Genomic DNA, 144,179 nt, shown 5'->3' with positions numbered 1-144,179 from the left:
TGGCGGTGGATGAGAAACAGCTGAAGACGCGGGGCATTTGGCCTGGCTTCCGCTGCACGGGCTGGCTGGCCGCGGGAGCGGTGGTGAGTGGGGAGGGGTGGGGGTAGGGGGACTCGAGGCAACCCTCTAGAGCGGCCTCTGAGCTCCCAGGAGGAACCTGAAGGCGGGAAGGGGGAAGATCGTCAGGTCAAAGGCGGTAGTCTCAGGGCTTATGGGATGGAGAAGGAGGGTCCGGATGGAAAGGTACCTCAGGGAGCCTAGGAGGCTGTCGGCGTAGGTGGGATGTTTCGGTGCAAATGGAGGCCTTCAGACCTACTGAGTGGGGGGCTCCCAGGGTTGGGGCGGTCCTCAGGATGGAAGGTTGGTGGGTCTCGGTATAGGGGAGACCTCTGGGTGGAGAGGGCGGCGGGGAGACTTCAACAAAGGTGAAGGTGAGACCTCAGGGTGGAGGGTGTCTGTTGGAGCTGAGGAGAAGCTCAAAGGCAGAGGGGGACCTGGGGGTCCTTGGCCGCCGCCGGGTGGGGCCCCCGCTCAGGCGGACTTGCACTCGCTTTCGCGCCGCCGCTTCTTGCGCTCTGAGTGCTCCCGCGCATGGCGCTCCCAGAGCCCGGGCCCGCACACGCCCACCACGCAGCAGGCCAGCCGCCGGCCCGCGTTCCCGTTCTCCACGCTGGCCTGGTTGCCGCCGCGGCCCAGGTCGTCCTCGCCAGCGTGGACGACCACGGCCCGGCCCACGATTGAGTGCGGGCCCGCGAGCGAGGCGGCTAGGCCGGCGCGGTACTTCCAGAGGCTGCCGTCGCGCACCGCAAAGTTGCCGAAGTCGCCCGGGTGCCGCGGGTGCGGCACGGCCAGCGGGTTGTAGTGGGGCCCGGTGGACTCGCAGCCCTGGCTCAGGTCCCCGAACTGGTGCACGTGGATGGCGCGACTGGAGCTGTTCGGCTCGGTCGGGAAGCCCTCCAGGGCGAAGAAGGCCTCGAGCTTGGCGCGGGGCGCTAGCTGCCGGAAGAGGACGACTCCGGTCACCCGGGGCTGCGCGGCGTCCAGCGTGGCCGACGGCTGCACCTGGCAGGCGGCGTGGAGTGCACCGTCGTCGTCCCGCCGCTGCGTGAGCTCCTGCCAGATCTCCGTGATCTTGGCGTGCATGTCTCGGATCGACTCTGCCAAGTCAGAGTTGGGCTCCTCTGAGTCCTTGCCCGTCCAGGGGTCCGAGGCACCGGCTGCCAGGAGCAGGCAGGAACACAGCAGCGCCAGCATGGCTGGAGTCGGGCACCTGCGGGACACCCCCGCGGAGATAGGGGCAGAGTGAGGCTTAGTTACTTGAAACATGGACTCTCAGGGACCCCACTGTCACAGACCCAACCCCCGAGTCCCCAGTGGGCTTCCTGGCCCAATGGGCATTCCTTCGTGTGGCAAACGTTTGTCCAGGGTCTGCTGTGTGCCGGGCACTGTGTTAGGTGCTGTGGCTGTAAAGATGGCTGTGACCCAATCTGAAGAAACCCACAGGGATCTGAGTCACAAATGATCATGGTCCTCTCCAGTCCCATCTCCATAGTGTGGAGGGGGTCTCAGGGAGCATGAGGGGTGTCTCATGGCCCTCCCTCATCTCCCCACCTGGTCTCCTGTTACCCTCTTCCTCCATCCTCCCCCACAGACAACCCTGTCCCTGCCTTCTGGGGCTTTGCATGTGCTATGCCTTCTCCCTGAAGTGCCTTCTCCGTGTTCTCTGCTACACTCAGTAGACTTGGAGCTTCTTGAAGACAGAAACTCAGTTTTATTCATCGGTATCCCCAGCACCTGGGCCCACACCTGGCAATAGGAAACATATAATATGTGATTTTGCATAAGGAGTTAAGAGAGGGACAGACTTGGCATCCAATCATTCCAGCACAATCCTACTATTGAAGATGGGGCCTGTGCTGGAGAAGGACAGAGGAGGCAGTACCCATCTCCCTAGGAGCCTCTGGGAAGGCTTCTCAGAGGTGGTGACTTTTGAACTGGGTTCCACAAGATGGGTAGGAGTTTTCCAGCCAAGTTGAGTAAGAAAGCCATCTCAGCAGGTAGTGCAGTGGAAGTTTTTAAGAAGAAAAGTGGGTGATGAGGTAGTCTTTCATTCCTTAAGTCTTACAGGTAAAAGGATGTGGGTTGGACTTTGGGATGAAGAGGAAAGGGGAGAAAGAATGGGAGTAGCCTAGGAAGAGACAGAGAAGCAGAAATAGAGACAGCGAGATGAGTTAGGGGGCACTGTAGTAACCCAAGCAGGAAATGAAGGCTTTTACCGAAGTGGAGGCAGTGCACACAGAGGAGGCATGGGTTTAAGAGACACACCGGGCAGCACTGGCAGATGAAGGCACAGTGCAAATGACCAAGGTTCCCAGCAGGAGAGACTGGGTGGAGGGAGGGTGGGACCTGTTCTGGAGAAGCAGCGAGAGAGGATGAGTTCAGCTGGAGTCTCCTGAGGGTGAGATGCTGGCGGGTGCCCAGGTGGGGAGACAGGTGGGCAGACAGTTGGAAACTTGGGTTTGGCACTTGGAAGAGGAGATGAAGCTGGCAGGGGTTCTCAGTGTTGACTGCACATTAGATTCTGATTTTTAAAAATCAGATGCCCAGGCGCCACCCCAAGAGATTCTGATTCTGTGAGAAAGAAGGGAGAAAGAAAGAAAGAGAAAGAAGGAAAGAGGGAAGGAAGGAAGGAAGGAAGGAAGGAAGGAAGGGAGGGAGGGAGGGAGGGAGGGGGGAGGGAGGGAGGGAGGGAAAGAAAGAGGAAAGAAAGAAAAGAAAAGAAAGAAGAAACCTCCATCAAAGATTCTGGGGCCCAGCCAGGAATTATAAAGTCAGGTACATATTTGAATCCCAATTCCAACCTATACTAACTGTAACTGTGACTTCATGGGATTACTGATGCTTAGCTTCCGGTTCCTTACCTGTAGCATAAGGCCAGCCATACCACTAAGGTATGTCCAGAGGGATTGATGCTGCCTCCAAATAACTGCTTTAAAGGTCAACTGCATTTCCAACACCAAACTAGGTGCCATTTAAGAAACTCCAAGATTGAGTAGATATGCTTTATATAACCATTTCAGAAAGCCAATTTAGTGTGGTGATTAAAAGGATGGATCCTAGAACTACCTCATGAATCTAAAGCCTGACTCTGCCACCTACTCTAAGGGTTAGCAGTTATTATTTTTATTGCTGAGTAGCAGAGTAAATGCTGGACTGCAGACTGTGCACTGCCTCATCCCCTGTGAACCTCAGTTTTCTCATCTGCAAATAGGGGTACTAATACAGACTTACCTTAGAGGCTTGCTGCAAGGCTTAAAAGAGATGATTAGAATTGCTAAAACTTATTGAACAGAGGTGCCAGACACTATTATAAGTACTGTGCATGGGTTAATTCCCTGCCTCCTCACAAGAACATTATTCAGTAACTGTTATCCCCATTCTAAAGTGTGGGAAACGGAGGCACAGAGAGGCGTGTGTCCTGCCCAAGGTGACATGTTCAATAAGGAGCTGAAGGCAGGATTTGAAAGTGTGTGTCTGCTCCAAGCCCAAGGTTTAGGCACCACACTGCACATCTCTCATCTAGGACACTTAGTACGGAGCCCAGTACATAGAAAGTTCTCAGGAAATGGCAGCTCTTAGCTATCACAGAGAAGCTGCTGGTAGGGATTTTAGGACCATTAGCTAAGAGATGCTGTGGACAGTGTGAGAGGAGGTGCCCTTGAAAGGCTCCAAGAAGAAGTATCCAGAAAGAAGGAGAAGCAGAGAAAGTGATGTTCAAGGACTCACCTAAATGACATGGCCCAATGTGGTACTACTACCCCAAAGCCCCAGGGAGTAGGCAGGAAAGTGGGGTAACTCTCCTGCCAGACCTGGACATGAAGTTCCCCATCATCAATCCTAAGACAGCCCTGCCACTCAGAAAGGCTCTGCTGCTTAGAAAGTTCTCTGTAAAAGCACAGAGCAAAACCAGATTGTTTTGGGTGTGTCAGTGAGCTTTCTTTTTCAAGAATCCTTGGGAAATAAATATTTTAAGGAGATGTTTTTCTCTTAAACCAAAAGAAGAGCCAGGCATGATGGCTTATGCTGTAATCCCACCCCTTTGGGAGGCTGAGACAGGAGTATCATTTGAGTCCAGGAGTGTGAGACCAACCTGGGCAACATAGAGAGAACCCCATCTCTACCAAAAGTAAAAAATAGCTGGGTGTGGTGGCATGTGCCCGTAGTCCCAGTTACTCAGGAGGCTGAGGTAGGAGGGTCGCTTGAGCCCGGGAGGTGGAGGCTGCAGTGAGCCATGATGGTGATCATGCCACTACATTCCAGCCTGGGCGCTAGGTGACAGAATGGGTGACAGAATGAGACCACGTCTCAAAAACAAAAAAAGAAGAAGAAGAAGAGGAAGAGGAGGAGGAAGAGGGGGAAAGAAAATTCTCCCTTAAACCCAGGTAAACCCTGACTTCTTGTTTCTTAAGCCTTTGACACCTCTTCCCCTTGGGACCAACTTCATTCTTCTCCCACAGCCTCCTGCTCAGTTTGAGCTGTGAAATGACCAAGTGCCTTTTTAAGGGCCTCCTTTGTACATGGATCTGGAGGGGAGGACAGTGTTATCAAAGAAAGAGGACAGGGGCCTGTATCCTGAACCAAATGGAGGCACCAAGCCTTTATCTCCTTCCTGGGTCTGTATCTGGGAAGAACCTGCCCCTCTTGAGCCTTGGGTGTATTTCCTCCCTCAGCTCGCTCCTAGAAGGAGCTCTTTTTCCTAACACTAAAGTCCTCTTGGACTGGTCTTTGCAGATCCACAGGAGGAATGGTTTCTTCCTCCCCTCATTGCCTTCCTCTCCCTTCACTCCACCTCCCTTCTAACCCCTCAGAACAGCCAGAGAAAGTCCATTTCCCTCCCAAGAAGATCCAATTTGTTCCCAAGAGGAGGCCTGTTGCCCCAACCCAACTTCAGACTCAATAAACACACTCCAACAAGAATAAAATGAACCTCAACTTAGCACCCACCTTTCCGGCTCCTCCAAGAGAGCTTTCTCTCCTGAAAAGAGTGCTGCACCCAGCCGGCCCAGGAATGCTGGCTGTCCCTGGAGCCTGGGCTGTTAGCCCAGCAGGAGGCCAGCCCAGAGGAGTGGTCAGCGTGAGGGAGGCAGGTCATTGGGCTGGTTTAGGGAGGAAAAGCAGGCCAGACAGCCCTGGGTTGTAGAATTGGTTCGCCTCCACCTCCTCCCACTCTGTCCCCACCTCCCCTGCCCCTCCCATTTCTGGGGTTTTGGGCCAAAGATTTCATTCCGTGACTTCACCGGCTTGTAGCCGGTGACCTTCAGTACACAGCAGGGGAATAAAAATGAGAAAGAAAATTGCCTGTTTGAAGAGGTGTACAATGACCTCTTTATTGAGAGGCCCTTTGCTTTTCTCTAAGTCAATAACTTACTGACTTATTTTTGCTGCATGGAAATGGGCACCTCGCAAATGTGCACGGTGTTTGCTGCGGAGCTGTGCTGTCATACCTGAGAGTAGAGCAGCGGGTGGGTCGTGGTGACACAGGCGGCAGTGTCCCAGCCTTGTCACTGCCTATCTGTGTACGCCTGGAGCAGCTGCACCACTCCCTGTGCATCCTTTTCATCATCTGTAAAATGGGGGTGTGATGCTGTCCACCCCGCACGCCCACCGTGAAGATCCAATGAGATCATCACTCGCCCAGTGAGAACACAGTGGCTGGAACTAGCCGCACTCATAAATAATCATCATTGTCGTTGTTACTGTTATTATTAAAGAGATGAAGGAGTCTTTTTAGAAAAGGATTGTCTGGGAGAACTAGGAGTGTTTCCCTCCTGATGTCCGTCCTTTTCTTGCTACCATGAACTTTTCTCAATCATAGCAGCCCTTTCCAAAAATAGAAGCTCTTCTTTCCCAGAAAAGCCCATGTGGGAAAAACCAGGCAGCCTGCGTGCTGGCCTGCCCATCCTCCCACATTCCTTCAACAAGTGTTTATCGGGTGCTCATCCGTTCCAGGCACTATGCTGTGTGCCAGGCACCCAAAGCTGCATAAGTCACCTTGGAGGTTCATACTATGGGGACGGAGACAGCAGCATCAATAGATGCATCCAGTACAGAGTGGGGAGCGCAGCAACGGAGGAATGAACAGGGCCTCGTGAGGTCGCAAACACCCGTTTTGGTGGCAGGAAAGCTTATAAAAAATCTAAGTCTCTGAACTCCACCCCAGGCTGGGTGAATTAGTTACCAGCAGGAGCTTCCTAGAATCATCTTGGAAAAACTCAAACTAATGATCTTTATCCAGGGGCAGGCATTCTGCGAGATAAGAGGGAGACTTCCCAGAACTCAGAGACTCCAGCCCTTCCACCCTACCGTCCTTCCTTCCGGCCCGCTGAGAACCCACGCACCAGTAGCTCAATCTTGCAGCTCTGCGTTCTGTTGGTAGGCGTAGTTGTCCTCGACTAATGAGTTTTCAGAGTTCCACATGCCACCCACCACCCCACCCCCACCCTGCAACAGTCTAGTTGCTTATTGTCAGTCGTTCATCCCATTTTTAAAACATTTATATTTTCATTCAGTTCTTGAAATCATAATTATATACGTTCATAGCTACTATTTTTTATTATTTTATTTTATTTTAAAATGAAAGCCAGTTTATTAAGGAAGTTAAGGAATAAAAGAGTGGCTACTCCATAGGCAGAGCTGGACATTCCTGAAAGCAAGAGGAAGAATGCATCCAACTTAGGTACAATATTTCTTTATTTGTAAGATAACAAAAGAAAAAATCATAGGGGAGATGTGTTCTGCTACAAGGGCTTGTAACAAAGGATTGTTAATCTTTGTGTAACTACCGTCTTCCACAAGAATCTATATTATTAATTTTAAAGTGAAACTTTAAGAATGCTTTTGTTCTTAAGATAGCTACTATTTTAAATGGCACTTTCTTCACTTGACCTAATTTTATTTCTTTTCGGGTCCAAGAAAGCATGTCTCCATTCTGGTATTCTAGGACTGGCGCTAAAGCCTAGACTTACTTTCATTTTGATGGCATTCTAGAGGAAATCTGCCTTTTTCTCGTCCCCTACCATGGCAACATTCATTTCCTCTTCCTTTGGTAACAGCATCCCAATTTCCTTTCTGAGAAACCACTATACTTTCAGTCCAGCAGGTGGTGTTGACTTCATCTCCTGCTCCAGAGGTAGCTTGTGGCTTCGGTATGATAAATCATACTATTGCATTGGTTCAGTGATGATCCACCTTCACAGCCAATGAGACGCAATGCCACTTTCACTGGTACTGTTGAAAGAGATGCATTCTCTCTTTCTTGCTGGACTTGAAACTGGAGAAAAAAGGCTGGAGTTATTGCAGCCATCATGCTCCACTAAGGGAGAAGCTGTCTGAGGATAAGGCCAATGCAGAAGGCAGTGGAATAAAAGTAGAGTGAGAGCTCGGTGCAGTGATAGGTGCATGTGTAGTCCCAGCTACTAGGGAGGCTAAGGCAGGAAGGTTGCTTGAGCCCAGGACTTCAAGGCTATAGTGTGCTATGATCACTTCTGTGAACAGCCACTGCACTCCAGCCTGGGCAATGTAGCAAGACCCTGCCTCTAAAAATAAATAAATAAATAAACAAACAAATAAAGGGTAGAGTGAAATCTGAACCCACTGGCATGGGTTCAGATGCTCTATTTTCATTATATGAGTCGATACATTCTCATTTTGCTTAAGGTGTTTGGGTTGAGTTTTCTGAAGTTGCAACTGAACACTTTATGAAGCACTTTCTCATATAGTTTCATATTTCATGCTTCCAATACTTTTTGTGGGGTGGATATTAATTTGGCAACTTTGTTTATAAGAAAATAAGGTCCAGTAAGAAAAGGTAATGGACCCCAGATTGGAGAGGTAGAAAATGGCAGTCAAGATTCAACTCGAGGACTTTGATTCCTAAGCCTGGATTCTTTTTTTTTTTTTTTTTTTTTTTGAGAGCGGAGTCTCGCGTGTCGCCCAGGCTGGAGTGCAGTGGCGCGATCTCGGCTCACTGCAAGCTCCGCCTTCCAGGTTCCCGCCATTCTCCCGCCTCAGCCTCCGAGTAGCTGGGACTACAGGCGCCCGCCACCGCGCCCGGCTAGTTTTTTGTATTTTTAGTAGAGACAGGGTTTCACCGTGTTAGCCAGGAGGGTCTCGATCTCTTGACCTCGTGATCCACCCGCCTCGGCCTCCCAAAGTGCTGGGATTACAGGCTTGAGCCACCGCGCCCGGCCTGGATTCTTAATCATTATGGTTTACTACCACCTAACCTAATGAGAAGATGAAAGCAAAGTTAGAAACAAGTAACAGAGGAGTCAGAGGAGTTCACATTTCACAGTGATCTCTGTAACATCAGTGACTGCCACGCAAGCGAGACACTGAACCACTGACCTCTTATCCTTTTCACATTTGTTAATGTATAATACACTGGAAAGTCAAATGAGCATTGTCAAGCACCAGTTTTAGGAAATGCATTGAAAAGCACTCTTCCTATCCACGTGGAAGAGCTCTCTGCTACAGAACTTTGTACATTTTGTACAGGAATGCCAGTTGTAAATAGTTTTCTCTTCATGTGTTCAGAAAACTGATAGACTTAAATTCCACCAGGAAATAGAGTGGTTAGCCTGAGGAGAAAATTTTTGAAAACAATTAAGGTTTCAGGTTAATCTCCCTAGAAAGCCAGGTTTTATGTGATCGCTATTTGCCCAACCAGATTACTTCAAACATGCCTGAAAAAACTTACAGCATGTTTTGCTTGCCTGGGGTTCTCCCAGAAGCCCCCTGGGGAGTTAAAGTAAAACCAGGGAACCGCACAGTACAATCTTGAATCTTATCATTTTATCTAGAAACATCTGGGTAACAGGAAAAAGTGGATCCTCACTAGGAGTGTGGGGAGGAAGAAAAGAAACATCATGCTTATTATGAATAGAAATAAAATAATGGGCCAGACACAGTGACTCACACCTGCAATTGTAGCAATTTGGGAGGCTGAGGAAGGAAGATTACTTGAGGCAAGACCAGCCTAGACACCATACGAGACCCCCATCTCTACAAAACATTTTTAAAAATTAGCTGGGTGTGGTGGCACATGCCTGTGGTCCAAACTACTTAGGAGGCTGAGGTGGGAAGATAGCTTGATCTCAGGGGGTTGAGGCTGCCGTAAGCTATGATTATGCCACTGCACTCCAGCCTGGGTGACAGAGCAAGACCCTGTCTCAAACAAAGGAAAGAAAACAATCACGTCTAACATTTATTACGTGCCTCTTCTGTGCCAGGAACACGCACCCTTAGTGTGCACCTCTTCTTTTGTATTATTAGTGCTGTTCCTCAGTGAAGAGGAGAGATTGCATGCTGTTCTGTGCCCCACTGTGGCACGTTTGCTTTCACTGTCAACATGTCAACCCTGCCCTTTAAATGTTGGAACAACGTGTATGAAGGAGAAAGTAATGAAAACCAGTCAGAACCAGTAATTTCTCAACTAATTACACATGAGGCCACATGAAGAGAATGACCAATGGCAGAATACAGAAGAAATGCCTTTTCTGATCCAAAGGTGAGTGTGTGTAAAATATTCCCTTAGGAAAACATCAGAGTTAAATCCCTCCACACTGAGTTCTTCATGAACTCTGACTCTCCCTCCAGTTCTACTCCCTGCCCCATGCCTATGAGAGAACTTGGGCCAATTCTGGTTTGCCATAGGGAAACAAGATAGCATGGCTCGGGGATGTCAATAATAATAATAAAAGAGCTGTGTCACATCTTAAAAGCAAATCCAATTTAGTGCTTATTTCCTCAAAATAATATCATGGTACACTCTACTTGGGGAGAAAAAGAAGACTTTTCCAGCTTATTTTCTAATTGTATTTATTTAGCAAACATTCAATGGGCTCAACAGCCATATTTGCCCCAATTCTTACTCTCTCCTTCCCAAGAAGCTGAAAAGCTAGACATTTGCTTTCCCAGAATCCCTTTCATCTGACATTGGTCATGTGACCCAGCACATCGTCCATGAGACATAACCTGATGTGCATTTGGAAAAGCTTTTTCTTTCTTTATAAAAGGCAGAAATGGCTGGTGTTTTCCCCCTTCCTTCTGCCTAAAATGTGGGTGTGATGCCTGGTAACATGGTAGCTACTTTGGGTCCATGCGATGACAAGAATGAGAACATAAGGCCAACATGTCCAGGATGGTAAAAGGGAAAGATGGAAAGAACCTCGGTCCTCAAAGACCTCATTGAACAACTTAACCAACACCTGCACAGCTCTAATCTTCTTGTAATAGAAGAAGAAAATCAGCCTCAACACATTCTACTATTGTGGGTTTCTGTTACTATCAGCCAAATGTATGCCCAGCTGATGCAATCATGTGTCAGACCCTATACTGGGCACCATGACTATGAAGATGTGGAAATCACAACCTCAATTCAAGGGGCTCATAGTCTATCTGGAGAGACATATGTGCAAGGGACCATAGAATCCTCCCAGTGTCATACTCTTATTTTACAGGTGGAAACCAAAATCTAATTGATTATTCCAGTGTCATCCCCATTAGATGCAGAGGAAACACTTGAAGCCTTCAGGCTGCTGACCTTCATTCTCACCAATTCCAAGGCTCCATTGACCATCTCTTCACCTGTCTCCCTGCTCATCCCATCACACACACACCCCACAATTTCACCATGAGGAAGAAGTACTCTCCCCACTCTGAAAGCCAGCTTGGCCCAGGCCCTTTCCTCCACACTCCCAGAATGAATGAAGTAATAGAAAAGATGGGCAGAAGATCTCCAAGGAGCTGTGTAAAATGCACAAACATTGCCAAATGTAGAAAATAGAATCTGAGGACAGAGGTGAGACAAACTACTCTTGGAATTTTAGAAAATTGATGTTAGGAGGAAATGTAGAGGATAGAGAGATCCTTTTGACTCAGAGTTTATTTTAGAGAAATAATTAGGAATTCTAAATGCTGACAGGATTCAAAATGAAGCCTCAGATCCAAGGCCGAGGGAAGAAAATAGGGCAGCAGCCATGTGTCTCACTCAGAAATGAATCCAGGATGGTTCTGGCCAATCTTCGGGGATGATTTTAAATGAAGTGGGTCATAGCTTCCATCACAGTCCCCAAATCACCCTCACACACCAGGGTCACCTAAAGAGGAGCAGCTACAGCAGAACTAGCATCTGGAAGATTAGAAGATTCTGTGTTATAGCTCTAGTAGTATATTTGGAATTTCACTTCACAGAATATTGGAACAAATCATACAAAGCAGCCCACCTCCTCGTAGTGTTCCTGGGCCATGGTCCAGCTGTGCAGACTCTATCATGCCCTTCTAGAGAAAACAGAGGGAATGTGGTTGAGCCTTAAGACATCCTCTGCACAGTGGGAATGTACTGCAGGTTTAGCATCCTTCATCCTAAAAGCTCCAAAATCTAAAATTTTTTGAGCACCAACATGAGACAATGACACCTTTGTTTCTGGTGGTTGAATGTATATGAACTTTGTTTCATGCACAAAATTATTTTTTAAATTGAATAAAATTAGCTTCATGCTATGTGTTTCAGGTATACATAAAACACAAATAAATTTTACATTTAGACTTGTAAATTCCCAAGATATCTCATTATGCATGTGCAAATATCCCCAAATCTGAAAAAATCCAAAATCCAAAACAATTCTGGTCCCAAGTATTTTGAGTAAGGGATACTCCACCTGTACGAGCTGTTGGCAGCCTTAGCCTGGGACAAAGGCATGAACTTTTAGAATATCTCTCCCAACTTCTGTCCACTTTAGCAGAAGAAACTTATCATACTGGCCATTCTCCCCCAAACTGTTACACCAAAGCAGGAATTTATCACTCATTGGCCAAGCCATTGCAGAAAAGATGGAATCTAACTACTGGCTCAACTACTTGATTTCACTTAGGAAGATGAGTTTTAATAGATCAAAACATACCTCTGCTTGGGCACTAGTGACCAAAATGAAGTTATCTTTTCACTCATGAATATATTCATTATTTAAACACAAGTATAGATTTGCAACCTCTTTTAAAATGTATTTTCAGAGAGAGAACAGCTATTTCTATAAGAAAATGCCAATGCATAGGCTGAAACTATCATCTCCTTTTTACATTATTTCCCTCAAAGCTAGAAAATCTCAAATTTACTACCACAGGAATTTAAAACTCAGTGCCTTTGGGGGCCATACAGGTCACATAATGAGTAAAGTTGACTAGATATAGACCTCTTATTTGTTGATGTGATTTGGATATTTGTTCCCTCCAAATCTCATGTTGCAATGTCATCCCCAGTGTTGGAGGTGGGTCTGGTGAGAGGTGTTTGGATCACGAGGTTGAATCCCTCATGAATGGCTTAGCACAATTCCCTGGGTGATGAATGAGTTCATGCAAGATCTGGTTATTTAAAAGTGTGTGACTCCCCACCTATCTCTCTCTTCCTCTCGTCATGTGACATGTTGCTCCTACTTTCACTTCTGCCATAAGTTCCCTGAGACCTCACCAGAAGCCAAGCAGATGCCAGCACCATGCTTCCTGTACAGGCTGCAAAAAGATGAACCAATTAAACCTCTTTTCTTTATTAATTACCCAGCCTCAAGTATTTCTTTATTGCAATGCAAAAATGGCCTAATACATTTGCCCTTACACTCACAAACTGCATATCTACATTTTGTCTTTCTATCTTAGTGGAGATACTAATCTGAAAAATATTTCTCTTCCATGAGAAGAAGAACAGCAGCTCATTGAAAAATGGCAATTCAGCCATTCTCAGATTGGATAAAAAAGCAAAACCCAACTATTTGCTGCCTCTATGAGATGCATGTCAAATATAAAGACATAGACAGACTGGCAGTAAATGCATGAAAAGAAGATTTACCATGGAAACAGTAAGCAGAAGGACATAGTTACATTAACATCAGTCAAAAATTGACATCAATACAAAAGCTACTGCTGTAGATAGTCACAGCAACTGGACAGTTCACAATGATAAAAGGCACATTTATCAAGAAAACTTAATAATCCTAAATTTTATATATCCAACAACAAAACTTCAGAATAAATGAAACAAAAATTTTAAAAACTAAAGACAGAAATAAACAAATTCACAGTCATAACTGGACACTTTTAACATGCCTTCTCATTAATTGATAGAAGAAATAGACAAGACAATCAGTGATTATTTGAACAACATTATCAACTGACATGACTGAACTTGTGTTTTCCCAGTAGTTCCATAATAAATATTCTTTTCAAATTTACATGGAATGTTTACCAAGATAGATCATCTCTTAGGCCAAAAATAAGTTTTTATTAAATTTAAAGAGGTTAAAACTTTTCAGAGTATGTTATATGAGTACAATGAAGCTAAAATACAAATCAAGGAGATATGCAGATAATCCTCAAATATTTAAAAATTAAATAATGCACTTCTCAATAACTTATGAGCCAAAGAATAAACCACAGGGAGATCAGAAAATGTTTCACATGAATTGTAATGAAAACAATATATCAAGCCATAGAGGATGGAGCCAAAGCAGTTCTCAGAGGAAAACACATAACTTTCAATGCATATATTAGAAAAGTAAAAAGGTTTAAACACTAAGAAGCTAAAGAAAGGAGCAAATTAACCCAATGTAAGTAAAAGGAAATAAGTAATAAAGAACATAAAATAAAACAGAAAACAGATAAACAATAGAGAAAAAATTTAAAAACGAAAAGTGGATTATTTTTAAAGATTAATAAAATTGATAAGTTTCTAGCAAGACTAATGAGAAAGAAATCAAAATTACTAATATGATAAATAAAAGAGGGCACATTATTTCATATCCTACAGCTATCAAAAAGATAAATAACTCTTGTGAACACATTTGTGCTAATAAGGCCAATAACTGAGACGCAATGGGAAAATCTTTGAAAAATGCAACTTACAGAATTTACACAAGAAAAACAATGTGCATTGCCCTGTGTGTATTTAAACATTTATTTTGTTATTTAAAACATCTTTCCCACAAAGGAAAGTCTAGGCCAGATGGGTTTGCTGGTGAATTCTATAAAATTCTTATGAAATATTTAAGAAATAAGTAATACCAAATTTACACAAACTCTTTTAGAAAATAGAGAGGGGTAACGTTCTTCTCAGTTTCTCTTCTGAGACTAACATAACCATGAAATTAAAAGCCTGACAGATAAGTATATCTAATGAACATAAATAAAAATTCCTGAACAAAATTTTAACAAAACAAATTCAGAAAATATACAATATGGAAAATATATTGTGACCAATTACAGTTTACCCCAGAAATGCAAGCTTGGTTTAACATTTGAAAGTTAGTTTATATAATTAACCACATTAACAGAATGCAGTGAAAAAAAATCACATGATCATCTGGATAGATGAAGGAAAAGTAGTTCACAAAATCTAACCCCATTCATGATAAAAAGAAAAAAAATTCTTGGCAAACTAATAATAAAAGACAACTTCCTCAGTTTGATTAAAGGCAATTACAAAAAACCTACAAGTAGCAGCCAACTTAATGGAGAAATATTGAATGTTTTCCGTCTAAGACTGAGAGCAAGGTAATATCTGCTCTCCCCGTCTCTAGTCAATATTGTACTGGAATTCCTAGACAGTGCAATAGGACAAGAAAGAATAACAATAAAAAGCCTGGAGGCCCGGCACAGTGGCTCACACCTGTAATCCCAGCACTTTGGGAGGCTGAGGTGGGTGGATCACCTGAGGCAGGAGTTTGAGACTAGCCTGGCCAACATGGTGAAACCCCATCTTTACTAAAAATACCAAAAAAATTAGTCAGGCGTGGTGACTCATGCCTGTAATCCCAGCTACTTGGGAGGCCGAGACAAGATAATTGCTTAAACTCAAGAAGCAGAGGTTGCAGTGAGCCGAGATCGTGCCACTGCACTACAGCCTTAGCAACACAGCAGGACTCCATCTCCAAATAAATAAATAAATAAATAGCATGGATATTGAGGGGCATATTTAAACGTTATGCAAACACAAATGCCTACACAGAAAAGTCTAGGCCAAGTGCAATGGTTTACGCCTGTAATCTCAGCACTTTGGGAAGCTGAGGTGGGCAGATCGCTTGAGCTCAGGAGTTTGAGAGCAGCCTGGGAAACAATGGCGAAATGCTGTCGCTACAAAAAATAAAAAAATTAGCCAGGCATGACGTTGTGCACCTGTAGTCCCAGGTATTCTGGAGGCTGAGGTGGGTGGATCACTTGAGCCTGAGGGGAGTCAAGGCTGTGGTAAACTGTGATCGTGTCACTGCATTCCAGCTTGAGTGACAGAGTGAGACCCCAAGAAAGAAAGAAAGAAAGAAAGAAAGAAAGAAAGAAGAGAGAGAGAGAGAAAGAGAGAAACACAGAGAGAGACAAAGAAAGAGAAAGAAAGAGAGAGAGAGAAGGAAAGAAAGAAAGAAAGAAAGAAAGAAAGAGAGAGAGAAAGAAAGAGACAAAGACAAAGAGACAAAGAAAGAGTGAGAGACAAAGAAATAAAGAAAAAGAGAGAGAGACAAAGAAAGAAAGAGAAAGAAAGAAAAAAGAAAGAAAGAAAGAAAAGAAAAGAGAGAGAGAGAAAGAAAGAAAAAAAGAGAAAAATAATTCTAAGGATATTTTTTAAACACTACTGAAAATAATCACAGAATTTACCAGGGTCACAATATACAAAGTCGGTAAATAAAAGTAAATTGGGTTTCTAGATACTAGCAACAAACAATTTGAAAATGAAATAATTACCATTCATAAGAAGACCAGAAGGAATGAAATATTTAGTAATAAATTCAGAAAAAACAGTTTTAAAACTCTACACTTAAAATGTGCAAGATATACCAAAACATGAAATGTTTCTGAGAGATATTAAAGTAGATCTAAACAAATCGAAAGATGTGCCATATTTGTGGATTAGAAGATTCAGTATTAAGATGTCAGTTACCTCAAATTTAATACAATGCCAATCATAATCCCAGCAGGCTTTTGTGTAGAAACTGAAAAGATTATTCTGCAGTGTATGTGGAAAAGTAAAGGACCTAGAATTGCTAAAACAATTTTGAAATACATACACACATACACACAGTTGAAAGACTGACACTACCTGACTTTAAGACCTATTATAAAAATTTAATAATGAAGTCAGTGTGGTATTGATACGAGGACAGACATATCGATCAATGGAACAAAATAGAAAATTCAAAAATAGACCTATACATATATGGTCAATTGACTTTTGCCAACAGTGCCAAGGTAATGTAATGGGGCAAAGGGTAGACTGTTCAACAAATGGTACTGGAACAACTGTATATCAATATGGAAGTAAAACAAACTTCTGCCTTTATCTTAAACACATAAAAAAAGCTTTTTCAAAATGGAGCACAGACCTAAGTGTAAAAGTGAAGCTGTAAAACTTCTGGGATGTAAATATTGCTTACTAGAACACCAAAAGCATAAACCATACAAGAAAAAATTGACAAACTGGACTTCATCACATGTAACAATGTTTGCTCTTCAAAAGAAACCTTTAAGAAACTGAAAAGACAAATCACAGATTGGGAGAAAATATTCTTAATACACATATCTTTAAAAGGACTTGTATCTAGACTAGAATTCTTAAAACTCAATAAGAAGAAAGACAATCCAATTGAAAAACTGGAGGAACGTATTTAACCAATGCTTCACAAAAGAAGATATACAAATAACCAATAAGCATATTTATTGATTGTCAGGAAAATGTAAAACACAATCATAGTTTAACATCACTCTATGTCAATTTGTTTGACTGAAAATAAAAACACTGACAATGGCAATGTTAGCAAGGATATGGAGTAACTAGAACTTTCATACATTAATAGTGAGAGTGTGAAATGCTACAACTACTTGGAAAAACTCTGTAGAAGTTTTTTATAGGTTTAAACATGCCTTTAACATATGATTCAATATTTTCTTTCCTAGAAAAATGAAAATGCAAGTCCACAGATTTATACATAAAAATACATAAGAGCATTATTCATAATGGGTCCAACTGGGAACATTGCAAATATCCATCAGCAGGTGAACAGATATATTATTTGCGTTATATTTCCACAATGGAACACTATTCAGAAATAAGATGGAATAAACTACTGGTACATAGAGTAACATGAAGGAATCTCAGAAATATTAGTCTAAGTGAAAGCAGCAAGATGCATATTAGTATATACTGTGTGATTCCATTCGTATGAAGTGCTAGAATAGGTAACCTAATCCTATTGTCATGGAAATTGGAACAATGGCTTCCTGGGATGGAGTCAGAGGAACATTGAGAGAGGCAGAGAAAGAGAAAAAGAGAGAGAGTGTGTGTGTTTGTGTGTGTGTGCGTGTGTGTGTGTGTGTGCGTGTGTGTGTTGGAATTAGCTGCAAAGGGGCATGAGAAATTTCTCTGGAGCGATGACCATATCCTATATCTTGAATGTGGGATGCTTACATGAGTGTTCACATGTCAAAGAGCATACATTTTGTTGCTTGTAAATTATCTCTTAATAAATTTGAAAAGCACAGGCATCTTGTAAGCATTAGCAAAGTAAGAAGGTTGGCAACTTTTGGGCTGACCTCATTGGCATGAGGATGACCTCAAGTTCAAATCCTTTCAAGGCAAGATCATCTAAATAAAATGTTGTATTATGTTGTTGGTCCTTCAGATTTAGTCTCGCAAAGTTTGAGGTCAGAACTCTAATGGGTAAGCACTGGAGAGTAAAAAGAGAAAGCTTTCTTATTTATTGGTGGGACAGTTGTCCTGTTGAGACCCTCCTCTGAGGTCTCCTGGGAGAGCACTGCTCCTGACCTCAGGCTAACTAAATTGACAGTTCCCACACAGCGCTGATCCACTCCAAGCCTCACTGTCCCCACCTGTAAAAACAAGGTAGGATTTTGTGAGAATTTTTTTTTTTTTGAGGATTAAATGAGATAATTATGTAAGGAAACCAACTAAGTGCTTGGCATGTAGCAATCATTGAATTATGTAATTTTATTACCTGTTTTTTGAGGATTAAACCTTTTGAGGTTTTTTTGAGGTCCTTCATTTTATAAATTGGACTGGAGAACAAAAAGGTATCAGGGTGGAAGTGGAAAGACTTGTGAATGTAGAATCAATTTCTTTATGTTGTCACGGATTTCTGTTTCTTCTTTTTAGGACTCAAGACACTGGTTCCTTTTGTTTCTGTGTTAACTAGATTTCCTTAAGTTGCAAGTGACAGAAATGCAATTCATGCCAATTTCAGTGAGAAGGAATTTTATTGGCTCATATAACCGAAAAATCCAGGATCTTCTATTTTCATAGCTCTAAAACTTCTAAACGTTCCAATAAAATTGCCCGGTGAGTCCTGTTTCCATATCTGGACCAATCACTGTGTTGCTGAGGATGGAATACAGTATTTCATCATAGGCTTACTCTGTCAGCCAGAAGTAGGGTCAGCACCACCAGAACCGCATGGGGAGAAAGGAAAAGACACTGTTTCACAAAGAAAAATACAGGTGCTGCACTGTTTTGTCCTAGTTTTGTATGTCTGACAAGTGGTTTCTCTGGCACTACAGATTGTTCTCCCTGTGTTTGCAACACAATGGTGGATTATGCACAAGCAGCTTAGTGTTCTAGGGGGGAGATTCACTCCTGTGAAGCTGCCTATGCATTGCATGATCCTGCTACGCAGTTTTCACATCTATTCCCAGTGAGGCACCGGTTCTAAAGAAAGAACATTAGCTCCATCCACAAAGGTGGGGAAAGAATCTATTCCTACTAAAAATCTATGACTTGGTCTTGTTGTTAAACAGACTTTGGAATCTCTTTTTTTCCATTTATACAGAGTTTGAGTTCATTTTAGCACCACCCTTTTGTACACTGAAGGTGCCTTAGTTGGGAGGGCAAGAAGGATGAAATTGTTTGTTTTTTCAAGTATTCAGTTTTTACAAGCAGGCTAGTTGGTCACTTGGAACACTTTAATTGCTTCCTGTTATGAGACCAGTCAAATTGGATGAATGAATTAGACCATTCATTTAGAAGCCATAAATGCCAACTGAATGGAAAGAAACTAAACTCCCTTTTTCCAAATGGCAGCCAGAAAGTGTCCAAACCAATGCTGATGGTAGGCTGGCATCATCCTCACCATCATTTTGTGTTTTGGGACTTTGCACATTTTGCAAAGTGTTTATATAACATGTGGGTAGTAGATGCTGATGGTTTCCTGTGACTGTTGATCCCTGCTTTTCTTTTCTATCAGGTATCTGTTTTGTTCAGTTATAGAAATCTGCAAAAAAATGCAGGGGGTCACCAAGAAAGTTCCTGATTAATCTTGTTCAGTTAGCACATGGTATTCCCTGAGGATGGCCAAGCAGTGAGACGGAATGATCTGGGTCCTTGAGGCTCTGATGGCTTGCATCTGCATCTTTTTTAACCTCAGGACTTCCCACTCTGTGAGTCTGTTGTGTAAGTTAGTGTAAGCCAAGACTTTCTTTTACTTACAGCCCAAACTAATACAGTGTGCCCATCATCATCATCCATCCATTCATTAATTCATTCAATCTAACATTTCTAAATCCAGTCAAAGTACAGTCTTGTCAACAATACTTCTGGCACATTAGCTTTGCTAGTGCCAAGGCTACAGAGCAGGTCTATGTAAACGTTCCTGTAAATACTGTGTGAGAAACTGGCCTTTAGTCAGGCAATGTGCAATAAAGAAGGCATATTCCTTCCACCTTCCAGACACTGGAACCAAGATAGTAGTTCTCAATTGGATCAACCCAAGAGTATCTGCCAGGAATGCTTTTGGCTGCAAATAAGGAAAGTATGACAAAAACTTGCTGGAACACTTAGGCATTTGTTGCACAGAACAAAAAGTCCAGAGCTGGTAGGTTGGCTCCATGATACCTGCAGGGCTTGTGATTTTCCCATCTTTGCTTCCCATCATTGCCAGTGTGCGGGCTTCTGACCCATGAATGTTGCGTCAAGGCTGCAAGGTGGCTTATGTACCTCCAGATATGGCACCTTCCTTCAGTCAGGAAGAAGGAAAAGGGAAGTAGCAACACCCTATTTCCCAGACAATTTCAGTTTATGTCTCATGGTCAGAAATGTGGCACAGGGCATCCCTAGGGGCACAGGAGTCTGGCAGAGTAAATGTTCTTTCATTGAACATATTGCTACCCTAGCAAAATCAAATTTTCCTTACTATGAAGGAAGAAAGGATTTTATTGGCTAGGCAACCAGCAATACCCGCCACACTGGTTCAAATATTTACCTTTAGTTCTTTAAGGAACTATGGACATTCTTTAATTTGGGATTTTATAAAGAAAGCAAGAAAATTAGTTGGGAAGGACCAAACTCATTCCATGGAATTAACTGCTTACAGTTAACTTGGGCACGAATAAAGAGGCTCCAAACTACAAGCAATGACAACAATAAGGTCTCATATAATCCTTACCTGGAGGGAGTGATGTAACTCTTAACTGGGTTCAGCACAGGGAAATTTTTCTGCCTGGATATTCATCTCTCATCATCTTGGTTCTGAGCCATTCACAGGTCTTCAGGTCCCACAGTGATACCCAGTGGTTTCCCTCTAGCAGAGCTGGTGGATAAATTGTACTCTCTCTGCCCATCATCATCATCCATCCATCCTTTTATTGATTCAATCCAACATTTCTAAATTCAGTCAAAGTACAGTCTTGTCAACAACACTTCTAGCACATAGACTTTGCTGTGCCAAGGCTATAGAGCGGGTCTATGTAAATGTTCCTTCAATGTGGTCTCAAAATGCTTTGTTTTTCTTTCTCTCCTTCAGGGCTGCACAGATACTTTATGTCACTCTCTGTTATGAGCAAGCTGTGATCTTCACTACAAAAGTAGAGGTAGTTTTGTTATCTACCCCGATTTTTGACAGAAATGCAAAGCTTTTTGCTTGAAAAAGAAGTCCCCTTTTCAGAGCCATCACTGACTCTCTAAAACTTAGGGAGATGCTCAGTGCAGCATAATCAAGCAATGCCTCTCATCCTTCCCCCAACCAGCACCACTAGCCCACAAGCACAGGGTTTTGCTGTTTAACTCCATGGTGAAGAACAGGTGGAGTACCTTTTTTGACACAGAGAGAAAACAAGAGCAAGAAAGTAGTGGAAAAATTTAATATTTTTCTCTTGGCTTGCACAAGGAAGTCAGGAGTCTCATCTCTAAGCATCATAGTGAATATGAAATTTTTCTAAGAAACAGAAGGAGACTTTCTTCCATGAATACGCATGAACACACATGGATGATTTTCCTAAAGGTGCTGGGAGATATCTTGGAAATACACAGATAGATAGTTTCTTAGTCAGCTTGGGCTGCTGTAACACCCTGCTATGCTACCGGGTGACATAGACCATAGACATTTGATTCTCACAATTCTGGAGGAAATCCAAGATCAAGGTGTCCACAGATTTGGTTCCTGGTGAGGGCTCTCTTCCTGGCTTGCAGACAGCTGCCTTCTTGCTGTGATCATATATGGTGAAGAGAGCGAGCTCTGATTTCTCTTCCTCTTCTTGTAAGGACATTTGTCCCATCGTGGGGGCCCCCACCCTCATAACCTCATCTAAACCTAATTACCTTCCAAAGTCCTCACCCCAAAATACCATCCACTGGGGTTTAGAGCTTCAACATACAAATTTTGGGGAGACACAAACCTTCAGTCCATAACCAGTGGTCAAGGGTGGGTGAAAGGGGCATCCTAACAGGGATAATGCAAAGAGGCATTTTGGTTATTTATTGTTTTGCAACATCCACCCCAAATTTAGTGGCTTAAAACAACAATCATTTTATCATATCTCATGATTCTGTGAGTTATCTAGGGATGGGCTGGCAGTTCCTCTACAGGCCTTGCTTAAGTTCTTTCTTGCAATTGTAGCCATTTGGCAGCTGGGGCTGCCACCAGGCTGAATGTCTAGGGCTCAGGTGCTTAGAGGCCGTGTGGCCTGTCTCCAGGCGATGGCTCATCCTCCAAGGCCTCTCCCTGTGGCCTGGCTCTACAGCAGGGGAAACTGGACTTCCTCCATGGTGGCTCAAGGCATGGCCAGATATTTCAGGTCTTTGCAATGCCTGGGCTCAGAAACCCAGAAACATCACTTTCTCCAAATTCTATTGGTCAAAGTAGTCACAGGTCAAACCCAGATGAGGCGGCAGTGAATGTATAAACATGTAAGAGAAGTTTTAATGTTTACAGTGTGAAAAAGAAGAGAAGAAAAGGCACCAGACCAAACTTGGCTATTTCGCAGCTTGATGTGTAGCCAGCACCAATGCCCCACAGCACATCATTTATGAGACAATCCTGATGTTGAGGATCTGGATTGAGAAATGGGGTTGTGTAAGATTTTGGAGTCAGGCTCAGAGCCAGAGAGACTCTAACTAATACACTCATTTCCTCTCTGCAGCTCCACATATGTTTTTAATAATCCTTTCCTTGGAATGAAGATAAGGCCTACTTTAAAGCGTCTGAAAAAAATGTGGAAAAATGGCCTCATTCTGCTATGAAGGAAGCCTTCGTGACCACCTGTAACAGCGCCTTATTTAAACAAAATGTGTGGATTATTTTTAGCATAATTTAAGCCCCAGGAGACTAATGAGGTGTTAACAGTGTGTGTTAATTATGTGGTTTTTGTTGTCTTCATTAAAGTTAAGATTCTCAATCCTATTTGCCACCTGAAGTCCCAGTGGAGCCACATTTTACTCTTCTGACCCTGGCATCTTTTAGTTTCCTGCAGTTCACACAATCACGTAAACATATTCTGCTTCCCCTGCAGAGAACCAGATGAGCACGACTCACACACTTAGAGGACCTTGGATTCCCCCTTTTTAATTCTTATCCATTTTTAATCTCCATTATTAGTTGTTAGATCTTACAATAAGTTCATGGTGTGGGAAGCTAGCAACATGAGCTCATATTTCATCATTTAGACCTGACTGTCCTTCACTCAACAGAAAACTGCCAGAGAAGCTGAAAACCAGGAAGAAGGAGAAGCACAAAAATCAGCTTTCATTGCTTTTTGCAAGCATTTTAATTAACCAAGGAATTGTGTTGCATACACACGACTCTGATTATTTTAAACTTCTGCAATATATGCTGTACTTATATATTGCCCCGAGTGACAATACATCCCACCCAGCATAACCTTTCCTTAGAAAGAGATAATCACCTATCCCAGACTCATTTGAAGTTGTAATCAACATCCCTCTCATGACTTTGTCTGCATCGCTGATGTTCTGGAGTAACTTTATTTGGCAATGGTGTTAGGGGCCTCATTGCAAGTCCAGGAGGTAATGGAGTTCAGGATTTCAGCCAAGGATGTCTTAATAATGGCCTTATCAGGGTGTATGAAGTTGTAATGAAAATAGCAGGTGAGTCTGACTGGCAAATAGCACATTATGAGTCTTTCTAGTAATTAGAGTTGTCTAAAAATGGAATGGGCTGTCACATGAGGTGATGAGCTTTCCATCAAAGAGTCAGGATATTGAAGTAGAGCTTTCTTATGAGGTGAGGGTTAGACTCAATAATTTTTTGGGCCCCTTCCACCTTTCATCTAGATTCTACGATTGTTTTAGATCCACACAGTCCACTAGTCTTGACTTTGGCAATTTGCAAGCCGGGTTCCATGATGGAATATGATAGAGTGGAAAGCCAGGCAATCCTGGGTTCAAATCCCTGCTCTAGCACAAAGTAATGGTGAGCAGGTTCCTTAAGCTCTCTCTGTCCCTATAAATGATGATTGAAATATATTGTTTCTAGTTGTTCTAAGTGTTAGAAATAATGCATTTAAAATATGAAGCCCAAGGTAAGCATTCAATACATCACAGCTCTAGTTACCCTTAAGAATCTAATTCTCTTACTTTTTTATTGACTCTCCACTTCAATGATACAGTCTTGGTTTATAAAACAGAAGAAATGTAGGGCTTGTAAAGACACAGGAACAAGGTTATGCTGGTGCTGGGCCAGTTGAACAAAGCAGACTGAGGAAATCTTCAGGAGTCATCAGGGAGAGTCTCCTGAGCAGGCAGAATCCCCCTTCCCAGGAAAGGATATCAGCATTGCTCAGTGCCTACAGTGTGTTGGGCACACGCATGTGTTATCTTAATTCTCCATACCATTGTCATGCCATTTTGGAGAGGTGGACCTGATCATCTCCGTTTTACAGAAGAGAAAACTTGTGTTCAGACAGGTTATGTGCCTAACCCAAGGCCATGTGGCTGTTCCCAGATCCACCTCACCCACTCTATGGCTAAGTACCCCCAGCACTACTCTGCATCCTGCATTCACAGGGCAGAGTAAATACAGGTGTCCAAGTGCTGCCTGGGAGAGACACTCCCACCTGATGGGATATGGTGATAGAAAACCAACCTATCACAAGAACAGAAAACCAAACACCGCATGTTCTCACTCATAGGTGGGAACTGAACAATGAGATCACTTGGACTCGGGAAGGGGAACATCACACACCGGGACCTATCATGGGGAGGGGGGAGGGGGGAGGGATTGCATTGGGGAGTTATACCTGATGTAAATGATGAATTGATGGGTGCTGACGAGTTGATGGGTGCAGCACACCAACATGGCACAAGTATACATATGTAACAAACCTGCACGTTATGCACATGTACCCTAGAACTTAAGGTATAATAAAAAAAAAAAAAAAAAGAAAACCAACCAATGAGAGTCTCTGGAAAGCTAGTGCTTTCAGTTTGTAAATTCTAAATTGTGATTTGCCATTAATTCATTTTTTATCCATTTACCTTGGGCTTTACAGAGGGGATGTATATGTCTCTTACACCTTCCTATCCCCTCTTGTCCATATGGTTCAAACAATAAGGCATACAATGAAATTACTCCCACACCCTGTCTCCCAACTACCCAGTTCTCCTCTTTAGAGACAGCTTACCAGTTTCTATGTACAGTCTGCCAGAGATTTATGTTTTTGTTTTCTTTCTTTCTTTTTTCTTTTCTTTCTTTTTTTTTTTTTTTTTTTGAGATGGTGTCTCACTCTGTCACCAGGTTAGGGTGTGGTGGTGCAGTCTCAGCTCACTGCAACCTCCACCTTACAAGCTCAAGCAATCCTCCCACCTTAGCATCCCGAGTAGCTGGGAACGCAGGTGCACACCACCATGTCTAGCTAATTTTTTGTATTTTTGGTAGAGACAGGGTTTCACCATGTTGCCCAGGCTGGTCTGGAACTCCTGTGCTCAAGCGATCTGCCTTCCTGTCCTTCCAAAGTGTTGGGATTATAGGCGTGAACCACCACACCTGGCTTGTTTTTATTTTCTTAATTGAAGCAAAATTTATACAACACACAATTAGCCATTTTAAAGTGTACAATTCGGTGGTATTTAATGTATGCATAATGTTGTGCAACCACTACCACTCTTTAGTTTCAAAACTTTTTCATCACTCCAGAAACACACACACAAAAATTACCCATTAAATAATCATTCCTCATTCCCTTTCCTCCATTCCCTGGTAACCACTAATCTGTTTCTGTTTCTATGGATTTGACTATTCTGCCTATATCATATAAAAGGAATCACACAATATGTGACCTTTTTTGTCGGGCTTCTTTAACTTAGCATAATGTTTTTGAGGTTCATCCAAGTTGTAGCATTCGTCAATATTTCAATGCTTTTCACGGCTGAATATTATTCTAGTATATGTCCATACCACCATTAATGTATTCATTCATCTGCTGATGGACAGTTATGTTGTTTTTACCTATTGGTTCATATAAATAATGCTGCTACAAACATTTGTTTTCATGTTTCTGTGTGGACATATGTTTCCACTGCTCTTGGGAATACATATGGTAATTCTGTGTTTAAGTTTTAAAGAATCTAGAGGTTTTTTAACGCACAATAATTTCCCCTATTTTTACCCAGTTGCTCGCATACTATGCAGATTGCGCAATACCTTGCTTTATTCACGTTAAAATAGGTCTTAGAGATCTTTTCAGTGGTGTGCTAGTAAATATTTAACAACTGGCTCTTATGGGGTGAGCTATGCTCTGATTCATACCATTTATAGATTTTCATAGTGTAACTCCCACCATGGCAAATTTCAAGTTGTCGCTGCCTGCAAAATTAAGAACAGACGCTAACAACCTGCCCTCATGAACTGGTCCAGACTGGCTATAGCACTGTACCGGATCATCCTATATCAGAGCATGAAGAGCTGCCTCATTCTCCTTTATGTGTGCATAGCATGCCATTTTTGGAAGTGCTATAATTTTTTAACTTGTCCCTGATGGCAGACACTTAGGTTGTTTCCAGGCTTTTACTTCCACAAACCAAGCTTTAATGGATAACCTTGTGTGCATGTCACTTTGCTCATGTGCAAATATAGAAGTAGGCATGGTTCCATGACTTCATGAGAATCACCATGGGAGAAAAATCTTAAAAGGCAATTTATTACTTCATTGGACAGTTATGACTGATAGGAAGAATTCCATGCAAAGAAATAATCATTTTTGCCCCAGCTTCCTTGCAAATAAAATGGATGCAAATTAACTAGCCACTTGCCAACGTCAAAACGTTGTCATAAAACTTTGAAATGAAATTGAAAAGCATGCTTTTCTTTGAAAGATAGGAATTTCTGTAAATACAAAGTAGCATGGTTCACAGTTAGTAATCTAAAGAACTTTCATAAGTAGGTTGGTGGGGGGAAAAGTACCTGTTCCTAGGACCTTGTGATTCTGCTCTAGAGTCTCATAAAGGTAAGATTCACAGCAAAAGATTCAACAGCTGATTAGGAAATAGGATAGTTGAAGAGCTTTAGCTCAGTTCTTATTTAGATTTTTTTTTTAACCAAGGAACTCTAAGACAATGTTTCTCAACTGTGCTTTTACAGATGCTCCTCAACTTATGAGGGGTTATGCCCCAGTAAACACAACATAAATTGAAAATATAGTAGGTCAAAATGCATCGGGTTACATTTTTATAAACCCATGGTAAAGTCAAAATACTGTAAGTTGAACCATTGTAACTCAGATGATCCTCAGTTTACAATGGAATGACAGCTCAGTAAACCCATCGTAAAATCAAAAAACTGTAAGTCAAAACAACGTAAGTTTGAGGTCGTCTGTACTTTAGAATCATCTGGGAAGCTTTTAAAATCTTAGTACCTAGGCCACAGCCCAGATTAATCAAACTGGACGGTCTGAAGATGGGGACTCAGGGATGTGGTTTTTTTTGGTCTTTTTTTTTGTTTGTTTGTTTTCTGAGATGGAGTTTTGCTCTTGTTGCCCAGGCTGGAGTGCAATGGCACAATCTCGGCTCACTGCAACCTCTGCCTCCCAGGTTCAAGAGATTCTCCTGCCTCAGCCTCCCGAGTAGCTGGGATTACAGGCATGCGCCACCATGCTCAGCTAATTTTGTATTTTTAGTAGAGACATGGTTTCTCCATGATGGTCAACCTGGTCTCGAACTCCTGACCTCAGGTGATCTGCCTGACTCGGCCTCCCAAAGTGCTGGGATTACAGGTGTGAGCCACTGTGCCCAGCTGTATCTGTATTTTTTAAAGCTACCCAGGTGATTCCACTGTTCAACTGAGGTTGGGAAGAGAATATAAGAAAGGAATCAAATTAGGGAAGTACAGAAACACATTTGTCAGGATTCTCTGGAGAAATAGAACCAGTAGAATGTGTGTGTGTGTTTGTGTGTGTGTGTATATACACACACACATAAACAATTGTATACACACATATACAATTTACATGTATGTATATATGTACATACATATATTACAATTTACATACACACATCATATGTAAATTGTATATGGTACATATAATTGTAATTGGCTTACATGATTATGGAGGCTGGAGAGTCCAAACTCTGCAGGGTGGGCCAGGAGGCAGGAGACCTGGAGACAGGAAGAATTAATACTACAGTTCAAGTCCTGAGGCCATCAGGTGGGGACCCAGGGAAGAGCTGATGTTGCACTTCCATCTTAAAGACTGCTGCTGAATTCTCTCTTGTTCAGTGAAGTCAGCTCTATTCAGACCTTCAACTGATCAGATAAAGCCCACCCATTTTATGGACAGAAACCTGCTTTACTCAAAGTCTCCTGATTTCAATGTTAATCTCACAGAAAAACACTGTCACAGAAATACCCAGAATAATGTTTTGTTTCTTTGTGTGTTTGTTTTAAAAAGACATATTTATTCGGCATCATGATCAGACTATTACATTTAGGAACTAACAGCATGGGGGCAAGAAAAAAGTCTACATTGAGTGCTTTTGTGGGAATGCTTTATGCTTTCCACAAAACAGAAACTAAAATAACCTATTATGCAATTAATTACAAATACAGTCCTTGAGTTTTTTGCCCATACACATGAGTATTGTCTAACACATGTCTTCTTTGTGGCAGCTAGGCCGTGCCACCACTGTGCTTGGCTGAGTTCACAAATCTGTTGCAACCTGTAGCTTCCCTGTCACATCTCTGGCTCACTCTTCTGCCGAGCTTTGTTTCCTGGCAGTAGTTAAAATTCCCCCACTGCCATAGCGACTGCTGCTACTGAAACCTTAGTTTCATGGTTTGGCAAAGTATTGGCCTCCACCACGACAGGGGCCAGAGCTTCCGCCTCCAAAGTTTCCTCCCTTCATGGATTCAAAATGTGAAGACTGATTGTTGTAACTGCCAAAATCACTGTAGCTTCCACTGCCCCCAAAATTGCTTTCATCATTACCAAATTCCTTAGAGCCATTGCCACTGCCACCACATCCACCACCCCCATGGGTGCCACCAAAGCCACCACAACCACTGAAGTTTCCTCTATCACTGAAGTTGTCATTCCCACCAAAACCACCTCTATGACCACCACCAAAGTTTCCAGAACAATTTTGACCTCTTTGGCTAGATGAAGCACTAGCCATCTCTTGTGTGACAGGGCTTTCCTACCCTCACAGTTGTAGCCATTCACAGGATGGCATTTCCAAATGACAGTCTTATTCTTGGCGTCATGGTCTTCCAAGCTTACAAAAGCAAAGCCCGTTTTCTTGCTACTGCCTCATTCAGTTATGATTTCAATCACTTCACTTTTCTCAAACTGTCTGAAGTCATCTCTTTGGTGATGTTCTTCAGTGTCTTCTTTAATGCCACCAACAAATACCTTTTTCACAGTTAAGTGGACACCTGCTCTTTGAGAATCTTCTCTTGAGACAGCTCTCTTTGATGTCACAACTCTTCCATTCACCTTGTGTGGCTTTGCATTCAGGGCTGCCTCCACCTCCTCCACAGTGGCATTGGTGACGAACCCAAAGCCCCTGGAGCTCTCGGTATCTGGATCTGTCAGACCACACAGTCTGTGAGAGTGAGCCTTCCCCACTGCTCAAAATGGCTCGTCAGACTCTCATCAGTTGTTTCAAAGCTCAAGCCCCTGATGTAGAGCTTCTGCACCTGTTCAGGCTCTTTAGGAAACTGGCTTACACATGATGCCGTGGGAAGAGAGACTTGGATGATGCTTCCTCAGCAGCATCCCCAGGCAGAAAGCCAGAATAATGTTTGACCGCATATCTGAGCACCATGGCCCCACCAAGTCGGCACATAAAATTAACTATCACAATTTAAATTGTTTGGAAATACTCAAAAACCTCATGTTTAGCGAGTGAAGACAGAAGTTTGGTGGTTATTTGAAGTTGTGCTTCTCTTGTTTGGTTACAAACAGATTCTCTCTGAAATTCTCCTGCAGCTTCCCCAAGATGAAGCTTTCACCTGTCATTTGTAAGCTCTGTTCCCAGAGCCCATAGATTTTATTAAAATTAAGGATTGTGAGAAGATACAGTGTTTTTTTCCAGTTTTCATTATCTCTGAATTGGATGTTTTTATTAGAAGATTATCAACTTTTTTGTCAGTGGTAGCAAGTGTTGTAAAATGTGCAAAGAGATTCATTTTAAGTCATGAATATATCCTCTTAAGAAAATCTTGATTCTTTCTGTCCTCTTGAAAGAACCTCAGTGTCCAAACCCAGAACTCACAAAGATTGGTGGCAAGAGTTCTGTTGATCTCAATAGGAAGGAATCCATGATTTATTGGGAAAATCCTGGACAACCAAATTATCCCTTCTCTCCTTTATAAAAGAGCTTTGGAGACTTTCCATGTCACCAGCAATAGGATTTGCTTTCTTCTATAAATGGTTAGAAAGTGTATTTAGAATCACTTTTTATAAGCAGCTGGCCATCAGGTTGTCTGGATTTCCTGAGGTGTTTCATCTCAGGTAACAGGTGAGAACTTGGAGGCCTTTGGCTAAGCAGCAATCTCAGTTCTGCACGTCCAGCTGGCCTTGCATCCTCTATCCTTGTTCAGGCTCCAGGTTCAGAGTGCACACTTGAAATATTCAGTCCAGTGAGCAGGCCCAGGCCATGTGGAAACAGCAGGGGGTCGGAGGACTCATGCTAAGCCTCTTACAGTGGCCACATGCACCACTCTGGTTCCCAGGGATCTTGGGTCCTGCCTGGAGCCACTTTTAACCGGGGGAACCAGCTGACTGGTAAAGCTGAGACTGCTGTGAGTCAGCAGGAAATTGAGTCAGCCTCATTGATTTGGAATAGGAGGGTGTGGGCTGAGTTTGTGGGGACCCTGAATGGGTTTTTGTGGTCATGGAAATAGCTTCATTTTGCCAGCTATGAATTGACTAGCCTTCATGCAGGCCCAGAAGCAGCAGAGTTCGTTAAAGGTAAGTCAACCTTTTGGCAGATCGCAGCCCTAAAACAGGAGCTATGACATGTGGATCTGCCTTGTTTTAGAGACTCAAGAGCAAGGGGGAATAACATGGGGTCTCTCCCACATGGCTTCTCTGCTTACACAAGGGGTATGTGAGAAGAGCTATCCAACCGTTAGAGACAGCCTGAACCAGCGCAGTGTTGTGCTCCTATCCTGTTCCCTGCTAAAGTTCAGCAGTCTCAGTTTTCTATGTAAAACCTCTCAGGAATGACACGGGTGTGAGAACAACTCTGCTGTGTGTGGTCCTGGTTGTGTAGGCAGGACCAGTGTGCACCACTCCCAGATGCTCCGGTTGTTAAAACATTGGAATATTTTCATACAACCTGGTAAATGGACATTGACTCAAGCTCTCTGTTTGCTTCCCCACGGTCAGCTATCCAGCCCCTCTTCTGGAACCTCATAAACTTCCCCAGGATCCAGAAACTAAAGGGTTAATTCCTGGCACAGTGGGACATCCAGAAAATCTGATTCACTCTTTCTTTTGAAAACAAAAATAAAACAAAACAAACAAACAAACCAACCAGTAACAAAACCCAGAATTCAGTAAGATTGGTAGCGAAAGTTCTACCAATCTCAATAGATAGAAATTACAGTTTGTTGGGAAAATGATGGAAAACCCAAATACCCCTTCTCTCCTTTACAAAGGGACTTTGGAGATCTTCCATGTCACCAGCAATAGGATTTGCTTTCTTCCATAAATGATTGTAAGCTTTAGCACCAGGACCAGCTATATCCTTTTGGACTGGTCTTTGACAACACAGTGGTGGTTAAATACAGTGACCATCCCCACTGACTGTGTGTTCTGTTAAATGAAGGTTTTGGGCTAGTAACCCAAGGACTACATCTATGGTCCTGCCCACATAGTTAGCAGAAAATATCCCATCATTGCATCCAGGGAATTCCAGTTATTTCAGGGTTTTGGGCGTCTCTCTCAGGTACTCGGGCAGACTCTTGTGTTCTGTCACTTGGGTCTCTTCACCATACCACCATGTGGTGCCTCTGCCACCAATGATCCTCTTCTGGTGGCCTCACTGCTACTTCCAGCCTGACCTCAGGAAGGGATTGCTACCTCCTTGTGTCCACTTCATCTCACACATGGGCAGGCCCATCTGCTTGTTTGCCATAGCAAATCAGAGGCCAGGGTGTCATTCTTATTGAGAACTAGCCTAGGTATAGGAATAATGGCAGGAAAGTAAAAGTTAGATAAAAACTCACAGATTTGATGGACCCGGGCCTATCCCCGCATTTTTACAGGTCAGTTTCCTAGATTGCATCCTGATGGCCACTGTGGGGCTGGGCTGGGCTTCCCTGAACAACTGTCAGGAGCACCGCAGATGTCTCCACACCTTAGAGTCCAGGCCAAGCTCCAAAAAGAGGAAGTGTTTTTCTCACCTACATTTAGGCCCAAGACTAAGAGCTTGGTCAAAGTGAAGTAACACCAAACTCCTCAGTCTCTCTTCAAAGGTTCAGACATTTTGCAAAAGAGTCAGACCTGGAGTCAACCAGGTATAGAATAATCTTCAATTCACATTTACCACAAGGAGGTGATATTATTATTTCCATTTTGTGGAAGAGAAACAGAAGCCCAGAAATGTTTAATAACTCAACTAAACTCACACAGCCTGTAAAGCTTCTCAGGCCTTGTACCTGGATGATCACTCCAAAATCCACGCTTTTAACCACTACAAAAAGCACTTTTCTTGTGGGGATGAGGAGAGTTCTTTAAAGTCTTTAATCATCAACAAATTGCAAAAGTATGAAAGGCATACAGAGCGTTTGAGTTAGGCATGAAGGCAAGCTTGAAGAGCGTTACTGGATTTCATATGAAACGGAAGCCAATAACGAAAAGCTTAGAAGAGGACACATCAGTGGAACGCTTTTGAAATTTCCCAGTTAACTTTTTCACCATCTTACCTGTGATGCCAGGACAGGTGGCTTCAATCACAGCACTAACGTTCTCGAGTTCCTCAATTGCCCTGTTCCTGCTAACATTATCCACACACAGCTGTTTAAGATCAGCAAACACAGGTGCAGTGGCTACAACCGCTCAGTGTTTTCACAACACCTTGATCTGTCACATTCTGTTGTTTCTTTTGCATCAGGCATCGTTCCAGTGTGATAAAGTTCCATTTGGGATGCGTATGATTGTCCCAGCTGATCTTTTCCAATCAAATTTGTCATTGCTGTATTTCTTCCTTCTGTCCTTAAAATCTACACATCAGTTGAATCAGTATATCAGTCTTCTGATTTACTTGCTGGCACCACAAAATGCCCTTATGTATTCTAGCTAATCTCTTTGGTTTCCCATGTAGGTGAGAAACTATCCCCAGATTGAATCCGTTGAGGACAGGGACCATGTCTTAAGCATCTTTGTCTTTTTCTCAGCCCCTGGCACTGCACCTGATGTAGACACATCGGAATTTCCTTACCACCCACTTCAAGTCCATCCTATGGCAACTCTAAACCATTTGTGTGTATCTCTGCTGTGCAGAGAAGGTAAGAAGCAAACCATTCTCATCCCCAAACAGCCTTTTATTTTCTTAAATTTCAGTTAAATTTCTTCTCAACATTTCTCTCATTAGGCCAAGTGACAAATGTGATTTTCCAAAAAATTTTTCTTGCTACTCATGGAAGCTAATTTTACATGGTAGTATATGCACTGGGCCAAACACCTTTAAGGCAACTTATTCACAGGTGCAGAGAATTCCTATGCGGACCTCTTTGGGAGGCCATCATGCAGCCTACCACAGGCAGAAAAGGTACTAAATGACACAGATCATCTTATTGTGCTAGAAAGTAAAGAAATGCTCAATAAATGATCAGGGCATGCCAAAAGGATACCAGGAATTAGCTTGAAGGATTTTGTATTAGTTTTCTAGGGCTACCATAACAAAGTACCACAGTCTCAGTGACTTAAACAACAGAAACTTTTTTGAGCACCATTGAGAAAGCTGGAATTACCTCTTTAAAGGCCTTATTTTCAAAGGCAGTTACACTGGGGCTTCGGGTTTCAAGATACACATTTTGGGGGAACACAGTTCAGTCCATAACAGGCCTCTGGATCTGTACTGGGATCCAGGTCCTGCTGTGTGAGCAAAACCAGGTTAAGAAAGTTCTCTGGACATCAGCAGGTGGAGAGAAATCTGGGTGTGTAGTGTAGAGCATCTAGTAATAACACATAGCTTTTAATTCCACATTGCTTGAGTGACTGAATGCGAAAACATTGTTTGGACAGATCTGTACCACTTTTCAGTTTCAACATTTGACCTCTGTCTCGTTACTTTTTTCATGGGGCAAACATAATTTGATGGCCATGAAATGTGTGAACCTACTTGGGTGTCTTGATCCTGCACATAAGAGATAACACTTTTGGCCTTCTTCCTGGCCCTAATTAGTCCTTGAAGTGTCACATAATAGCCCTGTGCATTACCACTCAATCCGTCTTCACCACAGCCAGGGCTACCTTCGTATCCAACTGGTCACGTTCTCAGTGCTCCCTCTCACGCTAAAACCCAACTTAAAGGGATTCTCATCGTTACCCCAAAGATAAACTATAAGATAAATGGAGCAGAGGTTATAAAGAAAAAGCATCGAATCACTTAGAAATATGTTTTCTTTTCTTTCATTCATTCTTTCTTTCCCACTATAAAATAAATGGGAAAAATTATCTGCAATAATGAAAAAATGCAATATTTTTTGCATTTCTTTCCAATGTTTTCCATATGTCCATTCCTGGATACTGCTTTCAGTCCCAGAGCATATGCAATTATATATTCTGCTTTTTATCCCTAATCTGAGAGAATTTAGTATGTTGCGTGGCAGTTTTAAAACACACCTGCAAATTGTTTGTCACTCATCTGATGGAGGGGTGGTATCTATGTCCCCTACCCATGAATCTGGGATGACTTAGTGAGCACCTTATAACCAATAGAATGCAGCAGATGTGACACTGTTTTTAACTTTCAAAACTGGGTCAGAAAAGACCATACAACTTCTGCCTGGTTCTTTTGGGATGTTAACTCCAGGGGAAACCAGCACCATGGAAGAAGGCCAAGTATCCTGAGAGCGCTGTGCTGGAAAGCCCACATGTAGACACCGAAGATAGCCTAGCTGAGCTCACAGCTGACAGCAGCGCCGGCTCTTAACCATACACGTGAGCCATCTTGGACATCCAGGCTTGTCAAGTCATCAGATGTTTGCAGCCCCAGATGACATCTTACTGCAACTGCGTGAGTAACCTCAAATGAGAACTGCTCAGCTGAGCCCTTTTCAAATTTCTGATGCACAAAATTATGAGCAAAATGAAATGGTCGTTGTAGACCACTACATTTAAAGACAAATTTTCACACAGTAATAGTAACCAGAACGAATTGTGGTATCTGGAAATGAGGGTCTGCAATAGTAGAAATCTAAACCACATGCCACTGGTTTTGAGGCTAGGCAGCAGGCGAGGGCTAGAATGTAAACTGAAACCTGATGGGCCTTGAGAAGTGCAGTGTGTCAGGGAGGGCTTAAAGGAAGGTGAGGGAGGTTTACAAGAAGCTGAAGGAGAGGAGACCGTGGTTATGTAGTGGTGGAAAGTTTGCAAAACTATCACCTGCAGTAATGTGGAAAATAGAAAATGTACTAAAGGAACGCAATGATCTAGCTAAGAAAATTCCCAGGCAGAGTGTTTAAGATGCCAGCTGGCTTATTCTAATTGCCTATGACAAAATGAAAGTAGAGAGAATAAACAAATAAACTTTAAAAACCAACTATTTTATTTTCAAGGGAAATTAGAAAGAAATACAAAGGGCTCAAGAGAATATTTTCCGTCAGCAAAGGATTCTTAAAGTAAGAAAGGACCTTAGGGAAAAGATCAAACTCAGGGCTCTTTCAGGAAAACACCATCAAAGGGTAAAAATAAAGCCACGGGGGCAACTTCGAAACACTTTATTTTATGATTTCAGAAAGATTTAAAGTGGTATCTCCTAGACCCGGTCTGCTAGATAAAATGTTTCTAAGGATCTTAAGATCATGCTTTGTAGTAGATCATCCCTCTTAAGTCATAGATCTTCTAGGCTCTGAAGGATGTTGCAGCCTTATAGAGAATTAAAGATAGAGAACAGTCTGTCCCAAAGACCCTTTATGGTCTTTGTCCAATGAAGGGACTCTAGTAAGATTCATAAAAGCTGACAAATATTTCAAGAGAATTATATTGGCAGGAGCGATACCATCTTGGTCTGAAAGAGATAGAAGCAGCACAAAATGAAAGTGGTTCCGATCCACAACCTTCTGTGGGAAGGAAGCCAAATCAGAGAGCCACCCAGCTGCACTCACAGGCTGTTTTTCATGAAAAGGGAAGGACGACTTAGAGGGAAAAACCAGGAGCCCAGGTGGAGGGGCCGAGAACCTAGAAGAGGAATTCCCTAGTACAATCAGTACAAATCAGTACTAATGAACAATCCCTTAGTATAATTAGTACAAATCAGTACTAGGGAATCACACTAAGTGCATCAGTACAATCCACAGTACTGGATGACATGAACCAAGAACTGGTGACAGGTACCCAGTTGAATTTCAAGTTTCTCTGGACTAGTGACTGCTCTGTGCTTGCCATCCCTTCCTTTTTGAATAGGAGCATCTATTTTATTTATTCTAACCCTTGATCTCTTTAGTCCTGAGGTCTTCAGAAACTTGAGCAGGTGCATTTACACCTGGACCTGACTGAGATGATGAGATCCTGAACGTCCAGCCTGAGCCTGATGCTGTCACAGTTGAGCCTTTGGGAGGTCTTGATAAGGGAGAGGGTATGTTGCACGCGGAAGGAATGCAAATAAGACTGTAGCAATTTTAAAACATGTCTGTAATTCCTCTGACATTCCTCCCATTGATGGGTGGAGTGTGTATCCCCTCCCCTTGAGTTTGGGCCAGCATTAATGACTCACTTTTAACCAGAAGAATACAGGAGACATGACACAGCATAACCTTCAAGATCAGATCAGAAAAAGCTAGGAAGCTTCCACCTGGTGTTCTTGAGACTTTACCTCTGGGAGAAACAAAAACCCTGTAAAGAAAGCTGATTATCCTGAGACTGCTATGCTGGAGAGGCAGGGTGTAGGTGCTCTGGATGACAGCCCAGCTAAGCTTTCAGCTGAAACCAACTGCATGTTGTGTGAGTGATCCATCTCAGATAACAAGCCTAGTCATGCCATTGGAGAACTACAGCCCCAACAGAGATCTGAATGCAGTCCACGGCAGAGTTCTTACTCCAAGTAAGAACTTCCCAACCTTTTTTAATTTCTGACTCATAAAACTGTGAGCAAATGAACATGACTGGTTTAAAAAAAAAAAAAAAGAACTGCTTTCTTTTATTGTTTTTGTTTTGAGACACAGTCTTATCCTGTTAGCCAGGCTGGAGTATAGTGGTGCAATCACGGCTCACTGCAGCCTCGTCCTCTCCAAGCTCAGGTGATCCTCCCACATTGACCTCCCGAGTAGCTGGGGACTACAGGCACACACCACCATGCCTGGCTAATTTTTGTATTTTTTTTGTGAAGAGGGGGTTTTGCCATGTTGCCTAGGGTAGTCTCCAAACTCCTGGGCTCGAGTGATCTTCCCACCTTGGCTGCCCAAAGTGCTGGGATTACAAGCATGATCCACATCACCCAGCCTAAACTGCTATGTTTTCAAGTAATTTTAATATGCCCCAATTATAACTAGATTATATTGTTACATAAATAGCCTTTGAATTATATAGCTGCTTTCTGTGTTTTTCTTCTTCTCCAATATAGGTAATGAAAACAATCATTTCCCTTGTTTTCCTTCTTGTGGATTATTTCCTTAGAATAACTTTCCAAATGAAGATCAAGTGACAGAGTATGAATATTTTCATAATTTCTAATTCATACTGCCAAATTACTTTCCTAAAAGTACCAATTTGCCACCAGCAGGTTATGATATAGAGCTTGTATTGCAACTTCACCAGTTTGGGTGTTGTTATCTTAAAGCATATTTAAAAGCATCACAAATTCAAAAGCTGTTCTGGTGAACCTGTCATAAAATTTCAGTACTCTAATCTTAGGAGGGAATTTACACTCATCGTAGCCATAGAATCTTCCCCTGCTCAGTCTAACTCAGCCCTTTACTATCTAGTTAGTGCTTTTTTTTTTTTTTCTCGATAAAATTCTTCTGTTGTGTTCTCAGACTCCTTCTGGAAAGTTGGCCCAGGAGAACATTCATAGCCTGGGCTAGATCTACTCCTCAGAATTGCTTACATGTATCTCAAAAAGAGCCCTGAACTATGCTGACATTCTGGTCTATGTCCAGCCTGATACCAAGTTACCATTGATTGAGAATTAACCATGAGTCATGCATACATTTATTTCATTCATTCTCTCAAGCAACTTGCAAGGTAGACTTTATCCCCCCTTTTAAGATGAAGATACTAGGCATCAAAGACATTCAATAACTTGCCAAGGTCACACAAGTTGTAACCGATGGAGACAGGATTTGAGCCCATGCTTTTGGCTACTACATTTCACTGCCTCACCTAGTCTGCTGCTTTCCCAGACTTCCTGAGAGGAACCTAGAAGGCAGTGGAAAATCGCCCTTGGCTCCCTTAAAATACTGTCTACTCCCTCTAAACACTGTCTTGATCCATATTTTTGAACCACTCCAATTTAAAAGTCCATATTCATGTCATGCCTCTGTCTATATCCCCATATGGCAAGAACATTATAATGTGTCTTGATGTATATTTTGTTAGAAATTATTTGGAGGAAGTATAAATGAATATGCCTATATAAATATATGAACATCTTTTTAAAAAATATATTTACAAGTCTAAGAAATGTTCAGACTTCTTAAATAAAATGGAAGAAAAAAGTGTTTTGAGTTATTCTACTTTTCTCTAGTCCTTTATCTTTCTCCTTCCTCAGGATAAGCTGTGGTATGAAAAATTGAAGCCAAAAAAAGAATCCTCTGAGAGATTGAAGCGTGCACTATGAACATGATTTTGCTTCTCAGGAATGGGAATTCCATGAAAGCAAGGACTTTGTCTTGTTCACTGCAGTGTCCCAGCACTTTAACAGCACCTGGGACAGAGTAGGTGCTCTGCTCATATCGGCAGAGTCAATGAGTGAGCTACCTCGTTCCCTGCCCAACAGTGTCTGGTCTCTACAGGTGCAATAATTTGCTATGCAACTACAAGGCCTGCATCTGCCACTGAAACAAAACCTAGACCCTTGATGCTCAAAGCCTGGTCCCTGGGCCAGTATCTGGATGCTTGCTCAGGAGTGCAGAATCTCAGGCCCCACCCCAGACCCACTGAATCAGAATCTGCATTTTAACAAGATCTCCAGTTGATTTGTGCCTACATTAAAATTTGCAAATTGACTGTCTAAGCCAATCTCAAGATGTGGTCTCTGGCCTAGAAGCATCAATATTACCTGGGGACCTGTTAGAACTCCTATGAAATCAGAGACTCTGGGACCAGGGCCCAGCTCTATATACTTGTAACCTTTAGGAGATTCTGATGCATGCTGCTGTTTGCAAATCACGTTCCCAAGCTCAGCTTCACCAATTTTGCTCCTAACTCCACTTGGACCTTAAATCTCAGTTGTAGTAACTGGGCTATTTTCTTCCATCCTATAACCAAAACTTTGCTTAAACTTTAAATTATAAGGAATAACTTCCTCCTAATAAGCTTTGCATTTCAAATTTGGATAGTTTTGAAAGTTTTTCTTTGCCATTTGTGTGGAGTTTGATATATTCCATTCCATTCCAAACAAAATGAATAATCTCATCCCTGTGACCCAACCCTTAGAGTCTAGATAGAAAATTCCAAACTTGAGTTTCAGAAAATACGAATAGATTATGTGGAGACTATTCATATCCATGGGTACAGCTATTCCCTGCATGAAGGTGCTCAGCAGATGGCCATGTATGAAAGCTGAAATCCAGCCTATACTTTATTCCCCAAGCAATTCACCTACAGAACTACATCCGCCCAGTGTGTGCCTTTTTGTGATTGACCCAAAGTTATTGGACAAGCTAGCTGTCATCCTGAGTCTTATGCCTGTGACTGGGGACCATGATTTAAATGGCCGTATACAGTATAGTACTACTGTCCAAGATCGATGTAGTGCACACCATTCTAACAGCATTTTCTATGCTATGCCCATCCACCTTGATTACAGTGATTGATTATTCTCCTCTGCTCCTTCTAACAGACAGTCATAGAGCTGTTTGCTCTTCTTCTAATTCCCACTCTTTCCTCCAGGTTCACTGTTAGTCTCTCACTTGTCAACTATTTGATCTTGCTTCTAAGGCTTTATTTGTGTATCTTGTTTCATTTGTCAGAGCTCCTATACATGGTTCTGCAAATATTTACAAAACTCCTAAAATAAATAAATGTTAAAAATATACACAGTTGTTTTATAAATAGGGTTTGTATTATATCAATTTCAAAATAGAAAATGCATATTTTTTACTACAAATTACAACTTGTGAAAGAATCACTACATTTAATTTTTGAAAGAGTAGGCGAACAAAACCTTAACCAAACACACAATTCTTACAACTTTCACCTGCCTGTCACTCATCAGTGTCAGTATTTATAAATTAACAGTGTTAGTCCTCACAATTTTACATACTTTAACTAAAATTACAAAATGAAAGCCCACTTCTACGTGACCTTATAGAAAACATATTTCAGTATTTTATATAGAGTCATATGGAATTAAAATGTATCTACTTGTAGCGTCTGCCTGTTGATCCTAGATCTGTCACCGGAGATAGAGAGAACAAATGCTATACTTCTTCCACATCTCATTTCTTCAGGTTTTGAAAATAGCTATGTTACTTCCCATTCTCTATTATTTCTACCCCCTTATTTTGTCCTCTGCAAATTAAATGCTCCTTCCAGTGTTCATTAAATGGTGGCCAAAGTCAATTCACCATCTTGATTGTTCTCCTCTAAATGTGTTCTTCATAGTCTCTAGCACATAAAATGTGTGATGTCTCCAATGAAGATGTAACTTTGAGTACTCCAAGAAGGATGAAACAGAGCAGGACTACCAACTTCCCTGTTTAATATAATATACCTCTATTAATGCTGTTCAATAACACAGATTGCTTTTTTATCAGCCACATTCTGCTGCTGGCCCACATCAAACAAAACCCAAAATTGTTTTTATATCTGATATTGATAAGCAAACCATTGCTACCCAATACTCCCTTGAATGGTTCTTTCAACGATGGCCTTTTCTCCCTGCAACTTCCTGCCCCTCTAGAAAAGACTACCAGTAGCCAGTTCTCACCATGCCATGTTCTTAGGACCAGTCCAAACCCCATGTCATACAGGCCAGGACAGGCTTTATAAGTACTGCCGGCTGTTTATTTACCAGCAGACTTGAAAACTTGATTTTTAACAAGAGCAACAACAACAAAAAAGTGTGCTATCTATGAGGAAATCTGGTGACAATGATTTGTTATTATTACTGCTATTCCCAGCCCAGCTGGTTCTCCAGATGAAATGGATAAAAATTGGATCCTCTTTGTGACTGGTGACAGGTGCAGACTTGGCCCCTCCAGTGGGATTTCATCAGGCACACAACATACCGCCGGCATAGGAGCATCCCACAGGCACGCCTGTGTTGTAGCAATCCCAAAAACTGTCAAGTGAATAATTGGCCTCTTATCTGGAGTCTTTAGAAGATTCCCTTCTGCACATTCTTTGAAAAGCTGTATCAGTCAGATTCTTTGTTTGCCAGCAACAGAAACAGGCTCTGGCTAACTTGAGAAGGAAAGGTATTTATTGGACAGACATGGGGGTCCTTCTAGAATTGATGAAAGGCCACAGAACCAGGCTTTGTACATGATGAGAACCAGAGGAGCCCTAGAAGTAGAGGTAGCATGAGATAATTTAGAATCCAGTCAGGGTGCTGCTAAAATGAATGAAGCATAACACTTTATTTTCAGTTTTTATATCACTCTTATTTGAAAATTTGGGGCGAGAGTGATGGCTCAGCTATGTCTTAGGTGTATTTCCTGGCGAAAAAAAAAAAAAGGATGGGGTCTCTGGTTGGCAGTCCTAGCAAAGCAGCACACAATAAAGCAATAACAACAAAATTACATTGAAGAGGTGAAACTTTGAGAAAGGAACTCAGCAAATTCTTCACCAAAGAAACAACTGAACAATATTGTCAAAAAAAAACTTTGAGAAACTGAAAATTGACCAAAGTCATGCAAAAAATTGAGAAGAGTTTTGTCAAATAAACCTACTGATACTGGGCTGATGACACTGGAAAGCTGATATTTTAACCTGGGGCTGCACCCATCATCCCCTCAATTCCATCAGTGTAGCAGATCTACCAGGTCAGGGCATACTGCAAAAACCAATAGCTTTTCTGCCAGACAAGACTGACTTGATTTGAAATGAATATGGAAAATATCCCATGCCCCCAGACATCATGGAAAAGAGTAGTTGATTCACAATAGTGATTTCATTAGCAAACAAATAGGGAAGGTCAATGTTGCAGTTAGTCTGTGGTTATAATACTGGTTAGGATAAGCAACAGATCAGAAGCATAGCCAGAAATTTAACAGGGAGCTCTAAGTAACTAGACAGCCATAGTGAGCCTTGTTAAGCTCCAAAACATCCCTAAAGGTCTGAAAGGCTGTGGTTATGTGCAAGGCTGACTGCATGTGCAGAAAAGACTGAAGAGAACACTAGTTATGTAGATATGCCTGGCTGAATGTGAGATCTTGCGTACACGCAAAGAAGGCACAAAATCTCCATAGAAGGTAAGAGCAGGGACAGAACTGTAAACTGCCTGAACTTTAAATGTGTTCTGCAATCCATATAGTGATCCATCAGCAAAAGGTAGAAGCCTTACTGACTTGATGTGTTTGAGCACAACCTCTGATCAATTAATAAGCTATGCTGAACCAAGGGTTAACAACAGGAATTAAAATTTATGAAAAAATAAGAACAAAAAAGAAACTTTAGCAGAGATATCACAGCCACACATTACAGTAGAGAGACTTTACAGAATAAGTCCAGGAAAGTCAATGCACAATCAAAATCAGCAGTAACAACTCCTGGAGAGAGGGTGAGAATTTACAGTTGCTAAAATATACTATTTAAAATTCTAATTTCCAGCAGGACGTGGGGGCTCACACCTGTAATCCCAGCACTTTGGGAGGCCAAGGCAGGAAGATCACGAGGTCAGGAGATCAAGACCATCCTGGCTAACACAATGAAATCCTGTCTCTACTAAAAATACAAACAAACAAACAAAAATTAGCCAGGCATGATGGCGAGCACCTGTAGTCCCAGCTACTTGGGAGGCTCAGGCAGGAGAATGGCATGAACCTGGGAGGTGGAGCTTGCAGTGAGCCGAGATTACACCACTGCACTCCAGGCTGGGTGACAGAGCAAGACTCCATCTGAAAAAAAAAATTCTAAAATTTCTAATTTCCAAAAACTGTTGTAAGACATCAAAAGAAACAGGAAAGTGGAAAAAGCTCAGGGGAAAAGTCAATAGAAATTATCTCTTAGAGGTCTTCTAAGATGTCAGACTTTGCAGGAAAAATTTCAAAGCAGCTAGTAAAATTATGTTCAAAAACTAAAGGAAATTATATTTTATAAGTTAAGGGAAATTATAATGACAATGACTCATCAAATAGAGAATATCAACACACAGATGGGGATTTTATTTTAAAAAGAACCAAATGGAAGACTAGAGTTGAAAAATAAAGTAAGTAAAATGGAAAGTACACTAAAGGGGCTCAACACCAGATCTGAGATACCATAATAAAAAATCGGTGAACTTGAAGATAAATCAATAACAATTATCCAATCTGAAAAAATTTTAAAAATGAAGAAAATTGAACAGATTCTCAGACAGCTGTGGAACTCCATCAAGCATAACAACATTCATGTAATGGGAATCCTGGAACAAGAGAAGTGGGAAAAGGGGCATAAAAATATTTGAAGAGGCCGGGCACAGTGGCTCAAGCGTGTAATCCCAGCACTTTGGGAGGCCGAGACGGGCGGATCACGAGGTCAGGAGATCGAGACCATCCTGGCTAACACGGTGAAACCCCGTCTCTACTAAAAATACAAAAACTAGCCGGGCGAGGTGGCGGGCGCCTGTAGTCCCAGCTACTCAGGAGGCTGAGGCAGGAGAATGGCGTAAACCCGGGAGGCGGAGCTTGCAGTGAGCTGAAATCTGTCCACTGCACTCCAGTCTGGGCGACAGAGCAAGACTCCGCCTCAAAAAAAAAAAAAAATTTGAAGAAATAATTGCCAAAAACTCCAGATTTGATAAGAGACATTAATCTACACATTTAAGAAGTTCCATGAACTCCAAGTATGATAAGTACAAATAGATCTACATCTAGATACACAAGATATAAATTGTTGAAAGCTAAAGACAAGCTTGAAAACAGCAAGAGAAAAATAACTCATCATATATAATGGGGCAACAATACAATTACCAGCTGACTCCTTATCAGAAACAATGGAGGCCAGAAGACAGCCGGAGGACATATTGAAGGTGCTGGGGAAGAAACATCTGACCACAAGAAATTATATTAGATGTCCTCAACAGAGAAAATTGGGAAATTCACAAATATTTGAAAATTAACAATCCACTTCAAAATAACCAATGATTCGAAGAAAAAAGTCACAAAGGAAGTTGAAAAATGTTTTTAAGTAAATAAAAATGAAAACACAACATATCAAAAATTTATTAAGTACAGCTAAAGCAGTACCAACAGGAAAATGTATAGCTTTAAATGCCTATGTTAGTAAAAAAGAAAGATCTTAAATCAATATTTAAGCTTTTGTCTTAAGAAACAAGAATGAAGGAGGAAAGTAAACCCAAAGCATGCAAAGAAAGGAAATAATAAAAAATTACAGTAAAAATCATTGAAATAGAAACAAAATAATTCTAAAAATCAATGAAACGAAAAATTTGCTCCATGAAAAAAATCAGTAGAATTGGCAAATTGTTGACTAGATTGACTAGGGGATAAAAGAGACAGACACAAAAGACAAAAATCAGGACTGAAAGAGGTGAATATTACTACCTATCCTACAGAAATTAAAATAATTACAAGAGATTTATGTAAACAATGTTATGGAAACAAATTAGGTAACTTAAATGTAACTTAAATGAAACTAGAGGATGCACATTATCAAATGAACTCAAGAAGAAATAAAAACATGAATAGACCTATAACAAGAAAAGAAATTGAATTTAAAATCTCTTCACAAAGAAAACCCCAGAGACAGATAGCTTTATTGGTGAATTCTATCAAATGTTTAATTAATAAAAATACTAATCCTTCCAAAACCCTTCCAGAAAATGTAGAGTGGAAACACTTTCCAAAGCATTCTATGAAGCAAGCATTATCCTGATGCTAGTCAAACATATTACAGGGAATTAAAACTACAGACTAATAGTCACATGAATATAGATACAAAACTCCTCAACAAAATATTAGTAAAATGAATCCTGAAACATATAAAAAGGATTAAATACCATGACTGAGTGGGTTTATCTCAGTATTGCAAGATTGGTTTAATATCTGAACATTAATTAGTGTAATGCACTATATTAATAGAATAAAAGACAAAAGCCACACAATTATCTCAACACATACAGGAAAAGCATTTAACAAAATCCAGCACTTATTCAAGTAAAACATTTTCAACAAACTAGGAATAGAAAGGAACTTTTCAACCTGATAAAGGTCATCTATAAAAATCTTACAGCTAATGTCATACTTAATAATGAAAGATTTAGTGCTCTCCCCTCAAGATCAGGAACAAAGCAAGATGTCTCTCGCCACTTTCTACTTAACATTGTGGCTAGAGGTTCTAGCTAGTAAAGTAAGAAAAATATTTTTCAATGAAATGGTTCAGATTAGAAACGAAGAATAAAATGGCTGAATTTTGGTGACGGTTCCAAGACTCTAACATTTACAAAAATCATTGAATCATACATTTAAAACAGGTGAAGTGTCTGGTATATAAATTTTATCTCATGAAGTGGTTTAAGCATTATAGTTGAGTGATGATTCCAAAAGAAAGAGGCCTGGTGGCTCACACCTGTAATCCTAGCCTTTTGGGAGACCAAGGCAGGCAGATCATTTGAGGTCAGGAGTTCTAGACCAGCCTGGCCAACATGATGAAACCCTGTCTCCACTAAAAAACACAAAAATTAGCCATGTATGGTGGTGCATATCTATAATCCCAACTACTAGGCAGGCTGAGGCAGGAGAATCCCTTGAACCTAGGAGGCAGATGTTGCAGTCATCCAAGATCGTGCCACTGCACTCCAGCCTGGGCAACAGAGCAAGACTCTGTCTCAAAAAGAAAGAAAGAAGGAAAAAGAAGGAAGGAAGGAAGGAAGGAAGGAAGGAAGGAAGGAAGGAAAGAAGGAAGGAAGAAGGAAAGAAAGAAAGAAAGAAAGAAAGAAAGAAAGAAAGAAAGAAGAAGAAAGAAAGAAAAGAAAGAAAGAAAGAAAGAAAGAAAGAAAGAAAGAAAGGAAAGAAAGAAAGAAAGAAAGAGAGAGAGAGAAAGAAAGAGGAAGGAAGGAAGGAAGAAGAAAAGGAAAAAGAGGAATTAATACTGGGTATCAAAACAATCAAAACACAGTAAATGCCCAAAGCAATTTGTGCCTCAAGCTGTCATTGATTCCTGCTGTCATTGTTGGAAGTTAAGTGTGTATAGAGTCATGTATGACTTCTATAGAGCTACAGTGCTATCTTTCTCATTGTTCATCAATGTAAGTTTCAGTTCTCTGCCTTCTGGGCACATAGTGTGATTGTACTTGCTGGGTCCCAGTGGTTGATGCAACCATGTATGGCCCGGTTGTGGGTCAGTTCTGGGATCAGACTTGCCAGTGGAAGGAGCTCCAGGGTATTCCTTTTGACTTTCATGGTGACTGGCAATGTTCCACCTGACTGAGACTCTGACAACCCCTAATCAACCTGTGATGGACAAGTAACACAGGTAAAATAAATTATTTGCTGTGCTATGCCCCCTGTGACTTGGAGTATATTTGTCACCAGAGAATAATTCAGTCTCCTGACTGATACAAGGCAGCCTTATTGGAACCCAGTATTTTTTGGTCTGAATCTTAGTCATATCAATTGTCACTAATGGTTGTAGCACCACTTACAGATCAACTGCTATGTGCCATGTGCTCTGCAAGGCACCTGACCTATCCCTAATTCTCATAGCATCACTTCTGAGTAGAAATTACTTTTTCATTTTACAGATGAAAAAACTGAGCCTCACGAAGTCTCAGTAATCTGAAGAAGGAGATATAAGCCTGTCAGTTGCTAATATGAAATGCCCTTATTTATTCAACAAATATTTGCTGTTATTTATTACCTACTGATCATATATGCTAGGCACCAGGAGTATCATGGTGAGCAAGACAATCACAGTTCCTCCTCTGCAGGGTTCAGATGCCACAGCCCTCCCCTAGAGGTTCATTCCGTTGTTTGAGGAGCAGACTGTGGCATCCATGCTTTTCAAAAGCTTCCAGGTAATTCCACTGAGCATCAAGGGTATAAGTCACTGGTTTGGAGTCCAGCAGGCCCAGTTCTTTTGACTCCAAACCCAAAATGTCCAGTCTCGTCGCAAAACCTCTCACTTCTATAGATCCCATGCCGGGTTTGACTGGGCCAAAGCCATCAGCTCCTCATGTCCTCTCCTCATGTCCTCTCATAGACTTCGTCATAATCATCGTTGTACCCTCAGCCGTCTCCCTCTCTTTCTCTGTTGGAGGTATCTGTGTTACAACATAATGTTTGAGCTGGATAAGACCCTAGTTACAAAGATCAGTGGTTTTCTAATGTTTTCAAGCTGTTAATGCCTCTTTCTTCCAAAACAAATTCTTATAAAAGCACAATATATGATGCAGATATTAAAAGAGACCTGAATAGAATTAGGAGTGGGATTCAAAAGTTGCTTTGGCCCCCTTTTCCCTTCTCACCTGGGCAGCTTTCTCCAGAATTCCTAGAGCTCTGAAGAACATAGTTTGAAAACTACCAACATATCCCTATGACCCCATGGAAGCCACTGGTATAGCCCTGCTCCTTCATGAAAACCACTGGTGTAGCCTTATGCCCTCATGAGAACCAGTGGCATAGCTCTACTCACCCATGAAAACCAATGGTATAGCCCTACTCCCTCATGAGAACCACTGGCATAGCCCTGCTCCCCCACGGAAACCACTGGCATAGCCCTACTCTCTCATGAAAACCACTGGCATAGCCCTACTCCCTCATGAAAATCACTGGTGTATCCCTATTCCCCTCATGAAAACTACTGACGTAGCCCTACTCCCCAATGAAAATCACTGGTGTAGCCCTACTTCCTCATGAGAATGACTGGCATAGCCCTACTCCCTCATCCTGTGGGCAGAGCAACTGAGCCCAAGAGGAAAAAGGACTTCCCCAGGACTCCACTACTTCATCAGTGTCAGACACTGGAGCATCTTCTCACTCCCTATCTAGTGCTGGTGCAACTACAACATGGAGCCTCCCACACCATATTCCTCTTAGCACCAATGTTCTTCTAGAATCTGAAAATATCCAACCAAGCAATGGCAGGACCAATCAGAAAAGGCCCTTTGGAGGAAGGAGGGGCTGAACTGAGGCCTGGAGAATGAGTTGGTGTTAGGCAGGCCAAGGGAGGCAGCTTGTATTCGAGCTCAAGGAAGCTGTCTGTGCAAAGGCCCTGAGGTGAGACAGACAGTGGTAACTTCAGCAGCTGACAACTCTAACCAAGTCATAAGAGATGAGGTTGAAGGGCTGGGGGTGGTGGTTCACACCTGTAATCCTAGCACTTTGGGAGGCTGAGGTGGGTGGATCACGGGGTCAGGAGATCGAGACCATCCTGGCTAACATGGTGAAAACCCGTCCCTACTAAAAATACAAAAAATTAGCCAGGCGTGTTGGCGGGCACCTGTAGTCCCAGCTACTTGGGAGGCTGAGGCAGGAGAATGGTATGAACTTAGGAGGCGGAGCTTGCAGTGAGCCAAGATCACACCACTGCACTCCAGCGTGGGTGACAGAACGAGACTCTGTCTCAAAAAACAAAAAGAGAGAGATGAGGCTGAAACTGCTACCAGGGGCCAGATCATGAATGACATCATGCTAAGGAGTTTGAACTTGGCCTTTGTCCTAAAGGCAATGAGAATAACCTGGAGAAATTATATATTACAGAGTCTTTACCCTGGCTGTAGTGAGGAGGATGGTTTAAGTTGACAAAGACTTGACACAGACAGCACAGTTCAGCTGCTGTGATAACACATAAGGGGAAGCAGGGAAGCTTAGTACCAGGGCAGTGAAGGCATGGGCAGACTAAATAGGGAGGCAATATTGGCATGGCCTGATGAATGATCAAGTCGGGAGGATGACAGAAAGGAAAGCACCAAGAGTGGAGGCTGGGTTTATCTCGTGGGTATTTGGGTTAATGGTGATGCCATTCACTGTGATAAGGAACAGAGGAGCAGGGAGCCTGGAGTGAAGAAGGTATGAGAGCCATCCACCAATCAGATGCACTTGTCTCTAAAAATTAGGAAACTCAATCCCAAATGGTTGAGACAATAAGGGTTTGTACGATCTCAAATTACAAGAAGTTTAGAGGCAGGGGAATTTCCAAGCTGGTTAATTCAGGAGCTCAACAAATGTATCAAACACCCAGGTTCTCCTGACTCTGTGCTGTCACTCTCAGTGTATCTGTGGGCACACCTTATGGTAGCAGGATGGCACAGTCGCCCAAGGAGTGGCACTGTCACACACTGAATCAATTTCCTAGGGCTGCCCTAATAAAGTGCCACAAACTGGGAGCTTAAGACAATAGAAATGCATTTTCTCACAGTTCTGGAAGCCAGAAATCCAAAATCAAGGTGTTGGCAGCGTTGGTTCTTCTAAAGGTTCTGAGGGAGGATCTGCTCCATGCCTTTCCCTTAGCATCCAGTGTAGTGTAACATTTGGTGTTCCTTGGCTTACAGCTGCAGAATTCCAATCTCTTCTTCCATCATCAAATGACATTCTCTCTGTGTCTGTATCTTATAAGGGCACCAGTCATATTCGATTAAGGGCTCACTCTACACCAGTACGACCTCATCTTAACTAATTACATCTACAATGAAGTCATTCCCAAACAAGGGCACATTCTGAGGCACCAGGGTTAGAATCTCAATATATCTTTTTGGGGGGACATGATTCAATCCACAAGCCACACCAAGTTAAAATGGGGATATGGCGGTTCATTTTCTGTGTCAACTTGACTGGGCCACAGGGTGATATTTGGTCAAACGTTATTCTGGGTGTTTCTGTGCAGGTATTTTTGGATGAGGTTAACATATGAATCAGTAGACTGAGTAAAGTACATTGCCCTTCCCAATGTGGGTGGGCCTCGGCCAATCAGTTGAAGGTCAGAATAGAGCAAAAAGGATGCCCCTCCATCGAGTAAGAGAGCATTCTTCCTGCCAGACTGCCTTCCAGCTGGAACACTGGCTTTTGTCCTGCCTTCAGGAAACACAAACTCTTCCTGGGTCTACAGCCTATCAACCTTTCAACTGGGATTTACACTGTCAGTTGTCCTCATTCTCAGATCTTGGCATTTAGGCTGGAATTAAATCATTGGCTCTCCTGGGTCTCCAGCTTGCAGATCTTTGGACTTGTGAGCCTGCCTAATACATAATAGCATGAGCCAATTCCTTATGATAACTTTCTCTCTCCCCCCCCACACACACATACACACACACACACACACACACACACATACACACACTGTGATGGTTAATACTGAGTATGAACTTGATTGGATTAAAGAATGCAAAGTATTAATCCTGAATGTGTCCATGAGGGTGTTGCCAAAGAAGACTAACATTTGAGACAGTGGGCTGGGGAAGGAAGACCCACCCTTAATCTGGATGGGCACCACCTAATCAGATATAAAGCAGGCAGAAAAACATGAAAAGGTTAGACTGGCCTAGCCTCCCAGCCTACATCTTTCTCCTGTGCTGGATGCTTCCTGCTCTCGAACATCAGACTCCAGGTTCTTCAGTTTTGAGACTCAAACTGGCTTTCCTTGTTCCTCAGACTGCAGATGGCATATTTGTGGGACTTTGTGATCATGTGAGTTAATATTTAATAACTCTCCTTTATATATATCTATATATCTATTTCATTAATTCTGTTCCTCTAGAGAGCCCTAATACACACACACACACACACACACACACACACACACACACACCTTATTGGTTTTATTTCTCTGGAGAACCCTGACTGATACAGGGGTACTAGCTCTTCTTCTTATCACTTTTACCCCCTTTTTTCTTAGAGCTAAGAAGCCTTACTCAGAAGCTCTATTCTCATTGGCCAAATTTGGCAAATGAGGCTCCAATGATTGCCTTAGACCAATCTGAATTAATCCAAGCGACCAAGGGGAGATGTGGCTACTGGAACAAGATTAAGACTCCAGCATGGAAGAATGAGGAAAGGCCTGCCAGTGCCAGATGCAGCAGAGGGCAGAGAAGTTCAGGGCCAAGCACACCTTGGTCAGGACCCAAGCAGACAGGCGCAGCAGAGAGGAGTCCGCCAGAGACCAACAAACTCAAGTCGAGGCTCTAGTCCAGCGAAACATTTCCTGGTGTATCTTTCTCAAGGCCAGGGCTCATCCCAGCCAATGAGTCAGCTGGAATCTCTAAGTGTGTGGAAATGAGGAGGTGCCGAAGGCAGACCCTGTCATCCAATCTTAACAGGAAGAAATATTTCCCCGGCTAGGGAAATGTAGAGATGTCGAGATTTTGCTCACATGTGTCTTATGACTCATTCTTACCCTTCAGATGAACCTGAAGGCGCTGCTGCCCTTCAGCAAGTCCTCAGTGGCAGGCACATCATCTGTCCCTGAGAGGCAGGCTGTGAGTATCCATTATCACAGAAAGCAAGTCTATCTCCAAGCACTGGGGGTGGCAAAGAACCGTAGACATAGGGTCCCCTCTCTTCGGGCACTTATACTCTACTCCAAATCCCAAAACACAATGCTACAATTAACATCACTCCTCTCTATAGGGAATACTTTCTAAATGCTGATGACCTGACACGTCCATTGCCATTTCTCTCTCACAACAACATAGCGGGTTACCTTTCTAGTTATTTCCATTTTGCAGGTGAGGAAATGGAAGCTCAAAAACATTCCCTCCCTGTTCAATTTACATGAGTGGCAGAGTTGGGACTCACACTCAGCTGTGACACCAAAGCCTGTGTTCCCACCCACAGTATCCATGGGGACAAATAATGCCTATTGGAGTTTCAGAAAGAGAGAAATGTTTGCAGATGGGATAGGGGTAAAGGGCACAGATTTCCTGAAAGGACAGTAGTTTAATGAAGCTCACCTAGAATGATGAATTGAATTTATTCTACACTTTCTTTCCTTTCTCAGTGTGAGCTAGTGAGACACAGTAGGAGCAATGAATCTCCCAAGGTCATGCCACAAGTCACTGGCCAAGCCTGGCCTGTCACTCAAAGCTCTGAATTCCCAGCTCACTGAACTCAGTGGACGAAGCCGCTGTGGTGGGTCTGCGTCAAAATAAGTCTGGAATAAAACACCCACCTACCATGTTTCCCCTTCTTCGACTTTTCCCCACTGTGTCCCCTGTCTTCTCCACAAACAACCTTCTTATGACCCCCTCCCATCGATCCATAAACTGTCCCAGGAAATGCCAGGATCTGAACATGGTATTGGCCATGAGGGATTCGGTCAACTTCTTTGCCTTCTGGCTGCTCTAAATAAACAAAGGGCAGTTCACAAGTTATTAGTAAATACCAAGGCTTAGTTTATTGTATAAAACTTCAATCCAACAAATAAATGAGCCATCAAGTTTGAATTTATGTAGCATTCAAAACACATTAAAGCCATTTGACCATGACAAAGGCCTTTCCTGCTTTGAATGATGAAGCCAGCACTGCAAATACCCTTCGGATGAGACATTAAGCGAGGTCCTTTCAGTTTGTCTCTGGGGACTGCCAAGGTGGAAAGTCAAGATTCTGAAACTGTTGCTAAAGAATTCTTTGGGGAAAATCCCATCCTGGCTGATACCGCCTTTCTCAAAAAAATAGGAAAAAAAAAAAAAACAACTAATTTAAAAAAGCGTTTGTAAACCTATAACAGTCAGAAGAATTAGTCACTCATCTAGCTGACCACTCTTATACCCTTATTTCCCTTAAGATATCCCGGAGAGACACCAGGGAACACATGGGTTCTCACTAAGGGATGCTGGTAGCTTATTCTTTGGGGCTCCAGCTGCTATTGTGGCCTGTCTCTGAGCAGTTTCTCCATCTGCAAATTGGCTGTAATAACTCAAAGGGCGTGATGAGCAATGAATTAGATAATACAGGAAAAAGCATGTTTTAAATTCCAAAGTGCTGTTCAAATAAAAGCTGTCATTATTAATAATATGTAAAGATAAGGTCGGGCCCGGTGGCTCAAGTCTGTAATTCCAGCACTTTGCGAGGCTGAGGCAGACGGATCACGAGTTCAGAAGTTCGAGACCAGCCTGGTCAACATGACGAAACTCCGTCTCTACTGAAAATACAAAAATCAGCCGGGTATGGTGGCGGGTACCTGTAATCCCAGCTACTTGGGAGGCTGAGGCAGGAAAATCGCTTGAACCCGGGAGGCGGAAGTTGCAGTGAGCCGAGACTGTGCCATTGCATTCCAGCCTAGGCAACAAGAGCAAGATTCTGTCTCAAAAAAAAAAGTAAGGATAATAGTTCAGGCTTCATTTTAGTTTGCTTTCTTTTGCTATAGGCAATAAAAAGTTTCTCATTTCTGTGGCTGTTTCTACTTTTGCAAGGAGCTCTTGGAGCTTGCAGCTGCTATTAATGATTATGAGAGTCTCGGGATTTGACACATTGGAGTTGAGCTCCCTCTACAAGGCCTGAGCGTCTGCATAAGCAGGCAAGTTTTAGGCAGGCATCCCCTAGGGATATAGAGAGCCTAGAGGAATTCTATTTGTGTGACCTCCTTCCCAATGCACCCCCCAAGCCCCATCCAAATGAAGATCAAAGACAACATTGAAAGTATCCCCTCCAGGCCAGGCGCAGTGGCTCAAGCCTGTAATCCCGGCACTTTGGGAGGCTGAGACGGGCGGATCATGAGGTCAGGAGATCGAGACCATCCTGGCTAACATGGTGAAACCCCGTCTCTACTAAAAAAATACAAAAAACTAGCCAGGCGCAGTGGCGGGCGCCTGTTGTCCCGGCTACTCGGGAGGCTGAGGCAGGAGAATGGTGTAAACCCGGGAGGCGGAGCTTGCAGTGAGCTGAGATCCGGCCACTGCACTCCAGCCTGGGCGACAGAGTGAGACTCCGTCTTAAAAAAAAAAAAAAAAAAGAAAGTATCCCCTCCAAAAAACACCAAAAAAGTAGAGATCCAATGAGTCTTAGTAGCAGGGGTTGAGAAGGGAATATTTATTCAACAAACAGGAATTGGGCACCCACCATGCACCAGTACTGTGTTGCCTTATGAGTTACAAAGATGAGTAAGATGCAGGCACTGTTTCCCAGGTGAGTCAGACATAACTGAAAATACTCTGTGAGTACTCTGGCCAAACACCATGAGCGACCAGCTGTGTCTTCCTAGAGTCCAGTTCCGCTCCCTTTGCTTCAGGGCCTTTGGGGTTAAGACTCAAATGTGTGTGTACGTTTCTGGTCCATTTCCGTACCTCTTTCTTCCACTTGCAGGGCTCTCAGTCATCACTCCTCAGTCTCAGCTTGGGGTGACCAATCTCAGTGGATGCACCATAAAGATGCCCAATACAAATTCCCTCCTTGAAGGAACTCTGGGTGACACAGCGAAGGGTTTCAAGAGGACAAAGAAGACACAGAAGTCAAAGAGAGTAAATCTGGTTCTTGGTCTCCCGGTTTCTGAACTTTTTTGTATAAAAGCTGGACATAGTTACTAATATTTACTAAATTATTTTTGTGCTATGCACTCAATCTTATTTAATCATCACAACAACCCTGGGAAACAAATATGCACATCCTCATTCTACAACTTAAGAAATGAGGGCCTGGAGCAAATGTCTTCTCCAAGATCTATAGCTGGTAAAGTCAGGATTCAAACTCAGCTCCAACTGATTTCAAATATGGACTCTAAAATGTACACTGCACTGTCCCCAGCCCAAGCTTTTATCTTGGACTCCTTGTTAAAGGCTTCATCTTTTGAAAAACATGCTTTGAGGCTGAGCATGGTGGCTCATGCCTGTAATTCCAACACTTTGGGAGGCCAAGGTGGGTGGGTAACCTGAGGTCAGTAGTTTGAGACCAGCTTGGCCAACATGGTGAAGCCCTGTATCTACTAAAAATACAAATATTAGCTGGACATGGTGACATGTGCCTGTAATCCCAGCTACTAGGGAGGATGAGGCAGGACAACTGCTTGAACCCAGGAGGCAGAGGTTACAGTGAGCCAAGATCATGCCACTGCACTCCAGCCTGGGTGACAGAGTGAGACTTCATCTCAAAAAAAAAAAAAAAGAAAGAAAGAAAGAAAAGAAAAACAAAAAGTTGCTTTGAAGGTTAATGTTCAAGTGAGATGATGAGGGTAGAGCCTCCAGTATAACATCTGGAAGCTACTAAGTATTTGCCACAGACTGAATATTTGTGTCCTATCCAAAATTCATGTGTCAAAACTTCACCCCCAATGTGATAGTATTAGGATGTAGGGCCTCTGGGAATGATAAGGTCATGGGGAGACTAAGCCCCTGAATGGGATTAGTACCTGTATTAGTCCATTTTCACACTGTTGATGAAGACATACCCAAGACTGGACAATTTACAAAAGAAAGAAGTTTAATGGCCTCACAGTTTCACATGGCTAGGAGGCCTCACAATCATGGCAGAAGGTGAAAGTCACATCTCACATGGTGGCAGACAAGAGAAGAGTACTTGCTCAGGGAAACTCCCCTTTACAAAGCTATCAGATCTCATGAGACTTATTGACTATCACAAGAATAGCATGGGAAAGACCCAGCCCCCCATGATTCAATTACCTCCCACTCGGTCTCTCCCACAACATGTGGGAATTGTGGGAGCAACAATTCAAGATGAGATTTGGATGGGGACACAGCCAAACCATATTAGTACCTTATAAAAGGGACCCCAGAGAGGTCCCTCACTTTTCTCACCATGGGAGGACACAGGGAGAAGACAGCCACCTATGAACCTCCTTCAAAAGGAAGCCAGCCCTCATCAGACACTGAATCTGCTGGCATCTTGATCTTGGACTTTGCAACCTCCAGAAATGTGAGAAACAATTTCTGGTGTTTATAAGCCACCTAGTCAATGGTATTCTGCTGTAGCAACCCCAAGAGACTGAGACAGAGTTGAATATATGATAGCTATTTCTCCTACTACTATTATTATGCCATGGTGAGATCTCAGAGAACAGAATCCAGCTTTGGCAGAAGGCACTGAGGACAGCCATGGAGATTATCAATATATTCAGGACACGTCCCACGTCCTAATGGAAAGACACAGCTAAGCAATTTCCTGAGGCTGCCTATGAAAAGAAAGGCAGATCTTTCAGCTAAACCACAAGATTCCTGAGCATGTGTGTCCATCCAACCAACAACATATTTTTAAGCACATCACGTGTACCTGGCACTGAGTATAAAGTGGTGAACAGACGTAGCTGTGTTCCTGTGAAGCTATAGGTGAGGAGGATGGAAAAAGCTAACACATAAGTAAATAAATATGTCATCACAAATTGAGCAAAGCTTGATGAGTGTAATTTATAGAGTGCTGTGCTAGAGGATAATCTAGGAGGTAACCTATTTAGAATAGATGATCAAGGAAGACCTGTCTGAGGAGGTGACATTTAAAACAGACTTGAAGGATAAGAAGCCAGTCAGCAGAAAGGATTGGGGCAAAGTGACTTGAGACTTGCCCAGGAGGCTTCTTAATAGCAAATCTGGTTGGAAAAATGGCCCAACTGCAATGTTTCAACCAATGTTGCAGCAGCAAAAGCTGGTGACAGACCCCTCCTCATCATTGGTGCAGAGACGGGATCATCTGGCTTTGAAGGTGATCCTAGACAGATCCCACCACAGGGAGCTGGGATATACTAAACAAAGACACCCGTAGGGGCTGGTGAGTTGCAGTTCAAATTGTCTCCCAATTCTTCATAAGATGCATTGAATGAAGGGGTTGGAAGTGAATCGGAGGAAAGTGGAGACTGGTCATCCAGTGACCTCGGGTCAGTCTATTTTCCCAAGCCCCGAAAGGAGCACTATTGCTATTTATATTTCAATGTAAATCAAGCCAACTTCAACCAGCAAGGCTGTGTAAACTTGTGTTTAATGTCAGGTTTATATTAATATTTGCATTAACAAGATTGATCGTTTACATAACAATGCCTGCGTAAAGTCTGGGCTAGGTTTGGGTTTATACACATTTACATAATGTTTACAGATTGATTGATTAGACAGACTGTGCATAAATCCAAGTAAACCGCTAGTTGTTTGTTTTTTTCTATTGGGGCTTGGTAGCCTATATCTTAATAAATGGCTAAACTGAACCTAAGTCCTCTATTATAACCTTCACAGAAGATTTAATAGTTCTGCAAAGTAATTTTCACTGAAAAACAGTGAGATGAAATCACTGGGGCTATTTTTTCCCTTAATCTCCAGCACTGAGTGGTTAAAAAGGAGGACACTGGCTTAAACTGTGCTCTAATAGAGATAAAACCAGGCCAGAGGGGGAATATCTGGATTCAAGACTCCTACCTGAGACATTGCTGAGAGTTAATTAGAGAGGCTCAGGTTTGGCAGGGACCTTTCTGGGCCCTGGGAACCTCCACTACCGGCTGGTCAGAAGAGTGAGGTGGAGCGTGGCTTCCTTCCTTTCATGCCCTGAACGCTCTGCCTGGGGAGTAACGATCTGGATACTTAGTCCCCAAGCAGAGGGAAGCTTGAAAAAGGGCAGGAGGAGTAGAAGAGATTTCAGAAGAAAAAAAATACCATGCAAAAAGAAATAAAAACAAGCTAATTTTTTTTTTTTTTTTTGAGATGGAGTTTTGCTCTTGTTGCCCAGGCTGGAATGCAGTGGCACCATCTCAGCTCACTGCAACCTCCGCCTCCCAGATTCAAGCAATTCTCTTGCCTCAGCCTCCCAAGTAGCTGGGATTACAGACATGCAACACCATGCCCGGCTAATTTTTTTTTTTTTTTAATTTAGTAGAGATGCGGTTTCACCATGTTGGTCAGGCTGGTTGCGAACTCCTGACCTCACATGATCCACCCGCCTCCGCCTCCCAAAGTGCTGAGATTACACTTGAGCCATCGCACCCAGCCCAAAAACAAACTAATTTTTAAAATGTTTGTCTGTATTTTGTGTGGACCTCTAAGAGTTTGGTGAATCACTTCCTCTGCTCATGGCACATGGTCTACAGGTCCGTGCAAGGCCCTAAGCTCCATTCTCCAATCCAGTTCATTCCCACCCCTCAAAAGGCACCACTCATGTGCCCTGCAGGTCTCTTTGGAGACTGTAGGAATAAACAAAGACCTACTAAATGAGAATGGGCAAGGGCTCTTTATTCAGAGCTTGTTGTATAGCAACAGACAGCCAACGCCACTTGGGTTTGGCAGAGACTCAAAGGCAGGCAGAGGAGTGAGGAAGCTTAATGGGGGAAAGGGAAAGCTTTGAGTGTGCCCTGATGGGAGGCTGTTGGCCTGAAGAAGCTGGAGGAGACTAAAAGTGGGGCATCTTATGTGATTGGTTGGGGGTGCCTATTTGACTTTCTCTAATTGACCTCGAGTTGGAAGTGGGAACAAAAATTACGAAAGTTGTCAGTTGTTAATCAAGTCCTGGCTATTTGAGATCAATTGTTACAAAAGTTACTGCTTAGCTTCTTGAATTGTTACTAGAGATGGCATCTGACTTTCTAGATGTCTGACTTACAGCAGGCTGGCTTCCTGGGCTGGCTATTGTAGATAAAGTTTTGATTTCCTGGGCAGGTTGCTGCCGGTTGTGAGTCCTAGTTCTGTTTTCAAATATGGTCCTACCACTGTTCGTGTGTACATTCAGTCTCTCAAGATACAGATACCTCACAAAATATGTAGTGTTGTTTTCTGTGGGTATGTTATTAAATAGTATTGTGCTAAAGATCTCTTGATTTTCTTAACCTTTTTTCTTACTCAATAGTATAAGTTAAGGATATATCTGGGTTGCTGTCCATACATAGTTCCTTGGACCTTATGGTTGCAGGTGTTACATACTGTGCCCCCACCAGGACACACTTTCCACATTTTATAAAAAGTTGCCTCTGGTATCCACCATCACTAACAGCACTGAGATTATTATCTTCATATTTGTTCAATTAAAGGATGGTTTGCGAGAGTTCCCTGTTTATATACCCAGGATAGGAGGGTTGAGTCATAATATATGTGTTTCTTAGTGTCAGTATATACCACCAGATTGTTCTCAGAATGGTTATAAATGTTTATATTCTATGAACAGTGCATGAGAGTTCTCATTTTCCCACATCCTTGCCAACGCTTGGTAGTAGCAGGCTTTCTTTCTTTCTTTCTTTCTTTTTTTTTTGACACAGGGTCTCCCTTTGTCACCCAGGCTAGAGTGCAATGGCACAATCTTAGCTCATTGCAGTTTCAACTTCCCGGCTCAAGCGATCCTTCCGCCTCAGTTTTCTAAGTAGCTAGGACTACAGGCACACACCACCATGTCCAGCTAATTTTTTGTATTTTCATAGAAACAGGGTTTTGCCATGTTGTGCAGGCTAGTCTCAAACTTTCTGAACTCAGGCAATCTGCCTGCCTTGGCCTCCCAAAGTGCTGGGATTACAGCCACTGCACCCAACCAGTGGTAATAGGCTTTCTATTTATGGAAAATAGGATGGTATTCAGTATCTACTTCATTGATGTTTTAATTTTCCACTCATTTATTACAAGTGAGTGAACATCTCATCACATAGCTATTACACATACAAGATTTTCATTTCCATGAAGTGTCTATTCATACATTTTTACTTGGTTTTCTTGTCCTTTTCCTTGTTGACTTGCAGAAACTCCTCATTTATTCTAGATGTCAATCCTTTGTTGGTTTTGAAGGTTGCAAATGTTTTCTCCTACTCTGTCATCTTATTAAACAAAATTTCTGAATTTTAAAGGAAACAAATCCATCAATTCTTTGTGCATTTTGGGGCCACTATCTTAGAAGTTCTTCCCTAGCTTTAAGGACTCAAAAATAATCTCTTCTACTGCTATCAGTTTTACTGAAGAACCGGGTTTTTAACCAGATTGGCATTAATCTGGAATTCAAGATGTCAGTGAACTTGGATGGGAAAAAAAAATACATTTTTATTTTCAGTAACCTCTAAGGGACATTTAGTATTTCTTCTGATTATGAATGTGGGCAACAAGCCACAGTGGTAGTAGTAGGCTTTCAATTTTGTCTCCAAAAAATATATATTTTTAGCTTACATTACCATTGTTGCATATATTTCAAAATTGTTTTTGAGTGCCACATTTCAAAATTGTTATAGTTGTTAGATTTGCTGCCAGATCTGAGTAATGCTTGTATTATTCCATTTTCATGAATATTAGTCCATTTTCACCCTTCCCAAGACTGGGAAGAAAAAGAGGTTTAATTGGATCTACAGTTCCATGGCTGCGGGTCCTCAGAATCACAGCGGGAGGCAAAAGGCACTTCTTACATGGCAGTGGCCAGAGAAAAATGAGAAGGATGCAAAGCAGAAGGATAAAACCACCAGATCTCATGAGACTTATTCACTACCATGAGAACAGTATGGGAGAAACCACCCCCATGATTCAAATTGTCTCCCACTGGGTCTCTCCCACAACATTTGGGAATTAAGGGAGTGCAATTCAAGATGAGATTTGGGTGGGGACACAGAGCCAAACCATATCAATGCTTTAATACAGAAGCGTGTATTTTTCTTCACAAGTTTTAAAATTTGTACATAATTGTTTCTTTTGATAATCCTATTTTATTTTATGCATTTAAAAATGTTATTCTGAGGAGTCTATAGTTTCCTCAGATTACCAAAAAGCTATATAGTAACAACACTGTTTTATAGCTATACCTTTCACAATTAGGTCTTAATCTGAAGTTCATCTTTGTATATGGTTTGAGTCAAATTCCTGATTCACACCATATGCCAATACCATATGCAGAGTAATCCTTTCCTTCCCCATGGACTGATTTCTGGTGTCATCTTTATTATGACAAACTTTCCATTCATACCCAAGTCATCCCCTGAGTTTCTGTTCTATTCTGTCAATCATCGCCTGATCCAAACTTTTAAGATGTAGAGCAGGAGGGATGGAGAGTGGAATTGGGCACACCGATGATGTCTGCATTTGGAAGTTTATTTTATTTTGGTTTTATTATTACATGTTAATTTTTTCTGTATTTGTTTTTAATATAAAAATTAAAGAGAGACTTTTTAAAATATCAGTAAAAATGTATGATTTAGGATTGCTGGATTTTGGATAAGATTACTTAGTTCTCTGACACTCTATATCAGGAAATCACAAACTTTTTTTTTTTTGTAAAGGGCCAGATCGTAAGTATCTTAGGGTTTATAAACCCGAGCTTCTCAATTCTGCCCTTGCAGCATGAAAGCAGTCACAAACAATGTGGGAGTAAATGAACTTAGCTGTTCCAATAAAACTTTATTTACAAAAACCTGCTGGCTGAATTTGGCTTACAGACTATAGTTTTCCATCCCCTATCCTGTATCACTTGAGATATTTTCTTCCCTATATAAGGTAGCAATGTTCTTTACTGTGAAACTCATCAAAGACATTATTATCTTTGATTAAAGACCCCTATCTGTGGAGCTGGGCATTAGATGTCAACATTTGCTATCCCAGCAGTATTTATAACAGACAACATAATAGAAAATTATATCATAAAAGATAACCCAAATAGCCAGAAGTAAGAAAACTATTAAGACAATTATGATAAATCCAAATAATAGAATATTACATAGACATTTAAAATGTTTATGTAATTTTTAAATAAGATGCACATGTTTATAATATGCCAACTTTTAAATGAGAATAAAAATAATACATATAAAATATAAACTATGTTTTAAAATTCATAGAGGAAAGTCTAAAAGGAAAAACATTAGTGACAGATCTGGGTACAGATCTGAGTGAAATTATGAATGATTTTTACTATCTTCTGAATATGTGTCTGTATTTTCTATTTCTACAGCAGACCTGTATTAATATTAAAATAAAATGCTGTATTGTTTTAGTGTAAAGAAAGTTTAAAGGATGGCACCCACAAAAAAGTCTGCATAAATCCACTTAACGTCAAGAAGCATTGAGCAGATGGACAATGGAAATGCTCATTTAGTAACAGCCCAATAATTCAGAATATCAAGTCAAACCAAAGCCATTTGTAACTTTAATCTGGGTATTGAAAAAAAAGCAATTAATAGTAAAAAATATTTCAGAAAATATTTATTAACACTGGAGACTCTTATCAGAGTCACTCATAGTATGCTAAGAGTTTCTCAGGGATTGTCTTGATTAATCTTTCCAAAAGCCGTCTAAGATAGGTACTGCTAATATAATCATCATCATCATCATCCCCATTTTATAGAGGAGAAAACTGAGGCTTATGCCCTTAAGAACTCGGTTCAAGCTCTATGTACCTAGAAAGTAATGGAGATTGGGTGCAAATCCAGGGAGATATGATGCCCAACCAAGCACTGAAGAAATTGAACTCCTATAGAACTTCAGAAATACCTAATAGAAGCATGGCATTTCAGGCCAGGCACAGTGACTCAGGCCTGTAATCCCAGCGCTTTGGGAAGCCAAGGCAGGCAGATCACCTGAGGTCAGGAGTTCGAGACCAGCCCAACCAACATGGAGAAACCCTGTCTCTATTAAAAATACAAAATTAGCCAGGTGTGGTGGTGCATGACTTTGATCTCAGCTACTTGGGAGGCTGAGGAAGGAGAGTCACTTGAATCCAGGAGGTGGAGGTTGCAGTGAGCTGAGATTGTGCCATTTCACTCCAGCCTGGGCAACAAGAACAAAATTCCATCTCAAAAAAAAAAAAAGAAAGAAAGAAACATGGTATTTCCATCAGGTGAGGTGGTAGTTTCAAGTGGGGTTATTAATTATTCACAGCAACAGTTCCCAACAGGATCTCTGTTTGCCAAAATTTGATCTAGCTGTCTTTATGTTCTGATCTCTGGAAAAGCTGCATTTCTTTAAAAATGCTCTCCAGTCAAACCTTTCACTGGTTCAGACAGGAAGTCATCATGTCTTCCTTCCAGCTCACCCCTTTGCATCCCTTCTGTTTCAGAATTACAGAGCTTGTATTTTCCAGCAATGCACTGCAGTAGTTGCAGTGAGAGGGCTTTGACTTTGGATGGTTTCCTCAGGAAGGCACACACTAGGCTTTATGTGCCATACTCCTTGTATTAGTCTGTACTCACACTACTATAAATAATATCCCGAGACTGGGTAATTCATGAAGAAAAGAGATTTAATTGACTCACAGTCCCACAGGCTGTACAGGAAGCATGGCTGGGAGGGCTCAGGAGACTTACAATCATGGCAGAAGGGTGAATGGGAAGCAAGGACATCCTCACATGGTGGCAGGAGAGAGAGAACAAAGGGGGAAGTGCTATACACTTTTAAACAAAGAGATCTCATGAGAACTCACTATTGTGAGAATAGAAAGGGGGAAATCCACCCCCATGATCCAATCACCTTCCACTAGGTCTCTCCCTCAACACTGGGGATTACAATTCACCATGTGATTTGGGTAGGGGCACAGAGTCAAACCATATCATTCCAATCATTCCACCCTGACCCCTCCCAAATCTTATGTCCTTCTGACATTTCAAAATGCAGCCCTCTTTTCACAGCATCACTAGGCAATACCCTAGTGAGGACTCTGTGCAGGGGCTCCAATCCGACATTTCCCCTATGCCTGCCTGAGTAGATGCTCTCCATGAGGGCTCTGCCTCTGCAGCAGACTTCTGCCTGGACATCCAGGCATTTCCATACATCCTCTGAAATCTAGGTGGAGGCTTCCAAATCTCAACTCTTGCCTTCTGCACACCTGCAGGCCCAACACTGCATGGAAGGCACCAAGCCTTGGGGCTTGTGCCCTCTGAAACAATAACCCAAGCTGTACCTTGGCCCCTTTCAGTCATGACTGGAGCTGGAGCAGGTGGGATGCAGGGCACCATGTCCTGAGCATGTTGTACAGAGCAATGAGTCCCTGGCCCTGGCCCACCAAACCACTTTTCCCTCCTAGATCTCCAGGCCTCTGATAGGAGGGGCTGCCACAAAGGTCTCTGAAATGCACTGGAGTCATTTTCCCCATTTTCTTGGCTATTAACCTTCAGCTCTTCTTTACTTATGCAAATTTCTACAGCCTTAAATTCCTCCGTAGAAAGTGGGTTTTTCTTTTCTACCACATGGTTGGGCTGTGAATTTTCCAAACTTTTATGTTCTGCTTCCCTTTTAAATACAAACTCTAGTTTCAGGTCATTTCTTTGTTTATGCAAATGAGCATAGGCTTTTAGAAGCAGCCAGGCCACATCTTGAATGTTTGCTGCTTAGAAATTTTTTCCATGACATACCCTAAATCATCTCCCTCAACTTCAAAGTTCCACAGATCTCTAGAGCAGGGGCACAATGCCACCAGTCTCTGCTAATGCATAGCAAGAGTGAACTTTACTCCGTTTCTCAATAAGTTCCTTATCTCTACCTGAGACCACCTCAGCCTGGACTTCCTTGTCCATATCACCATCAGCATTTTGGTCACAACCATTCAACAAGTCTACGAAGTTCAAAATATTCTCTCATCTTCCTATCTTATTTTGAGCCTTCCAAACTGTTCCAACCTCTGCCCATTACCCAGTTCCAATGTAACTTCCACATTTTCACATATCTTTATAGCAATACCCCACTTCTTTGGTACCAATTCTCTGTATTAGTCCACTCCTGCACTGCTATAAAGAAGTACCTGAAACTGTGTAATTTGTAGATAAAAGAGGTTTAATTGACTCACAATTCCACAGGCCATACAGAAGCCATGGCTAGGGAGGCCTCAGGAAACTTACAATCATGGAAGATGGTGAAGAGGAAGCCAGCACATCCTACATGGCTGGAGCAGGAGGAAGAGAAAGTGAAGAGGGAAGTGCCACACACTTTTAAACAACCAGATCTCATGAGAACTCACTATCTCAAGAACAGCAAGGGTGAAATCTGCCCCATGATCCAATCACCTCCCATCAGCCCCTCCCCCAACACTGCGGATTACAATTCAACATGAGATTTGGGTGGGGACACAGAGCCAAACCATATCACTCCTCACGTGTACTTGTCATACTGACTTCTCTTGCCTTGCTCCAACAGACCCTGCTGCCTCCTACCGGAGGCATTTGCATTTGCTGTTCCTTCTGCCTACAATAGCTGTTCCCAAAATCGTCTAATGGCTGACTCTTCATCATTCAGGTCTCAGCTCTAACGTTACCATCCAGAGAGCCCTCCATTCTATCTGTATCTAATATCACCCCCAATCCTCTGCCCAGCATGAGCAATTCCATTCCTGTTATTTGATGCATTTTGTTTCTTCATAGCACTGCACCTGTTTGTAACCATCTCGTTAATTTTTAAATGCGTGTTGTTTATGCCCTCCGTTAGAATAATAGTTCTTTGTGGACAAAAACCCAATACACAGTTTTTGCTACATTCCCTGTTCCTGGTACCTAGGAGGGTCTCAGTAAAGATTGACTGAGTAAGGCCAGGCTTGGTGGCTCATGCCTATAATCCTAGCACTTTGGGAGGCTGAGGTGGGCAGATCAGGTGAGTTAAGGAGTTCAAAACCAGCCTGGCCAACATAGTGAAACCCCATCTCTACTAAAAGTACAAAAATTAGCCAGGTATGGTGGTGTGTGCCTGTAATCCCAGCTACTTGGGAGGCTGAGGCAGGAGAATCGCTTGAACCCAGGAGGCGGAGGTTGCAGTGAGCTGAGATCACACCACTGTACTCCAGCCTGGGCAACAAAAGCAAATCTCCATCTCAAACAAACAAACAAACAAAAGATTAACTGAGTAAATGATCCCATTTAATTTTCCCAAAAACTCATAAAGCAGATGCTGCTCTACAGTTGAGGGAACTCAGAGAAGTTAAACAATTTCCCAGGTCACGCAGCTAAAAACTGGGGAGGACAGGGGTTTGAAGACAGGGTTTGTCTACCTCTCATTATTTTAATCACCGCTGATGACAAGGAGATTCTCTCCCTAGGGCTATAGGAATAGCTGAACATGAGACACCTAACACTGGACAGCTAAGATCAGCAGCCGTTTACTAGTGACATATGCTCACACTCAAAGAGAAGAATTGCTGCACCATGCAGGGCCACACAGGAGGTGCAGTCGAGCACAGAGTGAACCACAAGAGGTTGTGGAAGGCGGGCTGTGTAGTATTAAGAGGGTGGGGTCCCCCTTGGTTCCCATGAGAGGATAGATTGGCTTGTTTAGATAATTCTGCAGACTAGCAGAGAACTGAAGCTTGCTACTCAGGGATAAGCAAGAGATACACCTGGCTCATTTAACAAGAAGGGTCCTTTGGTCACTGGACTCTATCTGTGGGACTCTAGAGTGGGAAGGGGAACTTGTGATTAGGCATTTGAGATCCTCCCAATATTACCAGATGTTAAGGTACAGATAATATTGGACCTTAATTTTAAGCCTTACACCAACCCCATATTAGAAACCACATGAACATTAAAAGAGAAAACAGGAGGACTGGTAGTAAGGAGATGAGGTAGAAGTGGCCTTTGAATAAGGCAGCCTAAAAATAGAGTCAGTCAGCGCCCCCTCAAGAAGATGTATGGTTCTTTCCAAATGCCTTACAATCTTCCAGAAATTCTTTCTTATTTCAACAATACTGCAAAATTGGCAAGGCTGGTCTCTCTGGGAAGAACCTCAAGGGCAATATTTTAGGGCATTTGAGCTCACGAGGATGATAGACGATGGCTGACTTGCATCCTGGAACCGGTTCAACACCTAACCATAATACCAATGCGTTTTGCTAGTATGGTTTTAAACAACCAGAAAAATCAAGCTTTATTGATGGGGAAACATAATATCTTCTTGGAAGTGGGCCCTGCTTTGTGCAAAGAGAGTATACACAATGTTCCAACTATAGATAACTGACCCAGGAGTCTTCTGGGGCTATAGGAATAGCTCATTAAAAGGAAGAACTCATTAAAAGCAGCATGATTGGCATCTAAGTCATGTCACTCTTGCCTGCATTTTAGATACTTAGTTGTGTCAAATATCAAATTATTTTCATCTGTGTGGGATGAAGAGCTGTTTGAAGCTCTTGCTCATTTTGCTTTGGTCATGTGTGTGTTGTTGTCATTGTGATGTTCTTATCTTCATCTCTGAGATTAAATTATTTCTGCACTTTTATGCACCCATGCAAAAGAGAGGAGGTGAGCATTGAGGCCAATAGTCCTCTAACTGGCTGGGGAGATGTGCAACCTTTTTAAATGCATTGCTTGGAGATGTATCTCCTATGCGCCTTCCCTCCCCACTTAAGTGTGCACATGTGCACACATCACACACACACCACACACACACACAGCTGTGCACTAATGCCACAGACAGTCTGGGTCGAGCCTACCTTTGCCATTTGCCACCTCCCTCTTTCACCCCTGCTGTAGAGAATATTTGCAGACATTTCAATGTCTTCACCTCCTGACAGTCCTGCTGTTTGGAATGCTTTTCCCCACCACTCTCCTCTCTCCTTCACCTGCCACTTCACCCTGTTTCACTGGTTGACTCACACTCACCCTTCAGAGCTCACTTCTGCACAGAGGTATACACTTTAATTAGAACCCTGCATTTCCCCTTTGTCATTCTCTGTGTTTGGAGGCTGCCCTGGGCTTGCACACAGCAGGCCCTTCAGCTACAATATGGAATGTGGTCAGATGACAGGGGCAAGACCACAGCACCAGCCAGGAGGGTTGTGCCTGTTCATTTCTTTCTTTCTTTTTTTTTGAGACAGAGTCTCGCTCTGTTGCCCAGGCTGGAGTGCAGTGGCATGATCTCTGCTCACAGCAACCTCCACCTCCCGGGTTCAAGCAGTTCTCTGCCTCAGCGTCCTGAGTAGCTGGGATCACAGGTGCCCACCACCATGCGTGGCTAATTTTTTGTATTTTTAGTACAGACAGGGTTTCACCATCTTGGCCATGGCCAGGCTGGTCTTGAACTCCTGGCGTCGTGATCCACCCACCTTGGCCTCCCAAAGTGCTGGGACCACAGGCGTGAGCCACCGTGCCTGGCCACACCTGTGCATTTATTTCCCTGAATTGTTCTCAAATTGGTCTTCTTCCTTTCAACCCTGTTTCCTGCCCGTTTCATACCACCATTGATATCCCATAAAATACGTTAGCAGCCTTTTAACTGGCCCTGCCTCAAGGGTTGTCCTGCCCAATCTGATGAGGCAAGAGGCACAATCTTTTGCCTTGGGCTTCATTCCTGGATTCTGTACTATAGAGGGCCCAGCTCCGGCTCTCGGGGCTCTTGGGTCTCAGCTGCACCCCTCCCTATGGAACAAGGAGTCTGCAGGCTAAATGAATGTTCCCAACAAAGCGCTATCTCCTCCTCCACCCCCAGAGGATTCCAGATTAGAATGCAGATACCCATTAGAATGCATTCCTCATATTCCAGCCCTGAGCCAATTCTGGGCTTGCACAGCACTCCTCCCCTGAAGGTGGAGCTACTGCTAGTGTCCACACTACCAGGCCTTGAAGTGTGGTTCAGGGGTAGCAGTTTCCCTGGGAGTGGGCTGTGGAAGGAGACTGGACACAGAATGGTAAAAACACACACCCGCCCAAGTCGGGAGAATCTGGGGAGGGAAAAGACAAGAAGCAGGCAGCAGGCTGTAGGCCCCGCAGATGGGAGGACAGGCTGAGGTTGCTCCCTGTCTTCAATCCTCAAGGACTCCCTACTTCTTTCAGGAAATAATGCAAACCCCTTAGCATTGAAATAAGGCCCCAAGGGAGCGTTCCCCTTCTGTACTTCTCCAACTTCGACCATGTCTCACAGTTTTTCTTTCAAATTCTCATTCCAGACCCACTAAACAATTTGCATGCCCTTAGCAAATAATTGATCCTATTTTATCATGACTCCTTTACTTTCTGGCCCACTTTTCCCCACTAGACTGTGTGCTTCTTGTCATGTCTTGTCCTCTGCAGACGTCTCCCCAGCATCCAGGATTGGGCTTGGCACACAGTAGACTTCTGCGAAATACGGTATGTTGGGGGAGGAGAGAAAGCAGGAAGGGGCCACAAGAGCTGTGTTTCTGCCTGTAGGATTTGTACCCCTGAACCTCTGAGAGCAACGCCAGACCACATGGCAACACTCTGGGATGCTTAGACTTTAGTTGAGTTCAGGAATAGGGGAAAAAGTGAGTGGGAAGAAGATAGAATAAGTAACGAGAAATATTTGTATGGAGATAATGATGAGAAACAAGCCTTCATTAGAAATTCTTCCAGAATCAGAAGCTGCAGTTCCCACCCTGGCTCTGCCAGGAGCTTGATGTGTGGACTCTAGTTCAAGGCATTGCCTGGGACCCCAAGTTCTGAACCACCTTAAGCTCTGGATGTGGGACACTGCTGTGCACACTATGATAAGATAAGAAGAAATATGTTTTACGTAGATTAAAAACGTTCAAAAACAATTTCAGAATTATTTTGCGGTCTGCTGCCACTATTGCTTTTTTCATTTAGAGAAGGCATATTCCTGATGCAACCCTGGATTGAGGCATCCGTAGACAGGTGCATTATTTCAGTCCTGGTTCTACCACTTATCTATGTCAGAGGTCAGCAAACATTTTCTGTAAAGAGACAGATAGGAAATACGTCAAGTTTTGTGAGCCTATACTTCTCAACTCTGCCTTTGCAGTGCAAAAGTGGCCACAGAAAATGCAGAACGGAATGGACATGATTGTGTTCCAATAAAACTTTATTTACACAAACAGACAGCAGGCCGGATTTGGTCCACTGGTCTTAGTATGCAAACCCCTAATCTCTATGATCTCCAGCATCTCAAACATTATCTGAAAAAAAAAAAAATGGGATATGATATCTGCCTCTTTAGAAGATGAAGAAATGTTATATGAAATTATTTTGAAAATTAGAATGAACTAAGCACTAGCAAAATGTACATTAGTTGTAGTAGCAGTAGTGTTACTATGCTATAGTTAGTCTCATTAATAAATCACATTTGTTAAGTACCCACTATATACTAGCTGCATTGTATTGATGATATTACTCAATCTTCACAAAGATCTTGCAAAAGAAAATGGTTACAAACATACAGATGAGGAAACTGAGGCTCAGAGGCTGTGACTCAAGGGTTACATAGGAAGTCAGAAGTAGGACTGAATTCTAACAGCAGTTCCTGGAACCAAAACAAACAATGACCTCAAAAAAATATATAATGTGTTAAGCATGTAAATAACAGATCTATAGAGATGAGTACATGGCTGCCAACAGATGGACCGCTGTTGCATTTAGTCAGTGGGACAGGATCAGGTAACATTCCTGTTGCTATCAAATGACAGAAACCCCATGCTTGCCATGGCATTTGGGTGCTGGACACTCTTCCCTGGAGGAAAAAGGCCTTTTGTGGCAGGGTCCCAGATTTAAATCCTAAATGAGGTGAGCTACCCGTGATGGGCTCTGCCAGTGGTACAGGGCTGACCATCTCTGCAAGGGATTGTCTGAGTCACAAGGCAGTCCTCCAGAACTTTCTAGGCCTGCCTGAAGCCAGGCCTGCATCAGCCCCGCAGGGAGGCGTGAGCAGCCTGCACCACTTGAATGCCGAGTCTCTTGCTTGGAGGAGGCCAGATTTAGCAATCTGTCACACACAGCCCGCCTCATTGTGACTCTGGGCTCCAAGAGGCTGGCAGCGCGGGCAAGCAGAAAAGCATCTGTCGGCATGCCACGCAGACGGGGATTAAAGAGGATGGGGGAGGATAATTATGGCATTTGCTTTCCTATAAAGTGCATGTCAGGAGGAAAGGATTAAGCTAATTGAAGAAATCTCCAGCACTTACGTCAAAGGTGGCTGAAAAGAGATTGCTTTATCTTGCATCTCACCTGCTTCTGAGAGCCTGGCTCGAGGAGGCCTACCCACATCTCCACTTTGTCCCCAGCAACTCTTTGCAGAAATAGTTTGAGTTGGCGTTAGCCATTCTGCAAAGGAGAGAGGAGCTAAAAATAAGAGCATGTGAAGGATGCTCCCCACCTTTTTTTTTTTTTAATTTCCAAAAGCTCACATCAAGTTTCTCAGAGAAAGATGGAAAGCTGATTTTCCTGAGGTTTACACATTTGTGTACGTGTGACAAGTGAAATAAATGGCACCTGTAGTGCACGTACTACACGGGGACAGGTGGTGGCTGCCCTCAAACTCTATCTCTTTTTCATCTCTCTGGAACATTAGCTTATGCTCCTGAGGGCCAGGCTGCATGCAAAGAGAGAGCTTGGGCTTCAGGATCATTTATCATCACTCTCCCCCATGCAGAACCCAAACATCTCCAAACCCAAAACCAATGGAAAAAGACAGGAATAGTCTTTTGTCTTCTGTCATCCAGATGGAACTTGGTTTTTGAGTTCCAGGTGACAGGTATTGCAGTTGTTGTGGTAATGAATTTGGAAAGGAAGCAAAGAGAAAGATTTCCTCTTTCTTTTAATTCCAAATGTTATACTACATCTACACAAATATGACTTGCCCAATGGACTATCATTTTTCAAAGAAAAAGATATCACATCTGGAAAACATAGTCAGCTGCCTAATTTTTGCCGTAAAGCATCCTTAGACAGCTTAGATAATGAATTGCCAGAGGAATCTTAGAAATATTTGTTCCAGTGGTTAGGACCAGAAAGCTGGCTCCATTCTCTGTCGCTTTCTAGCTCTCTGACTTTGGGTAAGTTATTTCAACTCACTTTGATGTCTTCATTTGTGATAGCTCAAGAAAAATATCTGGCATATAGTAGGGACTAAAAAATGGGCACTGTCATTGTCATTATCATCATCATCTTCATCTACCAGAAAGGCATAAGGTATTGTATTAGTCAGAGGTCACCAGAGAAACCAAACCAATAGGGTGTGTGCATATATCCTATTATACATGATAGAGATAGAGACTGAGACATAGAAAGAGATTTATTTTTAAGGAATTGGCTCACACGATTATGAGGGCTGGCAAGTCTGAGATATGTAAGGCTGGCCAGCAGGCTGGAAATTCTGCCAGGAATTGATGTTGCAGGTTTGAGTGCAAAGGCAGTGTGGAGGCAGAATTCCTTCTTCTTTGGAGGATCTCAGTCTTTTTTCTCAAGGCCTTCAACTGATTGGATGAGGCCCACCCCCATTATGAAGCATCACCTGCTTTACTCAGTCTACTGGTTTAAATGTTAATCACTTCTTAAAAAAATATCTTCCCAGCCACATCTAGACTGGTGTTTGACCAAGCAGCTGGGCATTATAGCCTAGTCAAGTTGACACATAAAATTCACCATCACCAGTATGTCATCTTATTTCAGGTTTTCATCTTATACAGGTTTTCAGGGAAAATCTATGCAGTAAACATTGAGCAAGCCAGGTGTGGTGGCTCACACCTGTAATCCCAGCACTTTGAGAGGCCAAGGTGAGTGGATCACTTGAGGTCAGGAGTTCGACACCAGCCTGGCCAAAATGGTGAAACCCCAACTCTTCTAAAGATACAAAAATTAGCCAGGCATGGTGGCAGGCACCTGTAATCCCAGCTACTTGGGAGGGCGAGGCAGGACAATTGGTTGAACCTGGAAGGTGGAGGCTGCAGCGAGCCAAGATCATGCCACTGCACTCCAGACTGGGTGACAGAGTGAGCCTCTGTCTCAAAAAACAAAACAAAACAAAATGAATAAATCTTAGATTTACAACACGCTATCTTAAAAGGAACAACAACAACAACAACACAAAAGGTACAACAATCACCTGCTTAGCCCCCTTGGAACCTACCAGAAATCATAGCTGGCGTCCCAGTTTCCAGCCCCCTCTGCCTTTGGGTTAGTGTGTGGTTTTAGGCAGGTTCCTGAGAATCTCTAAACTTCCGCAGCTGCAACTCATACTGAACGTATCTGCCCTGCCTTCACAGGGGAAAGGTGAGCATAAAATTAAGCAACTGTTGGGAAGGGCTTTGTAAATAAACTTTAAAATGTCTCAACATAAGACATTATCCTCCAAGAAGTATAGTGCTCTGGACAGGCTGAGTCCAATTATTTTTACCAAAGCCAATAAAAGGTAACTCTAACATGTCATAAGTTTGACCTAACTCTCATATGTTAGCTAACAAAATCATTAATGTTTTCAATTAGAATTCATTTCCTTGCCTTCTTGTTAATTACATCCAATTCACATCCAAACGCCCTTCTTGGGATTTAGAATGGCTTTTGGATATGAATTAGATGACCAAGTTGTCTGAACACTAGCCTTTCCCCCACTCCCCTCGATAAATTTTCACATAGAAAACATGTCATTGCCTTTGAGCAGGGCTCAAAGCAGCAGGTTCAACAAATGTTTGTTGTAGGATAATTCATTCATTACAGAGATATTTATGGAGCCCCCGCCTTGCACCACGCAGCTTGCTGGGATCTGGATGAAGAGGGTGGTGACTTTAAGTGCTGAGAGCCCAGTCATGGGATAGCATAAGAATTTGATAGATGTCACTATTTATTATTGGTTCATATATTATTATGTGACCATTTTTATAAAAGTAAGACAGGATCAATGATTTAAAATAAAGGCATGGCTGAGCCCAACATTCTTTCTAACATCGGCAGTTTTTTCAAAGTTCCCAGGCTTGCACTCAGCATCAGTATAATATCACAGCAAAGCCAAGGCACCAACAGACCAGAAGAGTGAGGCAATTGTTCTTTGGAAAACTTCACCATCAAAGGAAATTGTCTTGTGTTGTCTCTCAGAACACTTCACACTTCGTTGGGAAGCTATAAAAACAATTACCAGGTCATTAGTAAAGGTTATTGTTTTTTTTTTAAGATTCAAACGCCCACTCTCAGAATGACCTTAGCTTGCATTTCAGTGGGAGGCAGTTGCTGTAGTGGAAAGAGTGAAAGCTTGGGAGTGGAAACCAAACAGCCCTGCAGCAGGTGTTTAGCCTTTTCCGGCCCTCAGTTTCCTCAGTCCTACACTGAAGAAGCTAGGAGTCCCTGCCTATCTCATTGACTGTAAAGAGGTTGAAATAAAATGGCTTGGAACTGGATGCAGAGGTATAAGGCAAGCCTGGGCAACATAGCAAGACCCTGTCTCTTAAAAAAAAATGGCTTGAGAATGACTGCCACCACCAGCCTGGCACTTGGAAAGTGTTCTGTAAATGCAATCCCTTCCATTCCCAGGCTCCAAGTTACCTGTGTTTGGGCTAAAGATATGAGTCAATAAAGCAGGAAAGATGGAAGTGAGCTCTGGATTCATTGGAATAGGCTAGGTTGTGCTATAATAACAACCTGAAAACCTCAGCAGCTGAAAACAACCAAGTTCATTTCTCACCACAGCCCATGTCCATCCATCATGGGTTGACAAGTGACTTATACCTGCCTTAGCCACTCAGAAACCCAGGCTGGCAGAAGCTCCATCTAGACCTATAACTCCAAGATCAGGAGGAAGAAAGAAGGAGTATAGCAAACAATACACTAGCTCTCAAAGTTTCTGCCTGGACGTGATACACATTACTTGCACTCGCATTTCATAGACTGAAGCAAGTCTTTGCTGCACTGAGTAAATGGCATGGGGATGTATCATCTTACCACAGCCATAAAGACTGGAGGTGTAGGAAGGGACTGTGGTACAGGAACTTGGCTCAAGCCAATTTCCATATATAATACAAAAGTACATGGAATTCTAGCAAATGTTTAGGCTTTGAATCCTGTCACAGCAATTAGAATTATTTTCTGTAGGGGCTGGGTGTGGTGACTCACACTTGTAATCTCAGCACTTTGGGAGGCCGAGGCAGGTGGAACATTTGAGGCCAGGAGTTCAAGACCAGCTTGGGCAACATGGGAAGACCTGATCTCTACAAGATTTAAAAAATTAGCCAGGTGTGGTGGTGTGCACCTGTGGTCCCAGCTACTCAGGAGGCTGGGATAGGAGGATCACTTGAGCCTGGGAGGTCGAGGCTGCAGTGAGCCATGATCATGTCACTGCACTCCAGCCTGAGCAACAGAGCAAGACCCTATCTCAAAAAAAGTTTTTCCTATAACCCATAGTTTGCTTTAAACATTCAGACCTGTGTTTATTCAATAATTTGGTTATGTTATCCTCAATGCTCCAGGCACTGTTCTAGGCTCAGTGAACATGATCTAGTCCCTGCCATTATGAAGCTTGCCTTCTAGAAGGAAGGCAGATGACAAACAAGTAGAACATATATACTTACATTTCAAGGCTTATGTGCTAAAAAAATAAAATAAAGTGGGTAAGGGTACTAAGGATGACTAAACTGAAGTGAGGGACTCAAGAGGATGTTGAATGAGTTGAATGCTATTCCGTTCAAATTTTATTTTATCACCTCCTCAGTTCTCTAAAGCTTTCTGGAAGGCAATGTGACTGCCTCAAAATAACAACAACAATAACAATTTTCACAAACACAAGCGCTGACACCTTTCTCCCACCACCACCGCCTTAATCCAACTCCTGCCTCACAATGTGAACCTCAGATACTGGGCAGTGCCTCTGGGCTCCTACTGCACCATTGCCCCACACGGAGTGCGGCAGGTTAGCCCAAGGCAGGACAAGAGTGGCCTCCACCAGGGCCTGGGTTACGATGTAACCACTGTTGAGGCCTCAACTTCCCTGTGCATCTGTACCGATGGAACTATTCCATGTATTCACCCATACCTGTGCATGGATATTCAGGTCACCTATTAGGAGCAAACACAGAACTGAGATGGAGGGAGGAGGACCATAGAAGGGAGGGATAGCTCATTTCCTGAACACCCCACTGGGCCAGTTGCTGTCCACACACACCTTTTCTTATCTAACCTTCTCAATATCCTCATGAGGTGAACATTATTATCTCTAGTTTGAAGATAAGGACATTTAGGCTCAGAGAAAGGAGGTCATTTGCTCTAGGTCACAGAGGAGTAAGTGCCAAAGGTGTGCTCTGTTCTTCTGTGCTAACTTCCACCTCTTGACCCTCACCTGTGCTTTCTTCCTATCTTTGCCTCAGGTCCCTCCACTGGCATCAATAGTTTAGCCCTGCAGGTGATTCTCAAGGTCATTGGTTGTGACCTTGAGATGCTAATGACTATGCTAATACATTAGACGCGATAAAATCATTTTGTATTCAGTGAATTACTATACACCACATTACACCTATGAGATGAATCCTTATGATCCCATCTTTTGCATTAGAAAACAGAGGCTCTCAGAGGTGACGTCAAACTCTAAAAGCTACACTTGCACCTACAGGGCCACGTTGCCTCCATTAACTCAAATTTCTTTTCCGATAAGGCTACAAGCTACTGTAACTCTCTCACACAACAGCCCATCAGGTAGACTTTCCACAAGGGAACTTTTTCTTTCTGTCCCAAACATTTTTGAGGATCCGATGAAGGGTATAAAACCCTTCTCCAGAAAAATGCTCATTAAAAACATAAGAGGGAAAAATTAGTACACTAGAAATGGACTTACTTTATAAATGTTCAGCCTTATGGTTTAATATATCATGTCTCTCACTTTTATTCAGTGATGCAGCAATTAATGGCTCATTCCAGAAAGAAAAAAATGCACAATAAAAGTTTATCCTAGGCCAGGTGCAGTGGCTCACGCCTGTAATCTCAGCACTTTGGGAGGCCAAGGCGGGCGGACCACCCGAGGTCAGGAGTTCGAGACCAGCCTGGCCAACATGGTGAAACCCCCCTCTCTACTAAAAATACAAAAATTAGCCAGGCGTGATGGCTGATGCCTGTAATGCCAGCTACTCAAGAGGCTGAAGTAGGAGAATGGCTTGAACTCGGGAGGTGGAGGTTGCAGTGAGCCACGTTCATGCCATTGTACTCTAGCCTGGGTGACAAGAGTAAAACTCTGTCTCAGAAAAAAAAAAAAAGAAAAGAAAAAGAAAAGAAAAGAAAAGAAAGTCCATCTTAAATATGCTTAAAAAATCAATTTTTAAAATACGATGGTGCTTGCTTTGAAAGAGAAGTTGAAATGGTAATATGCAGCTTGGCATGGTCCATGTATATCATCTTTGATATCCTTTCAGTCTGACTTTTCCTTTTGAAGATACTAAATGCTGACTCACAAAAGAATCAGTGCTCCCAAAGTCTCTGCTGAGAGACTTGTGCTAAAGAGCACCAGCATTGTCCAAAAGAGGATGAAAAATCGAGGATTCTATCCACAGTTTTTAAGCTGTGATGGAGAAAAAGCAACAAAATATGTAATAAATTGATTTAAACCCTAAGAATGTATTTTTTCCCAGGTAATAAGTCTGAAAATAAGTCTGAAAATCTCACTATTAATTCAGCAGGTCAGCAGCATCAAAGTTCTGGGTAAGCTTCTCTGTATTTCTCTTCATGTCCCCTTCACGGTCACAAGATAGCTGCAGCAACTCCAAGCAACACATCTTCATAGGCCATCACAATAAAAGAAATGGTGATAATTCCAGATGGCTGGTCCCATCTGACAGAACTGTTGCTTCCATTTTCTTTATCTACCTCAAGTCCCAAATAAGCTACGTCAGCTCCACAGAACAAGGATTTCCCCAAATCTCTTCAACTATATATGGCTGATTTTATTTCAAGGGTAAATAAATAACTGTGTAAGATGTTTCAACCAAAGGATTTTGTGTTGAGACAGATACAAGTTTAAATATAGGTCCAGCCTTTTAAAATTAAACTTTCTCATGAAAACATGTCTGCATTGTCCAATGTCAGGATGGACAAACATTAACTTTGCCACACAAGAAGCACTGGGGTTTGGGGAGGTAGGGAATCCTTATCATGTTCAGTCATATAAATGGAAACAATGGATATACGTAAATTTGGACCTCACCTCTTTTCACTGATATTTTACCATTCAAGCTAGACCTGATGTGAGCAAAGGCAGGAGTGCTCATTCACAATGATAGGGTGTGTTGTCACACATTCCTATCAATAGGAATCTCCTCTCATCAATGGGATGTCAGGGTCATTACTATTGTATCTGTTACTAACCACATACGGACACATCTTTTCCATCCTACATTCATTTGCAGTGAAACTACACATCAACAATATTTTTACATTTAAAAAGCACATTACTTTCACAAAGATAATTTAGCACAAAAAAGAAATTAAAGAAAATACCTACCTTCCCACCAGGAGGCTATTTACGGACTGCAGGCTAAGAAACTGTTTGCAAACAATTCTTCTCTTCTCCTGGTGTGACAGAATGGTAGATGATACTTTTCATGTGATCTCAGAGTTCTGCCTCTAAGAATACCACCCATGCAGGACATACTAAAAGGACAGGATGCAACTGGTTGGCAACCTTTCACACATCACTTGCTCAGGGGTCGATACAGCAGGTGAGGGAGAAAGGTGAGAGAGTAAGGGTGTCTCTTTGGAGGCACCTGGTAGAGAGGGGGAAGTATGGCCTGCTGAGTGAGACAGACATGGGTTTAAATGCTGGCTTTCCCACTTCCTGGACCTTTGTTAAGTCAATTACTGTCTCTCAACTTTCATTTTCTTACGTGAAAAAACGAGGCTAATCATTACCTCCAATGGGAGTGAACTTTTTTTTTTTTGAGATGGAGTCTCGCTCTCTTGCCCAGGCTGGAGTGCAGTGGCACGATCTTGGCTCACTGCAACCTCCACCTTCCTGGTTCAAGCGATTCTCCTGCCTGCTGAGTAGCTGGGACTACAGGCACCTGCCACCTTGCCTGGCTAGCTTTTGTATTTTTAATAGAGATGGGGTTTTGCTACGTTGGCCAGGCTGGTCTTGAACTCCTGACGTCAGGCGATCTGCCTCAGCCTCTCAAAGTGCTGGGATTACAGACATGTGCCACTGCGGCCAGCCAGGAGTTAACGTTTTTAAAGTACCCAAGTTGATCTGTGTCTGTGATTAAAGGTGACCAAAGAAAGTTTTACTGTCTAAGAGCTAATGGGACTAGCCTTCGTTTCTACTAGGAGGGTGAGAGAAAGACAAGGTTGGTTGCGTAATTCTACCCCCATCACATAAATATAAATACACATGAGAGGTCACTGGAGTCCACCCGCCATCCTGCATGCTCTACACCTCTTTGGAGGCAGCAGGGTAAGGGAGAGTAGTCAAGGCTTACATTTGTAGGCCATTCACACCAAGCCTCCAAACCCACCAGGAGGAGACATTCTGCCACCCTGTGGTCCAGGGACGCTTCAACAAGTAGGATGGGCAAGGCAATGTGGGAGGCACCACCTTTTGATTTCTTTACCTTGGTCTTGATCAGGCTAGAAGGAGAAACAGTAGCCATGTAAATCCAAGCTCATACCTATATGTCTTGGGTTGGTCGCTCAACCACTTGTTCTCTCTCATTCTTTCCATTTACTTTATTTGCACGTGTTTTTGCTCATTATAATGTCAGTAGCATGACGTACTATTGGGGAGCCAAGAGGGCTGAGACCACTAGCCTACAAGATCACAGTCTTCATCTGTGTCCTTAACTCACTTCATTCGGTGGGTCGCCAGATTGTAAAGTCTTACATTTTTACTACATCATTCATATATCTTACTAACCAAACATATTCATCTAAATCCACATATTGTATATACTCATTTCCACATTCATAAGCACATGATTCTTTGCATGTAGAAATGAATGTTGTATATGTGCCATCTCATGCATACCAAATACACTTTAAAAATGCATTATTTAACCTAATAAATTGTCCTCCTTACTGTTCAAAAGATTAAATTCCTGACCACTCCCCATCAATCCCTCTGTTATACTAAGGGTCCTGACAAATGTGTATCTTTATGTAAAAGAAATCCATTTCTGCCCTTTTTTATATTCTGAGCAAGACTTCACATCTCTCAAAATGTTAAAGAAATTGGATCACATTTCCTACGTTTCCAAGAACTGACGGAAGTCAAAAGGTGCGGAGGATTCTGTGAATTCCTATGTGACTACAGGCTCTTGAGGTCACCTGCAGAGTCCATGTTTTCTCATGCTGCCTCAGATCTGCTGCTTGCTGTGAAACTCAGGTCCTTCCTCTGATTCTCCCTCTACAGTCACTCACATCAAATATAACCAGAAAATATTATCCAAAAATGCCAATTCACAGCTCTTCTACCGCCCCCTCATCCTGAGTTAAAGGGAAAATTTGGATGTGATATACTCCGCATTTTTCTTTCTTATTCCTCTCTCACCCCACTGTGGGCTCTTATTATGCAAATGTGGGTACTACAGAGCTGGAGGATCAAAGGTTGGGGACTGCATTGGAAAATGCAGAGATTCCAAAGAGAGAGTAAAAGAAAAGAGTAGAAAACTGATTAGAGAGAGAGAGGAAAACTAGAAATGGTCTTTTAGGTCAAGTGTTAGAGAAAATATATCTTAAGATGTATTATTTATTTAGCAATGATTTATGTAGCTCTTCTTACGTGCCTAGTACTATCTTGAGGGTATAACAATTATTAATGCAATTACCTCTCATCACTACCCTATGAAGTAGGTACTATTATCATCCTCATTTTACAGATGAGAAAACCAAAGCATAGAGAGGTTAAGCGACGTGCCCAAGATTCCACAGCTTGTAAGCGAGAGAGCCAAAACTCAAACTTAGGCTGCCTGGCCCAGATTCCATACTTGAGAATCCTTGCTCTATCCTCCTTCCCATGTGATCTGTGATCTGCATTTCCTTTTATGATATTACAGATATTCAAGTAAACTTTGGAGTGAGCAATGCACTGGATGACATTATTTTGCCCATGACATCCACTTGAGACTAACCCACAAGGCTCCAAAATGTATTTGGCTTTTGTAAGAGCATCTGACTTGATAGGTTTTGCTGAGAATGGAAGGTGTAGCTCACAGAGAGGAATCATAACATAATGTTACAGACTTCTGCCTCCCTGGCATCCTCCTCCTTCTTTTCTCCTCCCTAGTCTTCTTATCTCTTTCCTCTGGGATTACCTTGGGAACTCCAAATTCTTCTCTCTTTATTATATAGTTTTTATCAAGCTGCTTCTTTCAAATATGCATGCCCTGACCCATCACTGGACCACTCTCCTTCAGACCAGTTTTAAAAGTTTGCCTTTGGTTGAATTCCTTTGTTTCTGTAGTTTCTGAAAAGATGAATTAAAACTCAGTATTACTAGGGTGTTATCCATAGGGTGCTGATAAAGCATGAATACCCAGAATTAAAAAGAAGAGACATTTAGAGCCACCCTCAAGAGTCTCCATGGAAAAATACTCTCATCTGTAGCATGCTTGGCTTTTCTACATTATCCGGTTTACCTTCACTTCACTCTTCTGATAAGCAGAATCTAGAGGTTGGTGCTTCTTAGATATAATTGCTTATTGCTGAAGCTTTGAAAAGCCAAGGAAGAGATATTTTTCAAAAATCTGGTCATTTTGATATCAACAGTGACTTGAACCCAGTAGAGAATGTTACTTCCTATTGCCAAATTACAAAAACGCCCTCTTGAGTTTCCAAAAATACCTCTTTGCTGAAGAGTTCTTTGCCACAAAGAAGGGTGACAGGTCGCAACAGCCACTAAGTAGAAGGCAGCAGGCATTAATCACACAGGGGAGAAGTTGCAGATAAATTTTAAGAGCTGCCACAAACACGGGACCAAATGGTGTCCAGGGGCATTTTTGTTTTAGCAGATATATCTTGGGATCTTAGAGGGAATGGTTGCACTGCCAACTTGTCAATTAATCAAGCCTCCCAAGGTCACCTGGGATGTTCTGGATTGGGTTCGGGCAACAGGGGCCTGGAGGAACCGGCTTTAATTAAAGGATTTGTGCAGTAATGGAATCCTCAAATCCTTTGAGCAATGTTGCATGAACTGGGCCTTTCAATCCCTGTGTGCATTTTCCATGGCTGCAAAAAAGTGACAAATATCCTGACCAAGCACTTCTTCTGGAGGGTGTTATTGTTAAACCATTTAGAAACCCCACTGAAGGACACATGGTTGGGAAACAAGCCTAAGCAAATGAAAAAGAAAAAAGAAAACTGCACTCTGCAGCATTGGGAAGGATATTTATCCTCCAAACTCTTGTGATAAAGTCCTGACATGGTCATTACTACTTTAAGGAATAGTTGTTTTGAGGAACCTTAAGTATTTTGACATTACCTGAAGTCCAAATTCTCAGCAGCCATCTTCGTTTTAATTATTACTTAGGATTTGGATAGGATAATTAATATCTGAGAGTTAATAGTCTTGCAGTTTGTGCGACCCATTGACTGGGGATCCTCTTGCAGAATTCTGCCCTTACATGGCTTTCGACATGCACAATATTCTTGCAGGGCATCTTTTGACTTCTGAAAGATCAGCTACTCTCTTTTGACCAGGTGTACACTCTCTGGGTCACTCCATACACAGCCTCTGGCTCCTGAACATATTTCTGAGTTTGTGACTGATGTGATTTAGATCTGTGTCCCCACCCAAATCTCATGTTTAATTGTAATCCCCAACGTTGGAGGTGGGGCCTGGTGGGAAGTGATTGGATCATATGGGTGGATCCTTCATTAATAGTTTAACACTATCTTTTTGGTGCTGTTTTCATGATAGAGTTTTCATAAGATCTGGCTGTTTAAAAGTGTGCAGCACCTGCACCCATCTTGCTTCTGCTCCAGCCACGTAAGATGTGCCTGCTTCGCCTTCCCCTTCTACCATATTTGTAAGTTTCCTGAGGCCTCCCTAGAAGCTGAGCAGATGACAGCATCATGCTTCCTGTATACCCTGTGGAAGGATGAACCAATTAAACCTCTTTTCTTTATATATTACTCACTCTCAGGTATTTCTTTTTTTTTTTTTTTTAGACGGAGTCTCACTCTATTCCCCAGGCTGGAGGGCAATGGCATAATCTTGGCTCACTGCAACCTCCGCCTCCCAGGTTCAAGTGATCCTCCTGCCTCAGCCTCCCAAGTAGCTGGGATTACAGGCATGCACCACCAAGCCCGACTAATTTTTGGATTTTTAGTAGAGACAGAGTTTCACCATGTTGGCCAGGCTGGTCTCAAACTCCTGACCTCATGATCCACCTGCCTCAGCCTCCCGAAGTGCTGGGATTACAGGCTTGAGCCACCGTGCCTGGCCCCTCAGGTATTTCTTTGTAGCAATGTGAGAATGGACTAATACAGTGACCCTGATCAGACATTTCGCCAAAGCCATGTTCATCCCCTCTCTGTCATTTGGCACTTGTGAAATTCATACATATGCCACCCTTGTACTCTCATGCTTGTCCCATATTATGGGTTATAGCACAGAAAATATGGGCTAGGAATAATGCCAATTCCCAGTAACTAACAGGAAGTCCACCTCACTGCTGATTGCTACACATCTTTTATCAAGTCCCATCACCAAAAAGCTCAGAGCCTGTGTGACACTACTCAGTTCTCTAAATCTTTTCAAAAACTATGATTTAACTTTCAGGCACACGCTTTTTATCAGGAACTGTTATAAGGTCATCTGTATGTGTTTTGAGAAACTGCTATCAAATTCTAATATATTGTTCAATGTCTCTTATCGAAGCAACCTGCAGGTTGGGTTACTTGCAGAGCTCAAAACTGGATAACAGTTTGCTTTCTTGATAACTGGAGATATACAGTACGCATGTCATCGTCTACTCAGGCTGCCATAATGAAATACCATAGAGTGGAGGTTGAAAAAACACATTTATTTTTCATAGTTCTGAAGACTGGAAGTCTAAGATCAGGATGTCAGCATGGTCAGTTACTAGCAAGGGCTAACTGCCTGGCTTGCCAATGGCCTCCTTCTCTCTGTGTCCTCACATGGTGGACAGAGAAAGAGAGTGCTTTCTTGTGTCTCTTCTTATAAGGATACTAATCCTATAGGATCAAGGCCTTACCCTTGTGACTTCAATTAACCTTAATTACTTCTGAAAAGTCTCTATCTCTAAAGTCAGTCACACTGGGGACTAATGTTTTCACGTGTAAATTTTGAGGGGACACAATTTGGTTTACAGCAATATAAGTTTCTGTCTGGTTTCTTTCTCCCTAGGAATATCACAGCAAATTTTGGGCTCAATTCCATTTGCTTTTTAAATATAGGTTTTCACTTATAATATTTCCAGATCCCCTTAGTAGGCCCATCCCAGCACCAGGCCCCTATTGCCCCAGCAATAAGCCAGTGCCCATGGCCTCAGGGTCAGGGCTGGCCCCTACAGACCCAGGCTCCTGGTTGGACCTCCACAGCCCTAGGCTCCCAGCTCATCCCTGAAGACCCACGCTCCAGGCCCACTCCAGTTCTAGGCTATCGTCCACCACCCTAGGCCAGCACTCATGGCCTCAGGCTCTAGGCGGCCTCTGTAGACTGAGTACCAAGCTTTCCCAAGTACCAGGCTGGACCCATGGCCCGGGGCTCCAGGCTCAACCCATAGAGCCAAGCTCCAGGCCCACCCCAGTGCCAGGTCAAACCTTGAACCCCCAGTCCTTGCAGACCTGGGCCCTAGGCCCACCCTTACAGGCTCAGTCTCAAGGCCCACTCCAGGATTGTGTTAATCCCCATGGAGCCAAATTCCAGGGCAGCCTCATGGATCCAGGCTCTAGGCCCAACCGCTGGACCCAGGTTCCATGCCTGGCTATGTGGATCCAAGCTCCAAGTTGACCCTTGTGAACCCAGGCATCAGGCCCATCCACTCAAGTGGTCCAGGCACCAGACCAACCAGCCCAAGCACTCTAGCAGCAAATTGGCCCATCCAGAATCTCTGGATGGGCTGACCGATAAAGGGCTTTCTCTGCTGAAGCCAATCTGTAAAAGCTAAAAGAATTGCCTACTTCTTCAAATACACAGATACTTATGCAAAGATCATGAATAATAATAATAATAATTAATAATAACAAAATGACACCACAAAAGAAACAAAGCACCAGTAATCAACCCTGAAGAAATGGAAATTTACAAACTGCCTTACCAAGAATTCAAAATAACCGTCTTCAAGTACAGTGAACAACAAAAGAACATAAATAGATAACTAAACAAAATCAGGAAAACAAAACATGAACAAAATGAGAAGTTTAACAAAAAGATAGAAAACACAAAAATGAACCAAGGAGGCTGGACGCAGTGGGTCAAGCCTGCAATTCCAGCACTTTGGAAGGCTGAGACAGGTGGATCCTCACCTGAGGTCAAGAGTTCGAGACCAGCCTGGCCAACATGGTGAAATCCCATCTCTACCAAAAACACAAAAAAATTAGCTGGACATGGTGGCAGATGCCTGTAATCCCAGCTACTTCCAGGAGGCAGAGGCAGAAGGATCACTTGAACCTAGGAGGTGGAGGTTGCAGTGACCCGAGATTGCGCCATTGCACTCCAGCCTGGGCAACAAGAGTGAAACTCCTTCTCAAATAATAATAATGATAATAATAATAATAATATAAATAAATTAAAATTAAAATTAAAAAAATGAATCAAGGAAATTCTAGAGGTAAAGAACACAATTACTGAACTGAAAAATGCCACAGAGATCTTCAATAGCAGGCCTGATCAAGCAGGAGAAAAATCAGCAAGCTAAAAGATAGGTATTTGAAATTACCCAGTCAAAAGAGCAAAAAGGAAAAAAAATTAAAAACAATAAAAAAGTCATATAGAACTTACAGGACACCATCAAGTGACCCACATATACATTATGGCAATTCCAGAGGAGCAGAAAAAGAGAAAGGGGAAGAAAACTTATTTAAAGAAATAATGACAGAAAACTTCTCAAGTCTGTAGAGGAAAATTAACATCTAGTTTCATAAATCCTAAAGAACCTCAAATAGATTAAACATGAAGAGATCTTCACCACAACACCTTACAATTAAATTCTCAAGGGTCAAAATAAGAGAATTTTTTAAATAGTAAGAGAAAAAAAATTGTCATTTAAAAGGAACCATCATAAGATATCAGCAGATTTCTCAACAGAAACCTTGCAGGCCAGGAGAAATTGGGATGATATATTCAAAGTGCTAAAAGAAGAAGAAGAAAAAAACTTTCAACTGAGAATACTATAGCCAGAAAAGCTGTCCTTTAGAAATGAAAGAAATATAAAGATGTCCCCAAACAAATAAAAGCTGAAAGAGTTCATCACCACTAGGCCTACTTTACTAGAAATGGTAAAGGGAGTTCTCCAGGTTAAAGTAAAAGAATGCTAACAATATAGAAACATATGAAAGGATACAACTCACTGAAAAGGTAAGAATACAGTCAAATGCAGAATACTATAGTACTATATTGGCTGTGTGTAAATCTCATCTAATTCTAGTATAAAAGTTAAGAGACAAAATATTTTTAAAAACTACAGCTATAATATTCTGTTAATAAATATACAACATAAAAATGTAAACTGTGACATTCATAACATAAAATGTTGGGGAATGGAAAGTTGAAGTGTAGAGTTTTTGTATATGGTAAAAGTTAAGTTGTTATCAGCTTAGAATAGACAGTCATAACCTTAAGATGTTTTAGATCAGCTTCATGATAATCATAGAGCAAACACCTGTAATAGCTATACAAAGATAAAAAGAAAGGAATCAAAGCATGCCAATATTTTAAAAAATTATTCATGTCAGAAAGAAAGACAGCAAGAGAGGAAGAAAGGAAGAAAGGAACTACAGAACAATCAGAAACAATTAACAAAATGGCAATTCTAAGTTCTTACCTATCAATAATTAGTTTAAATGTAAATGGATTAAATTCCTCATTCAAAATGCATAGATGATCTGAATGGAATATTTTTAACAAATAGGATCTAATTATATATTGCCTACAAGAAACTCATTTCAGTTTTAAGGACACACTTAGGCTAAAAGTGAAGAAATGGGTGAAAATATTCCAAGTAAATGGTAATCAGAAAAGAGGAGTAGTAGCTATACTCACAATAAACAAAATGGACTTTAAGCCAAAAACGATCACAAGATACCAAGAAGGTCATTAGATAATGACAAGGAACCAATTCATCAAGAGGATATAACAATTATAAATATATATGCAACCAACATTGGAGCATCTAAGTACATAAAGCAAATATTAACAAAGCTGAAGGGAAAAATAGATAACAATGCAATGATATGAGGGGACCTCAATATCCCACTTCTAATGATGAATAGATTATTAAGGTGGAAATTAATTAAGATTATTAAGACAGAAAATTGATAAGTAAACAGAGGACTTGAACAACATTATTGACCAAATGGACCTAACAGACATATATAGAACATTCTATCCAACAGCATCAGAACACACGTTCTTCTCAATTGACCACAGAATATTCTCCAGGATATTAGGATATTCTCCAGGATATTAGGTCACAAAACAAATCTTAGTAAATTTAAGAAGATTGAGATTATATCAAGTATCCTAAACCCTAAAGACTCCACCAGAAAAAAAAAAAAAACTCTTAGAACTAATAAACTAATACAGGGACATTGCAATAATAATAGAACTTATACTATAAGCTCCATTACATAAAAGCAGAGTATCATTTAGCCTTTTTTAAAAAAGCAAATCCCATCATTTGCAACAATGTGGATAAATCAGGAGGATATTATGCTAAGTGAAGTAAGCCAGACACAGAAAGACAAATATTGCATGATACCACTTGTATATGAAGTCTGAGTCAAACTCATAGAGGCAGAGAGTAGAACAGTGGTTTCCAGGGTCTGGAGATTGGGGAAAATGAGAAAATATTGGTCAAAGGGTACAAAGTTTCAGTTATTTGGGATAAACAAGTTCTGGAGATCTCATATACAGCATGGTAACTATAGTTAATAATACTGTATTGTATATTTTAAATTTGCTAAGATAGTGTATCTTAAATGTCCTCAACACACACAAAAACACACACACACAAAGGTAACTATGTGAGGTAATAAATGTGTTAATTAGCTTGATTGTGGTAATCATTTCATAATTTATATCTGTATAAAAACATCACTTTGTACACCTTAAATATATACAATTTTTACTTGTCAATTTTGTGTCAGTAAAGCTGGAAAAAATATCAGGAAATTCTAGGGCTTGTCTGCTATCCTCTAATAAGTTGTGCTTTACTAAAACTACTGTGAGTGGTTTTCTGTTACTAAGAACTCTATGTCAGACAGGATCTTAGTTTTAAACAACAGAAGCTGACTTTGATTGATTAAGTTGAAAGTGGTTGAGTTAAAGGATGATGAATTGCCTCCACTTTCAGTAAGATAGACATACTTTCCCCTATTCCTCCCATCAAGTATGACTAAAAACTCTGAACATTATATGAATAAACATAAGAAGTCTCCAAAAGGTGAAAAAAAGAAGATAGACTGTCTAGGAAACCTGAGATCCAAGGAATGACACGGTGATAAGGGTTTTATTTTGACATAGGCTTTATTTTGCCTCATATACCCTAGATTGGATATTGGAGAAATTGGAAACCCAGAAATGTCAATGAGTATAGACAAAAACATCCCCAAGGAAACCTGCTTTCTTTTGCCAAATGACCAGAACAGGGAAAACCAAACATAGCAGAAAATGTTAGACAATAACCGCCCTAGTCAAACACCACACACACACAACACACACACACACAACACATACACACACACAACACACACACACACACGAAAAGCCCTGCAGCCCCACACTTACCTTTCCTGCAAAAGCCTATAGCCTAGACTCTCACTCTTGCCAGACTGTAGTGAGGTACTCCAACTTCCTTCCTGGGGTAGTATCAGAGAAAGCCAAGTACAGAGCCAAGATGTGTATCTCCCTCAGCATCAGGCGGTAATGACTCCTCTCCAGCAGTATTGGTGGAGGCCATTCAGGAGGCTGAATATTCACCCCCACCCACCCATAATGAGGTACCCTTCCCCATCCTTTCACCATCACCCAGTAGTAACAAGATCACTCTCCCACAGTGTCAGCGAAAGTCACAATGTGCCCCTCCCCCTCCCAGGTATCAGGGGCCTAGTGAGGAGCCTAAAAGCCCCTTCCACCTGGCAGTGCCATGGAGCCCCTCAGAGAAAAACCTGGACTCCCACCCCCAGTTGGCAATAATGAGGTCTGCTCCCCTTTCACTCGGCAGAGCAAAGTCAGAGGAGGCCTGCAAAATTCCAATATTTATTATACATAGATCCAGAGTTGTATCATATAAAAACAAAAATATTAAGACTTCAATAAAAAATCATTCTTCATACTGAAGATCAGGAAGAGCGCAGAGTAAATTTAAAAAGGCAGTCAATAGACATTAACACCAAGATGGCGTGTGTTAGAATTATTAGAAAAGGAATTTAAAGCAAAAATGTTTCAACAAGCAATTGCGAGCATGCTTAAAATAATTTTTTAAGACTTGGCAAAAAAAAAAGAAAGTCTCAGAAATAGAAGACTCACAGAACTGAATAAAATTTTTATAACTAAAAAAGGCAATGACTAAAATTTTAAAACTCAGCGGGTGGGCTCAACAACAGAATGGAGAGGACTGAGAAAAGAATCAGGGAACTTGAAGAAAGAACAATAGAAATTACCCAACCTGATAACAGAGAAGAAAATGACTAAATAATAAAAGAGCAAAGCCTCACTTTTCCGTGGGACTATAACAAAAGATCTAATATTTGGGTCATCAGAGTTTCAGGGGGAGAAGAAAAAGAGTGCAGGGCTGAAAAAATATTTGAAAAAATAATGGCTTAAAATGTCCTCAATTTGGCAAAAGACATACACTTACATTCAAGAGGGCGAGTGAACCACAACCAAAATTTAAAAGTTCACTGTAAGATACCCTAGAGTAAAGTTCTGAAAACTAAAGACAAAAAGCGATTTTGAAGGCAGTCCGAGAGAAATGACATTACCTACAGTAGAAAAACAATTCAAGGTGGGCCGGGCGCGGTGGCTCAAGCCTGTAATCCCAGCACTTTGGGAGGCCGAGACGGGCGGATCACGAGGTCAGGAGATCGAGACCATCCTGGCTAACACGGTGAAACCCCGTCTCTACTAAAAATACAAAAAAAAAACTAGCCGGGCGAGGTGGCGGGCGCCTGTAGTCCCAGCTACTCCGGAGGCTGAGGCTGGAGAATGGTGTACACCCGGGAGGCGGAGATTGCAGTGAGCTGAGATCCGGCCACTGCACTCCAGCCTGGGAGACAGAGCCAGACTCCATCTCAAAAAAAAAAAAAAAGAAAAGAAAAACAATTCAAATGTCAACGGATTTCTCATCAGAAACCACGCAGGCCAGAAGGAAGTGGAAAATTTTCCTTTTTAAAAAAATTATCAGGCCTGGCGCGGTGGCTCAAGCCTGTAATCCCAGCACTTTGGGAGGCCAAGACGGGCGGATCAAGAGGTCAGGAGATCGAGACCATCCTGGCTAACACGGTGAAACCCCGTCTCTACTAAAAAATACAAAAACACTAGTCGGGCGAGGTGGCGGGCGCCTGTAGTCCCAGCTACTCGGGAGGCTGAGGCAGGAGAATGGCGTAAACCCGGGAGGCGGAGCTTGCAGTGAGCTGAGATCCGGCCACTATACTCCAGCCTGGGCGACAGAGCGAGACTCCGTCTCAAAAAAAAAAAAAAAATTTTTTTTCATTTTTTATTTTTATAGAGATAGGATCTCACTATGTTGTTCAGGCTGGTCTCAAACTCCTGGGCTCAAGCAATCCCCTTTGTCTTGATCTCCCAAATTCCTGGGATTACAGGTGTGAGCCACTTCATCTGCCTCACATTTTTCAAGTGTTGTTGAAAGAAAAGAACTGTCAACCCAGAATTCTACATTCAGGGAAAATATCTTTCAGGAATAAAGGGGAACTCAATACATTCCCAGATGAAATAAAACTGAGAATTGGTCATTAGCCAACCTACCCTAAAAAAGATGGCTAAAGGAAGTTCTGTAAACAGAAAAGAAATGACAATAGAAGGACTTTAGAACATTAGAGAGAAGAAAGAACACTGTAAGAGTAAAAATATGTGTGAATACAATAGACTTTCTTTAAGTTTTCTAAATTATGTTTGAAGTTTAATGCAAAAATTATAACAGACTAGTGTGGTTCTCAATGTATGTAGAGGAAATATTTAAGAATTATTGGTAATGGAGGAAAGTGAAGAGACATAAAGGTAAGTAAGGATTTTATACTTCACGCAACTGGTAAAACATCAACACCAGTACATTTTGATAAGTTATGTTTATATAATGTAGTCCCTAGAGCAACTTTTTAAAAGCTACACAAAAGATATACCCAAAATATTATGGATCAATGAAAATAAAATTCTAAAATGTTTAAGTAATCCAAAGGAAGGCAAGAAAAATAAAATGGACAAACAAGGAAAAAAACAGAAAACAAACAGAAAACAAAAAATCAAAAGGCAGACTTAAGCCCTAAAATGTCAGTAATTACATTAAATGTAAGTGTTCTAAATATACCAATTAAAAGATGGAGAATGAAAGAGTGGATAAAAAAAGTAACAGAACTATATGCATACATTATATACACACACAAAAATTCCACTTCAACTATATTGATATACATAAATTGGCAGTACAACATGGAAAAAGTGTTCCATGTGAGTATTAATCCAAAGAATGCAGGAGTGGTTATCAGATAAAGTATACTTTAGGGCAAATAAATTTTCCGAGGACAGAGAAGGACATTACACAGTGATAAATACATAGCAATCCTAAATGTGTATATACCAAACAATAAAGCTGCAAAGTACATGATACTGATATATTGAACTGGTAGCACTGAAAAGAGAAATGGACACATCCACAATTATAATTGAGGACTTCAACACATCTCTCTCAAAAATTAATAGGAATGAAACAGAAAATCAGCAAGGTTGTAGAAGAACTCAATAATACCATCAAGGCATCAGGTCTAATGATTATTTATAGAACATTCAACTCAAAACAGCAGAATATGTGTTATTTTCAAGTTCTCACAGAACATATCTCAAGGTAGACCATAACCTGAGCCATAAAAAAAAACCCTCAACACGTTTAAAATAATTGACATCATTATATGCTCCGACCACAATGAAATAAAACTAGAAATCAATAACAAAAAAATAAAAAGGAATTTTTTTTTTTTGAGACAGAGTCTAGCTCTGTCTCCCAGGCTAGAGTACAGTGGTACAATCTCGGCTCACTGCAACCTCCGCCTCCCGGGTTCCAGCAATTCTCCTGCCTTAGCCTTCAGAGTAGCTGGGGTTACAGGTGAGTGCCACTATGCCCAGCTAATTTTTGCATTTTTAGTAGAGACGGGGTTTCACCATGTTGGCCAGGCTAGCCACAGTGGCTTATGCCTATAATCCCAGCACTTTGGGAGACCGAGGCAGGCGGATCACAAGAAAAAAAGAAATCTTAAAATATGGTTATATTAGTTTGCTAGGACTGTCATAGCAAAGTACCAGAAACTGGATGGCTTAAATAACAAAATTTATTTTCTCACCATTCTGGAGGCTAAAAGTTTGAAATCAAGGTGTTGGCATGATCGATTTCTTTTGCAGCCAGTCTCTTTGGCTTATAGATAGCCACCTTCTCCCTGTGCTTCACGTGGTCCTCCCTCTGTACTTATGTGTGTTCTAATATTCTCTTCGTGTAAGGGCCTCAGTATTGGTTTGGGGCCCACACTAATAATTTCTATTTAACTCTATTTTCTCTTTAAAGACCTTATCTCCAAATATAGTCACAGTTTGAGGTACTAAGAGTTAGGACTTCAATATATGAATTTTGTTCATATGTTGAACAAATTGTCTATGGGACATAGCCGAAGCAGTGCTGAGAAGGAAATTTATAACACTAGATGCTTAGTGTTATACAAAGAAAAAGCCTCAAATCAATAACCTGAGTTCCCACTTCAAGAAACTAGAACAACGAATGAACAAAATAAACCAAAAGCAACTGAAATAAAGAAATAATGAAGAACAGAAATCAATGAAATTGAAAACAGAAAAACAATAGAGAAAATCAATGAAACAAATCTGACTGTTTGGAAAGATCAATAACACTAACAAATCTCAAGTAAGACTGCCAAAGAAAAAGAGAAGACACAAGTCAATAAAGTCAGAAATGAGGCCTGGTATATTACCACAGATCCTGCAGTCATCAAAAAGACAATAAGGCAATACTATGAACAATTCTAAGCATGTAAATTTGATTTTTGAGAAAGATGCAAAAGCAATTTAATTGAGGCAGTATATAGTCGTTTCAACAAATAGTAGTAGGGCAATCGGATATTCACAGTTTAAAAAAATAAATTGCACTTTGGGAGGCTGAGGTGGGAGGATCATGAGGTCAAGAGATCAAGACCATCCTGGTCAACATGGTGAAACTCCATCTCTACTAAAAATACAAAAAATTAGCTGGGTGTGGTGGTGCGCACCCGTAGTCCCAGCTACTCAGGAGGCTGAGGCAGGAGAATCGCTTGAACCTGGTAGGCGGAGGTTGCAGTGAGCCAAGATCGCGCCACAGCCTGGCAACAGAGCGAGACTCTGCCTCAAAAAAAAATAAAAAATAAAAATAAAAATAAAAAAACCAAGAACTTTGACTTAAACCTCACACCTTATACAAAGTTAACTCAATGAATTATACATTTATTTAAATGTAAAATGTGAAACTATACAACTGTTAGAAAATATTATAGGAAAAAACGTTTGATATCTAGGACTTTGTGGAGAGTTCTTAGCTATTATACCAAAAGAACAACCCCTAAAATAAAAAATAGATAAATTGAACTTCATCAAAATTTAGAGATTCTGCCCTACAAATGACCTTATTAAGAGGTAAAAGACAAGTTACTGACTGGGAGAAAATATTTGCAAACCACATATCTGACAGAGATCTCATTTCCAGAATATACAAAGAACTTTCAATACTCGTCATTAAAAGAAAAACAATTCAATTAGACAATGAGCAAAAGCCATGAAGAGAATATATGGATGGCAAATAAGCACATGAAAAGATGTTCAACCTCACCAGCTGTTAGAGAAATGCAGATGAAGACCCCAGTGAGCTATCACTGTGCACCTATTAGAAGAGATAAAATAAAAGACAGTGACAATACCAAATGCAGGGAAAGATGCAGAGAAATTGGATTTCTAGTGCATTGCAGATGGGTAAAATGGCACATCCACTCTAGAAAATAGTTCAGCAGTTTCAAAAAACAAAAAAATAGGAAAAACAAAGCCTATACTTACCATACGACCAGTAATTGCACAGTTGGACATTTACCCTGGAGTTATGAAAACCCGTAACTGCACAAAAACCTGAACATGATTGTTCATAGCAGCACTATTTGCAATAGCCAAAAACGGGAGACAACAAAAGTATCCCTCAATAGGTAAATGGTTAAAGAAACTGTGGTACATCTACATCTATACAAAAAGGAATAAAGTATTGTTATAGACAACAGTTGGGATGGATCTTAAGAGCATTACTCAAAGTAAAAAGTAAAGTCATTCTTCAAAGAACACATACTATATGATGGCAACTGAAAAGACATCCTCAAAATGATAAAATAGTAGAAATTGAAAACAGATTCGTGGTTGTAATGAGCTGGGAATGGAGGGTTGGGGCCGGGAGAATGACCATTTAGGAGTGAGAAGCACTCAGAAGAGTTAGGTGTCTTGATTGTGGTGGTGAATACATGAATTTACACGTGCGATAAGATGACATAAAACTATACACACATATTTACCAACATCCATTTTCTAGTTTTTACTACAGTCATTTGAAATGTAGCCATTGAGGGAAACTGGGTAAGGAGTACATTGAACCTTCCTGTATTATCTTTATGACTTCCTATAAATGTATACAGAGTTAAATTAAGTCTAAAACTAATATTATTGGGGAGGCTCAGTGGCTCAGGCCTGTTGTCCTGGCACATAAGTAGGTGAGGCTAGGTGCTCAAGACCAGCCTGGGCAACATAGCAAACCCTCATCTTTAGAAATAAATAAATAAATAAGATTATTGACTATTTCACAGTTGACACTGGAGTACTAGAGAATGAGCTTGAGGATAAGATTTGGTAAAGGATGACCAACTCCAGGGTGAAGGCCTGATCAGAAACAGAAGAAACAGCAGCCACCACCACATGCATGGATACTACAGTCTGCACTACTGCATTCTCAGTGTCTGCAGCCTCCATTGCACGAAATAGAGTGAGAGAAAGGGAAACACAGGGAGGAAGAGAGAGCTGGAGTGCAAGGGGAGGAGGGAAAGAGAAAGAGGAAGAGGGAGAAGGAGAGAGAGAGGGATAGGGAGGGATAGAGAGAAGAGGAAGAAGAAGGGGAGGAGGAGGAAGTGGAGAGGAAGAGGTGGGGTAAGAGAAAGAAGAAGGGCAAAAGGAGAAGAAGGAGGGGGAGGAAGAGGAAGAGGAGGAAGAGGAAAGAGAAGAAGAGGAGAAGAGAGAGATTAATTAAAACGTCACATAGGACCTTCTGATTGGCCAAGCTAAGGTTACATGGCTGTGTCCTAGCTATGAGGGAGGCTGAGAAAGTGAATGTTTGTCTTTGCAGCTTCTAGCAGGGGAGGCCGTCTTTACCCCACATCAATACTCATGAAGTGAGAAATCCCCCCAAATAAACAAGAAGTGCATCCAGATGCCGGGTGGCTCAAACAAATAGCAGATGCTTGTCTCAAACCCTGATGGAGAAAGGTCTCTTCCTGGGTCTCCCTGCCTCCAGCCGCCCCTCATCCTCCACATGCAATCTTTACCAGATTATTTCACTTTCCTTCATGGACTCTTAACCTTCAGGGCCAAGAGCAAACATCTCAGCTGAGCATACAGGCATTTTATGATGTGGCCCCTGCTAACCTTCCTGCAGCTTCACTCCACTATCACCCGCTTCCTCGGCTTGGTACACAGGCATCCTAGGCTCCAGCTCAATAGCCATGCTAAGTCCTTAGAGTTCCCGCACAGGGTCCTGTTGCCTTGACTCTTCCTGTAGGCTGCCACCCAGGCCTAGATGGCTCCCCATCCGCACCAGGTTACTCCTATTCCTACTCAAAACGCAGTTGGTCATATCACTTCCAGAAGGAGAAGGGGAGAAGCCACTCATTCCCCAGTCCACTCCCTGTGAGCTCTAGCCAGGCTTTCTACCCATGGGTTCAAGCAAATCTTCCCCCTCCCGTTTTTAACAAAACTCCCTTCCAGTTTAAGCTTGTTTGAAGAGGTCTCTGATTCTCACATCCAACTGTATGCTGGCTGAGACAAAATTCCAGACACCTGGTGCATGCCCCAAGCACATACTTCAGGCACTCCCCAAGCCTCTGACTCCGCCTTCCTTTCTCCAGGTAAACACCGCTTCCTCTGGGAGGGCTTCTCTATCCTGACGGTCCAAATGATGCCCCTTGTATCCCCATCTGGCACCTCCTTGGAATCCTAAGCCTGGTGTGTAATTGCACATTCACTTTTGACTGTCTTCGCATTAGCTGCGGTTCTCTGGGAAGAGACAGCATGTCTTTGTTCAACTTCACGTACCCAGCCAGACACAAAACACAAGAAGCCTAGTAGGCGCTCAATAAATAGCACTTGAAGGAATGAGCTCCGCAACATCAATCATTCGCCGCATGCGTAACAGGCTTCTCAGGTGATAAGTGTAATGATGTGCAATGTGGAGGGTCAGCCTGTTATAATAATGTGTCTCCTTTTCTCTCTCTTGCTGCTGCCAAGCCTGCTCTTCTCACTGGGCAAACTCCCAAAAAGGGGAGAACTGATTGTGACCTCCTCTCTCCACTTATTCCGTCTTCCAGCTGTGAAGAGAGGAGACAGGAGAGGAAGAGAAAAGGCAAGGAGGAGGCAACACCTACAAACTGGTCCGCCCCGGAGGAGGCACCTGGCTCACATTTGCGCTCAGTGACATTTTGGCAGCTCCTGCAATCACGCCCATGCCAGAATGGCAGACAATGAACTCTTGATGACCCGCAGTCATAAAGTTTACGCTGCTGTCAAAACAACCCTTTCTGTCCTCCAGAACTCAAAATATCAGAGGTTTTGTTGTTGTTGATTTCCATCATTTTAAATTGGTCACATAAGGAGTATGCTGTGGTGGCTGTTGCTTTTAAGTAGGTGGAAGGTGCTTTTGAGCTAAGACCTCTCCTTGGCCCGTTGCTGCCTGGAACAAATGTTACAATCAAATCATCATTCCCTGGAAATAGCAGCCTAAGTGGGAAATGCTGACAACTTCTAACCTGAACAGTGCAAATGGCGTTGATGGACTACCTAAAATAAATGAATACAGCAAAAAGAAAAAAAAAACTCCTGAGGTATGGATTTCCTTAACACAGCAGAACCATGTGGCTCTGAGCCTTCTGTGAACAGGCAAGGGAAAGGAAAGGAAGGGAGATACCCAGCATGCGGCGGGAATGCCTTTGCTGACCAGGCAAGGGAAAGGAAAGGAAAGGAGATACCCAGCGTGTGCGGGAACGCCTTTGCCGACCTTTGCATAGTATTGTGTTCTGCCGGCATTGTTCTAAGGAGCAAAGCTGGCTCTGTAATGAGGCCTGGCCATCAGAGAGGTGTCAGAAACCGCCCCTACCCCGCCCCCTGGCTCTCCTGCAGCATGGAGAATGCCAGCCACAAAGCACCGGACTGTGCCTCTCAGATCATGAGGAGCAATGCTTATGTGCATGAGGGCTTGGATTTACATAGCTTTTCCCCTTTTTCACAGTTATTTTTAAAAGAGACAAGACAGGTATTTAACACTTCATTTTATAGGTAAGGACACTAGGAACAAGTATGTGGCTCACCAGGTCTAGAGCTCAACCTTTCATATGTACATATATATGGAAGAGAAGAGACAAGGTCTTACTCTGTTGCCCAGGTTGGAGTACAGTGATGTGATCTCAGCTCACTGCAGCCTCGACCTTCTGGGCTAAAGCAATTCTCCCACCTCAGCCTCCCAAGTAGCTGGAACTACAGGCACAAACCACCACACCTGGCTAATTTTTTCATATTATTTGTACAGGTATGGTTCCACCATATTGCCCAGGGCTGGTCTCAAACTCCTGAGCTCAAGTGATCCACCGGTGTTGGCCTCCCAAAGTGCTGGGATTACAGGCGTGAGGCACCATGCCTGGCCAAGCTCAACTTTTCAGATTTCTAATTCCGTGCTCATTCCACCAATATCATGTTTGGAAGTACATGGAAGTTTAAACAATAATGATGATGATCATCATAATAGCAATGATGGCTGGCTTTCATTAAGAGTTCACAATGTGACAGGTCTGCAGTATTTCAGTGCACATTATCCCATTCCATTGAGTAAGCACCGCCATTATCCACACTGTGTAGGTGAAGAAACTAAAGCTCAGAGAGGTTAAGTAAAGTAACTTGTCCAAAGTCACACAGCTAGCAAGTAGCAGAACTGAGATTTAAATCAGGTCAGACTCCAGAGACAGAACTCTCAACTCCCAGATAGGAGGCCTTGCCAAGGGTTCAATGTTAGGGGAAAGAGTAATGTTATTTAACTTATATATGTTGTTTTATTTATTCAATTCCTTATTCTAAAAGTGATTTAGTTACACAGTTTAGAAATTAAGGTATGTTCACTTAATGAACTTTCCCAGCAAAATGTGGAAGATATAGAAAGATGTGACTGATAAACATTTACATATAAAAGCAGGATATAAATTTGTGAATACACTAGAATTACAACCATGTAAATAAGTACAGGGGTAAAAATGTATAAAGAAACACATCAAGGTAATCAGTAGTTGTGTGGTGGAATTATGTGAGATTATCTGTGTGTTTCTTCAGTGTTCTCTATTTCTAAATTTTCTGGGTTTTGTTTTTTAGAAATCTTAAGAAAATATGAAAAACTTTCCAAAAATATAGCTTGACTTATTGCTTTGAATCTCTGGCATTTGGGATCTGTAGTGAAAAAAACAATGTTACATGGAGCTAAAAAGGTAGAAACAGCTCGTGTTTTAAATTTTCGTTGTACCAACACTTCAAGGAATTTGTCTCAATTACACCGGAAAAATTTGTCCCCACTGCCCTCCCCTCATTCCACCAAAAGAAAGAAAGAAAGAAGGAGGTAAATTTTGTTGCACAGCAAAACCATTAAATTTCATGGCTTTGTTTGGGAACTACTTAACAAGTCCACAAACACCAATCTTGCTGGGTAATTAAAACAGTGTAAATGTCACTATTCCAATCTTTGACATTTGGTTTGGGTCCTGACAGGGGGCAATGAATTATAGAGAAGGAATTGTCCTGTTGCAAGCACGTGTGTTAGTAATCCTGGCACAAGGTTTTACTCTTCCTCTGGATGTTTGAAACGATCTGTATAGCTAGATATATGTTTCTTCTGCACTTCATCACACACTGCCTTGCGGCATCTCTTCTATGGCTTCTTTGTAGTGCTCCGTGTTTGTCTTGAATCATTTGAATTTCCATGAGTGTGGGTCTGGACTTGCCATAGACGTGGCATTTTCCCTGAGAGAATTTATTGTGTTCTATTTCTTAGTAACACAATATCATATACACCAGAGAATGTCAACCACATTTGGATAGTAACAATATTAATAATAACAGCTACCATTAATTAATCACCTACTATGCACTGGGCACTGTTCTTCATTGACACCTGCTTGTTTCATAAGAAGCAGTGTGTGCAGCGAGCATGGAGCCAGTCAGCCTGAATTCCAAGTCCCCAATTTACTAGCTCTGTCACCTCTGACCATTTTTTTAGCCTTTCTGCTTCTTAATTCCATCTTCAGTACAATGAGGAAATAACAGTGCCTTACTTCTTAGGGTTATCACAAAATTAAATGAGTTGGTATATGCAGCATGCTTCATCATGGTAGGCACACAGTAAATGTTAATAAATATCAGTGCATCACTGTTATTGTTCGTTCTTACATTCATTGTTCATTATGATGTGTTCATTCTTTTTTTTATTTTTTGAGACGGCGTCTTGCTCTCTCGCCCAGGCTGGAGTGCAGTGGTGAGATCTCGGCTCACTGCAAGCTCTGCCTCCTGGGTTCACGCCATTCTCCTGCCTCACTCTCCTGAGTAGCTAGGACTACAGGCACCCGCCACCACACCCAGCTAATTTTTTTGTATTTTTTTTTTAGTAGAGATGGGATTTCACTGCGTTAGCCAGGATGGTCTCGACCTCCTGACCTCATGATCCCCCCACCTCGGCCTCCCAAAGTGCTGGGATTACAAGTGTGAGCTACCGCGCCTGGCCTGTGTTCATTGTTATAATTCTTGCCTCTCCCTGACCCTGTTTCTCCCGTAGATGTCTCCATCTCAATAGATGGCATCACCTCCCTCCTAATCATCCATGTCAGACTTCAAGGTATCATTCTTTCTTCAAATTGACAAATGATGATGGTACATATTTATGGAATACATAGTGATGTTTCCATATGCATAATGTGTAGTGATCAGATCAGGATAATTAGCATATCCATCATCTCAAGCATTTATCATTTCTTCCTGTTGGGAAGATTCAATATCAAGGTATCATTCTTGATGTCTTTCTTTGCCCTTCTCCAAATCCCATTACTTAGCAAGAACTGGCCCCTCCAGAATACCCTGAATTGTCCCGCTGGATTCCATCCAGTGAAGAAGCACACTGTGGGGGTCTGCCTGGATTAGGAGTCTTTCTGTACCACTTACTAAATATGTGGTATTGGGCGAGGTACTTAAACTCTCATCTGGTACAATAATGGAACCTACATCATAGGGTCGTTGTGAGGATAAAATCATATAATCTATGTCATGCACTTTAAACAATGCCTGAACATAGAAACCACTCAGGCAATGTTACTTACTGTTGTTTTTGTCACTATAATACATCCATGGATTGCAATGCCAGTCCAAGCCGCCTTCTGTTCTCACTTGGACTCGGACCGTCATCTCTGAATTCATCTCTACTTCAGTTCTTACCCTTCAATCCCTTCACCACGCAATAGCCAAAGGTATCTTGTAAATGGAACCATCTCTCTTCACTGCTAAGAATCTTTCAGTGCTTCCCATCACACTTAAATAAAAATCCAAAGCCTTGATCTGGCCTAGAAGTCCCTATATGAGGTGACCCTGTCCGCTCTGAGATGTTATTCTCCCCTCTCTGTCATCCAGGGGCACCAGCTATTTTTTTAGTTCCTCTAATGTGCACAGCTGCAGCCTTCCCTGGGCTACTGCATTCACCATTACCTCTATCCCCAGAACATTCAATCTGGCCCTTCTTTTTATATTTTCGAGTCAACGCAGCTCAAATGTTCTCTCTTCTGCCAGGATTTCTATGGGGAAAATCTTCTGGCAAGAGTTGCCTCTCCCTCCCTTTCCTCAGTCACATCACCCTATTTTTAGTTCTTTGTGGTCATGTTTGACAATATCTTGTTGTTTACTGGCTTAGCATCTTTGTGCCCAACTTGCATACAGCTTTTTTCATACAGCTTTTTCAGTTTAATCAAAAAGATTATAAGAGTGCCATAACAAATTACCCCAAAACCTGTGGCATAAAACCCCTGCTTATTATGCTCATAGATTATATAGCATGACGTTCAGATAAGGCACAGTAGGGATGCCTTATCTCTGGGGTCCTTCAACAAAGATCAAAGGCTGGGGCCTGGAACAGCTGGGATGCTGTGGGTATCATTCTCTGTCTCTATGTGGTCTCTCCTTATGACCTTTCCATCTTAGCAGCTACAGGGTAGCTAGATTTCTTATATATCAATGTAGGGATTTCAAGGCATGTGTCCCAAGAGAGAAGGCCAGGAGAATTCTGCCTCACCTTTTATGATGAACTTGAATAGTTATGCAGTATCACTTCTCTGATAACCACAGGCCTGCTCTGATCCAAGAGGAGGGAACACAGGCCACACCTCTCTGTGGAGGTGTGTCAGTGTCACCCTGCAAGGAGAGAGTGTGGAATACACTGGTGCAGCCATCTTTGAAAATATGGTCTGCCAGAGAGCTCTGGGAGAACAGCAACTTTGTTTTGTTGCCATTGCCCCTATATTCTAGAGCAATGTCTGGCAAATCGTAGGTGCTCAATAAATACTTGTTGCATCAAGGAATGAAATGCTGTGTGATTTAAGTATCTCATCTTCAGTTTACAGATGAAAAATAATTGGGCCGGGCATAGTGGCTCACGCCTATAATCCCAACACTTTGGGAGGCCTAGGCAGGCAGATCACTTGAGGTCAGGAGTTCAAGACAATCCTGACCAACATGGTGAAACCTCGTTCCTACTAAAAATACAAAAATTAGCTGGGCATGGTGGCACATGCCTCTAATCCCAGCTACTCAGGAGGCTGAGGCAGGAGAATTGCTTGAACCCAGGAGGCAAATGTTGTAGTGAGTTGAGATTGCACCACTGTACTCCAGCCTGAGTAACAATGCAAGACTCCATCTCAAAGAGAAAGAAAGAGAGAAAGAAAGAGAGAGAGAAGGAGAGGAAGGAGGAAGGAAGGAAGGAAGGAAGGAAGGAAGGAAGGAAAAAAGAAAAAAAATTGAAGTTCAGTAAGTGGCTCGGGTAGAAATAAATCCAAGTGTGACTCCAACACCCATTTCTGAATAAATTACATACTGCGTTCATTTCCTCCCCCATGTTGAATACCAAATAAATGAATAAAATAAAGGACTGAATGATTCTATTTCCTACCCTAGTGAAATTACTCTGATATCAATAATGAACATTCAGATTCTATCAAGTCTTCCAATTTCGTTCCTATATTTTTCTTTCCCAAACTTTTTAGTATGGATTCTTAACACTTATATGTACCAAGCATCTTTTTGTTCAATCAGGTCATGTAACATGTGGTGTTAGGATACCTAAAACTACTCTTTCCAGGTAAAAGGCCCTAGGAATGGCTACACATAGTTCTCAATGGACTACAGCCAAGGGCTATCTAAGGAGCCTTCATAACTGAAAACACCTAAAGCCTCCTTTCCTGTCCCTTTCAGAAGGCAGGCTCTTCCTGTAAGCCAATTGCCAGTTTTAACCTCGATAGGGAAGGGTGACTGGATCGTGGTTCAGAGGCAGAGCGCCACCTATGGATGACCGACTCCACCTCCATCACCCTACAGCTGGGCTTGGACCATCCTGCTCAGGATCCAAAGGATGTGCAGGGGTCTTCTGAGCAGAACAGTGGAATCTTAGTCTTGACCTGCAACCCAAGTATTTGAAGTAACATTAGGACAAATGGAATCCCAGCACATTCAATATAGTGCAGGCCAGTGAGGTTCTGTGCGACAGGGAGGTAACTCAAATAGGGAAAGACTCTTTCTAAAATACCACATGCATTTTTCTGGCAAGTCTCTTCACTAAATGTTACTTTATTAAGGAGAATAATCCCATAGCATATTTAATAGCATTCTAGCAAGACACTAACTAGGTTATTATTTCCAGAACGGTGCTTTCATTTCTATTTTCACATGTTTCTGAGAAATTCCAATTTATAACATGAGGCAGGAAAGATCAATCGCAAATGGGTCTTGTTTTAACTAGAAGGCTCACCGCTGCAAGTAACAGAAAGCCCATCACAATCTGACTTAGCCATAAGAAACCATAAGCTCCTGTTAGAGAAAGTGTGGAGTTGGGATGGGGTTTAGGGTTAGTTAAACTAGTGTTCAAAGATGCCATCAAGGCCGGGCGCGGTGGCTCACGCCTCTAATCACAGCACTTTGGGAGGCCGAGGCGGGCGGATCACGAGGTCAGGAGATGCAGACCATGCTGGCTAACACGGTGAAACCCTGTCTCTACTAAAAATACAAAAAATTAGCGGGGCGAGGTGGCGGGCGCCTGTAGTCCCAGCTACTCCGGAGGCTGAGGCAGGAGAATGGCGTGAACCCGGGAGGCGGGGCTTGCAGTGAGCCGAGATCGTGCCACTGCACTCCAGTCTGGGCGACAGAGCGAGACTCCGCCTCAAAAAAAACAAAGGATGCCATCAAGAATCAAGGTTACTCTGCAGCAAAAAAACGAAAAAATACTGACAGATGCAATGACATTGTGCTGAGCAAGAAGAGAGGTACATGAAATATTTCATAGGATATGAATCCATTTACATGAAGTTTTAGAACAGGCAAAACTAACATGCAGTCACAGATATTAGCTCCATTGTTGTCTGAGGCAAAGGATGGTAAGAAATGAATTGCAAAAGTTTCTGTAGTGATGAAAATTTTTTATATTTTGATGGAATTTGACTTACTCGGGTACCCAAATTAGTCAAAACCCATTGAGTGGTACAGTTGAGATGTGTATTTTACTTATATAAATTTTATCAGAGAAAGAGAAAATGTAGTTAGTGACATGTATGCTGAAGTGTTTAACAATGAAGTTTATTGATGTCTGCAACTTAGTTTGAAATGCATTAAAAATTAAGATGGGTTGAGAGATGGATTGATAAAATATAAAGCAAATAGGGCAAAATGATAACCATTGTAAGATTATGGTGTTGGGAGCGGGGAGGGATAGCATTAGGAGAAATACCTAATGTAAATGACAAGTTAATGGGTGCAGCACACCAACATGGCACATGTATACATATGTAACAAACCTGTACGTTGTGCACATGTACCCTAGAACTTAAAGTATAATAATAAAAAAAAAAGATTATGGTATTATGCATTTGAGTGTTCACGGTATGATTCTTTCAACTTTTCTGAATGTTTGAAAATATTCATAATAAGAAAAAAGGAAATTAAGAAAAGGAAACCTAATGAAAATGTACCCATCATACATTTTCCCACCGTCAGGTTGAAATATACCCATTGTCAGGTTGAAATGACATAAGAAAATATCAAGTTTGGTCTGCTTTGGAATGGAATTATCTCAACTTACTAAATTATCTCATCTTCGTAAGGAGGACAGATTAGGGAGTTACTGATGGCATCAATTAATTTAAATAGGAAAATTAAAAAATTCGAGGTGCCCCTGAGCTTCCTGGCATATCCCTGTGGTAGAGATGAGCTCTTAAATTAAATTAATTAAGCCAAGTTAAAGAGACTGCTTTCCCAACTCTGTGTACCTTTCTGCAACCTCTTGACTAGCAAGAATGTTTTAATGAATGCCTGGGAGCCTGCCCTTCCCCAAGTCCATCTCCTTCCTAAATTTCTAATTTTTTTCAATGAGAATCCTCCCTCCTCAGCTTCCTGCCTCTGGAAAAAAAAAAAAAAAAGCTGCACAAAAAAATTCTTATTTAAAAGAGCCAACAACACTGTTTGAGCCATCAAGTGAGTTAAGTGAAGATGAAGCAGAAGTATATGAATTAAATTTCCCCTCAAGTCCCATAGAAATCCAATAAATAAATTAAGTGCATGTGGATTTAAAAATTAAAGGCCAAGAAGACTTGAGGCAAAGTGCATTTGACATTTGAAATAATAGAAATGAGAGGAGGCATGTAGCAGGATGTGCACTTACCTGATGTAATAGGGGCCCGTGGTCACTGCGTCTGCCTGACTGTGTTTACGGAGCATAATAGCATTGCAAGGAAATTCGATAAAACTCTCTGCGATCCAGGTGTGACTTGAGTGACATCATTTAGAGGTCAATGTCAATGAGCCCCAGTTCAATCCTCAGCCCAGGAGAGCCATGATTGCTGCAGTCCATAGTTCCTGCAGAGTTACCATTCCCATTTGGAGAGTTTGCCTAAAGCTCCAAAGCAGGCCTGCAAAAGGGTCTGGTTCTCTCTGGCAATATGTTGCAAGAAGATAAAAGATGTTCTCTCATTTTGACCCAGTTCCACTTTTAGGAATTCAACGTAAGCAAGGAATTCTGAGATGTGGCCAAAACTGTATGTGCAAGGATAATCATCACAGTGGTATTTAAGATGGCAAAATTTTCAAGCAGTCTTATGTCCAACAATAGTGGATTGGATAAATAATTGTTTTGGGGGTGGTTCTACTGTGTTTTACTTAAGAGTAGCTAAAATAATAGATGTGTGTTTGAGACCTGGCTTAGCTACGTGACTAGCTTTGGGACCTTGGGCCAGTTACAAACATAGCTCGCTGAGCCTCTACTTCCTCATCTATAAAATGGGAATTATAACATTATTTATGGGTGTGTTGGAAGGATGAAAGGAGACAATAGAAGTCAAAGGCCCTGCTTGATACACTGTAAATAAAGGCTTAACTACTAGTATCACCATTGTGACTATCTACTGTAAATGTATATATATATAGGCTATTATGTATCCATTACAACCTACATTGTTTGAAGAATATTTAGTGGCAGGGAAAACACTTGTAATATCTTATTAAGTAACGGAAACAGAGTACAAAATTGAACATAAAATATCACTCTATTTTCATTAAAGTAGACATTTTATAGACGGAGGGAAAAAAGACTGAAGGAAACTTTACTAAAACGTTGATAATGATTATTGTATCTGATAGGGAGAATATAGATGACTTGAGTTCTGTTTTTTATGCTTTCCTCTATTTCAAAATTATCAACCTGCATCATGTATTGCTTTGTGTAAGTTCCTCTTAAATAAAATGTATTAGTTTATTTTAATAGAGATGAATATAGAGAAAAGAGCCACAAGAGACCAATTATCTTACCACTCAGAATAGCCCATTGGACTTTTTTTAAGTAACATATGAACATGGCTAGAAAATTCAGAAAAGTATACAATTGATAGTAGAACTTTCTATCTACTTAATCACCCAAAGAATCCCCCCAAAAATGCATTGTTTCCTTCAAGAAGGAAAAAACAGAAAAACTTAAACCAGCATCTATCTGTGCAAACAGACCCATGTCATTCTTTTACTTTTTATCAAATTTGGTTTACATTAGAAAGACTGTTGCTTTGAAACCCCTTTAGCGGGCCAGGCGTGGTGGCCCATGCCTGTAATCCCAGCACTTTGGGAGGTCAAGGCACATGGGTCACCTGAGGTTTGGAGTTTGAGACTAGACTGACCAACACAGTGAAATCCCATCTCTACTAAAATTACAAAATTAGCTGGACATGGTGGTGCATGCCTATAATCCCAGCTACTGGGGGAGCTGAGACAGGAGAGTGACTTGAACCTGGGAGGCAGAGGTTGCAGATTGAGACTGAGCCATTGCACTCCAGCCTGGGCAACAAGAGGGAAACTCCATCTCAGAAAAAAAAAGGAAAAAAGAAAGAAAGGAAGAAATTACTTTAGCAATCACCCCAATCCATGTCACTAACCCCTCCTTCTTCTCCCAGCTCAGGCATAGTTATCCATCCATAAACCTCTTTCTATGCATTTACTTACATAACTCATCCTCAGACTCAGCTTATGGCATTGCTGTGGGGATTTGCTTTTTGTGTAAATGGTTTAACACTGTACACATGAGTTAAACTATGGCATACTTTTCTCTAGTATGAGAAACTCTAGTATATATCATTAGTATATTTAGCATTTCTCTAGTATATCATAGTATATTTAGCATTTCCCTGATGAATAGATATTTTACCTTGTTTAACATTTTAGGTATTTTACCTTGTTTCATTTTTTTATTATTTGTACAGCAAGAAGGAAATATTAATTATTTTTGTTTCCTCTTCACTGAACCTAAAATATACACACAAATTTTAAATGGGATGTTGGAAGCTGAGAAACCAAAGCTCGTGTGGCTTACTCAGGTATTCAGATTCATGAACTGTCTTGGGGTTTTCGTGGTGTTCATCCTACTCTGGCCCTTTCTAATGAAGTTGGCCAGTGCAATCTCACCCACACCAAACCCCAGAAATCAGCAGTCCATTCCAGGAGCTCCCCCAGGCTACCTCCAGTTTTACCTCCTCTGCCACTGTGAATTTTTCCCCCACCTACATATCCATTCTTCTCTGACCTCCACATAGCTGCAAAACTCAGCTCCCACTTCTCTTCCAAGCCGGGAGGTAGCTTAGCCAGCATCCAACATGCTATTGCAGCTACTCATTGAGAAACAAGAAGAAAAGGGGACCAGGGAAAAAGACCTTTGGCCTATTTTTATACCTTAGCAATAGGAAAATCTATACTCTGTAGTGGACTGCTTCTGTAACGTTCCTTTAACTAACACAGAAGTTTAGACTTAAATTGGCATGCTGTTGCAACATAAATCTAAAATGTGTGGCCTTGTTCAGAGGTCTTCCTTTTAAGCCATCGCAGGTGTTTTGTCACTACACGAGTCTTTCCAGTCTCCAGAATCAGCTTCCAGGTGCCCACGGCTCAATTAATGGTGAGTGACGCGTGATTTTAAAAAATGACTTTTGAAGCTATAAAGGTGAAGATCATGTTACGTGGTAGCAAAACATCTGGAGGCAAAGAAATAAATTAGATGAGAACATTCTTGTTTAGAAATCAATTTTGACCATGGTTACTGGTCATGGAACTGACTGGAAGCATATAAATCACAAGCCTGATAAGATTTTGAGGGAATGATATTGCCCAAGAAACCATGAGCCAAGACTTTGTTTAAGCCTTAAACCAGTGGTTCTCAACTGGAAGTGCTTTTGCCCTCCGAGGGACATTTGGCAATGGCTGGTGACATTTTTTGCTGTCATACCTGTGATAGAAATGCCTTTACCCATGGCATCTTCGTAAGTAGAGGCCCTTGGTGGGAGATGATGGGATCATGGAGTGGATTTTTCCCTTGCTATTCTCTTAATAGTGAGTGAGTTCTCACAAGAGCTGATGGTTTTAAAGTGTGGTACTTCCTCCCTTGAGCTCTCTCTCTCTCTCCTGCTACCATGTAAGATGTGCCTTGCTTCCTCTTCACCTTCTGCTGTGATTGTAAGTTTCCTGAGGCCTCCACAGCCATGTGGAACCATGCGTCAATTAAACCTCTTTTATGTATAAACTTTTAAAAAATTAAGTAGAGGCCCTGAATGTTGCTAAGTATCCTACAATACATAGGACAGACTCCCCACAACAAAAAATTATCTAAGTAAAAAGGTCTCTAGGACTGAGGTTGGAAAATCCTGCTTTAAACCAATCTCAAAACCCCCAAATTGCAAAAGCTTTACAACTCTCACAGTACAAGAGGCCAAAAAGAGTAACAGACCACAGAGAGCAATAGACAAGGGAGTTCAATTTCTGTCTAATCAACAAAATTCCCCAACTGATCAGCCGACTGCAGCATTCCTATTTGGCAGGAGTGTACAATCGCTATGGACCAGGGACAGCCATGTGACTCCCATTCTGCCCTTTTCTGAATGAGAGTACTTGTTGCCTTGTGCCATCTATATTCCATCACAGCTTATGGGGGACATGCAGGATGGTGGCAGATAACTTGTCTTTTTAGATCACAGGTCAATGAACATGAAATATTGCGTCTGGACTTGGAGATATTACATATCGCCCAGAGATTCAGGACACTGAGCTGGACACAGTGACTAAACTGGGATTTGAGTTACCTCTTTTAAGGATAAGCATCAGTGTGTTCTATGAATGGGAAGAAGGGGGTGAAGGGGATTTAGTGATCAGAAGGGCAGACTGCAGCAGAGATCCTCAAGCCTTGGCCTAGACTACATTTCCCAGTCTCCCTTGTGTTCTGGTGTGGCTGTGGCCTGACTTCTGACCTACAGAATGGAAGTACATGTCATGCTCACCACTGCCTGGCCTGATCCATAAAAACCTTTTGCCAAGCCCTCTCCTCTACCCCTACTACCACCAAGTTGATGCAGAGAAACACAGAGGACTTGGAAGTCAAGTGTGGAAGAGGACAGAGCCAGGTGCCTGAAACACTGCCTAGAGGAGAATGGCCGGCTGATCAGAGTCAGCTGTATAGGCTTTATGTGAGCAGGAAATAAACTTCTCTTGTATTAACCACTACTAGTTAAGGTGTATCTGTTACAGTGACTAGCATTACCTGAACTAATACACCAACAGCAGGGACTATAGTCCAGCTGAAGTCTGTGTAGTCCAACTAAAGTCTGGTACCCAGTTCAAATTTTTTAGTATAGCCAACCTCATTTTATTGCACAAACTATGTGAGGTCAGCACATCGATTAACACTCGGTTGCTTGTTCAACAGCTGCCTCCTTCATTAGACTATAAACTCCATCAGCAAATATGTCTCTTATTCCCTGCTATCTCCCCTGAACCTAACGCACCTGGTACACACCAGCCAATGAACAAATATGTTTTGACTGAATAAATAAAGTATTCTTTATGCTCTCTCTCTCTCGTATTTTTGTTGTTGTTGTTGTTGTTTGTTTGTTTGTTTTGGCTTTTTTGTTTTGTTTTGTTTGTTTGAGACAGAGTCTCCTCTGCTACCCAGGCTGGAGTGCAGTGGTGCAGTGGTGCAATCATGGCTGACTGCAGCCTCAACCTCCCAAGCTCAAGTGATCCTCCTGCCTCAGTGCCCCACCTCCACCGAGTAGCTGGCACTACAGGCATGCGCCACTATGCATGGCTACTTTTTTGTAACTTTTGTAGAGACAGGGTTTCACCATGCTGCCCAGGCTGGTCTTGAACTGCTGGCCTCAAGTGATCTGCCCACCTCAGCCTCCCAAAGTGCTGTGATTACAGGCATGGGCCATCCTGCCTGGCCTCTTTATGCTCTCTTAAACATTTCCTGAGGAAGCTTCTAAACCACTCATAATAGCATGAACTATGTTTATGCAGATACTGTGCTAAGCACTTTGCATGGGTGATTGTATTTTAATCAACATTCAACAGATGTTTGCTGTGTGCCTAAAATATGCTATTGTCTACCCCAGGCTCCAGGGATTCATGAGATATATAAACAGATGAAAATCTCTGTCCTCAAGGAGCTTATACTCTGAAGGATTTAAACACCTGCAGCTCTTCCCTCATATACACGAAAAACTAGGTACCTTGTCTGACCACTTACGGTGGGGAATGGGGGACCACGTCATCCCAGAGCCCAAGTATTAACAGCAAGAATGCAGGGCGGGCAGCCCTGGCGCCTCTCCGGGGGAGATATGCAGGAAGAGAACCGGGTGCTGTCTGTGCTGCTCTTTACAATGCACCTGACACCCACACAGGAACTCCTTTGGAGGGACTGTCAATCCACAGACCCCAGTCTGGGGAAGATAACGCAGAAGAGGAGGGAAGCAGAGAGTGCTGGGCAGAGACTGTAAAAACTGCTTTGTGAGACTGTTGAGTATGATGTGGGATTCAGGTCCTCAGGACCCACCCGCTGACCTGTACCCCAGAATAAACGGTTAAGACTCACTATCCCACAAGCCTGGGTGTAAGGGAGTGGCAGTTCTGGACTGGCTCAGCTGTAGATGTTTTCAGGCAGGCCTAGGAGGCCTGGGCCATCAACACAGCCTCATTAGTCAGTGGACAACTCTCGAGCGTGGCCTCTTTAGAAAAAATATGGAGCTGCCTTGGAAAGGGGAGAGGTTTGCCATATAAAAGTAGCCATGGGCCTTAGTCCCTCTGGTGTCCTTGGCCTGCTCCAGGGCACCTGATCCTCATTCCTCTAGCCCAGGCCCACATCTGGTCCCTTGTTCCATGTCAGAGCTCTTGGCTGTCAAGGCTCTGTGCTCCTCCTGTCCACTCTTATATGAGGCCGAGTGTTTCATACTCCTCGCCCATCGTTGCCTGAATTCCCTGCTTAATCCCTCTGAGCCAGCACTTGCAGCTCTAGATGACTGGCTCTCCCTGATACCCTACTTCCCCAAGGTAACACTCGCACTCACAGATGCACACACATCCCAACACTTATCACCACCCCCTGGCTCTTCTTAGAGCACTCACCTCTGAGAGTCTTCATCTCCCATTTGCCTCGAAACTGACATCATAGAAAGCCCAACCCCAACCCAAGCCCTCAGTGAGGGCTGTGTCTCATACACATAACCCCATTCCCTTGTTCCCACAGCCAAGTTCATTCACAAGACAGGTCTGTCAATCACATGAGACCAATATCAATAGGGTTGAATTTTCATGTCTTTCAGATGCGAATGTATCACCAGCTTATCTTGCAAGGCAAATCTACTTGGGTCTCAGAATGTTAACTCACATTATCCCCAAACCAGTACATGATACAGGAGATCAGTTCCGCCGCAAGAATATCTCCCTCTGCTGCAATAACAACGTGTTTTCTAAATAATACACATCTCTTTTTTTCAAAAGGGAGGGGCTTGCTCTGAGAGGTTTAAGGATCCCTTTGAGAAATGACTAGAAATCCTTTTCCCATTAGGATGCCCCAGAGGGTCTGGAGAGTGAGGCTGACTCACTGAGATCTCTGGCCCACTTGTCTAGGAGACCTCCAGACCAGAGGCGACCCCGGCTGACTCAGACCTGAGTGGAGCAGCCCTCACTCACTCACTCACTCACTCCAGCTGAGAGTCCTGCTGGTCTGGGGCTCTCTGACTTAATCCTGGCCCAGGCTGGTAAAGATGAGGAGCGGCAGAGGCTAGCTCAGTCAGGAGGATTACAACATCTTCCAGGGTGCCAGAGCTTGGCAGGGTTCAGAGAAGCCCTTTCTGGCAAAGCAGGTTTTCTTTCCTCAAGAATATTCTCTTTGGAAGGAACCTTAGAGAGCATCTAAGCCAGCCTCGTTGCTGCAGCCTCCCCACAGATGCCAAATCTAGTTCACCCTTGGCAATGACAGGAAAAGAGAACTAACTCAAATACATTGCATTTTGAAAAATATTTGTCAGTAAAATTACTCTGCATTTTTTTCTCAATTGCAAGCTCTTTGAGTACAGAGTATTGTGCCCAATTCTCTATCCTCTAGGGACCAACCACCCTGCTTTATACACAGTCCGTGCTCAATATACTTGTTGAATTGAATCTAATTGTCCTGATTAGACATTTAGGGAGACGGAGACCACCCCATCTGGGAGTGGGGTGATCTCTAAAAAGCAGATTTCTCATTGTAAGGATCCCTCCATCTGCTGCAATAAGAATGTATTTTCTAAATATGATAATATGCATTTCTTTTTTTCAATATGTTTTTTTGTTTTTAACTACTTTTTCTGTGTGTTTCTGGAGCTCTGGACTTTGAAGACCTGCATCCAGATTTTACAACCTTGGGCTAGACACATATGGTCTCTGGTGTATAGCTTCAACATCCCTAAAAAGGTGATAAAGATGCCCCATTTGCCTACCTTCCTGGTATGTTGTCAAATCGAAGAGGCAATGTTTGTGACAGCATCTTATAAACTGTAAAGCTCTGCATAAGGTCTTCTTCCTCTCCCACTTCTGTTTCTCTTCTTGCTAACATTCACTGAACATTATTTTGTGATAAACACTGTGTTTGGCTCCTTACATTCATCTCCTCATGTAACCTCATGAAAAGCCCATGTTCTCTCCATTTTGTAAGTGAGGAAACCCCAGCTTAGACAAGCTCAGGGATAAGCCAAGAACAGGCAGCTAGAAAACAACCAAGGTAGGATTGGAACCAAAGTCTGTTTGATTCCAAAGCTGCAATTCCACCTTCTCCTCCTCTCTGCTTTTCTCCTTCTCCCCTTTTTCCTCTACCCTTTCTCTTCTTCCTTCCTCACCAGTCTTACAGTGGGAGTGGGGGGATGGTGGAGAGACACTGTTAGTGGCCTTCCTGACAGCTGAGTTTCCCGCCTCTCTTCCTGGCACTCAGAATCCTAATTTTCCTCAGATACAAGGTTTACCGCACTTCATGGGGGAGGTAGAGCCTCTCCCTTCTCCAGCATGAATCTGCACTGTTTGGCTCTAAACCAACCAAAGTAATTACACTCCTTTGCTAATGATTGTTTTAGGCATAAGCATGTGACTCATTTCTGGCCATTAAGGAGGTCTTTTGAGGGGCTTACTGAAAAATTAGCTTTACTTTACAGAAGGTACATGTGAAGAAAAGTGTGCAAAGACATGATGCCTGGAACAGTGGCAGTAATTTCATTACAAGGAGGAGAACTGGCCTATTACAAAGTAGAGAAACAGAAGGGACATGGGTCTTTGAAGGCATCGACAAGCTGTTGACCATTTCTAGAGTTGCTGGAATAACTCTGGGCTTCTTGTGACAGTAAAGTATCCCCTTATTTAAGATTAAGCTGGTTTGAGTTGCTTTTCTGTTATTTGTATCCAAATGCTGATTTCCATACAATTTTCCTCCTATTTTTCTCCTTTATGCTTTATGGTTTCCTTACAGGTTGAGAAGTGTTGATCAAGGAACCTGATTACGTGACCCTCTTGTGCACTGTTGAACTGTACCAGAAATGGCAGAGGGGAGAAAGGCAAGGGACCCTCTGTGCCAGGATTACGTGGGATCTATAGATGCCTCGAGGTCCACCTTACGTTCGTATGACAGGTTAGACCAGAATCTCTTTCAGCTGCTCAAGGTGGTGTCCCTAGAATCCATGGTCATTGACATGCCTAGACAGTAGACCAAAAGATCGCGAATATTGTCAGTGCTAGAGGGGAGCTAAGACATCCAAGTTCATTCCCATTATTTCACAGATAAGAACCCAAGGCTTGAAGAGGGGAAATAATTGTCCAAGGTCCCACAATTAGTTAATACTATAGGAGGGTCTGTGTATCCAGCTTTCGGGTACCTAACTGAGGGCTTCTCCATGACCCAAAGTTACTGTGATCAGGTGAGACACTTGTTCCAGACTGCTAAGTATTCTCCACATTGTCCATGGATATGTGTAAAGGAACCCTTTTTTATTTGGATATGGTTCAAATTTAAAAACAGTAAACTGAATCAGCCATCAGGGAAGAGGCGAGGGGTGTGTGTAGCACATGCAAAGAGGAAATGTGAATGTTGAAGAAGGGAGCTGCTGCCACACTGGCTTTCCTGTTATGATACTATTACTGGGCTTGCTGGTCACACCAGCTGCGCTTCCCAAAGCTCATTCCTTCCAGGCCTGTACCGACAAATTGCATTGATTTGCAAAACAGACAACTCCGCAATTGCCTGACTACATTTAATCTTTTCAAATTAAGCCAACTTCACATTCGGCATACCATATGGAATTCTTCAGGGTGTTTATAAACAGTTACACTTAAGCCCTGGTCCACCCTGCTTAAACTGTAGCAAAAATAGTCCAGAGAGCCAAAAACATCCCGATTGAAGGGATGATCTGCCACCAGGCCAAATCCTTTCAAAGCTGAAAAAGATGTTAGGCATCCTTGGTCTAAAGGCTGTATCCTGGAGGCCATGGGCTGAATTCGGCACACAGATGTGTTGAGTTTGGCTCACGTTGTGTTTCTGAAAAATTTTGTACTAACATTTAAGAATTGAAAGATTTCACATAAAAATCTAGACTTCCCGCATCTTACAAACACACACACACACACCACACACACACACAGGAAATGTGACCGCACTGAGCGCTCATTCCTACGTAACAGCTAAGGATGGGTAGTAGCTTCTCCCTCTGCCAGGGGGCGCCCTTTCCCGCCTGCTTTTCCGTTTTCCCCACTCCCTGTCATCTTAGGCGATCTGCATCGCTCATTTTCAATACTTGCCTGACCCTTGTAGGCATTTGGGTTTGCCATCCTTATCTGAGTCAAGACACTTGTTTTACAGAGGATGAAACTGAATCCCAGAATCCAAAATTGACTTACCTAAGGCCACATAACTGGCAAGTGACAGAGTCAGGATTTGATTCATGGATATAGTGGGAACAGTGGGACAGACACCAGGGTCAGGAGGCTAAGGGAGGTAATGAGAGCACAGCGCTGTCCCGAAACCCAGGAATTTCCAGAGGTTCCAGACAAGACCTTGGACTTATTTTCCGGACCATAGAATTGGGTGTGTGGAGGATGGAGGAAGACAAACCACAAACCAGTTCCCTACATTTTGAGAGCCAGAGAGACCACAGATGACTTTAGGGTTAGAGGAGAAGGCAAGATATTTGACCCTCGGCCTTGGGCTCGTTGCAGATGTCCATTCATTTGTTCATGCATCAAACTTTTATTATATATTGTCTTTCAGGAACTATTTTAGGCTCTGGGGAGACAAAGGATTAAATCTTGATTCTGATACTCAAGAAGATTACAATACAGCAGAGGAAAACAGACAAGTAAGCAGATGAATAAGCAGATGAATTCTTTTTTTCTATTTTTCTCTTTTTTTTTTTTTTTTTTTTTGAGACAGGGACTGGCTCTGTCGCCCAGGCTGGAGTACAGTGGTGAGATCTCAGCTCATTGCAGCCTCGACCTTCCTGGATCAAGCAATCCTCCTGCCTCACACTCCCGAGTAGCTGGGACTACAGGTGTGCCCCACCACTCCCAGCTAATTTTTGTATTTTTTGAAGAAATAGGGTCTCACCATGTTGCCCAGGCTGGTCTACCAAGCCTTCTCAAGCCATCCACCCACCTCCCAACGTGCTGGGATTATAGGCGTGAGCCACCACACCTGGCTTGTAGGCAGATGAATTTTCAACACCCCTTCCTTCCCGGTCTCTTCCAGTCAGATCTATAGGCAGAAGGCAGTACCAGGCAGTGGTTAAGGCTGACTTACAGACTTGGACTCAAATTCTGGTCCTGCCCCTTCCTAGCTTGGGAAAAGCCTTATCCCTCAAAGCCTCAGTTTTCACATCCATTTAAAGTCATCAAAGGCCTACCTCATGGAATTCTTACGAAGAAACATTTGAAAAGCTCCTTGCACAGAGCAGGCATTCAATATTAGTGGTTACTCTTTCTCTAGAATGCTTTCCTCCCCTCCTGTTACTCATTTTTCTTTTCTTCTTTTCTCCCTTTCATTTTATTTTTCCTCTCTCTAATCTTTTCCAGACCTTTTTTTAAATTTTGAGATTTCTAAATATTTTCTAGCATCACAGGTAACTCCACTGGGTGATGGCCACACCTTATAAGGAAAAGTGCCAGTGCTTATTAAAATAAACCCACATGGCCTTGACTCTCACCAGTGGTGCATTGTTTGCATTACTTTTTTGAAGGACAGAAAATTTCTAAAGAGTGAAGCATTAATTATCTGGTCCCTTATTTGCATAGAGCATCTTGGTTGACAGTCCTGCTTTGGGATTCTCACTTCTGGGCCTTGAGCATTCCAGATTCAAAGGTAAAACCAAGGACCAAGAGCCAGAAAATCTTAGATTTTAATCCCAGGACAAATGCTGGTTCCCTTGTTGGCCACAGGCAAATTACCTCCCCCTCCTCATTTTCCCCACCAGCAATGTGGAAATCAATTATTTCCTTGCCTCACTCGAGGGCTGAGAGACTTAATTAAGCTTTTGGAAGCTAATTGTTAGTTAACCTAATTCTCTTTGTAAACTAACCATCCTTTGCTCTCATGATCACGTCCCCCAAAGTTTTCATAAATTGGCCCCCCTTTCCTAAAGCTAGAATCAAGATGATTCTTATTTTTCACTCATCCACTCCTATGTATTTTTAAATTATACTGTTACCACTTTCTCATAAACAGATCCAGGGTAGAAAAATTCTGATAAAGATAGAGCACCTCAGGGATGACCAAGATCCCAGAGGTGCTGGAGAGAGGACTTCCCTCTCCAGAAGGGAAGTGTTATCTTTGACCTTGAAGATGGAGAACCGTCTTGGGCCTTCTGGTCCTTGTGGGAGCCTTAAGGAGAATTGTAGAGTAGGTTACACTTGCTTATTTTGCAGTGTGGTATCTTAGGAGGAGCAAGAACTTAACAGACATGGGTTCAAATTCAAGTTCACCTCTTACCTGAGCAACCTTGAACACTTAACCTTGAAATTTCTTCTTCTGTAAAACGATAATGATAATGTTTGCAAAGCTCCCCTTTCTAGGCTTGTTGAAAGGCTGAAGTGAAGTGAAGCGATATGAGATTCCCCCTTCGCATTTCCTTGCAGAGAAGTGTGTACATCTGTCCAATTTCCACAACTAGATGATCATAAACCCTTTGAGAACAGAGATTGTGCGAGTATATTCAGCTTTTCTAACAGGGGTTCCACAAGAGAATCAAACTCCATGGAAAATCATGTGAGTGACTCTTTTCTCAATTCTCTGAAAAAACAAATGATATATAACTCATCCCATTTCACAGGCACAGAAGAGAAGTTAATTCATTATCTACATTGGATGCGTTAGGGAATTAGGGTTTTTTTATTTTTTTGAGACGGAGTCTCCAGCTGTCACCCAGGCTGGGGTGCAGTGGCACAATCTCGGCTCACTGCAACCTCCACCTCCCAGGTTCAATCTATTCTCCTGCCTCAGCCTCCCGAGTAGCTGGGACTACAGGCATGCGCCAACTAAACACTAGAGCCTGTAATTTTTGTATTTTTATAGAGACAGGATTTCACCATGTTGGTCAGGCTGTTCTCAAACTCCTGACCTCAGGTGATCTGCCCTACTCAGCTTCCCAAAGTGCTGGGATTACAGGCGTGAGCCACCGTGCCCAGACAGGGCATTGGGTCTTCATTTCTTTCTGCAATCTCTTTAAGACACCCAGGAAGGTAACACTAATCACTATGAAAGATAAACTCCAAACTTTCAGTAGTTTCATATAATAGAAGTTTCTGTCTCATGGTGTGCCAAATTGACAGGAACAATCATTCTGAGGTTCCAAGGTTCCAAGGTCTCCACCATCATCTGCTTCAAGGGGAAAGAGCTGGAAGGAGCAAGGTTTTCAGTTCACATTCTGTTCGCTAAACTCAGGCCCAAGGAAAGTTGGGAAATGTAGTCCGTCTGTGGAACTAGGAAAAAGAAGAAAAATGCAAGCAGGCTTTTGCCATAAATAAGCATGATCCATCCCCTTGGTGATATAGACTATCATGGAGTATCGTCCTGTGAGTGATGGTGTTTAATAAATGTTTATTAAATGGATGAATGAACGAGTGAATTATTCATTTATTCAGCCAATCGATCCTCATACACTGACTTTCTCTGTTTATCCTGTGTTCCATTTCCCTAAACCCTTTCTCCCAGCCAGCTGCCACAGTTAGTAAAGGCCTCATGTGGCGATCTTGAAACAGCCTTTGCAAAATTATGACAGTAAGAGAAATTAACGCCGTTGACTCCATCTTACTTCTAACCTCCACACTGTCCTTGGTTATTGCCAGGCATAGGCCAAGCTAATGTGGGGAGGAATTTAGTTTACAGTTTAAACTTAAAGCAAGGATGGTAACATCCCTTCTCAAAACTAAACCACCTTTGTAAAACTAATGAAAGGCCACAAGGTTAGGATTATGGGAGTGGCCTGAATTCTGCTAAGAGTTAAATGATAACCAGCCATTGTTTCAGAGTTTACAAGATTTGTAATTTCCCCCATTACTCGGATAGTATCATTATTGTAGAACCTAAAATTGGCCTTTTGAGATGTTTTTCAGACTTTTGTATTTTTGATAGCCAATTGACTTCACCAGGACCTGCAACTTGTGGGATCCACGGCTTGTGACTCAGCTAGTCTTGTGGTCCCACCTAGAGGCTGACTTAGTGCATGAGATTTTCCACACCCCTATGATTTCATCCCCAACCAATCAACATTTGTCATTCCCCCTCCCCTGCCCACCAAAGTATGCCTGAAAAATGCAAACCTCTGAGCCCTCCAGAGAGACTCATTGGACTGATAGCTCCAATTTTCCCACATGGCCAGCTTCACATTAATTAAACTCTTGCTTAACTGCAATACAACAGTCTCCGTGAACTGGTTTTGTCTATGCTGTGGGCAGGAAGAACCTGTTGGGCAATTCCAGTCTGTAGAGTCAAATGGAGTGTTTGGAAAGAGCATTTGGCCTCAACTTCCAGAGCCTTGGGTTTGAGCCCCAGCTGGTTCAGTTACTAGCCGGGTGCCCTGGGGCCAGTCGTTATAGGCATGCACTTCATACTCCTTTGTCTATAGTGAAAATAATGGTTCATGGCCATCTCTTGGTTTTTAGGAAGACCACAAGACTTAATATTAATTAAAGTACTTTGGGAAGTACTATACAAATAGAATTGCTATTGATATTAATCCTTGTTAAATTATTGATGAAAAATACTCAAGGTGTTTCTCCTCAGTGGGCATCTGTATCATAAGAGAAAACCCTGAACAGATTTCTGTTGTGAAATATCAGGCACTTTCTGGCTAAACTATGCTTTCTGCTCAATGCTCCTGTGTCCTAGTAGCTTCATGTCAGTAACGTCCACAAAGGCCATCACAAGTGACCAGAGTGTGGGGTTTCATTTGAATCTGTAATGATGATAGGCTCCAGGATCAGAAGGAATATGCAAACATAGACTGGTTATGTCAATGAGATTCAAGTCAATTCAGAGATGGGGCAGAATGAAAAGACAGAGGGAGGGGCAGAGTCTGAGATGGGTAGCAGGGAGGAGGCAGGGATGGGCTGCCACCTGCTATGGCAGGTGTTTTGTGTCTCTGGCAACACAAGTGAACATCAACTAATCCAACTGGATTATTTGGTCCAAAGGGAAGGGTTATAGCGAATTGGGGGAAAATGAAATGAAGAAAGGAAATAATTCAAGGTTTGCAGATTCTTGTAAAGGGGAGCGGGCGTGTGCCTTTGTCATTTGCAGGGAATCTAGGTGAATTCTAAATTAAACTATTCACGCTTTGTGGAACAAGGGTTTGCAGGGTATCCTGTTATTACAAACAGAACTCTTACCTCTTAGAAAGAGAAGCGATGTGGTAAAGAAAAGGCACTGGTTGTAGAATAAAGTAGAACCAGGTTCAAATTTTTGCTCTGCCACTTCTTTCTAATATGACTTTGGGAAAACCTCTCTGAGCTTTTTCGGAGGTAATAATTCCTACATCAAAGGTTTGTTGTGAGGACTACGTACAGCGACGTGCCTGTAGCCTGTACCTATAAACCCCTATAGACAAGGACGTGCCCACAGCCTGCCTAGCACATCATAGACATTCAGTAAGTGTAAGTTATTATCATTAAACAGACCAAAGCATTTATCTCCTGCAATGATGTAGTGACTGACATGTCCATTTCTGGACAACAAAGAAGGTTTGCAAATCTCAAAAACAACCTGATCAACTGCATCTGACTTTTCTAAAAACCTCATGCTGAACCATCAAGGTCATGTTCTGAAAAAGTGTGCTAAGAACCCAGATCTGCTGTTGTCCTGGCTTTTCACATGCCTAACTCATTTCTTTAAGGTTGAAGTATAAGTAGTATCACCAGCTCTTGGAAAAGCGGTATTTTTTTCCTGACCATCCAATCCAGAGTAGATCCCCTGATAACCTCATCATAAGGGGTGCATTTGCATACTTGGTTTTTGTCTATTCAACCGTAACGTATGCCCAAGAGGGCAAAGAGCTTGTCTGTCTTGTGCATAGTGGTTGTGGTGTGTGATACAACATACATGATGTGTTCAATAAATGGCTGTTGGAAGGAAGGACATGGAAGGAAGCGAGGCTCCCTTAATGATTAGTATACAGTTTAACACTGGCAACCCTCACACCCCATAGGAAGGGCTGCATCCTGAAATGCAGATGGCCCTCAAGTGGCAGCAGTTGACTGAAATGTGTTCTGGCATGTAAGGGACCCCTAGGAGATCCCAGCAAGGGAAAGTGCATCCGGAGAAAGTGAGCTAGGAAATGAGGACCAGGAAGGAGCCTGTCTGGCTGTCCCCTGGGCACTTGGGTACAGGTGTGAGTGTGGATTGGGAAGATGCTCTCCCCAACCCAGCCGGCCCACATACAACCTAATCTGCAGGCATCATGTGCGTCCTTGGTGTAGTCTGTCTTCTTTTCCATCAGTGGCTGTGGGGCAAAGGAGGAAAGACCTTTCAAGACCAGACGTGAGTCTCTCAGTAAACGAACTGTACTCTGCCATGTTGGGTGGGATTTAACCCTTCTTAATACCCAAAGGGCAGAGAGAAATGCTGAAGTGTGGTGCTGTAGAGCCTCTCTTCCATGCTAGGCTGGGGAAACTCTAGCCAAGAGATAAACAACTAAAAAACATGAAAAGCATTTAAGAGCCCTTTTCTCCTAAGCAGCAGCACGTTAAGCCCATGTTGTTTGTTTGCCAAACCTCCTTCTCCATTCCCTTAATACCTCCTTCCCTCCCTCCCTCCTTTTGTCTCTCCCTGCTCCTTCTCTCCCTCCCATCTTCCTCCTTCTTTCTCCCTTTTTTCTCTGCCTCTATCTTTCTCTTCTCGGACTCCTTCCCTCCTCCCTCCTCTCTTCCTTCCTTCCTCCCTCCTCTCTTCCTTCCTTCCTCCCTCCTCTCCTCCTTCCTTCCTCCCTCCTCTACTCCTTTCTTCCTCCCTCCTCTCCTCCTTACCTCCTCCCTCCTCTCCTCCTTCCCTCCTCCCTCCTCTCCTCCTTCCTCCTCCCTCCTCCCTCCTCTCCTCCTTCCCTCCTCCCTCCTCCCTCCTCTCCTCCTCCCTCCTCTCCTCCTTCCTCCTCCTCTCCTCCTTCCTCCCTCCTCTCTGCCTTCCTTCCTCTCTCCTCTCCTCCTTCCTTCCTCCCTCCTCTCCTCCTTCCCTCCTCCCTCCTCTCTCCTTCCTTCCTCCCTCCTCTCCTCCTTCCTTCCTCCCTCCTCTACTCCTTCTTCCTCCCTCCTCTCCTCCTTCCTCCTCCTCCCTCCTCTCCTCCTTCCCTCCTCCTCCTCTCCTCCTTCCCTCCTCCCTCCTCTCCTCCTTCCCTCCTCCCTCCTCTCCTCCTTCCCTCCTCCCTCCTCTCCTCCTTCCCTCCTCCCTCCTCTCTGCCTTCCTTCCTCTCTCCTCTCCTCCTTCCTTCCTCCCTCCTCTCCTCCTGCCTTCCTCCCTCCTCTACTCCTTCCTTCCTCCCTCCTCTCCTCCTTCCCTCCTCCCTCCTCTCTTCCTTCCTTCCTCCCTCCTCTCCTCCTTCCTTCCTCCCTCCTCTCCTCCTTCCTTCCTCCCTCCTCTCCTCCTTCCCTCCTCCCTCCTCTCCTCCTTCCCTCCTCCCTCCTTTCCTCCTTCCCTCTTCTCCTCCTTCTTCTTCCTCCCTCTCTCTGCAACTGCCTCCCCTTCTCTCTCTTTTTCAGCAGCATCAGTGACACTCTAAGAGGAGCCACTCTGACACAAGAACGTGGTGGAGGAGACATATGTTTCCTACCAGGTGGGGACTCAGGAAGAAAGGGACCCGAAACTTATGAAGCACCTGTTGTGTGCCCGGCACTGTGCCCAGGACACCTACATATGCATATATGTATTCATTTGACTGCCCCAACAAGCCACACAGCTGTCATTATTCTCCCTCTACAGATTCAGTGTGGAACGCGACAGTGTACTCGCCTGAGATCACAGAGCTAACTAATCAGATATCTGTCAGATTCCACCACCCATACTATCACTATTTTAAATTTTACTCAATGTGAGGAGTATTTTCTTACAAATGTATATGCCATGTTCTTTCACCCATGAATGCCATTTCCTGTGGAAATAAAGATGTAAACAAAGGTTCAAAATGAGACTGTTGGTTACAGCTTTGTTTCTGATGGAGGAAAAAAAAATTTTACTTAAACGTCCAATAACAGCAGTTGGTTAAATAAATTTTGGAATACCCATGCAGTAGAATACTCATAGACATTAAAAATGTTATGGTGGTTGTTTATTGCCATAAAAACATGTTGATGATTTATTATCAAGTGAGAAAAATAAACAGGTTTCAAGCAATATGTAAAATGTTATTTTGGCAAATAAAAACACAGGCGAATATATGCATATAAAAATTCAAGAGAATATAAAAGTATATCTTGGAAGAGTAGGATTGTAGGTAATTTTTAATCTTCTTTTGCTTCTCTGTATTTTTAAATATTTTTCTATAATGAGCTTCCATCTCTTGAGCACTTTGTTTTTGTTTTTTCTTTATAAGAGTAATTTTCAGAATGATTAGAAAGCTGCTTTCTGGAACATTTTGCTTGAGGGCCCAGAATTTGGAAACGTCTCTATTCTTTTCTAGCCACAACTGAACAGAGAAATAAAAATGCTAGCCAAAAACTCACATTTGGCCGGTATTGTTTCTTTTTATAATTACATTGTCAATCGCTGATTAAAATGTAAGTGTCTGAAAACGGAAAATGTGTCCTTTTTTTCCCTCTTTAATCTATGTCGATATGTGGTACTCAACGAACATTCATGATTGATTTCTTTCCTCTACCCCTTTGGGTATTTTTTCTTGTCTTTTTTCCCCCTATTTTATACCAGAAGCTTTTTATCTGAACTTTTTTTAGTTATAGTTTGTAAGAATTCGGAGAATTTAGACAATATTAAAACTTACTTTTTTTCTTTGAATAAAATTAGAGTTTGTGGAGTGAAATGTCCATGTAAGCAAGATGTGGTGGGAGGGGTATGTTTAACCTACTTGGGAAAATACTTTTGAACTCTGTACAACATCCTTTTGTGCCCAGTTAATTAATGGACTGGTTAGAAATAATTATAATTCATTGACTTGATTCGGCAGAATTTCTTCCTGGCAGCATTCTGTTTTCTATTAGTTTGTGCTATTCTCAGTATTGAAAGTAACGTATCTTTTCCTTACAAATAAAACAAAAGCCAGGCATGGTGGCACATGCCTGCAGCTACTCAGGAGGCTAAGGTGGAAGGATCACTTGAGCCCACAAGTTCAAGGCTGCAGTAAGCCACGATTGTGCCACTGTACGACTCCAGCCTGGGCAACAGAGACCCAGTCTCTCAAAAAACAGCAACAATAAAACTTTAAAATTAAACTTTAAAAAAAGCCATAAATATTTATTGACTCAGAACTTCTTCAATAATTTGAGTAGATCCTTCATACTCTTACTTCTAATTTTCAGATTTTTACTGTGTTTTGTAACCCACTATATCCCTCTTTAAAATAAAAACATGCTTTTAAAAATGCAAAAGGTTTTTCCTTCACTAAAATATACAGCTGTAAAATACAGGACATAAATTGAGAAATTCATTATTCTTTCTGAGTTAAAAAAAAACATAAACATGACCAAAGTGTGTAAAAGTAAAAAGTGGAAGTGAGCACCCCAGCCTGCCGTGCCTGTCTCCACACACAGGTGCAGATGACTTCTGCTTGTGTACAGCATTCCAAGAGCCCTGTCTACAGGACTGCGGCTGGGCTTCCTTTCTGATTGAGTTGATGATGGCTGAATGCATTCTGACCTCTAATAACCCAGCTTCAGAGTCTTCATGGCCACTTGGTACCAAAATGCCAATCTGATAGAGTTGGCGATTTTCCAGTTTTGCAAAGTGCTTTCGGTTTTCTGTTTTGTTTTGTTTGCCAAAAAGCAAAGTCTTCAATATTCCGTAACAGTATGCTTATCAGGTATTTTCTCCCCTTCACTTAATAAAACAAGTATAGCATGGAGGTAACAATTGATATATGAGTACATGAAATCTAAAATAGTCCTGCCAAAGTTGTGTTGTCTAGTAAAGCAGCCAGTAACACATGAGGCTATTTAAATTTAAATAATATTTAAAGTCCAGTTCCTCCATTGCACTAACCACATTTCAAGGGCTCAATAACCACATGCAGCCAGTGGGTACCAGATGGAGAATGCAGATGGAGACTGTTTCTGTTACTGCAGAAAGTTCTATGGGACAGTGCTGCTCTAGAGCCTAATATGAGAAAACCATTAGTATAACAACTCCTTCCCAATATAGATATAGATTTCAAGTTTGGGCTACAGACATCTTACACTTCGTGCATTAGCTATAGTGCAGAAAAATAGAGTATCACTGGAAGAAGGACAAAAATATACCCCAGGCAATATGCAAATCAAAACCACAATGAGATATCATCTTACCCCAGTTAGAACGGCTATTATCAAAAAGACAAAAATAACAAATGCTGGCAAGGATGCAGAGGAAGGGAAACTCTTATACAATGTTTGTGAGAATATAAATTAATACAGCCATTTGGAAAACAGTATGGAGGTCACTCCAAAAACTAAAGATAAGAATATCATCCAATCTAGAAATTTCACTACTGGGTATTTTTCCAAAGGAAAGGAAATCAGTGTATCCAGGGGATACCTGCACCCCCATGCTTACTGCAGCACTAATCTCAATAGCCAACATGTGGAATCAAGCTAAGTGTCCATCAATAGATGAATGGATTAAAAATGTGGTGTATATATATGCAATGTAATACTATTCAGCCATACAAAAGAATAAAATTCTGTCATTTACAGCAATATGGATGGAGCTGGAGGTAATTATGTTAAGTGAAATCAGTCAGGCACAGAAAGACAAATGTCACATGTTTTCACTCATGTGGGAGCTGAAAAAGTGAATCACTTGGAGGTAGAGTACAATGTAGTTACTAGAGGCTGGAAAGGGTGTGTGGGTGGGAGATGAGGAGGAAGAGAGGTTGACTAGTAGGTATAAACACACAGTTAGGTAGAATGAATAAGTTCTAGTGTTTGAGAGCACAGTAGGGTGACTACAATTAACAATAATATATTGTTTATTTCAAAATATCTAGAAGAGAAAATTTGAAATAGTCCCAGTACGAAGAAATGATCAATGTTTAAGGTGATAGATATCCTAAATACTAAATACACTGGTTTGATCATTACACATTGCTTGTATCAAAACATCACGTGTACCCCATCGATATGTACAAATAGTATATATTAATAAAAATAATTAAATTTAAAAATATATATATTCTAGACACCTATTCTGGTTACTATTGTTATGAAATAAGTCACCCCAAAACTTAGTACCTTAAAGCAACAGCAATCATTTAATGATCTCTTCTGGTTCTGGGAGTGGACCTTGAGACAGTCTTATGATCTTTTTATACTCCCCAGAACCAGAAGTCTTATCATCTCTCCTGGTTCTGGGGAGTAGACTTTGAGATAGTCTTAGGCTATGTCCCTACCTAAATTTCATCTTGAATTGCAGCTCTCATAATCCCCACATGTCATGGTAGGGATCCAGTGGAAGGTAACTGAATCGAGGGATCAGGTCTTTCCCATCCTGTTCTTGTGATATAAGTCTCACGAGATCTGATGGCTTCACAGAGGGAAGCTCCCCTGCGCATGCTCTCTCTTGCCTGCTGCCACGTAAGACAGGCCTTTGCTCCTCCTTTGCCGTCTGCAATGATGGTGAAGCATCCCTAGCCTTGGGAAACTGTGAGTCCATTAAACCTCTTTTTCTTTATAAATTGCCCAGTCTTGGGTATTTCTTCATAGCAGTATGAAAATGGACTAATACATAGTCATCGCCAAGGATCTCTGCAGTTGCGAGTTGCAGCTTGTGGCTGGGCTGAGGGTGGCAGGAAGGCTTCCCTCTTCTAGTGTCTGGCGGCTGATGCGGCTGCGATCTGGGGCCTCAGCTGGGGCTTGTCCTGGAGGAAGTGGTGACATCTCTCATGACCTGGCTTGGGAAGTTACATTCTGCATCACACACAGAAGTCCTGGGCCTCCCATATTCAAGAGGAGCAACACAAGCTCTCCACGGCAGAGAACCTGGGAACTACCGCTGCATGTTCTCAGGAACAAACTGCCCTCCTGGTCACTGACCCTCAGTGCAGACGGAGCCCCAGCTAGGAATCGATCACATTAAAGAAAAACTCTAATTGCACAGGTTCTGCAGTGCTTTTTCCAGCCAAAGCAAGAATTCTAAGTATTTCATATTGTGAATCTCCTTGGCATTATTGTGTAGTAGAATCTATGGATTCCTCAGAATAATATTTTCAAGTGCATGAAATAAAAACACAGGATTACAAAGAAAACCAGTTGTACAGAAACACAGTCATCAAACCACCTAGTTAAATTATAAGTTAGTCAGCTCTAGCAGCAGGTCTCATAAATTCTGTAATTTCTTTTTTTTTTTTTAAGACAGAGTCTCACTCTGTCACCCAGTCTGGAGTGCAGTGGTGTGATCTTGACTCACTGCAACCTCCACCTCCCGGGTTCAAGCGATTCTCCTGCCTCAGCCACCTGAGGAGCTGGGACTACAGACGTATGCTACCATATCTAACTAATTTTTGTATTTTTAGTAGAGATTTTCACCATGTTGGCCAGGCTGGTCTCAAACTCCTGACCTCGGGTGATATGCCTGCCTCAGCCTCCCAAAGTGCTGGAATTACAGGCGTGAGCCACCGTGCCCAGCCAAATTCTGTAATTTCGAAGGTGTGATGAGCATAAATGATATTTCAAAAAATCCACAACGATAATGATGCAATATGAAACGATTTGTGATTTCTAATGATGACAAGTTTGCAAATACCGCCAATACCACTGTGGTTTGTTGTCTGCATTCATATTTAAAGGAAATGCTGAATTTCAGCTGAAGATCAATGAAACTAAAGATGTGATTTTTTTTCCTCTCACCTAGGTATGCATTTCTCTGAATCTGCGCTGCTTAGGTGTCCCAGACCTAGAGGTGTAGGTGCTCTTTGGACAGCAGAGCAACCAGGAGTGTAAGATGAGGTCAGGCCTCGGTACAGGATGGGTAGAAGGCAGGAAGGCAGAAGCTCAACTATGCAGTGTGAGAAAGTAACAGGGATATGGATGAGGTGTAGAAGGTTCCAGAAGGACAGAAATCTGGACACCATGGTTAAAGGTGAGACCCGAGGGGAAAATTCCCTAGTGAGAAAATTCCTTCTGGCTAGAACAGCCAAGGAAGCTTCAGGCCCTATTGAGATTCCTTATACTTGGTCTTGTCTCCCCACCCTCAGCCAATGGCCTGAAATTACTTATGGCTGCCACACATGAGCCACTTTCCTTTTTCTGCCAGTCTAGACTCTTCCAGCAGGTACAAGCAGAGTTTCTGTTGCAGCAACTTTCCTGAGCCAGTTAGTCCAGCCCCTTCTATGGAGGCTTGAAGGAACTAATTAGCTATAGCTGTCTCCTCTGTGCCAAAAAGGGAGTACCAAGAATGAATTGGAGATGAATGTCCAAACATCTGCTTTATTGTTGCTGAAATCTGGATTGAAAGGAACGGCTCAGAGGTAGGCTTCCAACTTCTCCCTGCCTCTCCTGCCACCTACGCACCCCATTCTGAAGCCAGGAACCTGCCGGGGAAGTTCGAGTCTGTGGAGCACACAGACTTACTCAGGACTGCGCCCTGGCACTGGCCCAAGGAAGGAGGGTGGAGGGGAAGAGGGCAGACAGAGGCAACACACACACATTTACCTTTAGGTAAACCTTCTTGACAGGTTTGTTCCTTCCAATCTAGAAGCACAGATCGATGGCCATCACCCACCAAGCAGGTAACTCCCTCCACCTCCAAGCGGAGGAGTAAGAAGTGTAGCAGGAGGCCAGGAGCGCTTTGGGAAAACTAATACGGGGTCTCTCTCCAACACCCACATTCTGAACTCTCCTGCACAGGTCTAAATAATCATCATTGTAATTATTATTGTTACAAAGAGGAGAATCAAGAGGGCTTTTTACCTTGTGATAGGGACTAGATTAAAATTTTAATACATAATCTCCTTTAATTTTCACAACAAACCCTCTATCATAGGAGGTTGAACCACATGAAATGATAGATGCTGGACCATTTTGAGTCACAAAAATGGTAATTTTGTATCCTTCAACCTAATGATTCCCCTGTTTCACAGGTGAGGTCACTGAGACTTATAGAAGGTAAGCAACTTGCCAAGGACCTCATAGCCGATAAGTGAACCATCTGGAACTTGCACTGAGACCTGACTCCAAGATCTGTGGTTGGAACCATGGCAGTAATTAGGATGGAGGTGCGGTGGCACCGCCCAGAACACACCTGGAGGATTGCAGGGCTCATTTCACAGCACAACAAACACTTACCTTTCCTCTTTCAGTCCTGTGCCTGTGCCAGGGATTAAGAATAACGAGATAAATAATATACAGGATCTGCCTCCAGAGCCACCATGCACATAGTATAGTAGGTGTTCAATAAATATATTTTTGACAGGTTATTTACTGAGGCTCACCTTCTAGGACGCAAAGCACAAGAAAGGCCTGCTTGGTTGGGAGCTGGCTGCAACCTTGCAGTGTCCAGCCCTTTACCATTAACAAAGTTAATGCACACACATTCCCGGAGCTGGCCTGCTTCTTTGTGAAGCGCCTGATTAAGGACTGAAATCATTATTTAGCCTGCTTCCTGAGGGCGGTGAATCTCCGCTGCTCAGAATCCTGCCGGCTTACAGTAGAAATCAGGGCCAGAGTGGAAGCTGCCTCGGGCCAAGTTGGAGAAATGCTAGAGATTCAGAGGCAGGGGCAATTTCTGATTCCTTTTTGCATTTTTCCTGAGTGTAAATCACCACGGGATTCTCACCCCTATCCCAAATCACTCCTGGGAAACAGATTTTACTTCAGGTACAACCTGACCCATGGCGGCAGTAGGACCCTCAGGCAGTGAAGTCTTGCACTCCAGGCTGGGAAGGTGATATGTTCAGCCTTTCGGCACTTCACTCCCCAATTCCCCAGTACTGGGGTCTGGCGAGAGGATCATCCCAGCCTGACAGTTCTGCCTCCTCAACACTCCTAATTGTTGCTGCCACCACCCAAGCTCAGAGAGACCAATAATCTCTTTCCCAGATTATTGATCTTTTAAAACTCAGGGCTGGATGCAGTTGCTCAGGCCTGTAATCCCAGCACTTTGGGAGACTGAGGCGGCCTGATCACTTGAGGCCAGGAGTTCGAGACCAGCCTAGACAACATGGTGAAACCCTCGCCTCTACCAAAAATACAAAAATTCACCTGGTGTGATGGTGAGCACCTGTATTCCCAATTGCTTGGGAGGCTGAGGCATAAGAGTTGCTTGAACCCGGGAGGCAAAGGTTGCAGTGAGCTGAGGTCGCACCACTGCGCTCCAGCCTGGGCAACAGTGAGACCCTGTCTCAAAAAAAAGAAAAGAAAAGAAAAACACAACTCTGATTACATGGCTTCAGACTCTTCAAAGTGGTGTCATGCTGACCTTAGAATAAAGTCCAGCCTCCCTCACTAGGCCTGTGAAGCTGTCTACCTCCTGGCCCCTACCTAACTCCCTTCCTCCTTTCCTTCTCACACACCCAAGGCTCCAGCCACACCAGCCTTCTCTCATTCCTCAAGTGTGTCATTCTCAGAGAGCTTCCATACACACTGTTCATCCCACCCACAGCATCCTCCCTGTCTCCACTCATCTTCGCCCTTGTTTCGTGGGAGACTTTCTCCGATTCTCCTCAAGCTCCTGTACGACCCTACACTTCCTTTTTCCTAATACTTTTCCCACACCATTGTACTTCCTTTTTCAATTATCTGCCTCTCCGACTACATCTGGTTGAGTTGCAATCTGGTTTCAGTATATACTTGTCGAATGCATAGATGAATAAATGAATAAATAAAAGAGGAAATTAAAGTTCCATGCTCCAGTATATGTAGCCAGTTTTGGACCTGAGAGAACTTTAGTTCTGGAAGACAGACGTACAGACCCCAGGCACCAACTGGCACACATATATCTGGGCAGTTCCAAAACCCCGTGGAAGTCTCAGCACCTGAGGCCACAGTGTGTCAGGGGTGGACTCTAGAAGTCCAATATAGGGCAGTGGCTATGAATTAGGATTCATTCTTCATCTCACAGATTTAATCCCACTCAACAACACCAGGTCTAAGTCCAATAAAAGATGCCATACAACTTCTGGATTTGCTTTTATTATTCATCTCAAATATGAAAAAAATAAGTTTTCCCCCAAACTTGAAATGGACCGAGGATTTCTTGATTTCTGGGCTGCTCAAATGAACACTGCATGGGAGCAGCCTTCCTTATGAACAATTTTGCTTTAACAACGTCTTGCTGCTGTGTCCTCAAGGACGGGGCCAGGGTTACCTGCAAACCCCTGGTGTATTAGGCTGTTCTTGTATTGCTATAAAGAAATACCTGAGGCTGGGTAATTTATAAAGAAAGGAGGTTGAATTGGCTCATAGTTCTGCAGACTGTACAGGAAGCATGTCATCAACATCACTCAGCTTTTGGGGAGGCTCCAGGGAGCTTTTAGTCCTGGCAGAAGGCAAAGGGATGGTGCATGTCCCATGGCAAAGGCAGGAACAAGAAAGAGTGGGGTTGGGGGCAGGTGCCACACACTTTTAAACCACCGGATCTTGAGTGAACTCAGAGCGAGTGTTCACTCATCACCAAGAGGATGACCCAAGCCATTCATGAGGGATCTGCCCTCTTGACCCAAACACCTCCCACCAGGGCTTACCTCCAACATTGGGGATTACAATTCAGCATGAAATTTTGGTGGGGACACAGATCCTAACCATATCACCTGGTGTGGTGGACACTGTGATGTGCTGCTTAAGATGGCTTTTGGCACAAAAGAGTCTCCTTCAGCTGCTGAGAATGCCTCTGGCATGCAGCCGTCAGCTGTCTGCTCGCTTCAGGAGCCACCTGAGCGGAGGGGAGCTGTCTCAACTAGGGTGGCCCACATCTAACGACTGATCAACGTGATAGTGTGATGTAGTTTGGATCTGCGTCCCCCACCCAAATCTCATGTTGAATTATAAATCCCCAGTGTTGGAGGTGGGGCCTGGTGGGAGGTGATTGGATCATAGGCGTGGTTTCTCACGGTTTAACACCATCTCCCTTGGTGGTGGTGTGGTGAGACTGGGTTATCAGGAGATCTGGCTGTTTAAAGGTGTGTAGCATCTCCTGCCTCTCTCTCTTCCTCCTGCACCGGTCATGTGAAGTGCCTGCTCCGTCTTCACCTTCTGCCATGATTGTACATTTCCCGAGGCCTCCCAAGAAGTTGAGCAGATGCCAGCATCATGCTTTTTGTATAGCCTGGGGAACTGCGAGCCAATTAAACCTCTTCTTTATAAATTACCCAGTCTCAGTTATTTCTTTCTTTCTTTCTTTTTCTTTTCTTTTCTTTTCTTTTTTTTTTTTAGACTGAGTTTCGCTTTATTCCCTAGACTAGAGTGCAGTGGCACAATTTCGGCTCACTGCAACCTCCACTTCCTGGATTCAAGTAATTCTCCTGCCTCAGCCTCCCGAGTAGCTGGGATTACAGGCACATGCCACCATGCCTGGCTAACTTTCATATTTAAGTAGAATTGAGGTTTCACCACGTTGGCCAGGCTGGTGTCGAACTCGTGATCCACTCGCCTCGGCCTCCCAAAGTGCTAAGATTAAGGGCATGAGCCACCACACCAAGCCATAGTTATTTCTTTACAGCAGTGCAAGAATGGCCTAATACAGGGCTAAATGCCAAGCTCCCTCATCTCAGTTTGCAATAATTTGGAGGAGATATTCTAGCTTCGGGACATGCCTCTGAATTGGCTGAGGTCTCCACTGAGGCTTCATCACAGCTCAACTTCTCCTTCTGGCCAATCTTGCTTCCTTCCCTTCCTTTTTACAGGCATTGATCCCAAGAGCTCCTCCTAATGAACCACAGGCACATTCTCTCCATCTCAGAGCAAACTTATAGGAGAAGAGAAGTTCAACCCAGTCAGCAGTTATAACTCTGCTATGCCTCCAGGAAGTTGCAGCAGAAGAGAAGAGAGAGGAAGGATGCTGTGGTGTCCTGGTGTTGGAGAGCCTGGGTGGTCCAGCTTACACAGCGTTTCACCTCTTTCCCCTGTTGTCCTCCTGGCCAGGGGGTGCAGGATGGTTGGGCTCTCTCCCTCCTCTCTTATTATCAAAATCTACTCTTGGACTGTCTTCTTATGCTTAGAATGAGGGAAATGGACTCAATGGTTTGTAAGCGCTACAATTATGATGCTTTGAACATTTAAAAACATAGTCATGTGCTTTTAAATCTCAAACCCACATATTTCAGAGAGTCCCAATTTATGCAAATGCCAACTAAAGAACATTACAATATACTATTTACTTTTTCAATACACTCTATTTTAGTAAATAGATTTATGTCACATCATTGAAGAACATTCAATGAGTGCCCGCCAGATGCATCGTATAGTACTTGAAAAATCAGCAATTGTTGAGATGTTGACATGTTTAAATTTGGCTCATATTACATGAAGCAAATGGGAGTGCATAACTTAGATTAGGAATTACATTCATGCTACATGGCTGTTGTTTCTTCTCCCTCTTCATCTTTTTCTTCTTCTTTCAAGCTGCCAGATGGTGTGGATCAAATTATTCCAGAATGCAGAAAGCCTGGATTTCTGCAGATGAGCCTAACAGTCAGTGCCGGCTTGTGCTTCTATCACTGCTGCTCACGGTAGTGTAATCGGCTCCCACCCCAGGAGCCCCCAGCCAGCCGTACAGCGGAGGCATTAGCGTGGTTCCAGCAACAATCTTCAGTATGCTTTGAGAATTCTGAAATAAAACTTGTATCTCTTTCACTTATTTTCTTAAACTCCTAAAATTTCAGTTTTATTTTTATTCTTAAAAAATGAACTGGGGGCCGGGCGCGGTGGCTCAAGCCTGTAATCCCAGCACTTTGGGAGGCCGAGACGGGCGGATCACGAGGTCAGGAGATCGAGACCATCCTGGCGAACACTGTGAAACCCTGTCTCTACTAAAAAATACAAAAAAAAACTAGCCGGGCGAGGTGGCGGGCACCTGTAGTCCCAGCTACTCGGGAGGCTGAGGCAGGAGAATGGCGTGAACCCGGGAGGCGGAGCTTGCAGTGAGCTGAGATCCGGCCACTGTACTCCAGCCCTGGCGACAGAGTGAGACTCCGTCTCAAAAAAAAAAAAAAAAAAAATGAACTGACCGGGGCGGGCATAGTGGCTCATGCCTGTAATCCCAGCACTTTGGGAGGCCGAGGTGGGAGGATCACCTGAGGTCAGGAGTTCAAGACCAGTCCGGTCAACGTAGCAAAACTCCATCTGTACTAAAAATACAAAAAGTAGCCAAGTGTGGTGGTTCACATCTGTAATTCCAGCTACTCGGGAAGCTGAGGCATGAGAATCACTTGAACCCGAGAGGCAGAGGTTGCAGTGAGCCAAGATTGTGCCCTTGCACTTCAGCCTGGGCAATAGAGCGAGACACTATCTCAAAAAAACAAAAATAAAAAATAAAAAATAAATGAACTTGACTGCTGGGATACTGTAAAATACAGTGACTAAACAGCTTCAAGAGTCAAATAGACAATGATTAGATAGCCATTTTTTTCCGAGCATTTTCTATCTATTAACTTATTTTACCTTCATAGCAATGTCTCCGTTTTACAGAGGAGAAAATAGAAGCACCGAAGAGAAGAAGGGCATCTTGCCTAAGGTTACTCAACTCATAAGAGAAGCAATCAGGATTTTAACCCTGGCAGTTTGGGTTAGGCTTTCAATAGTTTCCATCTGCTAAGTGGTCAATTAATATCTTTGTCATTCAGTCATCTCATTCCAATAGGAGAGTGGAGAAGTAAGGCAAGGAAGAAAAGGTAGTCAATTAAGGGGAAATATCAAGAACATTACTGCTGAGGGCAACTGGACAGCAATCCTACAGGGAGAAACTGGCCAACAGTGTAGAACTCCCTTCAGAGTTATCTCACCCAAGATAAGCTGGGGTGTTTATCCACCAACTGTCCACCTGTCCTTGGTTGTGGGCTACTTCCAGGAGCATTACCTCTTGGGCAATTCCAGTTTGCCAAATGTGCTCCCAGGGCCAGAACAAAAACCCCCAGGCAGAAAAACCTGGATAGTCACAGAAAGCAGCCTTTGGTGTGTCGAGGTGAGCGATGAGAAGATATTAGGTGGTGCACTAACAGGCAGAGTATGTCTGGAAGGAGATGCACAAGGAGCTGGTAGTAGAGGTGGGGAAGAGGAAGGAGAGCTATTAATAAGACTGAAAGAGACAGCCATTTTCACTATGACCCCTATTGTTCTTTTGGAATGTTGCGATGTGCATATATCACCCATTCTCAAAGTAAACAAAATAATATGGAGAAATTAAATTGAGCCCCTGCATAGATGCACAAGCGGTGGGTGGCTAACAAGCATAGCTCCAGGGCACCCGGGCACTACTGACATTGTGGGAGAGATAATTCTGCCTTGTGCATTGTGGCATGTTTGGCGGCATCCTTGGCCTCTGCCCACTAAATGCCAGTAGCACTCCCTCCCTGAGTTGTGATCATCAGAAATGTTTCCAGACATTGCCAAATGTTCCCTGAGATGGGTATGGCAGGGCAAAATCACTTCTCACCCTGTTGAGAATCTCTGCTCTAGGGAATCTGATGAGGTTAATTATATCCCTCTGGTAAATGGAGGCACGAGGTGGTCTAATGCAGCATATCCAGATCTCTGCATGAAGCCTGTGTACAGGGAGGGACCACCCAGCCTATCCTGTAAAAGGAGTGGAGAAGCTGTTGGTGGCTCTCTCCCTTGCCCTTCGCTATGGATTCCCCCTCCACGTACATACCACCCCTCATCTCCCATGCACTTGATCAAGACAGGACACTTGGAGGCAGCAGGTCTTGCTCACATAGACACCATGCAAGTATTTCAAGACACTGTGGTATAATCTGCTGCTCAGCAGTGTTTCGGGAAGCTTTGCATCTGACCTTGGACACAGCTGAATCAAATATGGCCCCTGTCTGAAGTAGCTCCCAGCTTCAGGGAGAAGCTGAGCGTGGAAGGTAAGCCTTCACAGCAAAGGGCCAGTCAGGCACTGAGAGGTTGGGCCTCTTCTCCACCCTCCTTCCCTTTCTTTGCTCCCCTCTCCATTCTGTCTGCCCTTGGGAGCACTTCTCACTCTCCCAAATTATGCCTTTCATTTTATTTACTTGTTTGTTATTTGCCTGTCTCTACTAGAAGTAGCTCAGATGGAAATGGGGATGGGTTCAGTCCTGTTCTCGCTGTTTCCACAGCAGCGAGAACAGCAGTTGGCACAAAGGGGGTGGCCAATAAATGCCTATTCATTGAACGGATGAATGAATATTCTGGAATGTTGGAAAAGGAAGAGTGGAAACATAAATGAGGATGAGGGAAAAGAGAAAGAACAAGGCAGGAACCAGGACAGGAGACACCTGGAAGTCTCCAGGCATAGCTTCTACTGCTGAGAACTGGAATGAGATGAATGCTCCTCCCCAACAAGGAGAGGGGCTACCTTCCCACCGTCTCTTCCTCACGTCCTACCAGTTGCCTTCTAGAAGCTAGAGCTGGACCACCATTTCCAGGGTGTAACACCATCAGAAGATGGTGGGATCTCTGAAATGAACTGACTTCAGATGGATTTGGATGGCTTTGTGCCCCACTTACCAGGTCCTTGCACCATCTGCCATTTTTGCAAACAGGCAGTGGGGAAAAAAGGAGTCTTTGTTTCATTGGAATGAAAGCCAGCTTTTCCTGAGGCTGTGTAGAATAGTTGCGATTGTTGGGATCACTGTTGAGCAATGCTCACGCTCCCTCCTTGTGTGGGCCAAGTATATGACCCTGCTCCACAGATGTTGGGCTCAGCATCATAGCTTCCTTTGACCAATGGAATGCTAGCAGACACAATATGACTAGAGACCTTAAATGCACTTACCGATTAGGGCTTGGTTCTTACATCTGATGTTCTTCCAAGGGAAGAGCACACCCTGTGCAGCTACTGCCCTTTCAGAGCGAGGACACGTGGAGTGGACTTGAACCCAACTCCCAGCCTAGACCCTATCCCACAGGAATCACAGCTTGAAGCAGAGGCATGCAACTGAGCCCAGCTTGGATCACCCAAACCGCAGTCATCCTACAGAACCATAAGCATGAGAGTAAATTCTGGTTGTAAGCCACTGAGTTTTGATGTGGATTGTCAAGCAGCATTATGTGGCAATAGAGGATTGACTCCATAGTAATCAGCAATGCCTACTCCAAAGTCAGGCATGAGCTGTAATAATGGCTCTTTCTCTACAGTTACACAGCTTTGGGCAAGTTAGCTAAACTTTTCAGCCTCAGTGTCTTCAACAATATATAAAAAAGTAATAATAGCATGACTTTCAGCACTGTTGTCAGGATTAAATGTGATCATCTATATAAAATGCTTAGCATTGCATCTGGCCCAGAGTAAAGATTCTATAAATCAGAGATCACAAATTGGAAGTGCGTCTTCAAAGAATTCAATTAATTGTCTCTATTGGGATCAGTTACCAACTGCCAACTGGGAATTTTTGTATTTTAAAAAATCCAGATTTATATCTTCTCTTGAAAAATCAGAAAATCTTGTGACACTGAGCCAGCATTCCTATACAGCACAATGGATAGAGCTGGGGGTAGCATATCACTGTGTGTAGAGTGGAAAACCTGACCACAGGGGCTAAAATAAGTAAGGGGTTAATTTTTTCATGCAGCTGGATGTCCAGGGCTGGCAGTGAGACTGAGCAATGCCAGCAGGGACCTAGGCTCCTCAGCCTTGCTGCTCTGCTATCTTTAAGCATGAAGTGTTTGGTCCTCATGACCTCAAGATGGCTCCTGCACAGCAAGCTATGGCATCTGTGTTTCAGGCAGGAAAAGAAGGAGGGAATGGTAAAGGAGCAAAGGACAAGATCTCTCCTAGCAAGACTTTGCTTTTTTTATACAAGAAAGGAAGACTTTCCAGGGACTTCCACTTACATCTTACAGGTTAGAAGTGAGGCAGCTGGGCAACATGGTGAAACCCCTTCTCTACAAAAAATTCAAAAATTAGCCTGGCCTGGTGGCATCCTCCTGTGGTCTCACTCAGGAGGCTGAGGTGGAAGGATCGCTTGAGCTCGGGAGACAGAGGTTGCAGTGAGCTGAGGTCGCACCACTGCACTCCAGCCTGGGAAACATAGCGAGACCTGGACACACACACACACACACACACACACACACACGCAAGAAAGAAGGGCTGGGGGAGGGAAAGCATCAGGAAAAAATAGCTAATGACTACTGGGCTTAGTACTTAGGTGATGGGTGGATAGGTGCAGCAAACCACCATGGCACACGTTTACCTATGCAACAAACCTGCACGTCCTGCACATGTGCCCCAGAAGGCAATAAAATAAAATAAAATAAAACAAAATAAAATAAGGAAAGAAAACACAGAGGAACGAAAAAGAAAGAAGGAGTTAGAAAGATGTTGAGTAACTCAAGCTAGAGTCTCTAAGTTTAGCAGACTCTCCCCAGCCTTTTACCTTCCCTCCATGGCCCCTGAGTTTACCTGTGTTTGCAGCCCATGCCATATGTGGTATCTGTTTTAATTACTCTCAGCTGAATCGGGCACAGCTTTGGAGTGCACTCTTCAGTCTCTCCCTTCTGGCTTAGCCCTTCTAAGCTCAGGACAGAACTGAACGTCCAAGGGCCCCCACACCCCAGCTACTTTGCCACATTCTTTGCCGTTAGCCTCTCATCCAGGGCGGGGCAATAGACAATGTGCTCAAAGGAGAAATGGGAAGTTTCTGGGCCACCTCTTAAAGATAGCTCTGACCGTACTAACCATATTCTTGATGCAGCCTTGGCTAAAACTCAGAAAATACTTTTCCCCTCCACTCTCTTTGTCCTATTTTTTTTTTCCTTTGATGGACATTGATAGTTTCATGCCATTTTTCAAGGCAGGCAACAGAAGTTCCAGGAGGTGACCTCTATTTACTACAATAAAATTAGTGATTTATAGAAAGTCAGAATTCTGCAATCCCCCAAACTCCCCCTTTTATCCCTAACTACTGTGTCAACAAAGCACCCAGCATCCAGCCTGGTTCAAAGGTCTGAATTGTGTAGCAAAATAAATCATTTTAAAAATCCCAATAGTAATGTATGGTGTGAGCATTCTTAACTTGAATTGAGTAAGGAGGAAGAGAGCAGATGCAGCCAACCTTGGCTGTGGTTTATTACTCAAGTTGATGTGGGGCAGAGAAGATTGGATATTTAATGTCAATGATACCGTGAGAGGGGGTGAAAAATTCCAAGTTCCAGTAGAAAATAAGAAGGTAAAATTTAGGTCCCATAAGCCCTAGCCTATTTTTTCTTTCCTCCCCTTCCCCGACTGTCACTCTCCCTGTTTTCTTACCTTCCTCCTTTCCTCTCTCCCTCCCTCCCTGCCCACTGGTCTATTTCTGAGTCCACTGTTAAAGGCCTAGCAAATTTTTTAGTAGGGCCCTAATTTAAGTTCCACATTGACATTCTAATATATGCAGAATGCCGATACCAAACTCACTTATTCAAATGCACTGGATGTTGTGCTTTATATCACAATGTTTAAACCTAAATCTCTGGAGTACACAGCGCTGCCCAGGGTCTGTGCAGCGGGGAGGGGGGGTGGTTTGCCTTGTTTTGACAAATTTGCACATTCAAGGTGGTCGCTGCTCCAGAGAACTCAGGAATCCTGGAGAGGAAAGTCCTGTCCATGAGACAGGGGAGTAAGCTTGATGAGTCTGGCTGTTCGGTTACATCAGCTCCCTGAAGTTCAGCAAATTAGTTTCCAGCTCTTACTACATTTAGGTGCAATGCTTGGTGATGGAGATACAAAGACTCAAAAGATATCATCCTCCCCTCAAGAGCTCACCACCTAGAGGAGGGGATGGACCCCAAAATAAATGATATGCCCTTCCAGAAGAGCTCTACATCTCCTAAGACCTGTGCTCCTTGAACTTTAATGTGCACACAAATTCCCTGCAGTTCTGGTGAAATGTCACTTTGGATTCATTAGGTGTGGGTTCTGAGATTCTGCAGGTCTGATGAGCTCCTGGGTGAAGCCCAAGCTGCTGGCTAGGGGCCACACTTTGCCCATTCTAAGGTTGGGGTCCGCTGTGAAGAGGCAGCCTAGAGGGCTGCTGAGTTAGAAAAGCCCCAGGGGCCAGGCATGGCGGCTCACATCTGTAATCCCAGCACTTTGGGAGGCCAAGGTGGGTGGATCACTTGAAGCCAGGAGTTTGAGACCAGTCTGGCCAACATGGTGGAACCCTGTCTCTACTAAAAATACAAAAATCAGCCGGGCGTGGTGGCACACGCCTGTCATCTCAGCTGCTTAGGAGGCTGAGGCAGGATTCAGTCACTTGAAACCGGGAGGCGAAGGCTGCAGTGAGCTGAGATTACTGCACTCCAGCCTGGGTGACAGAGCCAGAAAAAAAAAACCCCAGGGAGCAAGTAGAGGCTGCGTCTTCAAAAGCTGGTGCACTTAAGAAGTGTGTGGCTCCACTCAGGGTAAGGAGTACAGACTCCTTTTCCAGGCTTTACCCATCTTAGTAAGGCCACCTGTCTCAGTGTCTGTGGCGTGTGAACCAGAGCAACTCCATCTTGAATAGGAGCTGGGTAGAATGAAGCTGAGACCTACTGGGCTGCATTCCCAGATGGTTAAGGCATTCTACGTTACAGGATGAGACAGGAGATACAAGATACGGGTCATAAAGACCTTGGTAATAAAACAAGTTGCAGTAAGAAGCCACCCAAAACCCATCAAAACCAAGATGGCCATGAGAGTGACCGCTGGTCATCCTCACTACTACACTTCCACCAGCGCCATGACAGTTTACCGATGCCATGGCAACATCCGGAACTTAACCTATATAGTCTACAAAGGGGAGGCATGAATAATCCACTCCTTGTTTAGCATATGATGAAAAAATAACCATAAAAATAGGCAACCAGCAGCCCTCAGGGTGTTCTGCCTGTTTTGTCCTTCTGAATCTCTATTTAGAAAACTTTTCCTTCTCGTTTCTTGTAAAGGATCATGTCAGGGACCCACCATGTGGAAAACCTCAATGAGTTCCCAGTCCATAAAACTCCAAGTGTATGCTATTATATCAGCTATCTATTGCCATAGCTGATGCTGTGTAACAAACAAGACTTCATAAGCAATATACTTATTGCTCATGCATCTGGTGGTGGTCAGCTTGCAAGTTCTGCTGGTTTCATTCACATATCTGAAGGTCATCCAGTTGTTAGAAGATCTAGGCTGGTACTGGCTAGTCAACTGGAGAGACTGGGTGTCTACTCAGGGTACTGTCTTCCAGCAGGTTCTCCCAGGCATGATTTCATAGCAGTGCTGGAGGCTCAGGAGTGCAAGCAGACACGTAATGCTTTTTTCCAAGCTTACACTTGCAGTATGTCTGCTAAAATCCCATTTGCCAAAGAAAGTCATGTGGCTGGGCAGAGTCAGAGTGGGAGTGTACTGCAAAGTTACATCAGTAAAGGGCATGGATATGAGGAGGAGAGAAAAACTAGAGCCATGAATGCAATCCATCTACCACATCTTTCACATGCAACAGTGTAACTTGACACTCCTAGTTAAGCTGATTCAAGCAATATCTTTCCATACAGCAAACAGCTACCCTTCTCTGCTCCCAGAAAGACAACAGCTGCAGAAAGTCAAGAGCAAACAAAGGCATCTGAAAGGAGGGAGAGCAACAATATTTACTGACAATGCGCTATTCATAATCCACATTTAATTCAAACTCAAAAGGATGCATTTATAATCTGCCAGGTTTTAATATCCCCACCCTTTAAGTGGCATCTATGCAGCAGTAGAAATAGCAAGCTTTCTACCTCCTTCAAAAGCAAGGACCTGAGCTCACAAGGTAAACAAAGGGTAATGAAACAGCAAATGGCAGAGTGTCAAGTTGTTGGAAGGTGTCTAGCGGAATGCCATGGGGACATGGTTTCATTCTGGTCTCATTTAACATCTTCATTAATGATCTGGAAGAGGGAGTAAACAGCACATTAATTATAATCACAAGTGATGCTATACTAGGATTTGTTGCCTGCATCGAAAGAAGGGACTCTGAAAGGACCAAGTGGGAGATGGAATTCCAGCTTAAGAAAGGGAACTAGCACCAAGGAAAAATATCACAGCATGGCTGGGCGCAGTGGCTCACAGCTGTAATCTCAGCACTTTGGGAGGCCGAAGTAGAGGTCAGGAGTTTGAGACCAGACTGACCAACACAGTGAAAACCTGTCTCTACCAAAAAATACAAAAATTAGCTGCACATAGTGGTGCATGCCTGTAGTCCCAGCTACTCGGGAGGCTGAGGTGGGAGGATCACTTTAGCTTGGGAGGTGGAGGTTGCAGTGAACCGAGATTGTGCTCCACTGCACTCCAGCCTGGGTGACAGAATGAGACCCTGAAAAGAGAGACAGGGAAAGGAAAGGAAAGGAGAGAAGAGGAGAGGAGAGGAGAGGAGAGGAGAGGAGAGGAGAGGAGAGGAGAGGAGAGGAGAGGAGAGGAGAGGAGAGGGGAGGGGAGGGGAGGGGAGGGGATCACAGCACGTGCAGCAAAGGAAAAAGTCACTTGTAAGCAATGAGGCCAAAGAGCAAGGAAGGTGTCTGAAATTCTTTCTGGGAAAATCCAGAGTATTTGAAAACAAACCAAAACAAGGGAAAAAGTTTACAGCAAGCAGGTGGTATCAAGAAGTTACAGATAGACAGTCAGCCAGCTCTTCGGGGCAACAAACTTTCCATCTCAGAACAATAGCCCAATTTGTCTGTAACCTTGCAGAAAAGGCCTGGGTGCTGGTGAACACTACTGTGACTATCCAAAGCCTGGATTGGCCACATTTTGGTGGTACTATGCTAAGGTTGAGCTGGTTCCTCCCACCCCCTGCTGAGATCCTTAGAGCTCGTCAGAGCCTGAAAACAAGAGTCAATAGTGCTCAGATTGATAGCTTCAAACAGCTCATAGTTAAGGAAGCTGTGCTGAAAGGTTTGGTGGTCCCTGAGATGTGAATGTGGTTTTGTGTCTAGCCAAGTGAGGCATCAATGGCTGTAATGTTTAAAGACCAATTTTTTTTTCTTTTCATTGAGACAGAATCTCGCTCTGTCGCCCAGGCTGGAGTGCAGTGGCATGATCTCGACTCATTGCAATCTTCGCCTTCCGGGTTCAAGCGATTCTCCTGCCTCAGCCTCCCGAGCAGCTGTGACTACAGGTGTGCGCCACCACGCCCAGCTCGTTTTTGTATTTTTAGTGGAGACGGGGTTTCACCATATTGGCCAGGCTGGTCTTGAACTCCTGACCTCGTGATCCACTCACCTCAGCCTCTCAAAGTGCTGGGATTACAGGTGTGAGCCACAGCACCTGGGCAAAAACCAGTCTTTAACATCTGATTGTATGTGATTTATTATCTGAGTGTTCTTCAACCATGTGTGATCAGACTGCTATCTGAATAATATAAGATTTGTCCAAAAAAAAAAAAAAAAGTAATAAGGCCGGGCGCAGTGGCTCACGCCTGTAATCCCAGCACTTTGGGAGGCCAAGGTGGGCGGATCATGAGGTCAGGAGATCGAGACCATCCTAGTTAACACGGTGAAACTCCGTCTCTACTCAAAATATAAAAAAATTAGCCGGGCGTGGTGGCGGGAGCTTATAGTCCCAGCTACTCGGGAGGCTGAGGCAGGAGAATGGCATGAACCCAGGAGACAGAGGTTGCAGTGAGCGGAGATCGCGCCACTGCACTCCAACCTGGGCGACAGACTGAGACTTTGTCTCAAAAAAAAAAAGTGATAAATAAGCGTAAGCTTCAGCAGGAGAGGGGGAGAAACACAATGTAATTTGAAGTATAAGCTGGGGAGCAGGAGACACTTGTCATTTTTTCCTTCATATTTCCCTTCTCCTATG

General features: G+C 42.7%; 1 protein-coding gene and 1 pseudogene across 1 annotated transcript in view; both read right to left on the bottom strand.

Moving 5' to 3' along the window:
- SOD3 (superoxide dismutase 3) overlaps positions 1-5,261 on the bottom strand; it is a 5,336-nt gene extending 75 nt beyond the window's left edge. The window contains exons 1-2 of the mRNA XM_033213904.1: positions 5,005-5,261; positions 1-1,270 (exon numbers count right to left, since the gene is read on the bottom strand). The exon at positions 1-1,270 is cut by the window's left edge and continues 75 nt beyond it. Of these exons, the coding sequence (XP_033069795.1) occupies positions 532-1,254 (723 nt within the window). The 5' untranslated portion in view covers positions 1,255-1,270; positions 5,005-5,261 and the 3' untranslated portion in view covers positions 1-531. The remainder of the gene's footprint in view (positions 1,271-5,004) is intronic.
- A 23,252-nt stretch (positions 5,262-28,513) lies between these two features.
- LOC117086269 lies at positions 28,514-82,245 on the bottom strand (annotated as a pseudogene).
- Between the last annotated feature and the right edge of the window lie 61,934 nt (positions 82,246-144,179).

Source organism: Trachypithecus francoisi, unplaced genomic scaffold (assembly GCF_009764315.1).
Source record: "Trachypithecus francoisi isolate TF-2019V2 unplaced genomic scaffold, Tfra_2.0 Lachesis_group1, whole genome shotgun sequence".
Taxonomy (NCBI): domain Eukaryota; kingdom Metazoa; phylum Chordata; class Mammalia; order Primates; family Cercopithecidae; genus Trachypithecus; species Trachypithecus francoisi.
The sequence above is the reverse complement of the archived record's forward strand: the minus strand, read 5'-3'. Positions and strand labels throughout refer to the sequence as shown.